Source organism: Crassostrea angulata, chromosome 5 (assembly GCF_025612915.1).
Source record: "Crassostrea angulata isolate pt1a10 chromosome 5, ASM2561291v2, whole genome shotgun sequence".
NCBI lineage: Eukaryota > Metazoa > Mollusca > Bivalvia > Ostreida > Ostreidae > Magallana > Magallana angulata.
The window spans coordinates 4,205,189-4,349,367 of record NC_069115.1 but is presented as its reverse complement, the minus strand read 5'-3'; the positions used below and the strand labels follow the sequence as shown (position 1 = coordinate 4,349,367).

At 33.1% G+C, this 144,179-nt stretch overlaps 9 protein-coding genes and 1 long non-coding RNA gene across 15 annotated transcripts in view; 4 read left to right on the top strand and 6 right to left on the bottom strand.

Annotated features, from left to right (window-relative positions):
- Positions 1 to 16,291: 16,291 nt before the first annotated feature.
- Positions 16,292 to 18,530, top strand: LOC128183090 (complement C1q-like protein 2). The gene is made up of 2 exons (XM_052851954.1): positions 16,292 to 16,673; positions 17,118 to 18,530. The coding sequence occupies exons 1-2, from the start codon at positions 16,406 to 16,408 to the stop codon at positions 17,516 to 17,518; spliced, it is 669 nt and encodes a 222-aa protein (XP_052707914.1). The 5' UTR covers positions 16,292 to 16,405; the 3' UTR covers positions 17,519 to 18,530.
- Positions 18,531 to 20,000: 1,470 nt separating this feature from the next.
- Positions 20,001 to 21,244, top strand: LOC128183088 (complement C1q-like protein 2). Its single transcript, XM_052851952.1, has 2 exons — positions 20,001 to 20,342; positions 20,739 to 21,244. Exons 1-2 carry the CDS (start codon positions 20,051 to 20,053, stop codon positions 21,143 to 21,145), a joined length of 699 nt encoding a protein of 232 aa, XP_052707912.1. The 5' UTR covers positions 20,001 to 20,050; the 3' UTR covers positions 21,146 to 21,244.
- Positions 21,245 to 37,245: 16,001 nt separating this feature from the next.
- LOC128183077 (glutamic acid-rich protein-like) lies at positions 37,246 to 46,735 on the bottom strand. Its single transcript, XM_052851933.1, has 4 exons — positions 46,344 to 46,735; positions 42,753 to 43,817; positions 39,396 to 40,646; positions 37,246 to 38,030 (listed from the first exon to the last, which is right to left on the bottom strand). Exons 1-4 carry the CDS (start codon positions 46,455 to 46,457, stop codon positions 37,854 to 37,856), a joined length of 2,607 nt encoding a protein of 868 aa, XP_052707893.1. The 5' UTR covers positions 46,458 to 46,735; the 3' UTR covers positions 37,246 to 37,853.
- Positions 46,736 to 56,894: 10,159 nt separating this feature from the next.
- Positions 56,895 to 70,232, bottom strand: LOC128183087 (uncharacterized). Of its 4 annotated transcripts, none has more exons than XM_052851951.1 (5): positions 68,297 to 68,433; positions 67,513 to 67,715; positions 59,913 to 59,990; positions 59,631 to 59,714; positions 56,895 to 58,035 (listed from the first exon to the last, which is right to left on the bottom strand). In XM_052851951.1, exons 2-5 carry the CDS (start codon positions 67,675 to 67,677, stop codon positions 57,652 to 57,654), a joined length of 711 nt encoding a protein of 236 aa, XP_052707911.1. In that variant the 5' UTR covers positions 67,678 to 67,715; positions 68,297 to 68,433; the 3' UTR covers positions 56,895 to 57,651. The 4 variants fall into 4 exon arrangements, with proteins under 4 accessions (XP_052707911.1, XP_052707908.1, XP_052707907.1 ...); XM_052851948.1 differs by lacking the exon at positions 68,297 to 68,433 and adding an exon at positions 70,159 to 70,232 and having other exon boundaries at positions 56,896 to 58,038; XM_052851947.1 differs by having other exon boundaries at positions 56,896 to 58,038.
- A 14,946-nt stretch (positions 70,233 to 85,178) lies between these two features.
- LOC128183085 (short-chain collagen C4-like) lies at positions 85,179 to 89,558 on the bottom strand. Of its 2 annotated transcripts, XM_052851943.1 has the most exons (3): positions 89,043 to 89,553; positions 88,897 to 88,959; positions 85,179 to 85,772 (listed from the first exon to the last, which is right to left on the bottom strand). In XM_052851943.1, exons 1-3 carry the CDS (start codon positions 89,347 to 89,349, stop codon positions 85,309 to 85,311), a joined length of 834 nt encoding a protein of 277 aa, XP_052707903.1. In that variant the 5' UTR covers positions 89,350 to 89,553; the 3' UTR covers positions 85,179 to 85,308. The 2 variants fall into 2 exon arrangements, with proteins under 2 accessions (XP_052707903.1, XP_052707904.1); XM_052851944.1 differs by lacking the exon at positions 88,897 to 88,959 and having other exon boundaries at positions 89,043 to 89,558.
- Positions 89,559 to 92,379: 2,821 nt separating this feature from the next.
- On the bottom strand, positions 92,380 to 102,144 carry LOC128183089 (short-chain collagen C4-like). Its single transcript, XM_052851953.1, has 3 exons — positions 101,873 to 102,144; positions 101,666 to 101,728; positions 92,380 to 93,022 (listed from the first exon to the last, which is right to left on the bottom strand). The coding sequence occupies exons 1-3, from the start codon at positions 102,036 to 102,038 to the stop codon at positions 92,556 to 92,558; spliced, it is 696 nt and encodes a 231-aa protein (XP_052707913.1). The 5' UTR covers positions 102,039 to 102,144; the 3' UTR covers positions 92,380 to 92,555.
- A 1,145-nt stretch (positions 102,145 to 103,289) lies between these two features.
- Positions 103,290 to 106,197, top strand: LOC128183094 (uncharacterized). The gene is made up of 2 exons (XM_052851958.1): positions 103,290 to 103,467; positions 105,903 to 106,197. Exons 1-2 carry the CDS (start codon positions 103,386 to 103,388, stop codon positions 106,121 to 106,123), a joined length of 303 nt encoding a protein of 100 aa, XP_052707918.1. The 5' UTR covers positions 103,290 to 103,385; the 3' UTR covers positions 106,124 to 106,197.
- A 764-nt stretch (positions 106,198 to 106,961) lies between these two features.
- LOC128183086 (uncharacterized) lies at positions 106,962 to 113,331 on the top strand. 2 transcript variants are annotated; one of them, XM_052851946.1, is made up of 8 exons: positions 106,962 to 107,333; positions 108,227 to 108,302; positions 108,776 to 108,808; positions 109,125 to 109,310; positions 111,022 to 111,186; positions 111,476 to 111,583; positions 111,886 to 111,982; positions 112,479 to 113,331. In XM_052851946.1, the coding sequence occupies exons 1-8, from the start codon at positions 107,328 to 107,330 to the stop codon at positions 112,588 to 112,590; spliced, it is 783 nt and encodes a 260-aa protein (XP_052707906.1). In that variant the 5' UTR covers positions 106,962 to 107,327; the 3' UTR covers positions 112,591 to 113,331. The 2 variants fall into 2 exon arrangements, with proteins under 2 accessions (XP_052707906.1, XP_052707905.1); XM_052851945.1 differs by having other exon boundaries at positions 106,971 to 107,333; positions 109,122 to 109,310.
- Positions 113,332 to 116,173: 2,842 nt separating this feature from the next.
- On the bottom strand, positions 116,174 to 128,879 carry LOC128183074 (von Willebrand factor D and EGF domain-containing protein-like). Its single transcript, XM_052851930.1, has 20 exons — positions 128,674 to 128,879; positions 128,486 to 128,546; positions 127,924 to 128,121; positions 127,141 to 127,302; positions 127,029 to 127,043; positions 126,598 to 126,878; positions 126,168 to 126,254; positions 125,128 to 125,535; positions 124,952 to 125,037; positions 124,103 to 124,181; positions 122,321 to 122,497; positions 121,943 to 122,178; positions 121,406 to 121,673; positions 121,142 to 121,288; positions 120,690 to 120,858; positions 118,676 to 118,866; positions 118,342 to 118,581; positions 118,061 to 118,169; positions 117,616 to 117,799; positions 116,174 to 117,463 (listed from the first exon to the last, which is right to left on the bottom strand). The coding sequence occupies exons 1-20, from the start codon at positions 128,674 to 128,676 to the stop codon at positions 117,211 to 117,213; spliced, it is 3,354 nt and encodes a 1,117-aa protein (XP_052707890.1). The 5' UTR covers positions 128,677 to 128,879; the 3' UTR covers positions 116,174 to 117,210.
- Positions 128,880 to 139,293: 10,414 nt separating this feature from the next.
- The window catches only part of LOC128183097 (uncharacterized), a 13,203-nt gene continuing 8,317 nt past the window's right edge, over positions 139,294 to 144,179 (bottom strand). Inside the window, exons 2-3 of the long non-coding RNA XR_008243538.1 lie at positions 141,337 to 141,508; positions 139,294 to 140,537 (exon numbers count right to left, since the gene is read on the bottom strand). This is a non-coding gene — a long non-coding RNA (uncharacterized LOC128183097). The remainder of the gene's footprint in view (positions 140,538 to 141,336; positions 141,509 to 144,179) is intronic.

Here is a 144,179-nt window from a genome sequence, read left to right as displayed (position 1 = left end):
CACTCGTAAACTATATTACAGATAACTTAAAAACAATCAAGATTTTGTTATGCATTATAGAAGCAAAATTGTTGACCGTAACAATATTTATCAGGTAAAATCATTTCTACACCTATTTATGAGGGAATTAGGGATTTTTAGGGGCCAGAGTACTTAAACTTTGACGCAATATATCTAAAGAAGGAGACATATTTTGTGAAGCATTGTAGAACAGCAAATGTCTGTATTGATAATTCTAATCGATTCCACTGATCAAAACACCAACGTCAGTCCCCATTAAGGAAGAGGGCTGGCCCCTAAGTTCTTCAATCACTTGTATCTAAAAAATGGACAACAATTTTAGATGGTTATAAGAACAAAAAATGTTTGTATTCGTGAGACCTTGTGAATGAACTCAAGAAAAGGGGGCTGGCCCCTTAAATTAGGGGCCAAGACACTCGTAAAGTCTTTAACACATACCTTAAAAACGATCAAAATTTTGTAATGTATTAAAGAAACAGAGTTATTGATGGTAACAATATCAGTTTGTAAAACTCATTGCCACACCGATTGATGACGTAATTAGGGATTCCAGGGGACTTAAATCTTAGATCTTTAATGTGCTGTGTGTGAAAATGCAAAACACTTTGTTCATCATTTTAAAGGATATTGACAATCGTATGCATTATCTGAAAGGGAGTGGTTGAGGGGAAATTCTGAAATTTCATTGATATTTTAATCGCATCGTTAAAAAATTGAACGGAAGACCTACTCGTTACTCGTAACGAGATCGTATCTAGTTATTATTATTATTTTTTTTTTCAAATTTTGTGCACGCGATTTCTCAAAAACTATTCAGCCGATTTCAGTCATTTTTTCGGAGATGATGAGTCAGGATCTGAATTTTATATGTTTTTGAAATTTTTGTTGTCGTCACTTCCGGTTCCGATTTATCGGCCATTTTGTAGTTTTTTACGACCTATTTTGTGCAGAGCTGATCTCAGAAACTATCAGAGATATGACTATGAAATTTTCAGGATAGGTAGTCTAAAGTCTGAAGTTGTGCACTATTATTTTGTTTTACGCCAGTGGCGCCATTTCTAGGAGCTCGCCTGGGCACGAAAATTGGGTACGAATTTTTATCCAAAATTTTTATACGTTTTGATCTGTATCTTTTTATCAGTTGGTATTTTGTTAAGACATATATAACAAAAGTGGTAGAAAATCAAAAGTTCTTTTCAACGAAATCAAGAAAAAGGGGCTGGCCCCTGAAATTAGGGGCCAAGACACTCGTAAACTCTATTAGAAATAACTTAAAAATGATAAAGATTTTGTAATGCATTATAGAAGCAAAGTTGTTGATCGTTACAATATCTATCAGAAAAAATCATTGCCACGCCCATTTATGACGTAGTTAGGGTTTTTTATGGGCCAGAGTACTTAAACTTTGTCACGATATATCTAGAGAAGGAGACATATTTTCTTAAGTATTGTAGAAGAGAAAATGTCTGTCTTAATAATAATAATCAATTCGACTAATCAAAACACCAATCTCTGTCCCCATTAAGGATCTATAGGGCTGGCCCCTAAAATATTCAGTCATTTGTATCTCAAAAATGAAAAACAATTTTAGATAGGTGTTAGAACAAAAAATTTTATTATTCGTGAGACCTTGCGATTGAACTCAAGAAAAAGGGGCTGGCCCCTTAAATTAGGGGCCAAGAAACTCGTAAACTCTATCACAGATAACGAAAAAACGATAAAGATTTTGTAATGCATTATAGAAGCAAAGTTGTTGATCGTTACAATAACTATCAGAAAAAAATCATTGCCACGTCCATTTATTACGTAATTAGGGATTTTTAGGGGCCAAAGTGCTAAAGCTTTGACGCAATATATCTAGAGAAGAAGACATATTTTGTTAAGCATTGTAGAAGAGAAAATATCTGTATTGATGATTCTAATCGATTCCATTAATCAAAACACCAATGTCTGTCCCCTTTAAGGATCTAGAGGGCTGGCCCCTAAAATATTCTATCATTTGTAATTATAAAATGAACAACAATTCTAGATAAGTGTAAGAACAAAAAATGTTATATTTCGTGAGACCTTTCGAATGAACTCAAGAAAAAGGGGCTGGCCCCTTTATTTAGGGGCCAAGATTATCGTAAACTCTATTACAGATAACTTAAAAACGATACAGATTTTGTAATGCATTGTAGGAACAAAGTTATTGATCGTAACAATATCAGTTTGTAGAACTCATTTCCAAACCCATTGATGACGTAATTAGGGATTTTAGGGGACAAAAATCTTACATCTTTAATGTTCTGTATGAGAGAAAGCAAAACTTTTTGTTAAGCATTTTAAAGGATAATGACAATCGTTTACATTTTCTGAAAGGGAGTGGTTGAGGGGAATTCTGAAATTTCATTGATATTTTAATGCTATCGTTTAAAAATTGAACGGAAGACCTACTCGTTACTCGTAACGAGATCGTATCTAGTTATTATTATTATTTTTTTCCACAAATTTTGTGCACGCAATATCTCAAAAACTATTCGGCCGATTTCGACCATTTTTTCACAGATGATTGCCAGTGGTCATAATTCTAGAAGTTTTTTGAAATTTTGAAATCGTCACTTCCGGTTCCGATTTACGGCCGATTTTGTAAGTTTTAACGATCTATTTTGTGCAGACATAAGCTCAGAGACTATAAGAAATATAAATATGAAATTTTCAGGATAGGTAGACCATAGTTTGAAGATGTGCAGAACGTAGTTTTTTTGCGCCAGTGGCGCCATTTCTTTGAGCTCGACTAGGCTCGAAAATTGGATACGAATTTTGCATCAAAAATTTCATACATTTTGATCTGTATCTTTTAATCAGTTAATATTTTGTTAAGACATGTATAACAAAAGTGGTAGATAATCAAAAGTTCTTTCCAATAAAATCAGGAAAAAGGGGCTGGCCCCTTTATTTAGGGGCCAAGAAACTTATAAACTCTAATACAAATAACTTAAAAACGATAAAGATTTTGTAATGCATTATAGAAGCAAAGTTGTTGACCGTAACAATATCTATCAGGAAAAATCATGACCACGCCCATTTATTACGTAACTAGGGATTTTTAGGGGCCAAAGTACTGAAACTTTGACGCAATATATCTAGAGAAGGAGACATATTTTGTAAAGCTTTGTAGAAGAGAAAATGCTTGCGTTGATGATTCTAATCGATTCCATCAATCAAAACACCAATGTATGTCCCCATTAAGGATCTAGAGGGCTGGCCCCTAAAATATTCAATAATATATATCTAAAAAATTATCAACAATTTTAGATAGACGTAAGAGCAAAAAGTGTTAGAATTTGTGAGACCTGTCGATTGAATTTAAGAAAAAGGGACTGGCCCCTTAAATTAGGAGCCAAGACACTCGTAAACTCTAATACAAATAACTTAAAAATGATAAAGATTTTTTAATGCGTTTTTGAAGCAAAGTTGTTGATCGTAACAATATCTATCAGAAAAAATCAATGCCACGCCCCTTTATTACGTAATTAGGGATTTTAAGGGGCCAAAGTACTTAAACTTTGACGCAATCTATCTAGAGAAGTAGAAATATTTTGTTAGACATCATAAAAGAGAAAATGTTTGCATTTACCATTTAAATCCATTCCATTAAACAAAATACTAATATCTGTCCCCATTAGGGATCTACAGGGCTGGCCCCTAAAATATTCAAACATTTGTATCTCAAAAATCAACAACAATTTAAGATAGGTGTAAGAACAAAAAATGTTTGTATTCTTAAGACCTTTTCAAAAAAATTAAGAAAAAGGGGCTGGCCCCTTTATTTAGGGGCCAAGTCACTCGTAAACTCTATTACAAATAACTTAAAACAATAAAGATTTTATAATGCATTATAGAAGCAAAGTTGTTGATCGTAACAATATCTATCAGAAAAAATTATGGCCAGGCCCATATTTTGTTAAGCATTGAAGAAGAGAAAATGTTTGCATTGATGATTCTAATCGATTCCATTAATCAAAGCACCAATGTCTGTCCCCATTAGGGATCTACAGGGCTGGCCCCTAAAATATTCAAACATTTGTGTCTCAAAAATGAACAACAATTTAAGATGGGTGTAATAACAAAAAATGTTAGTATTCTTAAGACCTTTTGAATGAACTCTTGGGAAAGGGGCTGGCCACTTAAATTAGGGGCCAAGAGACTAGTAAAGTCTCTTACAAATACCTTAAAAACGATTAAGATTCTGTAATGCATTATAGAAGCAAAGTTGTTGATCGTTACAATATTAGTTTGTAAAACTCATTGCCACACCCACTGATGACGTCATTAGGAATTTTAGGGGACTAAGATTTTAAATCTTTAATGTGCTGTATGTGAAAAAGCAAAACTCTTTGTCAAGCATTTTAAAGGATATTGACAATCGTAAACATTATCTGAAAGGGAGGGGTTGAGTGGAAATTCTGAAGTTTTATTGATATTTTAAAGGTATCGTTTAAAAAATTGAACGGAAGACCTCCTCGTTACTCGTAACGAGATCGTATCTAGTTGTATGTATATTTGCTCATGTTGTGCATAATGCCTTAAAATGTATATCTTGTGCAAATAAATAATAATTATAAAAAACTTAAAATCAAAAGGATTCGATAATTTACTCGTATTAGAATGTAAAAAAAAGATTGAAACACTAGCCAGGCTATTTACACAATTAAAATGCTTTTTTGGTGATTCTTTTTGGATATGAAGGTGGGGCCATTGCAGAAAAAATATATAACCCGCGTTAGCGGGTCATGTATTTTTTTCTGCAATGATCGCTACCTTCATAACCCACATGAATTATCAAAGAAAGCATTTTATTGTTTATAATTACATCTACATTTTCCTTTTAACAAATTGAGAAATTGATTGTAAAAAGTAAGTAAAATCCACTAGATTACTGTCAATGTACATCAGCAGGTTAGCTCCAAGAAACAGCCAAATCGTCTCCTTTGAGACTTTGAGTCTGATATCATCTTGATTATTTCGTGCATTTTGTTTAAGGTCACTGTAGGTTTCGACCAATCATGGCATGTAGATTTCAGTCTGGCTATTTCTATAGAGCTATGCATTAATTTTACGTTTCTGTAAGACATAGAGGGAATCATACTCGATAGATATGAATATATTGTAAAAAAACGATTTCAGATGGATTTTTCAGCAATGGAATGCAAAGTTAATGGTTAATTGAATTGAGATATATAAAACTTGAGACAGCTCATTTACGCCAATTAAGTTTTTGTTGATTGTTTTTTTTTTCGAACAGAACACCAGTTCTAGCAGACCCGTTTACTTCTAATAGCACTTAATCTGATTATTCACAAACGATAATTTTCACTTTAGGTGGAATACTACTGTTATTACATCAATATTGTATTTTATCGATCGTAAAAGTATCAATATGGAAATATGATATAGTTGTTTGAAAAAGATAACCTCAGTTAAAACTATCAGGATAATCAAAATACTGATGTGTGGTAATGCATATTGTGTAGTAAAGTCTCTCTCTCTCTATCTAATGCTTTAAATGTCAGCGAAGCGTCAGAGAACGACCTTTGCAAGCGGTCATTGAAATAAAATTTGTACATGTATGTCTAGTAGAAAAAAAATCAACAGTGCATTGCATTTTGAATCAAGCGTGATAATATCAACCCCACCTCTTTCTTCGATGTGCAGCCGAATACCAATGTTTTGTAAAATGGTTTGTAAAACTGTTCACGAAATACATGTGCACTGTACATGTGTCATTAATAAGAGAAAAAAAAAACACTATTTGCTATAAAAAATAATTTGCAAACCAAACAAAAAAAGTACTTGACAAAACATGGCTCTCTGTTTAACTATTCAGTATTGCGGAATCTTTTACTCAGACCCTGTTCGGTGTTCTGTCTGATTTTTAATTTTTTTTTTATTTGTCGTTATCTAAAGTAACAATTTGCCTGCATACAGTAAGGGCTCTGCTGAAAGCATTTCGTTGTTCGTCTTTAACTTTTGATTTGTTAAAGGTTTTCCTTACTTTGAATGCAGCTAGCTTTTTGTATTTGTATGAATACATGAACATATTTCATAATATGTTAAACTTTTCTATGTTCAAGCTTTTCCAGCAAGTCTTCAAAAATTATGCTTTTACACAAGTGCTTCAATATAGCTGTGAAAATAGAGTTGAGAATACACATTTGATCGCTACATGTGTATAATGATATGCCTAATGTTATGTTTGTATGTATATTTGAACAAGGTAACCAGGTGACTGGATCAATAGATTTAGGAAGTAATTTGAATGGAATGATGTTCTCCACACTAGACAGAAATAATGATATATGCAGTACTTATCACTGTGCCTCTCAGTACAAAGGGGGATGGTGGTTTAACTGCTGTGGTTATGCTTTCCTGAATGGGCTCTACAATATGTCTTCTTGGTGGAATCCTTGGTACCCTACAGTTACTACAGGAACAATGCTCCAGAAAACATCGATGATGATAAGGAGGAGATAGAAAGGAAACAGTTATCTTGGAAAGTGCAACAACAAAATTCCTCAAAACAACACAAATAGATTTGTCAGAATAGACTTATTTGGCCATAATCGGGAATGAAAGGAAAAAAGACATATTTATGAACTCATGTCAGCTATAACAAGCGCTGTACTCTTGAGGGAACTTTAAAGATCTATGTGAAAATTACATTTCGCATTGAAATATAAGCTCTTTTTGCAATAAGTTTCATTGTTTTGTAAATTGGGAATTTATTTTGCAACAGACATTACAAGTTTCTCCTTTTATGTAAAGAATGTGCTTATTTCTTTTTGTCGACAAGGAGGTTATAATCATTGAAAAGCATTATTTCAAAATTCTTTTTGAACCGGATCTTACACAAGAATGGTACCAAACTTTAATTGAATTAGGCAGAAAAAGTGTATATGTATAATTCTATCAACAATAAAAAACACCCTTTAACATCTATTTATGATACACAAAACATCAACACATTTGTATTATTGGAGAATTAGAACATCTGCTGATTAAGAACGTGTCCTATTATGATAGTTTTATTGTCATAGAACCTTTTTTTCATTTTAATTCTGCTTTTTTGCTATCCTTTCGCAGTGTTAATGCCCATATTCTTTTAATGTCGGAAGCTCCTTTAATATAGTTATTTATACCAAACAACTATTAAACGTAAATTTTTTATGAATTTTATTAATATGAATTTTGTAGTACCGTGTTTTCTTAACAAGAAATGTAGAAACATGTAATAAAGTGTATCTTATCATAAAACAACACAGTGTTTAGCTCATTTGGAGAGTCTGAGTCAATTAGACACCGTCTCCTGCTGCTTTTCCTTCAGGCGGCGCCACACAGAAATGCGGTCATTCTCGGAACTGGCTCGCGCATTACCGCTCGTACCGATTTTATCGTATCGAATATAATCAAACCGCTGTCAGTACACACGTGAAACATGCCGGAAACATTTGCCACGTTTTTCTTTCTGATCAACTGAGGAAACAAGAGGCCCATGGGCCACATCGCGTACCTGAGAAACAATAGGTATGATAAAATCAGCTTAATGGAGTCATAATACAAACAATCTGGACAATGTACAATAAAACATGAAGATCCTGTATAAATAAAATCCGTTTTGGATATTCTTATGTTTATAATCATTAGTCCCTTTTCTAACAGGATGATTTTATAGTCATATAACATGTTGAGTTTTGCAGTTCTCAAAAAGATCCTAAACAATTGTTTATATATGGGATATAAAGCTACATCAAACTCTGAACCTTCTTGTGAGGCCGAAGAATTGTCCTGGGGACAAAGTCTTAACAATGATAAAGAATCATCTGGCTGATTAGTTTCTGAGAAGATTTTTAAAGATTTACTCTATATATTCCTATGTAAACTTTAACATACCCCCAAATGTGGCCCCACCCTACCCCCAGGGATCATAATTTTCACAACGTTGAATCTACACTACATGGGGATGCTTCCACACAAGTTTCAGCTTTTCTGGCTGACAAGTTTCTGAAAAGAAGATTTTTAAAGATTTACTCTATATATTCATATGTAAAACTTCGAGCCCCCATTGTGGCCCCACCCTACCCTCGGGGTCATGATTTTCACAACTTGGAATCTACACTACCTGAGGATGCTTCCACACAAGTTTCAGCTTTCCTGGCTGATTAGTTTCTAAGAAAATTTTAAAATATTTACTCTATATATTCATATATAAAATTTTACACCCCCTATGGTGGCCCCACCCTACCCCCGAGGGTCATGATTTTCACAACTTGGAAAGGAATTTACACTACCTTAGGATGCTTCCACACAAGTTTCAGCTTTCCTGGCTGATTAGTTTCTGAGAAGAAGATTTTTAAAGATTTACTCTATATATTCATATGTAAAACTTCGAGCCCCCATTGTGGCCCCACCCTACCCTCGGGGTCATGATTTTCACAACTTGGAATCTACACTACCTGAGGATGCTTCCACACAAGTTTCAGCTTTCCTGGCTGATTAGTTTCTAAGAAAATTTTAAAATATTTACTCTATATATTCATATATAAAATTTTACACCCCCTATGGTGGCCCCACCCTACCCCCGAGGGTCATGATTTTCACAACTTGGAAAGGAATTTACACTACCTTAGGATGCTTCCACACAAGTTTCAGCTTTCCTGGCTGATTAGTTTCTGAGAAGAAGATTTTTAAAAATTTACTCTATATATTCCTATGTTAAACTTCGACCCCCCATTGTGGCTGCACCCTACCCTCGGGGTCATGATTTTCACAACTTGGAATCTATACTATCTGAGGATGCTTCCACACAAGTTTCAGCTTTTCTGGCTGATTATTTTCTGAGAAGATTTTAAAATATTTACTCTATATATTCATATGTAAAACTTTAACACCCCCTATGGTGGCCCCACCCTACCCCCGAGGGTCATGATTTTCACAACTTGATCAGTGTACATGATTGAGCTAGCTCCCCCCCCCATTACTACATACTGTTAACAGGTTAAATAATAGATGTCGGGATATAAATCATAAACTGTAAATATGAATCGTCTGTTTACAGTTACAATGTCGATGGCTTAGAGCTCTTAGTGTACATGTACTTCCTGTAAAGCGGCAAAATACAAACAATCCACTTTCAGCATGCTCAGTCATTTCACACACCGCTCCCAATATCCGAGTCGATCTCCGAACATGAACTTGACGCGTGCTCCATCAACGGCCCCAAGAGGCCTGTCCCGCTACCTCCGCACTTTCACACTTTATGTCTAATACAACTTTTAAGAATTGTACCTTTGACTTTGTAAGACAATTGTAATTATTACTCAATAATCACAAGAGTTATCAGCAGGTATAATTGAAGTTTATTACAAATACAAAGTAATAGAACAGATCGTATAGCTTTAACAAAAATGAAATGAAATAATCTCCGCGTTGTGTTTTAAGATTAACTCAATTAAATTACAATAATGATTTAATATTCTTTACAATTAAAAAAAATAAAAAAGAAAGAACAATAAAATAAAAATAAATAAACTAGAGCCAATCGAAGTCAGTTCGTCCACAGTCCTTCAATGTCCGAGCACAGCCTTAGGATGAATGTTTTACGCAAAGTTCTTAAATTGGAAGTGTCCCGCAAAGTTAGTAACAGTTCTTAACGCAAGTTGGTTTCCCTCAGTATCTTCACTGCAGACAGTTCTTCTTGAATGGAGAGCAACCGGGGAACGGTGGAAAATAGTTGGGCGCGTGGTTTTATCCGAGCCAAAGTTGTACTTGATGTAAAGTTAGTGTTGATTGGAGAATGCTAAGTCCCGCATTTTCTACCAAGGTTTCATTTCCCGGACGCTCCGCCCGTATGCGTAGGTTTGACCCCCTTGACCGCGGTTAAGACAACCCATTCGTAAAGGTCAGGCGATGTTCCGCTGGACATTACATCAGAGGCCGATGTCCTTGGGCTAATGCACTAATCATCGCATCAGAGGCCGAAGTTCTCAGGCTAATGCATAGGTCATCTCCTTTGAAGTCAATCACAGTAGAGACTGAAAGTCTAGATAAATCGACAATTTAGATCAAAAATAATTTAATGATAATTTAATGATGCATACTGTACATCCCACATTACTGTATGGAGGAATTTGGTTGGCGTTTTAATAAAATGCCTAGGGTAATAATTACAGAATAGGGTCATCTTGTACATATGTCCAAGGACACATTCAAGTTCTCGTGTCCTCGTTTCAAACCTGTATTTCAATACAAATAATCTATTGTAAATAGTATTAAACATCTTTTGATCATTAATTAATTTAAATTAATTATGTAACGGTATCGGCTATTGTGTTACAGCTGAGTATTGATTGATTGATTGATTCAATACAGTGAAGACTGCAAATGAAGAGTACAAAGTGTTCGAACAAAGCATTGGTCTATTATGTTCATCTAATTTCTGGTTGATGTTGTGTTTCTTTAACAGTATTAAAACTAATATATTGATGCTCTTTGCCATGATATAGCTAAACAAGTAACGCCAGTTTAAAGGAAGCCTCTGACCAAGTTAACGATATTGTAAACTTGGTCAGCTGCAACTATTTAGTCAATTCATTGATTGTGTCAATCATAAAAAACCTCGGACTGACTACGGTGACTCGCCGTAGCAGCCATCACCTACGTTACAACTTCCTTTTTGATACGGATAGATTTACCCGGTGTATTTCAGCTCCATTCTCGCAATGAGGTCCCATCACGGTGTCAGAAACCGTATATTCGATCCCTAAACAATTTTCACACGCACCCTTTCTTAAAATGCCTGTTTAAACTTGATCACGTGTTAATACCTATATAGTTATTGAAAGAGAAATGGAGGAACTGCAAACCAAGATATATACCAACAACATCAATTTATATAACTTGCTATGAACTTTAAAGTGTTCGTCAAATAATCTTTAGCCCACAAATACACAAGAAAATAACAAATAACTACTTCACACATACTTTATAATGTCTTTTATTTTGATAAGTGGAACTAAGATGAAACATGCTTTAGACAATAAAATTGAGCATGTATTTCTTTCGTGGCACATTGAAGTCTACAATACAAGTATAGGGATTTACTATTTTTATGAAGTGCCTGTACCCTATTAAGTGTACCATGATTCCAACCCTATCTAAAAGGCGTCCAATATCCATATGTAAGAGGAAACTCTGTTTTATATATGTAGGACTTATATATATTGATTTTCTTCTGACTAACTGATTACCGACGTGTAAACCGTTATCATTGTTTCGACTAAAATCCTGGGTTAAAGTCATATGGATTAACGGTCTTTTAAATATCAGGGAGTATGGAACGTCATCGCTGCCTTATAGCATAAAACTATAGGTACATTATGCCAAATTATCATTACATTATGTCAAAGTCCATTACGTGGTGTGAATCTATTTTTACATTTAGTCAAATCATAATTACGTTATGTCAAACGCACGTTAGGTGAAGTAAACATGTCTTTACATGATGTCAACTTTTTACGTTGTGATGTAAAATCACCCTTACGTTATGCCAACATTGTACAACCAAAGGTCAATACATCATGACATTAATTCGACACTGTATTGCATGGGGCGAATGTATCCTTACATTATGTCAACATTTTTTTTTACATGCTATCATTATATCCTTACATTACATCAACACTGCAGTACATGTACATATCGCGGGGGCTAATTTTCGTGGATTGCTGAAATTTTATAGGCTCGTGGGAATGTAATTTCGTGTATTTTCTCATACCTACAAAAGAAAATATGACTTTATAACCCTTTTTTATAATTCGTGGAGGATGTTAATTTGTGGTTGAGAGGTACCCACGAATTCCACGAAAATTGAGCCACCACGAAATCTAACGATTCCACAGTATTACTTACTACTCTAATTATCAACATATTACAGTATTTTCACGGCAGAATTTACTAACTAGTTTAAGCTAGCAAAAGAATATTCTATATCAGTTACAGCTTTAAAACAAACGAAACACATTCGAAAGCATAACATCTTTAAAATTACAATGTCAGCAGTACTTGACTTATTTTTAAGATTTAGGTTTCGTTCCGTTCCGCAAAATACCATTACCCGTGTGGATATTGGTATTCAACGGAACAGAACGGAACATATAGATTATTACATGGCAATTTTTATATCGCATCCTATATAAGCCCGAGGTAGCTGTATATCAGCCCGAGAGCCGTCAAATTTTCTCTATTTATTCCAATGTAAAAATTTGACCCCCCCCCCAATTGTGGCCCCATCCTACCCCCGGGGACCATGATTTGAAGGAACTTGAATCTTCACTACCCGAGGATGCCTCCACACAAGTTTTTGTGTCCAAATGACTTTTGAGAAGATTTTTAAAGATTTTCTCTTTACATTCTTTTGTAAAAATCCATCCCCAATTGTGGCCGCATCCTACCCCCGAGGACCATGATTTTAAGAAACATAAATCTACACTACCTGATGATGCTTCAGTGCAAGTTACAGCTTTTCTGGCCTTATAGTTTTTTAGGAGAAGATTTTTGAAAAATACCAACAAATTTTCAATTTATCTTAATTATCTCCCCTTTGAAGAGGGTATGGCCCTTCATTTGAACAAACTTGAATCCCCTTTACCTAGTGATGCATGTGTCAAGTTTGGTTGAAATCTGCTCAGTGGTTCTTGAGGAGAAAATGAAAATGTGAAAAGTTTACAACAACGCCAACACCAATGCCGATAGACAACATACAAAGAGGTATAGCGCCTTTTCCCATTATTGTGATCGGCTTCGGTCGATCACTGTTGTGTTCATATGAGGCATCCAGCAAATGCTTCCACGTGCGCACACATTCTGCTTGCATAAGTAGTTCTTATAAAAACTTGAAGTTTGGTTTAGTATTTATATTACATTTTACTCAGTTTTATTTCAATTCATTTACCTTAAGAGATGCAAACATACATAAAATACAGTTCGACCTGTTAATTCAAGAATGCACATTTTGTCTCATGCGTAAGAATTTCGATCGAAAGATTCATTCAGTAATGCAGTTGACCTCGATGAACTGACCTCAATCATTAGAAGATGCTCCATGAACTGACCTCGATCTATTGATGTTGCATAATAGTAGCTATGGAGATGGCTTGATACGTTATAATGCGACCACAATAGCAAGTTATGATGGCATTCAATGGCATTCAATGTTTTTTGTCGCATTAAATTATTTTAATACAACTCTTTCTTTGTATACGTGTTAATGCTCATTTAAGAGCCCTACTCACTATTCTGAAGAAGAAGAAGAAGAAGAAGATACATTAACATTTAATAATTACGTTAAAAATATAAAACTAGACAAGGAGTTTACGAACGGCTTTCCCCAAATTTATTTCAAAATCAAATTTGTTGACGGTTTATAATTATGAAATTATGTTGTACAGATTCAAAATATTCTATATTTTGTAAAAATACAGTACTTTTTAAATTATTTTACATCAAACTGATCATGTTGATTGCTTCTAGCTGTTAATATATTATTATTGCCAATCATTCCTTTAAAAGGAATACTTGTTTCCCGATTACGACAACTTGTTTCGCCTACACCGGTGTTTGGACGGAAAGTACCTATTACTAAAAATAGCTTCAGGTACTTAGCTGTCGCAAAATAATTTTCGAAACCTGGACACACTGTACTGATTTTATAATGGTGTCTGTAATAACTGATTTGTCATAAATTCGGGAAACCCTGTGTATAACAGTAGTTGATATTCTAAACCGTGATAATTGAAGCATATTGCAATGGATCTAAGTGTAAATAGAGTACATGTACAGTGTTAATGAAGAGATCTGTTTATATTGGGTATGCTCATACTCAGACTGAATTAAACAAGATAATTAAAAAAACAGAAGAATCTATACATGTAACTTAACCGCTCTATTCTGTTCATTTTTCAATTTAAGTGAAAAAAATATTTACTACTTAATGGATTAGATCCAGCGACCACAAAATCAAAATGACCTCCGCGTTACCACTAGGCCACGCATCTATCATTTTCAGCAGATGCATTTTCAATATATATGGTATATACATGATTGTATTAGAAAGGACACTAATTGAAATAGTTGTCCAATTTTCAGTACGAAGACCACGTTAAACCAAAACTAATTCAATGTAAACGTGCACTACAAAACCCGTAGAACATAATTTCAATTGGATGTCTTTGGTTTAGAGTGGTTCAAATAGTCAAATATCAAATTTTGTATATTATACTAACTACATTCCTATATATCCCTAACAAAACCTGAATATTTCAATGATGTCGTGTAATATAATTAAGGCTCTTAGAACATGGTGATTGTGTAATTTGCGTTTCTTTGTATATATTTTCAAACTAAATATTGTATAATATTGAAAATGTCTGATGTTTGCAAAAGGCTATATTTGAGGCCAAATCGTATATTAATTGCGCTATACCTCTTTTGATCAGAAAAGCTCACTTGAGCTTTCAGCTCAGGTGAGCTAAAAATTAGTTAGTTACATGCATATATATGAGGCAACCGCTGAAGACAGTGCCGATTTTACCAACAGTGTTTGCCTTTCTTGATAATAAAATGTAAAATCGGCGAATACAGTTCCCCTCTCTTATTTGTGTGCATTTTGTTATGACACACTTCTGATTAATACCCTCTGTCCGAAAAATTACATAAAACAATCATTTCATAATTACCAAAACCATCTTTTGTAATGTATTTGTAGATTTTATTTCATGTTAAGTTACCAACTGCCCTTTTGGATGGAAGGGAGAAAATTCATTCGTAGGGACGTAGCGTACCCCCCTCCACAAACACCATTCGCACCCCCCTCCGCAATAAGAAAAAAAATCATGTTCATAGCATAATAATTTTTTAGCAGAACGGCCATACCCAGTTAGGGTTAATGTCCTTAATCTAAGAGAGCAATAGCAACGTTTATTTTAACTACTTAACACCTTATTTTAACTACTAAATAGTTTGGGACTAAATTTTAGAAAATTAAATATGCACTGGATGTCTACAGGTATTGGAACGGTAAAGAACCCGTAGGCTAATTGCTAAATGACTGAGTGTGTAGTAACGAACGTATTAATTTGAATACTTTTGAAGTGAAAAAAGTATAAATCAAAAATAAAATTTTAAATTTAAAAAAAACAATAAAGGGGTTAATTTTAGATTTTACATCTATTTCATTTTAAGTATTAATGGGCCGATAAGCACGAAAAGACTTGCATTTTAAGTCTTGTTCTTATATCTTAGGTTTATCTAAACTATAAATTCAATATTTAAATACGTAGATGTTCATTCACTCTCGGGAAAATAAACTGCCAGCAACTAAGTCACTATAAGCTTTCAGGAGAGCATACGTAGGCCTATATATATTTTCATTCTACATTGTAGTATAATGATTAAATATATACTTCTTACTAGCATTTAATGTTGGGGGTTTTCTGGGTCCATTTGGGTAAATTGGCGTACCGTTTCTATGTATATGTTATGTTGTAAATGAATTGATATAAAAAGGCCAAGGATTTCGTGTTTGTATAAAGAAATGATGTTTCGACTGAAAGTAATGGAGCGTATACATCACGGAATAGAGAATTGGCCTAATATAAAGATTTATTCACATCACGTTATGAAGTTTAGACATAACGTCTTAAACTTATGACATCAAGTTATAAAGTACTGACATAGTAAATCGATATCTTTACACAATTTAATAAAGAGTTGATAAAATGTAAAAATACATTGATATCATGTAATAAAATGTTGACATAATGTAAGGATAGAATCGCGATCTGTACTGCAGTGTTGATGTAATGTAAGGATATATTGATAGCATGTAATAAAATATTGACATAATGTAAGGATACATTCGCCCCATGTAATACCGTGTCGAAATAACGTCATGATGTATTGACCTTTGATTGTACAATGTTGGCATAACGTAAGGGTGATTTTACATCACAACGTGATGTAAAGATATATTCAGACCACGTAATGGACTTTGACATAATGTAATGATAATTTGACATAATGTATCTATAGTTTAATGCTATAAGGCAGCGATGGCGTTCCATAGTGGAGATACATGAATCAGGCATAGTGGTCAACTTACAGCTTTACTGTTCCGTATTAATATCAATGTTAGTATCTCTGGATACTGATAAATACTGGCTATAAATATACTTAACCTCGATGTATTATAAAACAAACAGTCACCTAACTAATCAGCGAAATTACCCTTGGGTTATCTTCCTGCTTGTTATTTTTATTCAGTACAGGCTTTCATAAACGTTTCATAATGATAGTTGTGACGGAAGCTTGGATATTCAATGGACCGATTCAACACTTACTGGCGATGGTCTTTGTTGCCATGTTTATTGGAATTTCATACTTGTTCGTGAAAAAAGTACAAGATCTTGAAATACAGTTAGTAGTTTTAAAAGAAAAAAATAGTGTTCTTAAAACTGAAAGTGAAAATTTGAAAAGGAAAGTAGAGTTATTGGAAATATCTTACAAGCAGTTTGTTGACAGATCTGAAGAGAACAAAATTGAGGACGCTAAGCAAGGTACGATGAATAATCGACCAATTTAATTTGATAGAAATTGGCTAATATCTATAATATATTGATCTGTAATATGTTGAAAAGTATTTTCTAAATCTATACTTTGTTCACATTGTATCTTGAATAAATAACATGTTAAATCATAAATTTGGTCATAAATTAGTAAATTTTTGTCAAAACATGTTGGCTTCAGTAATTATATCCAAAATCTACATCAAGTATGGATTAATTGGAAGAAAAAACATGACATGTACAGAACAAAAGACGTGTCATAAATTTTTGATATCGGTTATTACAGTTGATAAGTGACAGAGTTTGATGTCTAAATATATACATGAAAAATAATATCATTGCCATGTGCACATTATCAATAATTTTACTATATTTCAATAGAATGATGATGATAAATAAATTTATTTCTTTGCGGTTTTTTCTGTATTTTTATAGACACTCCTATGGTAGCGTTTTATGCCAACACAGTGACAGATCACGTTAATCTTGGCGTCCATCGAACTTTGGTTTTTGGAAACGTCATAACTAACATAGGAAACTGTTATCACAACTCCACCGGAAGCTTCGTTCCGAAGGTCTCTGGAATTTACATAGTAAACGTGCAAATACTCTGTTCTCCTGGATATGAGTTACGCACGGAACTAGTTGTAGAGGGCGCTGTAAAGGGTACGCATTATATCGGTGATTCGACTCACTATTCTAATGGCGGAGGGATGGCGGTAGTACACGTGGACGCTGGAGACTGTGTCTGGGTAAGGGTGGCCACAACAGACGGTGAAAATGACATAGCATGGGAAAGCAGCTTCTCGGGATTTTTGTTATATTCAGATTCATAAAGTTAGTTTTTCTTGGAAATATGTCTTGGAAATGTAAAGGAGAATCCCTATGCCAATTCTATAAAATCCATAATTGTTTTTCCAGCAATGTATTTTATATGTACATACCTTTTATTTTTTTTGTGTGTTTCCGTTTTTATAACTTTTGAATTAAGTATCTGATTCTAAAATTATCATTTATTAACGTATGTGGTACTTGATTTAATACCAATTGTCTCAACACCATGAAATCCTTTTCAATGTTTCGATATGCACACATGTACCTCAAAAGCGGGACATATCAAATACACGTATTGCTTGTGGTAAAAATTAATCTAATTTGTTAATTATACCCCTGCAAACGAAGTTTAGGGGGGTATATTGGTTTCACCCTGTCCGTCTGTCTGTCCGTCCGTCTGTCCGTCTGTCTGTAGACGCAACTTTGTCCCCACTATAGAATTTTTTATTACTGCATGGAACAGTTTGAAAATTTGTACATATGTTGAACACCATCTGAAGATGTGCACCTGCAATTTTTTTTAAGATCAGACAAGATTTAATGATTTTATGACAGTTTTCATTTTCCCTATTCTATATATTGTACACTAATGTTGAAAAGTAAGGGAGGTAATCCTTACAGATTTTATTAATTAATTAATAGTATTAAAACACTCTAATGTATATTTATATAAATACACCCAGATGGAGGTTTTTTGTCTTTATGTCTTAATTAATAAAAAAAAATATTTTTTAATACTATTCTATCAACTAACAATGCAAAGTTTTTGTTTGTCAATGATAAATTCTTAGGAGCTAATTAGAACATCAAAGACAAGTGTGGCTGAATTCATTTGTCCCAAGGGAGCCATTATCTGAGCCATGGTTCAGATGGAGCATGTGTTTAGGGGAAATTGATAATCTGTAAAATGGGTGATAGTTTTTGGGCTATTCTAAAACTGTTTCATGTAAACCAAAAGTTTCTATCATTATAAGGAAATAATAATATCATTTTTAATAAAGAAGTTAAACTATTTTTAGAGGTTGTTTAAATTTATTTGTCAAGTAATTTGATGAAGTGGCCCTATTGTGCATTAATTTAAATGAAATTCAAAATTACTCATATGATTGTAGTGTTTTGGCAATTTTAAAATTGTTGGTAATGTTAAATTTTCTTTTTTACATGTTTTTACATAGTATGGTAATTATGGTAATGTTTTGGGAGTTTATTAAATTTAACAAGCTCATCAAAGAAAATCATAGTCCTATGGGATCAATTTTCTGATATAGAGTTCCATTGGGCCATAGATAAAAGTGAGGAAAATTTGAAACTTCTAATTGCATCTGTCAAGACTCCTATTAGAAAAAATTGAAAGTTTTATCAACAGAAGAGTATTGCTTGGCTACTGGTATTTCCATTTACTGCAAAAGGAGGGGTTATTGACATTTTGTTGGTTTTTCTTTAAATCAATTAAATTAAAAAAATATATATCATCAGATACATATATTTGTAAATGTATTACTGTTATAGATATGTATTTACAGTGAAAATCTGACAGTATTGATTTTAATTTTTCTTTGTTAACTATTTTTTTTTGTATGTGTTCCAAACCTTTATTATTCAATTCAATTATTTGTCCCATTTGAAATTAGCCTTGCGGGGGTATTAGTCCCATTAGGACAGTTCTAGTTCTTTCTGTTAATTCAGCATACTAACAGTGGGACCCTGTTCAGATGCCATCGGTATTGAGATACGACAAAAATATTACAAACTTTCAGATCGTTTATAACAAAATATATTGAAAGCTCTAGTCACATAGCACTTTGAGTTATGATAACCGAGAACATGGCGTTTAAACAGGTGAACATTTTTAAAACATTGTAAATGTGGACTACCAAGTACAAAAATAGCATGGCGGCATTATGATCAACACAGACTTGGAAGTGTCCATCTCAGATCTAAATTTCATGAACATTAGAAAAATATCGTATATCCACTGTTACGGAAAATGGAATAACATGATAAGTAGGATTTACTCTAATGAACTCAGTACTACTTTAATACTGATATCAGTTTTAGTTTTAAATTTGTTTCAGCTTCTATAAATCAATATTTAAAATGTTGATGCAGGAGAAATATTTATGATATTATTTCGTGGCTTAATATATGTTCTTTCTATCAATCGGGGAGGGGGATATTTTGACCCCCTTCTTGTTAGATAAAGATTTGATTAAAATATTTTTGAATACGATTTTGGTCAAATTTTATTCCCTTAACGAAAAAACTAAATCTTTAATGTAAAACGTTTTGGAATATTCAAAAGTATTAGTGTTGAGGGAAAAAAACCGATTAAAACTGGTGAATTCGAATTTTGTTTCGATGTTGAAATTTAGCGGTTAATTATTTACTACCACTACAAGGAATCATCTATAATGCTGTATGCATTCTAATAACAGAAAGGTTTGTATGACGCCTTCTCTTATCAAGTGTGACCCACATGAAAGAGGTGACATTGTTGTGTCTGGTGTAAGGAATTTTACAGACACTCGACAAGCATGACACCAATGAAATATGCGATACTTCTTTGTTGGTTGAGTTCAGTAGCGTTCGGAAATGAGGGGAACAATAGCGATGATGCTGATGATATCAAGACCCTTCGCCAAGAAATGAAAATTTTGAAACAAACTATGGAACAACAATTTTTATTCCAAGAAGAAGAGATCACACATCTGAAACAGAAATTGTACTTGTCGGAAACAAAGATAATTGATGAAAACAGTCCAGAACGGGAAAAGTCAAGACAGGGGCGTCTACTCCTTCATCCACCCGTCAATAGTTCTACAGCAGGTATCGACTATTCCTTTCATACTTTACTTTAATGAGAGCAAAATAAAATCAAGTTGTAATACACATGTATTTTTAGATTTAAAAACGAAGAATGATGGCTTGTGATATTTTGTTTTCTTGTATTACATGTTTGATTGTCAACTCATTTGAAAGTGGGTCTTAAAATTGATACGGACTATTTAAAATCAAGTCAATGAGCCAGGAAAATGTTCTAAACCTTTAAGGGTAATAACATCAAACAAGACAGGTCAATGTTTTGTTTTTTATGAAAATACAATCAAAATTAGGTTTACTTTTTAAAACTAATTATTGTTTGTAAGAAAAGGAAAGGAAGGGGGATCAGTTGCAGTTATCTTTTAAAATCTTATTCTACCCGTATAAATGTCTTCATTTCAGAAAACGTTCCAAAAATAGCATTTTCTGCCAACACAGTTACAGACCATGTTAACCTTGGCGTACATCATACCTTGGTTTTTGGAAAGGCCTTAAGTAACGTAGGCAACTGTTATCACCATTCTACCGGAAACTTCATTCCGAACGTCTCGGGAGTTTACGTCTTTGATGTTCAAATAGTTCTCTGCTCTCCTGGTCATGAGTTACGCACAGAACTTGTACTGGAAGGCAAGGTAATGGCGGCGCATTACACAGGCGACTCAACGCATTGCTCCAACGGTGGCGGAATGGCGATCTTCCACGTGAACGCTGGAGACAGTGTCTGGGTCAGAGTGAGGTCATCTGATGGCGGAAATGGCATAGCATGGGAAAGCAGCTTCTCGGGATTTCTCTTGTATCCTGATTCATAAACTGATGTTTTACCTGTTCCTATTTTTAATTTCAGTTTCTTTTACGTAAATAGTACTGCAAGATGAAAGAATTTTAAATTAGATGACGTTACGGTGTGTTTTGTCAGGGCTGGATAATTGTGGCTATTTTTAGACTTTATTTATCTCTAAAAAAGTAGAGCTTTTGATATAGATATAGCAACATATTCAAATACTGAATCTAAATTATTTGTATTTTGTCTTTACTAAATAATCATTTATAACTTAACATATACATGTATCTATTTGTCGACCTCCCAGCCGCCTCAATGCTTAACTAAACTTTGAATGTCAGTTGAATAGTAATAGTCTTTATATAGAGCTCAAACTTCTCAATAAAAACCTGGCGGGTACGTGCCATGAATTTGTTTCATTACTCAAATATACTGTCTTATGTTCAGCAAAATTAAGCTTTTTAGCTCACCTGAGCTGAAAGCTCAAGTGAGCTATTCTGATCACTTTTTGTCCGTCGTCCGTCCGTCCGTCCGTCCGTCCGTCTGTCCGTCCGTCTGTCTGTCCGTCTGTAAACTTTTTACATTTTGAACTTCTTCTCTAAAACCGCTTATCCAATTTCAACCAAATTTGGCACAAAGCATCCTTATGGGAGGGCGAATATAAATTGCAGAAATAAAAGTCCGATCTGTATTCAAAGCTGAGAAAACCTTGAAACTGTATAAAAAGGGGGGTGCATTTTAAAAAATCTTCTTCTCAAGAACTACTGATTCCAATTCAACGTAGTTTAGCATAAATTATCCTTATGGGAAGGAAAATATAAATTGCAAAAATTAAGGTCTAATTCTGTTTCAAATCTGAGTTATTACGAAAATAATAATAAAGGAAAGGCGTGTTTCAATCAGTTTAATAGCTTCGGATTCGGCATCCGGTAAAATGGGTAGACAAGACTTGGCCTGGGAAAAACAAAAGATTGGCAGTTATTAATCTGCCAATCTCATTAAAATTTCAGGATATATGATGGACCAGTATATTTGTATTTGCTGTAAATATTGCTGCAAAATAATGCGTATTTTGGAATTGACGATTGCCGATCTGCCCCGGCTTTTATTTTGCCACGGCCCGGGTTTGCGTACCCATTTTACCAAGTCTCGTATTCCATACATCTAAAACGAGGTTCTTTGTTTAAAGCAGCCATGACATTATACGAAAAAGGGTCGATCTGACTATGATGAATTTGCTTGTTGTGCAACAGTTCGCGAATGATGGGAAATTTTTGAAACATGCAAAATATATTGGTGCCGATTTTGTGTAGTAAATTGAGGCTAAATATTTCAACGCGTTGAAAGTTTTCACACATAACGTTGGTGTTAGCTTGTTCTGATTTTCGTTTCGTTTTCATTATTTATGCTTTGTAACCTGGGAACTATCGTCTGTATTTCGTGATTTTTACGTATCAAATCAAACAGAGACTTCGGTAAATCAAACAGTTAACTGTTTACCTGCGCAAATTAAGCAAAATCTGATGTATCAAAAAAGTACTGAAAAAACAATTCATTCTATCGGTAATTCGGCATTATATTTTGCGTAATGGTAGATTAATGCAATAGGTTTTGTTGAGATGCTCGGCTTTTTCTCGAGTTTATTCAGTTTAAATAGAGTTTGATATCGCTGTCGGAAATATGTAGGTATATACATGTACATGTATATATATGATTCATTTCGAAAAAATAAATTGTGTTCTTTATTTGTTATAGTGCATGTTTCTTGTGTTTTAATTGTGTACAATTTCTATTTACTAACCATATTTGAGTGTTAAGCTTCGAATTATAAGCAAGATACAGAGATTTGCTCACAATTCTATGTTTGTACACAGATCTTAAAAACTAAAGATTAAAAAAGTAAAAAAAAATTGTCAATATTTATTAAGAAAATTTTCAAAGTCTCTTCTTCCAGAAACTTATTGTATTGTAAACTTAACCTTTTTTAGCTCACCTGAGCCAGTCTTCTTCTCAAAAACTATTAGGCCAGGAAAGCTCAAATTTGAGTGGAAGCATCCTCAGAAAGTGTAGATTCAAGTTTGTTCAAATCATGGTCACCTGGGGTAGGGTGGGGCCACAAAAGGGGGATCATGTTTTACATAAGAATATATAGAGAAAATCTTTAAAAATCTTCTTCTCAAAAACTATTAGGCCAGGAAAGCTCAAATTAAAATGGAAGCATCCTCAGGTAGTGTAGATTCAAGTTTGTCAAATCATAGTTCCCATGGGTAGGGTGGGGCCACAATTGGGGGATCAAGTTTTACATAGGAATATATTGAGAAAATCTTTAAAAATCTTCTTCTCAAAAACTATTAGGCCAGAAAAGCTCAAATTTGAGTGGAAGCATCCTCAGATAGTATAGATTCAAGGTTGTTCAAATCATGGTCCCCGGGGATAGGGTGGGGCCACAATTGGGGGATCAAGTTTTATATAGGAATATATAGAGGAAATCTTTTAAAAATCTTCTTCTCAAAAATATTTGGCCAAGAAATCTCAAATTGGCATGTAACCATCCTTAGGAAGTGTAGATTCAAGTTTGTTCAAATCATGGTCCCTGGGGGTAGGGCGGGTCACAATGGGGGATGAATTTTTATAGATAGAGAAAATCTTTAAAAGTCTTCTCCTCAAAACTATTAGGCCTGGAAAGGCCATATTTGAGTGGAAGCATCCCCAGATCATATAGATTCAAGTTTGTTTAAATAATAGTCCAGGGGTAGGGTGAGGCCACAATGGGGGATGAATTTTTACTTAGGAATATATAGAGAAAATCTTTAAAATCTTCTTTTTAAAGAATTTTTGGCCAGAAAGGGTTTAAATATGTGTAGAGGCATCCTTGGGTAGTGTAAATTCAAGTTTGCAAAATCACAGTCATTAGTGGTAGGGCGGGACCGTGATGGCGGTTTGAATTTTTACATAGGAATATAAAGAGAAAATCTTTAAAACTATTCTGGGAAAGTGTTCAGTTCAAAACTCAGTACTTAGTGTGAAAGCAAAGGTTATGCAGATTTAAGTCTGATGAAACCGTGATTCCCTAGAGAAAAATGGGGCCATGAAATGGGGGGGGGGGGGGTATATAGGAATAGAGAAAAATCTTCTTACAGGTACAACAACAAAAGGGGCTTGGTATTTACCAAAAAATAAGAGGTTGATAAAAATTGGCAGATTTTCAATTTTTTTTAGCAAGATCTACTGTACTCAGTTGTCAATATATTTTGATACTGTAATGCTAATTTGATCAGAATTAAGGCAATTGTTGCTCAGGTGAGCGATGTGGCCCCTGGGCCTCTTGTTTTTTTTGAAATTGCTAGTTCAGTATGAAACAAGAAATAGTATCCAGTGTTTGTCACATTTAATTTTGTTTTGAACCGTGTCATTTCCATTTCTCATTCAACATGTCAAAAAAAAATGCAGCAGGCAAATTTCAAAACAACGAATAGAGATCTTTGTATTTTGCAAATAACTAGACGACTGACAATCGACTAATATATCGCTTTATTTGGAATCGGAGAAAAAAGAACAAACCCTTGGATTGAATGAAATTCGCCGAGAAATATATCTAATGTTTAAGAACAAACAAGGTGAAAGAACATTGGTGTTTAATGCATGAAATTGTCAGGACCGTATGTAGCCTCTAGATTCATGAAAAGTTGGTATCCATAAAGAATATCGCAGTTAAGATAATACTTCATTGGTTGGCCAAATATTAAAATGTTTACGGTTATTTATACTCTGTCCCAAGATATCCTCAATTTACATTTTACTTAATTACTTAATATTTATAAATACCCCAAGATTCAAATGATAGTCATTCAAAATATGAGAAATTTCCAAGATTCCTCAGTAAATCGCCCCCACCCCATTTAGCTTATCAGGTTTCAATACATGTGATGTCTACGGAGATTTTGTATTGCACCAGACCCGTATGATAACTTTGACAAATTGCAGTGGGTATTCTAATTGACTTCCGAATTAAGACAATATATATACATTTTTAAATATAAATCTCCTAGTAGAAAAATCTGTTTTCGTTCTCGTGAATTTTTTTGAGTGAAAAATGGTAATGTGTCAATGAAGGAATTTTTTTCCTTTCATCGATTTCAATTTCTTCTTTAAACTTTTTTCACAAATCGACCAAATGTGCTGCACGAATATCTTGGGACAGTCTATTATACAGGTTTGACAAAACTAGCATAGCTCGGTGTAGTTTCTTGATATGCCAAAATTATCATATTATAAAAAGCTAACCGATCAATCTATAGTAATATTTCCTGAGATAAAAATATAGCCAACTCAATGTAAATAATATCATTTGGTATAGATAATATAAGAATTACATATGTTGAAAAATTTACAAGTGTGATCAATATAAGAGTGAAATAAAAGTTCTGTTCTGAAAATTCATGGACCTTGGTCGAAGCGTAGACCGTCAAATTTTGTGCGCCGTAAATTACAATATTTAATCAATTAAGGAAGTAGCTCCCTGGTCGTCCATCCGAATTTTCTCAGACCTGAAGATAAAGATCTACAGGTAACAAATAGCAGACAGTACCTCTACAAAACAAAATAAAATGGCGTCTTCGCTGTCAGTCTGACACGTACATGTAATCACGTTCTGTGTAAATCGATTGTGTTGTTTCTGTTTATAACAAGGTTTATACCACGTTAAAACTTATTCAACTTTCGAATAAAAGGAATCAAATACAAAATAACGCACCTCTATAATTAAAATTATCAACCTTCACATATTAACTTAACCAGATACATGTATTTTAGGCTCATCTGTTTTGCAGCAGATCAAAATATCATCAGACAACTACAGTTATTACGTAAACATCTTTGAATTTTAACAGTCTTCAAACGTTTATATAAACACCCCTGCGAATGTTATTGTCATTTAAATTTTAGACCACGTGATTTTATTTGACCCTTTCAGTTTCGCAGTAAAAATCATGCCTCGTGTTTATAGTCTATTTTATAGAATCTAGGTACTTGTAGTCAAATATAAAATCTAGAGGTTTATTGATTTTCATTAATTGGTGGATAAAATATGTTCTAGAAATAAATGCGACAATACAAAAAATAGTTTTTGTCTGCTGTTGCAACAATTAACATGCTTGTAGAGATCCCCCCTGAGGATTAATTTTCGATCCGCGCCTGACCTAGTAATAACATCAATAGTAAAACAGACTATACTATTTTATGCAGAATGTTCCTTGAAAATGGCTCGATATACTAAGTTTTTATGCAAAACAGACACCCATTATTTTTCTCAAAACCTGGTATGGCACACCACAAGCATCAAACATGGCTATGATTTTATTAAGCAACCCAGTGTTTATATTTTCAACCACTCTACACGTGGTTGAACACGAACGATAACTCTGTTCTTCATATTATCGTGTAATGTAAATAACCGCTAGATAGTGAAATAAGAAATACATCTTAAAAGGTTTTCATGTTTTAACATAAATCCAAGTAGGATATGATATAAAAACGACCAGTACTTACGTATTTTGAGAATATTATCCGAACACTTATACTTCCGCTCGAAATTTCACAGGAACTGAACAAATCTCGGTGAAGTCTCCTGAACTTTCATTCGAGCACCTCTGGATTTATTACATACTTAGCAACAATAAAGAAAACATACCGAACACATTCGCAGGGGTGATAAATATTACCTTATTTACTTGTCATTATATGGCAGTATTTTTTCTTTTAACCAGTTCTGTATTATTTTCAAATATAATGAAAGTACTAGCTATAGTGTACTACATTTACTTATTAACCGAATTTACATGTATATGACCAGCCAGTTACAATACAATACAGCACTTGTCAACCATTGGGAAAACAGAATGATGACAATGGAATGATTTAATTCTAGATGTATATACGAATTGAACATAAAACTTCAATGAAAATTTCCAGTGCTTGTTTTAATATATCTTGCTGGTGGTGAACACCCATTGTTTGAGTAAGCCGTATATGACATTCCTTAGATCTATATGGTGTATGGTGAACTTGGAAGGTATCCACTTATTATTAATATTAAAGTTAGAATGATTTCATTTTGGGGTAAATTGATTAATTCCCAGAATTCTAAGTTATCTTCAAAACTTTTTCATGTACTTAAAAACTATAAAAATCCATGGTGTGAATTTGTAAAGAACATTTTAGATAATTGTGGATTGTCCTATTTATGGCAAGAAAATTCTATAAATATTCCTTGATTAAAAATGGAAGTTCGCAGCATACTATTAGATCAGTTCAAACAAACATGGTAGAGTGATGTTCAAAATTCACCAAAAAGTATAAATTACAGATTGCTTAAAAAATCACTGGCTTTTGAGGAATATTTTTTGAATTTGCCAACAAAACTATGGAAGAAATACTGTATTTTTAGAACTGGTAACTCAAAACTACCTATTGAGACAGGAAGATGGTTCAATATTTCATGAGAGAATAGAACTTGCAAATTATGTACTTGTAATGAAATTGGAGATGAATTCCACTAATTGTTTAATTGTTCTGATCTTTGTATAACTGATGCTAGAAACATGTATTTACCAAAATATTATATATCAAACCCAAATGTTTTGAAATTTGAAGCATTGTTTAATGTATCAAACAAAAAACAACTTATCAAGATTTGTAAATTTATGAATACAATTATTGAGAGAGTTAGCTCTCTTGGTTAATGTACATGTACTAATCCTTCTTCACAATGTAATTTTTGTATATATCTTCTCTACACTGTAAACACAGTTTATTGAGAATAAAGTTCATTGTCATTGTTGGGACACTTGTGGTCTTTATGTACACATCATAATCTTCTTAGTGAGGATCTAAAGAATATATCACCATGTAAAATTTATATTTTACATGTTGCGAACATTCTCTATAGTTTTAGCTTGTTGGTAAATTAACGTTATTTACTCTTCTTAATTATCGTGAAATTCCTCCTGATTGTGATATGATAGAATGTAAATTAATGTTTATTAAACGTCTTAGCTGTAACAAAGAAGTAGGACATCAAAGTAATCAAGGGTAGCTTTAGGAAATATACTTATTAGAAAGGCAGGATTGAAGGACAATGGTTTCAGCTAACAAATGTGTGTTTGACACTAATAGAGTTAATGCAATTACATAACAATTAGCGGATGCAGGTGAATAAATGGGCGTTTATCTGGGAGATGGTCAGTTTAGGGATAAAGAAGAATTCCCTAGCACCGTAAAATCTACGCGGTCACAATTGGTGGATGAATCCTAAGGGTAATTACAACGCCCGGGGCTGCTGCATATATTTTGCAGTAGTCAGATCCTGGACCTCTTCAGCCAGCGAGTTCCCCCATTGAACATCAACTCAGTCTCAACGTAACAACGATGGACAACAAAAGTTCCAGCCGCCATGAACTATGCAGACAGTTTTCTCTGTTCATAAGCAGGAAACAAAGGTCAACTGTAAAAACTTCAGCTGTCCTCAAACGTCCGTCACCGGTGTAAGAAAATCAAAGAACAGCATGCAGAGGAAGAAATGTTATATTCCATTCAAAACACGAGGACGCGTTTTCCCCGAAGCGGTGGGAAACTATCACCGTGCAAAATTCACTGTTTAATTATAACTTTATTTTGGACTTTACTTTTAGAATTCAACATCTGTTTCGTAATATTTTCTCACAGTTTGCTTCTTACAAAGTTACTTATTTATTTAGTGATTGACACTTTTCGGACTCTTAATGTGATTTCAAAAAGACAGAGTTTCATGTCTCAAGGACTGTTAATCTCTTAAAACAACATTGTACAATTATCAGTTTTTCATTTCTTGGACATCAAAGACTCATTGAGTTTATTTAATTATTATAGCCGCACTTTGTAAAGAAAGTTCGGGTAAATTGTTGTTACCCTGTTCCGTCCGTCCGTCCGTCTGTCACGTTTTACTTTCTCAAACTGCTTTTACATCTTATAAACCAGCAAACTGAACTCTTGGAGTTTGATTAGGGGTATCATGTTGTTTTGTAAAAAGGTTTCAACAATTCTCTGTTAGTCCTGGGGGTCAAATAATTGGTAAAAAATGACGTTTTTTTCACAAAAAACCTTCTTCCTCGAACTCCTCCTACATTTTCAACAGTAGACAAATCATCTCTTGGAATATGTTTTAGGGTACCCTATAGATGCGCAATAAGGTTTAGGAATTTCCAATTTTGTCCTGGGGGTCATTTAATGGCTGAAAAATGACGGGGTTTTTTTTACAAAAAAAAAACTGGTTTCAAAAACGTCATTTTTTTTGGCAGTAGCCAAATGATCTTGATTGGGGGTGTCATATTGAGGCGTGATCAGGTTCCAGAATTTTTTTTTTATTAAGGGGATCAGTGGGCAACAAAAAAAAAGCATGGTTTCCAGAACTCCTCTTACAACTTTTGGAGTAGCTACGTCATCTCTTGGGATATAATTTGGGCTGTCCTATAGATGTGCAATAAGGTTTTAAAAATTTATATTTCATCCAGGGAGAGATCCAAGAGCTCCTCTTATGATTTAATGGATAGACACATCCTATCTTGGGATATGATAGGGACTGTTCTATAGATGTGCAGTAAGGTTTTAGAAATTTAAATTTCATCCAGGGAGTCAAAAAGTAGCAGAAAATTGACGTTTATTACTTCAAAAAAACATAGATCCTAGAGCTCCTTTAATGATTTAATGGATAGAAACATCATATCTGGGGATATGATAGGAACTGTTCCATAGATGTGCATTACGGTTTTGAAAAATTGAATTTAACCCTGATGCCCATTACCTACATACCTGTTGATGCCCTTTAAGGATCAAGAATATATATGGTTAGGGGGTGGGGATCTCAACCATTTTCGAGATATTCGGGCACTTCCTGTTCGAGGGAGGTCACGCCCACCCCCAGGGCCCATGACCTACATACCGTTTGATGCCCCTTATCACAAGAAACAAGAATATATATGGTTTAAGGGTGGGGATCTCAACTGTTTTGAAGATATTTAATGTTTTGCTGTTTGAGGGGGTCAGGAACACCCACAGGGCCCATGACCTACATACTATTTGATGCCCCTTGACATCAGAAACATGAATATATATGTTTTAGGGGTCATGATTATAACAGTTTCTGAGATATATGGTAATTTCAAATTCCTGGGGGGTGGGGATGACCCCAGGGGTCAGATCTAATAAACCCTTTATATTGCCAGTAACAGTCAATATATGATTATGAAAACCCTATATTATTATCTTTGCCATTTACAATAGAGTCTACGATTCTTCCTACAAGGTTCAATGTTAGACCCCACACCCTTTTGACACCCCCCCCCCCTAAAAAAAAAGAGGTTGTCTAACCCAAAATGAGAAAAATCAAACCAGGGTGCACAACTAGATATGCAGGCCTATCATATCCTAGAGTTTTGTACAATTCTGTTCAGCCATCTCTGAGAAACAAGTTCAGAGCGGGAAAGAAGAAAAAGAAGAAGACGAAGAAGAATAATACATGTATTAAGAACCATACAAAAACAATAAGTCTGCAAATTTCATTCGGGAGACTTGATAATAAAGATTAAATAGAGATAGGATCATTAAACATCAATGATTTAAAGATAATTGACAATTTCTGATTCTAAAGAGGTCAGGATGACCCCTTAGGGTCATGACTTACATGCCATAATGATGCGCCATGACCTAAGGAGGAATAATACCTTTGGATTAAGATAGGGATCTCAATGATTTTTATGATATTTGATAATTTCAGGAAGAGCACTTGGGATCATGACCTACATACCATCTGAAATGCCTTGAACAAAGAAACAATAATATAATATGTACATGATATATGATTCAATTTAAGAACCCAGGTATAGATTAATCATCTATGTTTTGTAATACTTCCTATGTATATATACATGTATTAGTTTGTGTTTTGTTCTATAGTATTCATGTTCATGACTGTAGTATGGCTTAAATAGTCTTATTTTAAATTACATTAAAAAATTGTAAAATATATGATTTGGAACCCCCACCCCCAAACAAACTCAAATATAAACTGCCCCCCTTAATTGTTGAACGATCTATTAAAATCAAAATATAACTTGGGTGTCTAAAAACTTTTGTAAACTGGTAAAAAATGTTATTCTTAAAAAAAATTACATTACACCTTGCATAATTGACAATGATCTATTGAGATATGATCAGAGGTCATATTTCTACCTTGGGATTAATAACTAGTATTCATTGACAAGTTAAAAATAATAACAATAAATGATTCAAAATATAAATGTTTATACTCCACATTCACCCCCCCCCCCCCCACCCTGCAATCTAACCTGGTTCTAAAGATTCAGTCTTCTTAATACATTCTTACATGTGTGCATTAGCAAATTTTAAATCATTTCTTGATTGCTTTTTCTCTCCTGATGCACATTATAACTTTTGGAAATTGCTTAATTCAATTTTTAAGATTTATAAACAAAATGTTATATGCATGTGTATTCGCCTATTTGGGGCAATTGTAAAGTCTCCTAAACAAAGCAGTGATATCATTAGGCTAGGAATTACCCACATGGATCAAACAATACTGTAACATATGAATAAGATAAAATACTTCATTATTTCTAGTTCTAGAATGTCAGGGTGTCTCCAAGGGTGCAAACTCTATATACAATTTTTCGCGCAATGACACAAAGAGCAAGAATAAATTATACGGTTTAGGGATGAGGATCTCAGATCTCAGAAGTTAACATAATATACAGTGTATCATCATTTCCTATTTCATAAAGGGGGGAGGGGGGTTAAAGACAACACCTGGGGGTCATTAATGCACTTTACACCATTTGATGCATCATAATGACATTAGAAGATATTTTGTATTTTCCTGATCGCTTCATGACCAGAACAGTCCCATAAGATCCTGACCTACATTGTATTTGATGCGTTATAATACATTCAGAAAGAAATACTCCTTTCTTCCTATTATAACTCATATAAAAATGATAAGTGTCTAGTACACTTATTTACATGTAATACACAAATTTAATAAGAAATTGTTTATACAGGGTCAATATGGGGTCAACTCAATAGTGCATATCTGACTAATGAAAAAAATGAAAAAAATAACTTTTGCAACTAAAATGACAGAAACTTTACAAATGCGATAGGATAGGTAACGATGATAAGCTTATCTAAATTTTAAAAGATGATGATACAGTATGCTGTCAAAGGGAGATCACATTTAGAAAGTGAAAATAGAACTTATGTATGCTGGCATCTCATTATATTGTGCTACTGCTACTACATGTATTATGCTTACCTATATTGGTCAACATCATAATGATAATCCAATTAAAACACAATAATGAATTCCTTAAGCTGATCTTAACTAATCCTTTTCTGCATATGGAAAACACAGACATGTATGCATGTATACACGTGAACCCGTCTAATCGAAGAGCTGGGTAAAACCCGCTAATGAGACCTGCAGACCTGTGTTGTGTACGTAACTTCAGACAAAGTAAGTTATTTGTAACATGCATGTATTTTTATGACCTATTCTTCAAATCCACTTGCACTATTTTATTAAGTAAATACATTGTAACAGCTTTAAGGTGGTAAAGGACACCTGCATATTGTGAGGTATACTTCCCATTGAGATAAACAATAAAGTATATTAAATATTAATTAAATAGTTACCCCCCAAAAAATGTTACCTAACATTGAAGCGCCATGGGTGAGAGCGTTTACATGTCTGTAAGAGCATTGGGGTCCAAGGTGTATTTTGGGTAATTTTACAATTGATATACATGAATTTTCATTGGGGGGGGGGGGGGGCTGCACCCCTCACTCCCACCCCTTCTCTAAATCTGTGCACACGATGATGTATATGTAGGCACACAGAAGCAAATCTAAAACCGGCAGCCGCCACGGGGAGGGGGCATAATTTAATTTTTAATTTTGTTTGTAATAATTATATAGACCGTTATACTTTCTACGACATGAAATGTTAAGATCATTGATTAACTGAAAATTCACTGCAAACAGTTTAACCCCAAATTGGACATAAAGTGCTGCTCATGTGTATTATCATATGGGAAGGGATCTCATCTTTCAGTTATGAAAATTATAATTTTTAAATGTATTACCGAAGCTTTCATGTGGCCTTCATTTTTAATTAAACTGGTACAAAACAGTGTTATTTAGGGGCAAACACTTGGTGCGGGTATTACTGTCTAATGACAGCATCTAGTTTTATATCTGTAAACCTTTCACTCAACTTACTTATGTCATCACTTGTCAATTTATACTCATTGTTCAGATTCTTATAAATAGTTATGTACAATCTGGAATACGGTGGCCAGCCTCGGCCACGTCCCACTCACCCAGAGTCTTGAGTCCGGAGGCCACTACTGGCCATATCCGACTTGTTTGTAACATGCCTGTCTGTTAAATTGTTATAATGTTGCCATCGTTGAGTCTCTTCCAATAAATGTGGAATCCTGCATCAATTGCCTGTTTATTTTTCTGGAACTGTATACTTGTGGACCTTCGGGAATACGGCAAACCTACCCTTCGTTTTAGCTTACGGCCCACAGCGCGCCTCAACCTTCTACTGCTTATACCTTCGACGTCAACATTCCCTCACCCCGTCCGTACTGCACACGGCGGATACAGCTCCAGAAGAATTCCCTAGCACCGTAAAATCTACGCGGTCACACATGGATGAATGAATTTAACAAGATTCCAGTGTATCTCGGGACGAGTGTCGGCGTTTTTTTGTGTTCCAGATATAATAAAAAAAAATCGATTTGTCATGATGATATATGCCTGGCCGAATTGAAATAATCTCTTGAAATGAATTATAAATCTTTTGAATAATAAATCAAATTGTCTCATTTAGTATAGTTGATTTTTGGTGCAGGACTTACAATGTTCCAAATTAAGGTCAAGATCTAGTAAATGAAAGGTACCTACAGGTTTATGAAATTCAAGATATAAATTCCTTTGATGATGCATCATAACAATATCTTTGTTTTATATGGTGTACCGGTGCTTAAAGTTTTGGTAAACACAATGAGCAATCATGTTTTAAACAACCACTTTCTATGAAATATAAAGGATTAAAGTAACAAATCTGGGAGTTTTGTCAATTTTTAACTAACAAAATATAAATAGAATGCCTACAGTTTCTCCAAAAACGGCATTAAACAAGCTCTTGACCTCCTCTTTAAAGTGATGTTAAGAATACAAGTACCGGGATTACTTTTCTCGTGATTAAATATAAAATGTCAAAATATTATTTTATTTTCTACGAGGGTCAATCAAAAAATACGAAGACTTTTGTCATAGCTATGTTACTTAACGCCATATCATTACTAAATTTGGAAGACATAATTCAGCAATAGTTTCAAACAATTTGCAAGGAAAAAAGTTAATAAATGCCTTTATTTCTAAGAATTATTTATAATCTAATCCTGCAAAAATGAGGTCACGGCGCACGGTCAACATTTGTGTTATGTCAACAATAAACCATATAATGTCGAGAGTAATATCTCTATAAAGTGGGCTTAAAACCAAATAATATTGAAACCTCACATTAAGTATAGTCATGGAATTCCATGTTCCAAATAATGACGGGATATATTGTTTTGTCGAACAGATATTTGTAACTAAAGACAGATAGTCCTCTTTAGAATTGACTAAAAACATCGACGTCGCCGGACGTCACGGCGCAACGAGAAGTAAAAACAAAACGGATTTAACCCAGGAAAAAGACGATACAAGACAGGTAGTCCTCTTTAGAATTGACTGAAAACATCGACGTCGCCGGACGTCACGGCGCAACGAGAAGTAAAAACAAAATGGATTTAACCCAGGAAAAAGCCGAGACAAGTTGTGAAAATGCTCAATGGTGCAAAAAATAAGTCAATAATTATTTGCAAGTTTGTGTTTAACTGTAATAAATTTTTTGGGGGTGGTGGTAATTCTATTTTGAATATAAAACAGTCCGAGAGAGAGAGTAGAATATCTGTAAATATTTGGTCAAAAAAAAAATAACGTCAACCGACGTTCAGGGTTATCCTTGCTGTAAACTAAGAGATACACGGTTAGAAAATGAAAACTTCGAAGAACTAACTTATGATTCTCAAACAAACGTGTAAAAATAAGATGTTACTACATTTTGACCCGTGCGTGCACGGGTTAACATTGCATATGATATCTGACATTTACGATACATGGACACATCGTATAATGTTGACATTTGCATAACCAAGCTTTAAGTCTTCAATAATGCTAATTATTTTAATACACTCTTCTATGTTGCAATAATGTAACTATGTCTGGGGAAAGGCCTTCACCACAGTTAAAATGCCTCCCTATACCCGTAATGTAGCAGAAAATTTCAGAATCGCTCCAAAACGTTTTTGGAGAAATAATAAAGTTGCATTGAAAATAACAGTCAAATTGTTCATAAAAACTCATTTTAAAGAGTAAATACTTTTCTTCGAAAAGGTTAAATCTATAATTGCAGAATTCAACATTTCTTTGACAACGTTTTTTACACACCATGTTGACATTCCTCGGGATTTTATATAGTAAATGCACTGTGTTAGAGTTATCTCCCGTATTTTCTTTGTTTCTTTGATGAACAGAAAAAAATTCCAATGAAAATTTACACGCATTTGTTTTATCGTCTCTGAGTTTATTCATTCAAATGTAATATTGTGGAAACATTAAAAAAAAGAGCCTCCTGTGATTTAGCATGAATGTAATGCGCATGCGCAAGATTGTAAAATCCAAAAAATTCAGGTGATTTCCGGAATTTTTTGAGGAATTTTCGTTGATTATTAATTAGCGAAGCTTGATTGAAAAAAAAATAAAAACAAATTGGTGATCTTCAAGTACCAATGATGTTTAAAATATATAAAACAAAAGACAGCACTCCTCCGATTTATCGTAAAAAAGCTAAAAAATTCGAGTCTATTCTTTTAATATAGTAGTATAGAAGTGGTTCAGTGCCATTTTAAATTGTAAGGAAAAAGGCACAAGAGACAAAGCGTGATATAAAGATGGGGTATATCTATAAACTGTGCGTGTTTAATCTTGACGTCATGTTTTGAACGTTACCGTGCGCCGTGGTGACAAAACATGTTGTTTTTAAAAGGGGGTAACACAAATACCGTTTCATCAAATGGACTTAAAACTTCGCACATCAATGACATAAGTGTTGATGCACAGATTAATCTGTTAAGTATAACTTTCATGAAAAAATATGTTAGACAGCCACATTGTCTTCGTATTTTTTTTGATTGACCCTCGTACATAATTCCTTTAAAGCCGTAAAATACGGGAAAAAATCCATTAAGGTCAAGATCTAGTAAATGAAAGGTGCCTACAGGTTTATGAAATTCAAGATATAAATTCTTTTAATGATGCTTCATAACAATATCTTTTTTTAATGGTGTACCGGGGCTTAAATATTTGGTAAACATGATGAAAAATCATGTTTTTAACAACCATTCTCTATAAAATATGGATGATAAAAGTAACAAATCTCGGAGTTATGCCCTTTTTTGACTAATGAAATATATCTAGATTGCCTACAGTCTCTCCAAAACAGCATTAAACAAGCTCTTGATCTCCTCTTTAAAATGATCTCAAATTGAATATAGGTACCAGGACAACTTTTCCCGTGATAAAATATAGAATGTCCAAATATTGTTTTATTTTTTACATAATTCCTTTAAAGCCGTAAAATACGGGAAAAGATTCATCAAATCAATTATGACGTCATAATGGTTCTAGCACCAAAAAAGACAGTCTTGAAATCATTTACTAGATCTTGACCTGAAGTCAATTATGACGTCATAATTGTTCTAGAACCAAAAAGACAGTCTGGAATCATTTACTAGATCTTGAAATTAAGAAAGCTCTCTTTCTTGTGTTACAACGTCTCTATTGAGAATAAAGATACAAAATATAACTGATGATATGAAAGAAAATAGTAAGAGGGGAAAAAATTGAAAACAGAATTTATTTGGTTAACTTTGTTATAAATTAAGATTTCAAAATGGGTTGCTTTTATAATTTTCAAAAATAACTACCGTTTAAAATGACCGACTACTTTTCTTTCCTATCTCAGGTATATTGTATGATAAATCTAAGATTTTGCACGTACAAGATAGATAGATAGATAGATAGATAGATAGATAGATAGATAGATAGATAGATAGATAGATAGATAGATCCGAAGGGCTTCTCAGTAGATTTGAACACGTACCAACCAACTTCATATTCCGGTGAAATTTTTAACATTGCTGTTTATTACTTATATTTACGTTTGAAAATGACAAATCGTTCAGAAGTGTTAAAATAACCGAGATTTTATGTTTACAATAATCCAAGCGACAAGCGATAGACGCGTGTGGTTATTATTGTGACGTCACGAAAACGTTCATACAGAATTGAACGTTTTCGCTATTCTATAGGTTCATATAAGGAATCTTATTTGCAAATGTAAATATTTTCATTGCATTGCATACAAATAACATAATTTAGTTTACTATTAAATATATTGCATATGGTTTAATCAAATGATCACTGTCAATCACATTATCCATCAATATCAGCTAGTCTGTTTGCCGGTCCTCAACTCAAATCCTTAAAAGAAACAGTGCGTGAATTTGAAGTCAAAACTCCGAATTGAGGCTCAGTATTGACTTGAGGGAAGTGTGTGACGGTGGGGCCTGGTTGTGACGGTGGGGCCTGGTTGCCCTCTTCACTGGATCCACATGTTGAATATATCGGTACCGACCGGTCCTTAGTAAGCGTACCGTCTCCATAAAATCTGCGTCGAAGTTCTTTTTCTGTAATTAAACGAAAGACATCACAACGTGTTCAGCGTTTTGCTATGTACAGGATTGAATAACTTAAATTTAAAATCCAAACTTTCCTGCATTGCATCTTTTATAAGGAATTTTAAAAATAAACAAATAAACTTAAAAAGTACGTAACTGTAAGTTTGTTATTGACATTTAAATGAACTAGTGACAAAGAGTTAGCACTGGAAAGTAAAGGCTGTCATCGTGTTTGTGTATGCTGTGAAAACATGCTGTGTAGAGTCAAGATCGTCTATTATAATACTGCGTGCAATACACTTCTAAAACACACTACTATAATATTTCTAATTTACATTCACAGTAAAGAACATGTGTTTGTGCCATGCTTTGTAAAACAGTATATAGTTTATTGTTTGAGAAAAGTGTTCATGCTGATCATTTGTCTTCTGTAAAAGAATATCGGTCTGCGACATACTGTATAAAGAACATACGTCTGTACTATGCCGTGTAAAAACGATTTTCTATGTCATGCTTTATTTAGAACATAGGTCTTTTTCATGCTATGTGAGGATCATTTGTCAATGCTATTCTATGGACATTGATTAATATAACGTACTACATGTATACTTACTATTGATCCTTGAGTGTAAAAAATCAAACTCGATTTAAATAAAAGATGTCATATTCATTTCAAATTTTTTTCCACCGTTTTTTTTACCATTTGCAAGTATTTTGTATTGGAATATTAAACACACGCTTTTTCTTTAACTAGCTTGCGTGCAACAAATAATTCATAAAATCATAACTGAACTGAATAAATTTCCTTTATTTATCTTTGTGGATATCTTATACAGAAGAATATCCTTCATTGAGAGAGAGAGAGAGAGAGAGAGAGAGAGAGAGAGAGAGAGAATTTAATTTCACAAAAGTTTCTTTGTCTAGGTGTTATAAATACTATGTCATTGCTACAAACAATTTGCACTAGTAATAAAATGCCATTAACCAGGAGGCGGTTTAATATTGATAAATGAAAGAGCAATTTGTTAATTCGAGTTTTTAATATTTGTAAAAGCATTTAATAAAGCATATCCATTTGTCAATTCTCTGTTTTGCTTCGTTTCTATGACTAGGCTATGTTTTCATTAGGTACAGTATTGAATATTCACGGATCAAATATAAACCACCGTTGATTCTATTGATAACTACCTTTTGTTCCTTTTCAAATCAAAACTAGAGTACAAAGACAAAATCAAAACGCCTCCGTCGGGCAATTTCACACAGAATGAATTGATATATATTTGTCTTTTTTAATTTACCTCTGATTAACTCAGAATTCCTTTCAACTCTTTCAACATTTACCAATAGCAATATCTGCTTAATTTGTATAAATACCTGGAATCCTCTGCTTTCTGTTTTTCTTTCCTGTCGTAGTGACACGGTGCCATTTTTCTGACATCTGTCCTTCTCAAATATGGAGACTTTTATGTTTGACTTTATGACGTCACAATCATCGTCGTCACTGTTAAAACTCGGTTCGTTGATTGCACTATCTGTGCTCTGACTTTTGATTCTTCCTTCCGCCACATCTTGTTTCGAGTCCTTTGTTATCTTTGAAATTAACGTTTCTAACTCATTTTCACCCCCATATCCAAAGTCCAACTCTTGCTGGTTTTCCTTACTATGTGTCTGTACCAATGGTGTCTGTTTAATGCGCTTCTTATGTCTTGTTTTATTTTTCACTACATAAGGATTTTGAAGTTTACTATTGTTTTCCACGGTTATTTTTCGCTTGATTTGTCGCTGATCCTGTATAAGCTTTGAACTTTGACCTGTACGTTTAGTTTCCTTGGTACCTCGAATGGTCAACATGCTGTGCTGTTGAAATGTTATTTCGTGCCGATGATGTTTTGAGGCACTACTTGTTGATCTTGACGAGTTTCTATTCGTGCTTGAAACAGAGAAAGGGGGACTGGTTCTTGGTTCAATTCCAGGAAGAGGCATCGTAAAACTCATTAAGCTCATTTTCCGAAGATGACTAAACTCGTTTAAGTACGCAATTTCAAGTAGCTTTTCCCTCCATTGGAGATATTCTGTTATTTCTTTGGCCGTCCTTGGAAGAGCATGGATGTCGATCTTCGAAGTTTGAATCTTGCTGTGGATCGGTTTCAAGTAAATTGAAAGATACTTCTGCTCGGCCGGTTTTGTATAATACTTGTGACCAGCAGGCCAGCGGGAATCAACTCTGGAAATCAATCTTTTCTTACGGTTCTGCTCGTGAACCTCTTCTCTCTTCTCAACAACAACGACAGGTGGCTGCGGCTCTTCCTCTTCCTTTTCATTTTCCTCTTCTTCCTCAGGTAACGCTTCGTTATCACCGTCTTCATTGTGCACTGGGGACTGTAACTGAGAACTATGCGGAGATTCCATCTTCTTCGTAGTTTCTTCAGAGTCAGATTCGGAGTCGGAGCCCTCCATTGATAAGTCCTTGTAGAATTCATGTCTTGATATACCCCTAAGAATCCGAATGGTTTCCAAAAGGTCCAACTGTTTTTCGTTCTCCTCAGATATCCGTTCCCGTAGTTTTGAGCACATCTCACTGAGAGGTACCGCTTTCTTGGCTGTTTTCCTCCATCGAGCTTGTACCTAAAAGTCAAACAAAAATGTATTTTTTTACAAGAAAACTTCACAAATTATTTGATTGTCAGTCCTACTAGGTTGTTCACATGCAGTCGAGTTATTATGACTCACATACAAAAACCTTTAAATTTACTGTGCAAAAAATGTCCAAAAAGCACCCCCCCCCCTCCCAAAAAAAACAAATTAAAAAATTAAACAACCCCCCCCCCCCCCCAAAAAAAAAAAAAAACACTGGTCACCAGCAATACCAACAATAACAAAAAAAAAAACACACCAAAAGGTGCTAGTTTTGGAATGTTTTACATTTGCAGTTTTTGCTCTCTATCAAAGACAAACACATAAATAAATTGATATATTGCGAATATCAATTAAATAATTGGCATTATTGTCACACGTAGATATGACGTTTGTATGATATAATCTATGCACGTACGGTTTTCTGTTACTGACACGGTAATAAAAAGGATTATATTCCTATTAAACGTATGAAAACTGCCCCTATTTATCACATGTTTATCTCAATATGCGGTGGATATTTCTCATGTAATAAATATTTTATATTACACTGTGTATTCTTACTCAACATGATGTCATAATTAAATATTATGTAGTTTTAGGTGGTTGATTGGCGTAAATGAAAAAAAAAACCGAAAAATAATTCATTTGAAAAATGTCAAGCATTTTGTGTTGTTTTATTTTTTTTCAAGAATTGATAAGAAAACGTTTGAAAATGAAATGGTTATTTGTTAATATTCAAGGCTTTTTTTTCACGCGTTAAGTTGTTGACGTCTTGAATTTAATGTGTTGTGAGTTTCACAATTATAATTTTTACAGAAAAGACTGGGGTTTAAAAGCGTGATACACATGCAATTATATAATCTCTCATGATTTTAGATTTTACCCAACTCATTGTGTGTTTTCTATCCCCTCGCCAAGGCTCATGGATAGAAAACACACTATTCGTTGGATAAAATCATATGCCATTGCAAATCGATCAAGAGAGATCCTATATTCATACAATAAATAACAGAAAATCTACGTTTACCCCTTTGAATAGTTTTAGAATAAGAGGGAATAAATATGAAACATCCTGATTAGTGCTGATAGCTTGGACCAGAAATTAAATCCACAGGCAATCCAACTTACAAATAATGTATCCTCATTAATGAAGGTAAATGGCATATAAAGTCACGTCGAACACGCTTGCCGAAATTTATGTCACGTGACACACGAAGCATAGACAAGTAACAAAATGAAAGGGCCGAAGTGATATACAGGTGTATGAGTGGTGTGGGATACATTTTTTTCTTTCATAATTAGATATATAGATCTGAATATGGGACGGAGCTAAAAGCCTATTGAGATTTAATGTAAACAGGGTACCCCTACCACGAATAATGAATTATATCTCCAATATGTGATTGTTTTTTCTTGGGAAAGAAAGAGATTCTATAATGTACATATATCAACGATTTAGAACATTGAAAATAAAAAAGAGAAATTGTTTGGCCAAATGACTGGAGGCCGTACTTTACTTCATCCTTTATTTTCCAGTAAACTGTTAACTCATACAAGTATTCATTCGGTGACGTCAATGTATTGACTACCAATGAAGATCACCGGGTGCAATTAGTGAGACTTTTAGATCAAGGCATAAAAGGGCAACTTCAATGTTTAGATAATGCATTTACAGTAAAACAAATAATTTAGTAGTAATAAGCTAAAGGGTAAAAATTAACCAAATAACCCACGGCATTATCGGATCTAGTATTCGAGACCCCTCTCCGAAAGAATTCAAACCTTGAAATTGATTCTTATAAAAATGATGGTCAAAATTAGTGGTTTAATGTACAGAATTTAACAACTGTCTGAATAAATTTCAGCGAGTAGGTATAGAATATTTAGAAATTCATTGGTTTAAGGTTGTTTTTTTTTTATCAGAATCTGACTTTTTCACGATTTCTCAAATGTTCAATTATTCCTTGCTTTGCGCAGATTTACATTAAATAAATATTGATTTCCTCAACCATTATATTTTCTATACAAATAACACGATTATGATTTGAACACATAAGAGAATAAAAAAAATCTCAACTTTCAACGTTAATATACCTTGTTCGAGTGTTCGCTGTGTACTTTAGTCTTACTCTCTTCAGCGTTTTGTTCCTTGGTTTCCAACTTTTCCTCTTTTGTCTTTGATTTTTCTTTCGTTTTGGACTTCACCTTGGTTTTCCTTTTTTGTTTCACTCTCTTTTTCTCGACTTTCGGTGAGTCCTCGGCCTGGGAAATTTCATGAAGGTTTACACCTGAATCATTGATTTTCTCAATTTCTTCCACTCTGTCTTCATTTTCATTTTCTTCCCCCGAAAAGTTCTTCCCTTCGTCGTCTGTTTCGTTGTTTTCTACGTGTCCGTTTTCTTTTGGCTTCTTTATTTCGTTAATCTCGCCTTTATCTTCTCTCATTATTTCTTCTTTTCTCTCTTCATTCTCACCCGTTTCACTCTTTTTCATATTGTTATACTTTCCCTCTTCATCGTTGCTATTTTTCTCATCGATATCCTCAGTGTTTGCTATTTCGTTGCTATTCTCTTCGTGCGCTGATGTTTCCTCTCCCTGTTGTCTGCCTTTACTCCTATGACCCAGACTACCTTTATTTTCCTCTACCCTTGTCATCGGCGTTTCAATAACAGCGGAAATGAAGGTGGTGCCCGGTCTCGTATCACTCGTACTCGGACTTTCTTTTGCATATTTCTCATCAGTGTCTGTTCTAATTGTTTCACCGCTGTCAGAGTTTTCGTTTTGTATTTTCAACCTTGACTCCTTTTTCTCGCCCTCCGATATATCAGCAGTGACTGTTCCGCCGCTGTCAGAGTTTCGGTGTTGCGTTTCAAACTTTGATCCCTCTTCCTCGCCCTCTGATTTATCAGGGGACGGTTTCATGTTGATAGATTTCCCTTTCATCGCTCGGTATTCCTCCAAAAGTTCGGATTTGCTGGGCTTCCTTTTGACTGGTTCTGGTGATGATGAGGTTTCTCCGGAATGTGCTAGGCTGCTGGCGATCGTTTTCTCCATTTCTTTTATCTTCGACATCCGGCGAGTCTTGGCCAGTTGTAGGCGTTGTTTTATTCGGTGCCTGGCCATCAGTTCTTGCCATTCGTTATCCCTGGTATTTTCAGGCTAAAACAAATATATTATTGAAACTTTTAAAGAGAACAATAAACTTATTGAAATGATATAAGAGTCAAACTTACCGAAATGATAATTAAAATGCACCGTTAATTATTTTTTTTCATTTCAATCCTGCATTTCTTCACGAAATGCCGTTGAGTTGGAATGAATTATATGTTTACGGTTGTAAAATTGAAGAAAATAAATGTTTTCTTTATATGAACGTGAAGCCGGAGACTGATCATAAGATCGTGTGATAAGAACTTAATTTGCTTTTGGGTTTATCATAGCCAACATCTAATTGACTGACTTGGCAATTTGTTAGCTTTCGAAACCAATATGACCCCCTCTATTATATTTATTCTCAGGCGGGTTATTAAGATTTTTTATTTTATTCTTCAGCAATTTTATAGGGTTAAGTATTGCATTGTCACCGGAAACAAATGACAACTGTCCCACTTCCTGCGATAGCGCTGTAGTGTGATGTATAGAAACCGAGTCATTACAAATGATTCCAAATTGACACACAGAGGTAAAATCAGACAACCGGGTTTGTTGGAAGACAATTAGCTATTGATAGTTGTAGGCGTTCGTCCAAAAAGGGAAAATGTTAGAAAGAAGAGTGAATTAAAGGTTGTCAAATAAGACATTGATATCAAAATTATTTTACTTTAAGTATTTAATATCTATGTTTAATTTATTTTGATTTATGTGTCTGTCATAGAAGTATCTGTGCACACAAGTAAGCAAACTTTATTATACTGGTACTGTGACAAAAAATTCAACCGTGTCTGTTTTATGACGTGTTATAATGAAAAGATCCGCGCTTAGTTAGTTCAGCGACATACTGTTTAATTAATGCACCATATTATTTACGCGTGTCATCAATCGAATAGGGAAAAAATTATATTGTAAAATATAATGTGGTAAGCTTGGATATCCCAATCGGATACACTTCACAGTCTGGTAACACCACAAAAATGGATTTTTATTGTGAAGGCCCCTTCAGAGAGAAATAAAAGGATAAGCTGGGGCCAGAATTCATCTATATTGATATCCCTGTTTCGATACCATGGTATTTGCCGATTACACATGCTGGTAATCCGACCAGGGTTTTGTTGACAGTTGATGGTGGATGACATGGTGTAACGGGAGAGGTTATATTTCCTGTATTCACGGACACACGATCCCACCAGGAAAAACTATTGATTCACAATAAAGAACAACGAAGTATCTGAATTTTATTACTTATAACCTCGTGTGTTTATTTAAGTATCAATTAAAAAAAAATGAATAAGGGGGGGGGGGGGGGACTTATGCAATATATTTCTTTTAAAACATTAAGACAATAAAAATTTAGTCTGAGTGGTACGTGTCCAACAGATGCTAAGCCTAAACAAATTACCAAACGACAACGCTACATTTATAAGGTACTTTATAGATATAGTATTAATAGAATCAATCGGCATATGCTGAACTAAACTCTTGATATCTCCATTTTTAAAAACGGTCTCTCTTGTGTTGTTTCATAATTCTTAAAATGCATGGATTATATATATATAAAGGCACAGTGATAACAAACAGTTCTTAAACCTATTCAGCGTGTGCGGTTTAATAAAGATAAACCAATCCTTGCAAACAAATTTAATTTCCACGTCAAACTTGTTTCAATTCCATTTTTTTAATTTCATTTGCTGAGGTTCAAAGTACTTATAACTAAAAAAAACATTAATCTCTGCGTTTAAAATGCAAAATATCTTAACCGACAACCACAAAAGCTAAGACTTAGCTAGGCCTAAAAAAAATGTGTGTTTAGGGTAACCCGACCTAACCTCCAAAAATGCCCCGATCCTACCATTTTTAGATGTATGTTTCTATCCGATTTTGAATTTTATATTATTTCTATTAAAAAATCCGTTTTTAAATATGACACAAACAAACATTCTTAGGATTCATGCAGAAAAAAAAAATGATAAAATAAAAAAAAAATCCCTACCTAATTTTTTCATCAGTGTTACCCTAAACACACAATTTTTTTTTATAGGCCCTATTATGTTTTTCTAGTAACATTAGTAACTTCTGAATCTGTTTAAATATTTCCCCCCAAAAAGATGTTTACACATACTTCTACGCAATCATTATATTACATGTTTTGTTGTTAACATAATGAAAATCAAATAAAGCTTTAATTTACATGCTTTAATTCTGCATCAATTATTCATCATAAAAATCAAAGTGAAGTATAGAATCTCTACAATCAATATTGAAAAAGGGTATATAGATTCCATTTGTAATTGAATTTTATAGAAATACGAAATTTAAAAAAGAGATTGTTGTGTATTCAGTGTGTTTATATCCTTCATCAATCTGGATTCTTTTGTCAAACGCTCACTTTTGACAAGTAATATCAATACTTAAAAAGTATTTTTTTTAAAAATCAGTTGGTTTTTTTACTGAGGTATTTAGTCAACCAATGTAAAAAGTATGAGAGAGAGAGAGAGAGAGAGAAAGAGAGAGAGAGAGAGAGATTCTTACATCAATGTCCGTCCCATATATTCGCTTGAACCTCGGTCTATCATCCATGGCTGCTATTGAGTCTTTGACACGAATGGCACCGAGGACATCAGATATTGGTTCTGACCCCTCCATTAACTATCGAACCCCGCCGGCCACGCGACCTAAAAACAAAAATATTATCCTAGGCTATTAACACTGGTCACACGGAATGTTCGATTGGCTGTTCCAGGTATTGTTATCAATTGAGCCAACAAGAGCATTTATGTCGTTCGCCGAGGTTGTTTACTGGCAATTAAATTATTTTATATCAAGTTTTATTTCCAGTCCTTCGGCCAGACAATAGATTAACAGTCAGTGATACTGAACACAGAACTGTGTAATACACGTTGATGCCTCCCTCGGTATGCCTCGCTCAGTTGGCTTTCGCTGTCTGTTCGTAAATACATGTGTTGCTAACTCATTAGATCGGCACGAAAATCGATGAATTATTTTCTACGGAAAAAAAAGAACATTAAAAAAATATACTATTCCCTCAGCATCCCATGTCATCTTGTCGGCAAAGGAATCTGTAATTATATTTTTTGCGAAGTAATTGTTAAAATGATAATTTTTATGTCCTTTAAACTTTCATCGTTTGTTTCAAAAATGCATAAATCTTAGTTCCTTTTTGTATTTTGTTGTTTTTTTGTTGTTGTTTTTTTTTGTTTTTTTTTTTTTTTGTTGGTTGTCTCCAAGGTGATGTAGAAGCTAGTTATAATCGCTTAATTGTTATAAAGAATTCCGAATTTAATGTCGCCAATAAAACAACCGAACATATAGACGAATAAAGGATATGAACATATATTGAATAAATAAATAAAAATAACTACATGTACGTATCAGTCGATGAAAGAATTCTTTACTTACATGTATATAGAATTTATGTTTGTCAACTTAATGAAAAAGCTTAAAGCTTCACATTTTAATTTTAAGTTCAATTAAAACTAATTAGAACACATTTTTTCTGAGATTTTTTTTTTGAAAATTTACCTCTGATTGTTAAAAAATCATATGTTAGATTAAAAGTTTAAAATCAAAGAGCTTTACGCTTATCTAATCTAATTAAAATTCGTTTATTTTCTTTAACCCTAACCCTAAACTATACAAACTTTAAATGCAATGGTTTAATATTCCGAAGTGTTTTGACCTCCTCAGCTGTATACGTGCTAGTGTTATGACGGATGAATGGTCAGCAAATTACCTACCATACCTACTAGTATTACCTGCCTTAACATTTTGGATATTTGGCCTTTTTAGCCATAAAAGAAAAATTCTATATATTTAAGCTCTGAAACAATTTTTTTTTTCTCAAAACATAGCTTTTCTGCTTGAAAAGATTTATATAGTTTATATATGGTATCGACCGTCCAGTCATTCCAAATAAGCCCAGTTCTTTAATTATATACAGTTTTTCGAAATGACTATCTACGCGGAAAATCAATTGAGTGTGGTAAATAAGATAATTCTGTTTGTAATTACTTTTAAACATAAGCCCTATTGTTCCGAATTGACGACTCCATTAATATTTAGCAGCCAGAGATGACACTACAATGGCGACACAATCAAACCAAACAATGGACGGGTGTACCAATACCTGTCATCCAGCCGATAGCTACTACCAGCAGTTGTTCTGCCCAAGACAATACAACTATTCGTATGTGACACCATTGTGAATTATTTAGAACTTTGGGCAAAAACAAAGAAAAGAATGTTGAACTAATATATTAATCAGAGATATATTTGTTTGAAATGGGATCCTACAACAATGAGCTCTTATCCAATTCAGTGGACTATAACCAATTTCCTTTCCTTTTCATTTTTTTCATGTTTTTTTTTTTTGGGGGGGGGGATTGTAAAACAAAATGTTTATTTTAACCCCTCTCTTTCCCTATGTTAGAACAATACAGCAACTATATTTGGCGCCAAAAAAGTGCAAACCCTCTTAGACAAATGATCACAATGGCAGCGATGACGTACGTGAAGGAACCAGTCTCTTAAAACTTTCTATTGTTTCACATTACACATACATCACGTGCTTTCGTACGTACATTAACTTTTTAATATTCAGTTGAGTTAGTAAGAACATAAAGAACATATTTTCTCTGTTATTAAGTTGCTTTTTGCCCACCCACCCCCACTCCCCGATCCTACGAAAGCCGAGAAGGATCATTCGAGATTCGAGATTCAAAATACGAGATTCGAAATACGAGATTCGAAATTCGAGATTCAATATCTGAATTAACCAATCAAATCATGGATCTGAAACCTGTATCCTAGCAACATCAAACTGTTCTAAATAAAGATCATTCGTACATGCTCTTTCCTACAAATAAATGTCTTAATAGCTCTTAATAAATGCTATGTTCACTTCTCCCTACCTAACTAAATAATTATGTGTATTTACTTTTACACAGAATATCTAAGTAGACTAGTAATAATGCAATGTGCTTCGCGGATCTAAGTGATTTTGTTTGCCCTGGTGCATTTCAACCTGATGCGTTTTAACCCTGGGGGTATTTCACCACCAGTAATAGTTTAAAACCCGGATTTATTCACCCCTTTTGTGTAAAAATGCGGTTATGGTAGAGAACTTCATAAGCGTAGCTAATTTTTTCTGTAGGGGGTCCTAGGCCAATTTTAAATAATTTTACTATGTAAATGTAATAAGCTCTAATCTCTCTCTCTCTCTCTCTCTCTCTCTCTCTCTCTCTCTCTCTCTCTCTCTCTCTCTCTCTCTCTCTCTCTCATATCGACAATGGCATTGCCATACCCTACAATACACTTTTCAAATCTGGATTTTTGTCTTTGAGGTTGTAAATCATTATATCTTCTATGGTTTAAAACTCTATCATAACCTATATTTTGACATGTCGATTATTTCATTGAGTTTCGTTTCATAGCTAAAACATTTAGATTAAACAGATCTTTCTTCGCGAGCCGATTTTTACACAGTTGGGGCGAATACACTTCGGGTTAAAATTGTTCGGGGGGAAATACATACATGGCAAACAAAACCACTTAGATTCGCAAAGCCAACAGTGTTTTTTCTAATTTAATTGTTTATATTGTGTGGGGTTAATTCATCAATGTTAATTTAACCATTTTATATCCACTATATAAGAGCTATTGAGACATTTATTTGTAGGAAAGAGCATGTACGAATGATCTTTATTTAGAACAGTTTGATGTTGCTAGGATACAGGTTTCAGATCCATGATTTGATTGGTCAATTTAGATATTGAATCTCGAATTTCGAATCTCGAATTTCGAATTTCGAATCTCGTATTTCGATTCTCGAATGATCCTTCTCGGCTTTCGTACGATCCCCCCAAATGAAAAATATAAAATCTTTAAAAATTACTAAATGACAATAAAGTAAACTGTGCACGTATGATGTCCATCTTGATGTAGCACTTGTAAGATAAACTTATGCTTTAATTGATTGACCTTTTTTTTTTTATCTTAACTGTATAATGTACCATACAAATATTCTCAAAGTGACGCCTTTATTGACCAAAATTTGTAATGAACATATTGATAATAACCAAAAGGACTCGGGCGATTGTTCCTTTCTTTTTGTAACAATGATAGTCATGCAAAGAAAATGTAGATTTAACTAAATAAATACATGAAGCTGAAGAATATAATTAACTCTACATAACACATATTGGGGTACAAGTAATTGTTACTATTAAAGGGGCATGGCCACGATTTTGGTCAAATTCTATTATTCTGTTTTCGTTATTAACGATGCTTTAAAAAAGCATTTCTAATGATCAAATGCAATTTGAGAGTCAGTCGTAGAGTTATAAGCAAGATGCAGGGCTCACAATTCTCCGTCATGTAAACAAGGTGCGTGCCCTGTTTCTGTTTACATAGGTTCAATATACCAGAAAAAAATCGTTTTCAAGCTGATTTGTAAATTTTCTTATTCATTTAATGCATAAATAAACAGTTTTTAATATTTAACACATTTATTTTAGGCCTAAAATTGGAATTTTCACTTCAACATTCAAAATGTAAACAAAATGTAAACAAAAGTTTTGTTTACATAGCAAAGAATTGCAAGCTCTGTAACTCGCTTATAACTCAACGAATGACACTCAAATTGCATGTGCTTGACTGTTAAAAAAGAAGCATTTTAAACATTAAATTCCGATAAATAGTTTTTGACTAAAATCGTGACCATGCCTTTTTAAATGCAGTGGTACGAATGAATGTGACATTTTTTGAACCCGCAGCTTTCATCTATGAATTTGTGAACGTTATCAAAATTTAACAGTGAGGGCAGTAGACATAACTAGGTACATCTAAATCCAGTACCTACGCAGATCCACAATTTTTGCCGGGTTGGGGTCTGGTTGATATTAAAGTTTGACACTTTGGAGGGGGGGGGGGGTGTTCCGAAGCATTTTAATGGTATTTTTACTATGTACATTTAAGAAATATTTTTTTATTCAAAAAGAGGGGGGCTAGTTCAGACTCCACAACCCCGCCACCATCCTCTCTAGATCCACGCATGCAGTGGAAAAGATTGTCTACGGAATGGACATAATCCGTATACCTTTAACGGCAGCAAATTTTTTTTTAAATATCATAAAAAAGAATTAATCTGAGTTTTCCACCCTCCAATAAAATAGTTAATTGATGTTGGCGCACCCGGGTAACTAGAATTTCAAGATTCTCGCCATTGACACCTCACTGATAGTTTTGAACGCGGTCAACTTCATCCAAATTTACTTGTCTAACCAGCACGCGACTGAAAATTGTACAATATATCGATTTTTGAAATGTAAAATTGGCGCTTTTTTAAGTTAACAAAAACAAACGTTTGCTGTCACTAGCAATTAATTAATCACGTGTCATTAATTGATAGACTTACTCAATTCATTTATGTGCTGTAGATACCTCCGGGTATCTACCAGTGCAAACCCAGCGGTGTCAGAGCACGGCCTTTTGTAGCTGTCTCTACATCGTTAATTATTCCATGTGTATTTATTTATCGATATTTTGAGTGATACAGTCGTGGATCACGTGACTAGATCATTACTGTCGATGTATTGTGATGTATGGGGAAGACTGGGGGATGTTGTATGGACAGAACCAACCTACGTACACTTCTTGATGGATTTGCATAGATTACCAAGCTACTGTATCAATACTGCATGTACTTTAGAACTGTGGAAAGAATTGCAATAATATTTACAAGTTTGGATCACTTAATTACTATTTAAAAGTTTAATAGTTCAGAACTTTCAATGCTTTATAATTCATAAATTACCAGGACTGTCCCTTTGCGTAAAAGGTAGCTTAAACTTAGCAAAATACAATGAATGAAAGACAACATCGCGGGAAACCCACGGCCATTGTAGCATAAGCTCATTTGACAGTTGACGGAATTTGGTTTTTTTTTCCGTGCTCATGAATAAATCATTTATCATTTCATTTGATTCCGCAAAGGGAATCTCACATATCAAGTTATTCGACAGTGTCTACAAACAATTGTTTAAATTGTTTTCATACCGGTACATTGTATCTTTTACCAAATACTTACAAAGACTTAAGTTTCGCTTTGTTGATTAAAAATCCTTGATATTACTTAACTTAAAGTTAACTTAAGTTAAATGAGTCGGCCCACGAGTTTTTCTACTCAAAGTGGATGATGAGATTATAAAATATAACATAAAAGAAACCCAGACTATTAAAATTAAAAAGGGTAAGCAAGAGGATATATAGAGTAACTGATTTTCTATTATTGGGCTGTACATAAACTATGAAACGTTGCGTAATTACCTAATGGTTCCAGATAGAATATACTTGCTGCAATTTATTCTGTACATTGTTTATTTCAGAATTCTTGTTCTTGTTTTTCACCAGTTTGTGTATCATGTATATTTTCATTCGCAACCCCCACCCCCACTCCACCCAACCAACACCCCCACCCCCACTCCACCCAACCAACACCCCCCTCCCAAAAAAAAAAAATAATTAATAAAAAATGATAAAATAATAATTGCTTAACCACGAACAAAACAAGATATAAACTCTCCAACAACTGACCATAAAGTCTGAGGGTGCTTTTGAAGTTTAATTTTTTTTTCTTTTCATTTTTCAAGTTGAAGACAATGAATCAAAGCAGTATTTGAAAAATTCAGGATTTTTTATTTTGGAAACATACCACATAAAAGGAGAACTTGGAGGTGTGTTCTTTCATCTCTGAAGTCTTGTCGCCAATCTGTTGTTTATCTAATTAGTTATGGTTACGCTTTTCTGAGTTTTATATTTCTACTATTAAACCAACGCCCTAGAATTCGGATAACTTTCATCCTCTTTTTGGATTTAAGTTTTTATATTTTCAGTTTACATTTCTTTAATGTTGATTTTTCAAACACAATCAAAGTACATGTGATAAAATATTTGCCTCAAATTTTCTATTATTTGTTTGACCTTGTTCAGTAAGGAAAAAGCAAGAACATGTAAATTACTTTAATTGAAACACTAAAAATATATAAGCATTTGCTATAACGTCGATCAACTTCTAAATTGCCTTTCAAAACACACAGCTACTGTATCTTATAAGTGTATAAGGGTAAGTGCAGGGAACTGGATGAATCTCTCTCTCTCTCTCTCTCTCTCTCTCTCTCTCTCTCTCTCTCTCTCTCTCTCTCTCCAACATTCAAATTCGATATACATGCCTAATTAATGAATCTATTTATAAAATCTATATCATTTTTTTTATTCGTATTAGCTCCGAATCAATAAGCAATTTTTGTTCTGTTTAAAACAAGCCTTACAGACAAAAAATCAAAAGGATCAATTCAATCCTTTCCTTAAATATAACACATCGACTAGTGTTAATAAAAACACTAATCAATAATTAGAATCGGTATTCACAGTTCTAAAAAATGAAGATTAAATCATCCTAATTTGCAAACCGACCTCTGATTATGGTATTTTAGTCCAGGGATATTTGAACGGCCTTTAAATTCAAATTTACATCAATTATTTATTTGAAACCAATATTGGCGTAAAAATGTTTTATGTACTCGATGAACTTCTTAAATTTGACTAAATTTGAAATAGATGAGAGAGAGAGAGAGAGAGAGAGAGAGAGAGAGAGAGAGAGAGCTACCTTTCAAGCATGAATTTCCAGAATTTTACACCTCAGTCTCACAAAACTCAAGTTGCAGTATCTAGCATAATTTATCATTCAGATTACGTACAGAATTAGAGTGAATATGACAGAAAATCCAATGGCATTCAATCAACTGTTTTCTAACAAAAGAAATTGTTAAAAACTCTAAAAATGGGCCCCATGGGGATTACACCAATCAATCGTTTTGCAATTAGATGTCGGTTGAATGATGCGGACTATAGAACGATATGCTTTTGATGCCTTAGTTTTACTTTTGGGGATTCATTTAAAAACATATTTTATTTAGTTATAAGGTGCTGTTTACTATAGTCTGTCCCAAGTTATTGCTTCCGTCACTTTTTGATGATTTTTAATAAAAATACACCTACCTGTGAAAGAAATAGAGTTGAAATCGATGAAAGGGAATATATCCAAGATATCTTCATTGAGCAATTTTCATTTTTCACTCATAAAAGTTAACAGGAACGAAAACAAAATTTCTTTCGGAGAGTTATAATGGGAAATGTTTACATCGTTTCTCCATTCGGAAGTACTCGGGATACCTCGCGCAATTTTTCAACGTTATCATCCGGGCTTATTAATGGCTGATGCAATGCAAAATCCCCGTAGACTTTCTATTTTTGGATGTGTATTGAAACCAGAATCGGTAGAGGGGGCGTTTCACAACAGATAATCTGGACATTTTTCATATTAGTGGATGAACGTAGTTTGAGAACAAAGGTATTTATGATTATTGAAATATCAAGCAAAAAGTAGTGGAAGCAAAAACTCAGGACAGAGTTTACAAGGACTACATGTGTATTGTGACGATTGTACCTCATTATTGATTGTACAGAACTTTTATTCTTACAAAATTATACCGTTAAGCAACGCTGACATTGCCGTGAGAAAAAGTTTATAAATGCAAGATTTAAGTTTATTTTTAATCATTTTAGCTGTTTACGCGTGTGCAAAGTATTAAATATTTTGCCCAAAACTATGATCTAGCTAACGTTACATGTAATAATATGAATGTTACATAAACTCATTTAAGTCTATTTCTTTAAAATAAAAACCTAGTGAACACCTTTAATACTAAATAATGCAGGTAGGACAGTAAAGTGGTACATAATCGATATCGATATATCTGCCAATCAATCAATCAACAATCAGATTATCGACTGTTTTCATATTTGATTTCAAACTGCTTTAATACACCATGGTCTTAGGCTGTGTTCAGTGTTTCTAGACATTCTAAAACAATCAAAAAGTATATAATGATTTTTTGATCTCCCTGTATTGTCTCTTAGTTCAAACGATGCATAATTTCCAACGGCATAAGGGGAGATATCAATCGAGAGTTTGATAAAACGCAGTGATATCTGATGCTAAAACAATGAATAAATTATGACTCCGAGTTGATGAAACGATTGAAAGCACACATGAACAGAAATCCGCTGACAATCTATAATTGGTCTTGATTCCTTTTAAAAGCACGCGTTTCTGTTGATGTGAAAAGGACGTTGCGAATTACGACTTCTTCTCCTGTCATCGTCTAATTTTGTTTTTGCTAAATAAAGGGTAATCGGAAAACAGGACAGTAATCTAAACTGGCCGGTTTTAACCAAATATACCTAGTAACTTTAATATGTAATCAATTCTCGGACTTTATACATGGGTTGTTTATATTCAGCAATTATTTAAGCTGCACTTAAGAGCAGAAAAAAAAATGAATGGAATTTAACCGAAAGATATGATATACAATTTCCATGAAAAAAAGTAGAAGAACTTTTGAAAGAACAATTTCCTCAATATGAAAGTACCATTGTCTCGATAACATTTTTCATAAACTTATAGCAAATATAGATATATAAACAGTCAGAGCCATTGGTTTGCGCAAATCGCAAGTTTGTGAAACAATACAAGGCGGTTGGGTTGATGATAAAAAGAATCAAATCGATCTTGAATATCAGCTATGCATTTGACTAGTTATAAACTGTTCAAGCAAAGGAAAATCTAAAAGGGTTTAAGAGTTAACGTTAATCCTTTAATGCTTTTATGCAAAGCTCTTCTTCCAGAGGATCAGAAATCCCCAAATATATTTGTTATACTTTCATGTTAAATACTAAAATCTGATTGGTTAAGACGCAGTTAATAATATTTACTATTACCCTCAGCGTTAGCAACGCACTTGGCAACGGGTAACATTAAAAAATGTTACATGCGCGAAAATTATGCGCGTACGGTTCGCTGTAGAATTCACGTTATTCCTTTATAAAAGCAGTAAAATTTTCTTAAAAATTTTAAAAAAAGACATTCAGTATAACAAAATAAATAATGCCTGTTTGGGAGGATAACAGTTGAAATTGACACCCCTCGAAGACCATTGTCAACCTCCGCTTCGCGTCGGTTGACAATGGTTTTCTCGGGGTGTCAATTTCAACTGTTACCCTCCCAAACAGGCACTATTTATATAATGCGACCGTTACTCATTTTCTTTTAGCATCTTTATGTTTGAACTAAGAATCAGTATGATACATGTAGAACTATCACATCTTGATAATATTTTTGAAGCAATGGAAATAACGGTCATTTGACGAGAATATGATAAACGGCTTTGATCAGCTACGTTTAAAAAACTTGACTAATCGAGAAACAGGGCGAACAGGATGTTACTATAGTACTATTCTTTACATAATTTACATTCAAGAGAGAGAGAGAGAGAGAGAGAGAGAGAGAGAGAGAGAGAGAGAGAGAGAGAGAGATGATAAGGTAATGCATTCTCATATGGTTGGCCTACTCCATAGTTACATGTTTGCTCCTTGCCCTAAAGATTAACCCGTTTGACACCTGATATAATAATATTGTTTTACAGTCTTGCATGTAGCTTACTATATATCATTTTAATAAAAAAATAATCTTCTTTACCTGTTCATCCCTTTCTTCATTTTTAAAGTACAACTTTATTTATCTGAAAAAAGCTTTACCTTTCCGGTTTATATTATTCAGAGAAGTTCATATAATTATATTTACATCTACCAAGTATTATTCCTTCGATTTCTTACGAAAACTTATAGTTAATTCATACCTCTATAGAAACAGACTGAAATCTACACGCCCCGTTTATCGATTGGTCGAAATCTACAGCAGCTGATACTGAGAAGAAATTGATAGTTCTGAAATTTACACGCCTTGTTTATTGATTGGTCTTAACCTACAGCGACCTACGAAATACCACGGACTGCACGAAGTAATCATGATGATGTCAGACTCAAGATCTCGCAGGAGACAATTTGGCTGTTTCTTTTTGCTAACGTACTTATGTTCATAAACAGTAATTTAGTGCATTTGATTACTTTTCATAATCAATTTATTTATTAGCTAAAAGAAAGATGTTAAAACAAATAATAAAATGCTTTTTCTGATGATTCATGCGTGTTATGAAGGTATCGAACATTGCAGAAAAAAATTACATAACCCGCGTTATAAATAACATTAACAATGTTATTATTAAAGCAATATTTAAAAAAAAAACAATAAAAAAAATAAAAGAGCTGTGGAAACGATGGGTAAAACATCGCATTAATGTTGCCATAAATATTTAACCTTATTTAAAAATCAGAAGTTCAATATATAATTCTATATAATTCTACTTTTTATATACCACATTGGGTTTATAAAATTTAAATCATCTAAAAAAAATAAATTGCATGACGTAGCAAAACATTTTTTTTTTAAACTATAACTTAGTCCGAAGAATGATATGTGAAACGGGCGTTCTAGTTTAAATTTATTTTAGATAAAGATGAAAAAAAAACCATTAATGCAAATGGTTTGAGAAACTTTTAATTTCTCTAAATATTTCTTTAATATCATCAAAAAGATGTGGTTGGCAATACGTCGGTCGAAGAGGAAAAGAGTATTTTCTTAAGATAAGTCATCCAGGTTAAAAAAATCCTTTGTTTGTTAACATACAGGATTATTTTGGTGATTAAAATGCCAATGTTGGTTCTTTTAAAGGCAAAAATGCCAGACAATCAAGTTTTAAAGTTTGATAAGTTAAACAAAGAATTCAACTATCTTAAAAATATTTTTTTAGTTAAGGCACAAAGACCATGTACAAAGTATGTATTACATAAACTATGAAAAAATTCAAACATCTTTTGCACGTATTTTTTTATCGAAGCAAAATTTCAGGTGCAGCTTGTGACCCTTGGGCCACCTGTGGTCTATCTTAGATTGCACCGCTCGACGAGGCAACGGGAAATCAATTGTTTCTTGAAAAATCTTTTTGTTAGAAAGATAATCCGTTTGTGTACAAGTATTCCGGAAAATAGCAGAATCCAACTCCTGCAATAAGTCATCAGCAATTTTGATATCCGGGTCTTGATTGACATGCGACATTGACTTCCGGTATGAATGTCGGTCTCCCGAGACAATGGCCGATAGCTTATCCAGCTCCTCAAGTTCCTTGATGACTTCCTCGATTTCCATGTCTGTTTGTGTTTCAGAATCTTTATGTCTTTGTTCGGCGTCCTTCTAAATATATGATATAAGAATAAAGAATAGCCAAGCTTTTATATGTTTAAAGGAAATCTTAATATCAATTGTGTAATGATGTATTAAAACGTTAAAAGTATACGTATTCTTGAATATATATATATATATATTTATATTTACATTATCCAGTGTCTTTGCCTGTGATAACACTACGTATCGATTTTGTACTACATAACCCATAATACAAATGACGCCAAATTGAGGCGCCAGCTGGGTTTGCTTATTTATATTTAATATTAAATCGTACGATGGCCTAAAATTATATAAATATAAGTAATAAGGAATCATTCTTTGAATATTATGAGGTGATAATTTTGGTCGGGGCGTGATCAAATCTATCATAAAGCCCTTCGGGCTTTATTGGATTTGATCACGCCCCGACCAAAATTATCACCTCATAATACTCGAAGAATGATTCCTTATTCCTTATATATATATATATATATATATATATATATATATATATATATATATATATATATATATCTGGGATTTTATAAAAGTTAAATGCTATTTTTCTTTGAATTTGAAAAACTGCACATTTTCATGTTGGTTACCAAATGAGCAATTTAATCGTTGTCATTCATGGCGGAACAATGGTATAAAAATGCCAGAGATCATTATAAACTAAAACAACAAAAAACCCTGCAATAATCTTATTAAAATAGTTTGAACTTTAAGGCCAATAGAACTTTTGTCTGTCGATTTTGGTTTTTTTTTCAAAGCGTAAATGAATTTTTTTTTTACAATTTACAGTTCCCATTATATACTTTATGCAATTCTTAAAAGTAAAGATGAAAATATACAGTGTGTAATCTGTAAACTTATACATGCATATTTATAAAACTGTTACATTAAAAGTTTAGATTTTATCAATTTAAACTTAACCATAACAGTTTTAAAACTGTTATAGTTAAGTTTAAATTGATAAATTTTAAACTTTTATGTAACAATACTTCCACAATCATCTTTAAAATGCACATTTCATTTGTATTACGTGATTATGATAACCAACACAATGAAATGGCAGAATGGCAGTTCAATACCAGTTAGCCACATCTGAACACATTTCCGTTAATTGAAAGGCTTGAACGACCCCCAAAAATTATATCAATTTTATCTTCTTTTCTATTTTATTTTTTTATATATATCTTATAAACATTAACACATTTCATATGTTCGACGACATTCGGTCAACCGAGGGATGAACGATAGTGGAAAAAAATTCTGGATAAGACATATATTATGGGACATTACATGTTGTATGCAAATATGGTCACTCACCTGCGCAACCCCTCTTTATTATTGTAGCTTTATCTTACCTGTCCAATCTCTTTATTCCGGGGTGTTCTGTGGTGTCATTTCACCTATGCTTCCCCCCCCCCCCCACTTGATTTAATTTTCTGAGACTTACACGTACATGTGCTAGGCTAGCTCTTTATTCCTTAATTTCCTTTTGGAATCCCCTTACCTTTGCTAACTCTCTATTTCTGGGCTTTGTGTGGTTTAAATGCTAATATGTTAGCTCGCGTGTGCTTGCTGTTAATTTCCGTGATATCTGCATCTCTCACCTGTGCTTGTTCCTTATTCCTTGGTTTTTTCCGGCCTTTCTTTCTGACCAGCTTAAGAACTTCGTCTGCCGAATCACATTCATTCTGAGGTTAAAATGAATAACACTTACAAGATTTGAATTTTTTAAAAGTATGAGCAAAAACAGACATTCATTGAAAGCAAAAAAAAATTCTATAAAAAACTACAAATGCTCTTTGACACACTTGATATTGTACCATAAACATGGTTGATAAACGTTGAGTATTTCTGCAATACTTTGCCGTACCATATACCTAACATACCTGCGGGTCATCAGTTTGTTCCTTTGACTTTTTTAGGCGAATTGTATGAAGAAGTTTTTTGGCGTCTTTGAAAGGATCCTGAGAGAAAGAAATGTACATTTATATATGTGTATCAATTTTCATTTCAGTACCACTTACTAGGCATTATTTTTAGCATTTGGGGTATTTGTATATGTTGTGGTACTTGTATTATGTATGGTACTTATTATTTGCGGAACTTGTATAAGTTCTGGTACTTGTATGTTTCGTGTATCTGTATTATTCATTGTGCTTGTATTATTATATGTGGTATCTATACTACATTGTACTATATATTAAAATAATAGACTCGATTTTTTTTACCTTTAATACCGATAAATCGGAAGAGTCTTTTGTTTTATATATTTTTAACATCATTGGTAGTTGAAGATTATCAAATGAATTTGTTTTTATTTTTTCTCAATCAAGCTTCGCTAATTAATAATCAATGAAAATATCGCAAAAAAAAATCAGGGAATCATCTGGATTTTTTGGAATTTACAATCATGCGCATTAAATTCACGCTTAATCACAAGAGGCTCTTTAGTTTATATTTCCAAAATATCACATTTGCATGGATAAACTCAGAAACAATAATACAAATACGTGTAAATTTAGATTAGAAATTTCCTATAAATTCTGTTCATCAAAAAAAATATTGGAGATAACTCTAACACAGTGCATTTACTATGACAAATCCCGAGAGTAATTATGAAATGTCAACTCGTGCACGCACAGGTGAAAGTCTAGTTTGTGTTATATTTGTGGTACCTGTATTATTTGTGGTATTTGTATTATTTGTGGTAGTTCTATTATTTGTGGTACTTGTATTATTTGTGGTACCAGAATTATTTGTGGTATTTGTATTATTTGTGGTATTTATATTATTTGTGGTAGTTCTATTATTTGTGGTACTTGTATTATTTGTGGTACCAGTATTATTTGTGGCATTTTTATTATTTGTGGTACTTGTATTATTTGTGGTACTTGTATTATTTGTGGTACTTGAATTATTTGTGGTACTTGTATTATTTGTGGTACTTGTGTTATTTGTATTATTCGTGGTACTTGTATTATTTGTGGCAACTGTATTATTTGTGGTACTTGTATTATTTGTGGTATTTGTATTATTTGTGGTACTTGTATTATTTGTGGTATTTGTATTATTTGTGGTACGTGTATTATTTGTGGTACCTGTATTATTTGTGGTATTTGTATTATTGTGGTATTTATATTATTTGTGGTATTTGTATTATTTGTGGTACTTGTATTATTTGTGGTACCAGTATTATTTGTGGCATTTTTATTATTTGTGGTACTTATATTATTTGTGGTACTTGAATTATTTGTGGTACTTGAATTATTTGTGGTACTTGTATTTTTGTGGTATATTCATTATTCGTGGTCTTGAATTATTTGTGGTATTTGTATTATTTGTGGTACTTGTATTATTTGTGGTACTTGTATTATTTGTGGTACTTGTATTATTTGTGGTATTTGCATTATTCGTGGTACTTGTATTATTTGTGGTATTTGTATTATTTGTGGTACGTGTATTATTTGTGGTACCTGTATAATTTGTGGTAGTTGTATTATTTGTGGTACTTGTATTATTTGTGGTAGTTCTATTACATGTTGTACTTGTATTATTTGTGGTATTTGCATTATTCGTGGTACTTGAATTATTTGTGGTACTTGTATTTTTGTGGTATTTTCATTATTCGTGGTACTTGAATTATTTGTGGTATTTGTATTATTTGTGGTACTTGTATTATTTGTGGTAGTTGTATTACATGTTGTACTTGTATTATTTGTGGTATTTGCATTATTCGTGGTACTTGTATTAATTGTGGTACTTGTATTATTTGTGGTATTTGTATTATTGACGGTACCTGTATTATTTGTGGTAGTTGTATTATTTGTGGTATTTGTATTATTTGTGGTACTTGTATTATTTGTGGTAGTTCTATTATTTGTGGTACTTGTATTATTTGTGGTAGTTCTATTATTTGTGGTACTTGTATTATTTGTGGTACCTGTATTATTTGTTGTATTTGCATTATTCGTGGTACTTGTATTATTTGTGGTACCTGTATCATTTGTGGTATTTGTATTATTCGTGGTACTTGTATTATTTGTGGTACTAGTATTATTTGTGGTACTTGTATTTTTGTGGTATTTTCATTATTCGTGGTACCTGAATTATTTGTGGTATTTGTATTATTTGTGGTACTTGTATTATTTGTGGTAGTTGTATAACATGTTGTACTTGTATTATTTGTGGTATTTGCATTATTCGTGGTACTTGTATTATCTGTGGTACTTGTTTTATTTGTGGTATTTGCATTTTTTGTGGTACTTGTATTATTTGTGGTTCTTTATTATTTGTGGTAGTTGTATTATTTGTGGTACTTGTGTTATTTGTGGTAATTGTATTATTTGTAGTTCTTTATTATTTGTGGTACTTGTATTATTTGCATTATTCGTGGTACTTGTATTATTTGTGGTATTTGTATTATTTATGGTACTTGTATTATTCGTGGTACTTGTATTATTTGTGGTAGTTCTATTATTTGTGGTACTTGTATTATTTGTGGTACCTGTATTATTTGTGGTATTTGCATTGTTCGTAGTACTTGTATTATTTGTGGTAGTTGTATTATTTGTGGTATTTGTATTATTTGTGGTACTTGTATTATTTGTGGTATTTGTATTATTTGTTGTACGTGTATTATTTGTGGTACCTGTATTATTTGTGGTAGTTGTTTTATTTGTGGTACTTTATTATTTGTGGTACTTGTATTATTTGTGGTACGTGTATTATTTGTGGTGCCTGTATTTTTTGTGGTAGTTGTATTATTTGTGGTACTTTATTATTTGTGGTACTTGTATTATTTGTGGTAGTTCTATTATTTGTGGTACTTGTATTATTTGTGGTACCTGTATTATTTGTGGTATTTGCATTATTCGTGGTAATTGTATTATTTGTGGTACCTGTATCATTTGTGGTATTTGCATTATTCGTGGTACTTGTATTATTCGTGGTACTTGTATTATTTGTGGTACTTGTATTTTTGTGGTATTTTCATTATTCGTGGTACTTGAATTATTTGTGGTATTTGTATTATTTGTGGTACTTGTATTATTTGTGGTAGTTGTATTACATGTTGTACTTGTATTATTTGTGGTTCTTTATAATTTGTGGTACTTGTATTATTTGGTGTACTTGTATTATTCGTGGAACTTGTATTATTTGTGGTATTTGTATTATTTGTGGTAGTTGTATTATTTATGGTACTTGTATTATTTGTGGTACTTGTATTATTTGTGGTAGTTGTATTATTTGTGGTACTTGTGTTATTTGTGGTAATTGTATTATTTGTGGTTCTTTATTATTTGTGGTACTTGTATTATTTGCATTATTCGTGGTACTTGTATTATTTGTGGTACTTTAATATATGTGGTACTTGTATTATTTGCATTATCCGTGGTACTTGTATTATTTGTGGTACTTGTATTATTTGTGGTACTTGTATTATTTGTGGTAGTTGTATTATTTGTGGTACTTTATTATTTGTGGTACTTGTATTATTTGTGGTAGTTCTATTATTTGTAGTACTTGTATTATTTGTGGTACCTGTATTATTTGTGGTATTTGCATTATTCGTGGTACTTGTATTATTTGTGGTACCTGTATCATTTGTGGTATTTGCATTATTCGTGGTATTGTATTATTTGTGGTACTTGTATTATTTGTGGTACTTGTATTTTTGTGGTATTTTCATTATTCGTGGTACTTGAATTATTTGTGGTATTTGTATTATTTGTGGTACTTGTATTATTTGTAGTAGTTGTATTACATGTTGTACTTGTATTTTTTGTGGTTCTTTATAATTTGTGGAACTTGTATTATTTGGTGTACTTGTATTATTCGTGGTACTTGTATTATTTGTGGTATTTGTATTATTTGTGGTAGTTGTATTATTTATGGTACTTGTATTATTTGTGGTACTTGTATTATTTGTGGTAGTTGTATTATTTGTGGTACTTGTGTTATTTCTGGTAATTGTATTATTTGTGGTTCTTTATTATTTGTGGTACTTGTATTATTTGCATTATTCGTGGTACTTGTATTATTTGGTGTACTTTAATATATGTGGTACTTGTATTATTTGCATTATCCGTGGTACTTGTATTATTTGTGGTACTTGTATTATTTGTGGTACTTGTATTATTTGTGGTATTTGTATTATTTGAGGTAGTTGTATTATTTTTGGTACTTGTATTATTTGTGGTACTTGTATTATTTGTGGTATTTGTATTATTTGTGGTATTTTTATTATTTATGGTACTTGTATTATTTGTGGTGTTTTTATTATTTGTGGTAGTTGTATCATTTGTGGTACTTGTGTTATTTGTGGTACTTGATTTATTTGTGGTTCTTTATTATTTGTGGTACTTGTATTATTTGCATTATTCGTGGTACTTGTATTATATGTGGTTCTTTAATATATGTGGTGCTTGCATTATTTGCATTATCCGTGGTACTTGTATTATTTGTGGTACTTGCATTATTTGTGGTACTTGTATTATTTGTGGTAGTTGTATTATTTTTGGTATTTGTATTATTTGTGGTATTTGTATTATTTGTGGTACTTGTATTATATGTGTTACTTGTATTATTCGTGGTACTTGTATTATTTGTGGTACTTGTATTATCTGTGGGATCTGTATAATTTGTGGTATTTATATTATTCGTGGTACTTGTATTATGTGTAGTATTTATATTATTTTTGGTATTTATTTGTAGCACTTTTATTATTTTTGGCATTTATATGAAGTGTGGTACTTGTATTATTTGTGGTATTTGTATTATTTGTGGTACTTGAATTATTTGTATAATTTACATAATGTGTGGCATTTACATAATTTGTGGTATTTGTATTAGTTGTGATATTATCAAAACCGATTTGGTTGGATTTTTCCTATAGCGTCACGATCATGTCTGTCAGCTACGTCATGCATAAATTATACACTCCGCCGTTGTGAAAACTTTATGATTGGCTAACTCCTTTTCTTAGGCGGAGTTATCAGTACACGCTTATGCAATACCAGAATGAAGGATTTCTCAGAACAGTTCATTTCTCCCCAATATGGAGTCATTATCGACTATCCCCTATATTTAAATTCTATGCAAAACTCTCTCTCTCTCTCTCTCCCTCTCTCTCTCTCTCTTTCTCTCTCTCTCTCTCTCTCTCTTTCTCTCTCTCCTCTGTAAACGGGCGTTAAACCGTAGCCTCAAGCTACGGTCCAGAGTACGGCGTTATTAAAAATATAATATTTTAAAGTTGCATGTGCTAAGCGTTCATTTCATGTAAATACCGTAAATGTATAATGCACAGTCATGTATTACCTACTAACTTGCCAGTCGAAGTGATAGATATGAATTCCTCGATTTCTACACCTTTCGATCGGCAATCGACAGTCAATAAAAGAACTGAACGATGGTGTGAAAGAATGAGACGGAAGTGGAGAGTGCAAGGGGGTTTGTACAGGTGCGTCTTCATTAGGCAAGTGACGGAATCTTTTCTTTTCTGTTCCCCTATCACTTTCGGTGTAAATATATATACTAAAATATCACCAAACCATTTACTGTAGATTTCTTTATTTTACCTGTCTCTGAACCACCGATCATGGACCATAAATCTTTTTCGAAAGCGTTATTTTTATGCGTGGTAAATTGTCGTTAAGTTTTTTTGTACATGTAAGTATTGTATGCACTGAAGCTTTATATTTACTAACCCAAAATTTCTACATAGAGCTACAGCTATGTATGTTATGTACCGTATGTATGTTTTATCATAAGTGTACACTTTCGAAAAATAGCCCAATTTCGACAATCACGAGTACCCATGTGAAGTTTTCATTCTCTGATATGTTGTTGTTCTGTCCGTGCATAATTTAGTCTTAGTTAACCAGCAGCCAATCAGCGGTAAGCTGAATCCACCAATAAAAAAAATTGTGGTTATGGTGCGGATATTGTTTATGTATGACGTAGCTGAAAGAGTTGAACGCGACGCGATCGGAAAAGTCAAACAAAATCGGTTTTAGTAATATTCTTGTTTTGGCGGTGCTTTTATTATTTGTTTTTAATGTGGTATTAATATTATTTGTGCTACTTGTATAGTTTGGATTTTTTTTTGTATTACTTGTAGTATTGATTACTCGTTCAATGACCTATTTGAACATGATCATCCTAGTAATAAAATACATATAATCTATGAAACTAACGCCAAGTCTACTGATGTCACTGTGATACCAGCCAAGCACATATCGATCGCTATCACCTTCATTTGCGGTCTTACACTTATCAAACTTATTTTCGAAAATCAATCGAGATTAACGTTGCCTGTTCAAAGTCAGAAACCCGATAAACATGTAAACGTTTAATAACGAGAAAGAAGTGAATTATGTGATGAAAGCGGGTAACCAACGACATTTAGAGACAGCTGTTCCGGAACTCATTGGTAGTCTGAGATATAGTAAGGTTTACGGTACTTCATACTAACCATACTCCTATCCCCAATAGAAATATCTGTTTCATACTAACCTTACTCCTATCCCCAATAGAAATCTCTGTTTCATATTAACCTTACTCCTATCCCCAATAGAAATCTCTGTTTCATACTAACCTTACTCCTATCCCCAATAGAAATATCTGTTTCATACTAACCTTACTCCTATCCCCAATAGAAATCTCTGTTTCATATTAACCTTACTCCTATCCCCAATAGAAATCTCTGTTTCATACTAACCTTACTCCTATACCCAATAGAAATATCTGTTTCATATACTAACCTAACTCCTATCCCCAATAGAAATATCTGTTTCATACTAACCTTACTCCTATCCCCAATAGAAATCTCTGTTTCATATTAACCTTACTCCTATCCCCAATAGAAATCTCTGTTTCATACTAACCTTACTCCTATCCCCAATAGAAATATCTGTTTCATACTAACCTTACTCCTATCCCCAATAGAAATCTCTGTTTCATATTAACCTTACTCCTATCCCCAATAGAAATATCTGTTTCATACTAACCTTACTCCTATCCCCAATAGAAATCTCTGTTTCATATTAACCTTACTCCTATCCCCAATAGAAATCTCTGTTTCATACTAACCTTACTCCTATACCCAATAGAAATATCTGTTTCATATACTAACCTAACTCCTATCCCCAATAGAAATATCTGTTTCATTCTAACATATTTCTTTTTCATACTAACCTTACTCCTATCCCCAATAGAAATATCTGTTTCATACTAACCTAACTCCTATCCCCTATATATATAAAGGCTGTTATACAAATTACATACATACATGTACATGTATATGAGCAATTTTACAATAAATTAAGAACGACTTTGATTGATGATGTTTTCAGACAATACAACTTCTGATTTTGTATGGAATAAAGATTAAAGAAGTATCAGCGATATAAACATTTATATCTTTAAATAAGATGAAATTAAATCAATCAATCTGTACAGCGAAGAACTGTTACATTAAGTACTCACCAACAAATGCGGTTCTGGGTAGTTTTGTGAGGAAGATGGAAACGTGGACCCAGAGAGAACAGCAAGTTCACCTAACGTAAATCTAGACGGCTGCTTTCTTGTTGATTCATTACGTAACAATGACGACGTAATTGAAACATCAGGTGTACTTCCGATGAAACTCATGTCAATTACTTGGTCACATTGTCACAATTCTCTCGTATCTGGAGACGAAAGCCAAAGAAAGCTCAAAAATCGATGAAGAAGCAATATTAACATAAAAACACCTGTCAATTATTAGAGAAAGGTATTACAGAATGATATGGCAGAAATGAGGAACCTATTCAAAAAAGAGTTTACATCAATTAAAAATTCACAGGCATTGTATTGTATACAAGCATATAAGCTATAATGTGAGGGATTGATGCTTTAAGATTTTATTGATTTCGTATCGTTGTTTCCGAAGACAATTGCTCTTTGTTTGCATAGGTATTACTACCTCGCAACTTGTTCATGAGCCCATGACCACAAAAAGCTACGCTCCAAATAATACAGATGGATATACAATGTACCTAATTACCAAGAGTTGATGGCCGCTCTTTTTTTCCAATTAGGGCGAAATGTGTGTTACTTCTAGCTATGAAAATGACATTTAAGCTAAAAGACTGACACAATTCTGATCCACAGAATTGTCTTACATTTAAAATTTCACCATGATGTTTCTTCGTCAAATTTTAAACAAAAAACATCCTTAGACAACATTGCTTACCTGAATAATAATGTCCAAAATTAAACTAATATTTACCTTAGTACTCACCAGCTGGCATTATGTTATTTTACCAACTGATAGTCGGAATATAGAGTAAATATTTTCTTAACCACTTCATAATTGATGAATTTCTCATTCACGTTGAAACAACATACATAAAACTTTGCAGTAGAACAATCAATGAACAATCAATGAATTTAAAATTTAAATTCTGACACCATTGCGTCGCATTTTTATGCATCCGTGGATCTCTATTATCACGGTGGTGGTTACCCACAGGAAGTCCTGGTGAAACAAGTCCTCTCTGACACTAAAATAATCTTGCATTATTTATATCCATATCAAATATCATTAGAGAATGAGGATTTTGGAGATTGTTACAGCTATTATATCTTTAATGGAGGTTATTTTACACCCTGTTTCCTCAAAAACGTATTTTACACTAAATACTTGGTTCAAGAAATCATGACATCGGAAATATTTTCGATGTTTTTTTCCTCCTACATCTGAAGCTTTAAAAGTTGACTCCCATTATGGCCCCTTTTCACTAAATGGATCATGGTAGAAATAAATGCAAAATTATGTTTAAAAATCCTTAAATGCATTTAACTTTCACAATTATTACACTCAAATTGTTGGAATGTTTATTTTCTAGAGATATTATTATTCATAGTTTGAACTATCATTTAGCTATGATTTCAATACAGTATGAAGTTGAACACGTGTAGTGGCTATAAAAATAAAATATAAGTCAAAGTTAAAAAATTCTTTCTTTACTGTTGCCTTCAAAGGCCTATTGAACTCAACAGTTGTTACAAAATTTTGGAGTAATCAAATTGTAACGCAAAGAGAAAAAATTATAGCAATGTCATCTTTCCAAAACTTGGCATACAAATAGAATACACTTAATGTCTCAAATAAAAGTAAAACACATAGCGGTCACATCTTTAAAATTTGAAATATAGCATGAAATAAGCTAATTTTGGGCCAAGACTGAATTTATTTTTTCTTAACTTCTATGAAATATTAGCTAGATATGCCAAAATATATCGATAAACATATCAAAATATTGTTTGAATATGTTTTTAGAACCTCATTGATATGTAGTAATACACAAATTATCTAGAAGTTTGGTCAGCGTTGAAAAATAGGAAGCTAAAGTAACAGTGATTTATGAATATTGTTCATTTCATTCTTGAAAACCTTCCGCCACGAAATATAATCCCTCACTAAACTATGAAGAGATGTAATTTTTTTAAACAATTTTTTACAGTAAAGTTTAATGGACATTGAAAAATATGAATATACTACTAAAATTAATATGTGATGCAGAATGTTTAGACCAGAGGTGACCAAAAATGGCTACCAAACCTAAGGAGCCAACCTCTTTGAATGTGGTTATGTTATGTACACTGGAAGCCAAACATACCAACACTAGTGCGCTTTCCGATTACTTCAATGTTTATGGTGAGGTTTAGTACCTGACATATAGTGACCATAATCATGAAAGACACTGTGACGACATTGACCTTTTTTCAATTCTAATATACTTTTAACTTAGATGAGCTAAAAATAATTGAAATCCAACCGATACGTCCAAAAATAAATAACAAAGCACTGAGTTGAGTTCAACATGCCACACTAATATACATTCATCTTTTAAACCATTGATTATAAGATGAGCAAATATATCAGTTTCGCCGCTTAATTTGAACATAAATACTGCCCGACCTACATTTAATACGAAATTATAGAATTAAAATCAAAGGAATTGGAATATGTGAATGCATAAGAAACGCATACTTCTACTCTTAAAACATTTTGATATTTTCATCGGGAATTCATGATATATTATAAGGCAATGTACAGATAAGGTACAAATATAAGTGAGTGATTACCTTATATTGAAATCTGCCTGAAAACGTGTCGACAATTGTTTCCTCCCAGTGAATTGGAAACGACACACTGTGCTATGCGCAAAGATCAAAAATTAATCGAAACAATCTTATCTGCAAATTGTTGTAAAGTGAGATAAATTGCTGTCACTGATTAATTATTCATTTGAGCAAGACAAGTCTAGCAAAGAGTCAATAATGTTTTACGACTACTGAAAATGTATAGTCTGAATACTTAATTAGAAAGATGGAAATTATGCTTGTTAATGCAATTAAATATCTTTTATATTTTTGAAAGGAAGATATTTTTTACATTTAAAAAAATATTTTATTTTTACTCTTTCATCACTATCAGCTCCATTAACTCATTATAAAAATGTTACAATTCTTAAAGATGTGTACATCGTTTTTAACATTATATTTGCGATCGACATAACATATTTTCATTTATCCATTTTATTTAACCATATGATTCTTATGTTTGTTTTAATATCGTCGATCCTTTCATACTTATATTAAATACAGCGCAGCTCATGTTACATCTAGCAATAATACAGCTATTGTCATGAACATCTTTACATCTTTCTGCTGACCTTTGCCATGTCTTTTCTGGTCTCTCTCGAGTTATTTTTCCCATCTTAGGACTATGTTAGACGTGTTTGCTCTTTTCTTCCTAGACATTGTCCATTGAATAAAGTCAATGTTTTATTATATTATGATCTATCATCACTTCCGAGAAATATACTTGTGTAGAGATTCGTATAATGATATTAATAACATTACTTTCCAACATGTTTACACATCAAAACTGTTAATAATCTTAAACGAATTAAATGAATTATATATTCTTCCAGGACTTGATCTTTTATTAAAACAAATTGGCAATACCTTTACGCAATTTAATGTTTTGCTTTTTTTAGTTGAAAGTCCAGTAGCTTAACCAGGAGGTGATGATACAGTGGAAGTGCTGTGGAATGTTCGACAACATCACTCGTTAAGAGGAGTGGATCCGGCGAAAAAAACCTTAAAGTTGTATCATAAAGTATTTTGTGAAACTCTGCACTTACAGCTTAACCAACATTCAACACAAAACTAGGGGTCCATATGCTTTTTTCAGCGCTATGGTGGATTTTAAAAGACCTTTCTTCATTAAAGTTCAAAGCTATAAAGCATAGCTACGTAGAAAAGACAGACCCTTTCATCGATTGGTCAAAGCCTTCATCGACCGAAGAAATATAACGGACAGCTCGAAATTATAATGATAAAGTCAGACTAAAATCAAAGTATTGAAGAATTGATGGGAGTTGATTTTGTCGATGTTTATTTATTTTAAAATCAATGATATGTTTTTTTTGCATGACAAGTTCACGTATACGTAATTTCTAATTTGAATTACGCATATTTTTATAATATGAATTTTTGAACTTTTTCGACTAGAATGTCGAGAAACCTCCATATGAATCATGTTAAATAATATTTAAAGATAAAATTAATTCAATCAAAGTATGTATCAGTGGAAGAAATATTTTTCGAAAATTGTATGGATCCAAGCAATATTGAACTATAGTCTGGTTCAACCAAACGCTCGGCTGACACCGTAAATCTCCGACAAGGGTTTACGGAGACAGCCGAGCGTCAAGTTGAACGAGACTATATTGAACTCTGGCGTAGGAATACATACGACTACAAAAAATATTTAAATTGTTCGTATCATTTAAAATCTGACTATTTTTAAGGTATTTGTAATAAGTTTCCTTGAAAAACAATGCTTTAGCATACATTACATCGAATTCATCAATTAGTTTCAAGAACTAAGTCTTGTCAGGAGCAATAATTTAATTGTGCTGAGGTCCAAACACTGTTTCACTTTCGGTTTGTCCGAGTGACTGCATAGGAGAGTTGATTAAAAATCAACTCCCAAAAACTCTTTTAAGCACATATTGGCCGCTAAATGCATGTAATATTTTCCTCATACATACCGGGGTAGAGACATATTTCAATGAAGAAAATTTTAGACCCCCCGTAAGCAAAAAACTTTCGATAAAAAAATAGATATTTGACTACAAATGTTTTTTTTAATATAAATCAATTTGAAATCGATTATCTTTTTAATAGATAACTTTTTAAAAAAATATCTGACAGAAAATCAAAATATTTGGATGAAAACTGTAGGTGGGAAACGGGCGTAAGCGTTCGCAGTTCTTACAGATATATCACTTTTCACTCTCTTATTTTTATAGAAATGAACCGTAGCATCAAATATATATATATTTTTTTAATTAATGAAATCTAAACTAATAAAAAGAAATTAACTATTTCATCACGTAACTAATATTTTGACTTTTTTGCACTAATAAAACGCTGTTTTCAGTTATTAACAAAAGAACACACAATAAAATTAATTAAAGGTCTCAAAGTGTTACTCATAATATAACAGACTTGTAAGAAAATGCTTATTAATTAAGAAAACAAAACCATAAGCATGGGAAGCTAAAGTTACAGTGCTTCAAAACTTTTGAGTTATAAAAATTGTTCATTTTCTCCTCGAAAACCTTCCGCCTCCAAATTAAATATATTTTTTAACTAAATTCATTAAGTTAGTAAATTCCCCTTAACTATGTCATTCAATATAGTTTTTGGCATTGTAAAATATAGATATAAGAGTAGAACAAGAGGCCCAGGGGCCACAACTGAGTACAGTGAATCTTGCTAAAAAAAATTGAAAATCTGCCAATTTTTATCCACCTCTTATTTTTTGGTAAATACCAAGCCCCATTTTTCTCTATTCCTATATACCCCCCCCCCCCTCCCCCATTTCATGGCCCCACTTTTCTCTAGGGAATCATGGTTTCATCAAATTTAAATCTGCATAACCTGTGCTTTCACACTAAGTACTGAGTTTTGAACCGAAAACTTTCCCAGAATACTTTTAAAGATTTTCTCTTTATATTCCTATGTAAAAATTCAAACCGCCATCACGGTCCCGCCCTACCACTAGGGACTGTGATTCTGCAAACTTGAATTTACACACTGGATGAAATATCTGGTTTCAGCGCTGCGGAAACCCTTTGGAAACTCTGCGGAAACTTAAGGTTACTTTAAGTTTCCGACAGGTTTCAGCACGGAAACTTCAAGTTTCATTAAGTTTCCGCAGTGCTGAAACTTAGGCTGTCCATGAATCCAAATGGTTTCCGCAACGGAAACTTACTGAAACTTGAAGTTTCTGCATGGTTTCAATCTCCATATACGTTTGGGATACATATTGTTTACAAATGGTTTCCGCGATGGAAACTTACTGAAACTTGAAGTTTCTGCATAGTTTCAACCTCCATATACAATTGGAAACATATTGTTTACAAAGGGTTTCCGCAACTGAAACTTACTGAAACTATTTATATTTTTGCTTTCACAAAAGCTGAGCAAGGTTTCTTCTTTATGTAAAAACAAAACAATTTCAAACAGTTCCAAATTTATTTTGTTCAAAAATCTGAAATTGTTTTCAATAATAAATAAAATACAGCCAAGATACAATAATGGAGAAACATCCATATGGCAATTCCCTTATAAAGGGACTTTTATTTAAAAAATGATAAAATTGCACAAGAAAAAAAACTCCCATAGAAATCTTTACATTTGTATTTTTTTTCATCTCGATTAAATGCCTATCAAATCTCCCTTTAAAATGCAACAAAGATCTTACTTTTTTAAAAATATGAATGCAATTTACAAAATAACTGCACGTACATGAATAAACAAAGAAAACTTCACTGTTACATGAACATGATACACTTGTCTCAATTTGTTTTGAACTACAATGAATATGTACACCATAAAATATTTTCGAAAAGTCTAAAGTATCCATCTTTAAAAAAAAAAATACACTACAAGATAGTAGTTGACTATAGAGGTATGACCCAGATTTGATTTGAATATATTAATAAATTCCAAAATGAGGTCAAAGTGACCCACTTATAAGTCGGGATAAACCTTTTCTTTAGTAATATAATCTAATGTTTTACAATAGAACAGGATTTGATATCATTTTTTTGATAATCCATTAAGTCCAAAGTGAACTTTTCATTTCCACCCATGATGTACCAACTGATCAGATTTTAATATCATAAGCCTGTCAGTATTTAATAGATGACCCAGAGGGAGATATGAAAAGCTTGTTGGCCAATAACAAGTTAACAATGGAGCAGTCTGTCAAATCATGTGCAAAAATATGATGTACACATTTAATTAATTATGCTGATTGCAACACACTTCATTCCTGATGAATATTCTTCTTTTCACACGGTTTAACTTCCTACATTTCACTACTTTACCTACATTAATTTTTTTAAATCCAAGACATGAAGTAAAATATACATTGTTTATATATGACAAGTATTACTACATGAACATGTACTTGCTTTTTGTAGCATGAATGTATAAAATACAAAGTATCACACAGATCATTCACCTTACAATTCTCATCAATACCAGCATTTTACTTATGATATAAAAGCTAATTCCAATTATATATTAGTTACATAACACAGATTAAAATAAAACCCACATGGAAACAACTTTCCATCCAAGTAATTTTGTTATATAAAAATTGTAATACATGGGGTATATGTTGTCTTTATATATTTTAAATATATAGATTAGAAAAAGTTCAATTAAGTGCTGCAAGGATTGTTACTGGTTTACCAATTTTAGCATCTACAGATTCTCTCTACACAGAAACTGGCTGGGAATCTCTGGTCAGTCGACGAAATAATGCTAAATTAATAACCATGTTTAAAATTCATACAAATCAAGTACCTGAGTACTTGAGCAATAGTATTCCTCCCGTAACAAAAAATGTCTCAATATATCACACAAGAAATAGCGAAAATTATAGTGTTCCAATCAGCAGATTAGAACTTTACAAAAAATCTTTTGTACCTGACACCATTCGGAAATGGAATTCTCTCAAATTAGAAGTTAGGGAAGCAACGTCTCTCAACATATTCAAGAAAAACATTACTGAAAGTATTCCTCAACCTCCAAAATATTTTTCATTTGGTAAACGCACTATTAATATTTTACATACCAAGTTGAGACACAACTGTATTTTGAATTATGATCTGTATAGAAGAAACATTATTGAATCACCCAATTGTATTTCTGGTCAAAAGGAGGATGTTTATCACTTTTTCTTTGTATGCAAGAATTATGTAAATGCAAGAAACAATCTTTTTGAATTACTTTTTAATAGGCTTGATGAAACAATTTTAATTAACTCACATTTGCTTCTTTGGGGTAGTGACAATTTGTCTTACAATACAAACTGCTTTATTTTTTCAACAGTTCAAAAGTTCATTAATGAGTCTGGAAGATTTAATAATTAAATTCCTTTTTGCTTTTGCTTTCTATACTGTACATTAACGTTATCTACTATATATTTGCAATTACATTGTATTTTGTAAATGTATGTCCATGAATTTAATTATTATAAAGTCAATAACTATAAGTAACATGTAAAATTACATGTACTATGACAATTGTATATATTGTATGTAATATCATTAGGAGAGGAACTTGTAAGTTGCAAGAACTTGTTTCCGATCCTTTTGTGTTACTTACACAATAAAATATGTTCAAATCATATATTTTCATATACGACATAATTGAATATTGTTTGGTGTATTTTATCATTTCTATGACCCATGCATTCATCTCCTAATGCAGTGTTTTTACATTTAAGATTGGTTTCTTAATTTTTCATATATTGCTGCAAAGTTATCAATAAATGTTTAAACAAAGAAAATGGAAAAAAAAGTAGTTAACACTTATCAACTTGGAGGTGTGAGGATATAAGTTACATGGAGTCTAATATTTTATGCAATATTTGCAAATATAACAAATTATTTAAGAAAATAAAAGTTAATATCTGCAAGGTCTAATTAATCATTTAATAAGTCAAAACCAGGGTTGGCCAGGAAATACCACTCAAAACCATGTGATTTTCTAAGATTCTAGCTTACAGACAGACATTGTAATATACTGGTATTTGATCATATAAAAAAAGTACTTTTATAGTTTATAGTTTTTTTTGAAATGAGAATACTTTACAATTAAAAAGTCTTGTTCTGCAGAGGTTTAGTCGGGTCGTAGAGATGTGTCCATTCGAATCAATAAGGAGTGTCCTTGGCTGTTGTTGATGTAACCCGAGTCGTAGTTTATGGAAATAGGCCTTTTTGGGGGACTTTCGAGCATTGTCCAGACCGGTGAAGCACTCATATGATCACATCATGGCTACAGTAGACTTAGTAGTTCTGGAGAGTGGTAGCATTAACATTCTTCTTCTTGCGATGAACTTGTTCCTTTCACTGGGCTGTACTTTATGTCTGTTCTATTTATCTTAAAAATGAATAATAAAGTTTCATTTAGATTTTTAAACAATAAACATAAGTCATTCAGCCTAACATGTAATAAAAGCATTCTGAATAAAATTCTGAATACAGAAGCTACTATGCAGTTGCCAGTTGCTGTTTAAACTATGTCATATAATGACTACAGTAGTATCTGGTCTAAAATGTTTCATTTTATGTTTGAAGCTATGTTATTTTCATTTTGATTCAATTATTGTTTGTTGAACAATGGAAAAACTTATCAACAATAAGTGTGTTTCACGTCCAGCTGGTCAAAACATTCACCCGAATCACCGAACAGAGGATGCAACTAATCACCGGATACATTGACTTTGTATGCTGTCAATGCTGAAGAAGAAAAACGTGAAAGATTTCATTTTCCGGATTTAATTAATGAAAAAATTTCGTTACATTTAGAGTTTGTAAATTGTATAATGTGCGAAAGATTCATTGTTCGTCTTGTTTACCAACCAAGCATTCTTATATTAGGGACGTTTATATAATTATATATGTGTATACCCTGGATAATCTTGATTATCATGCATATAAAGTTGGTTAATGGTTAACTTGGTCAAAACGTATATTTAAAAGAGATACGGTAATAAAAATTAAAACGCCGAACCAAGTTTGAAAAAATGACGCCATCTTGTTTTGATGACGCGAGATCTCGTTTACAATTGAGAGATAAATTAGAGCCTTGAAAATGTTATTGGGGGTATCTATATTGTGAATTAAGTTACCTTGACATGAGTTCTTCGTTCCTGCATTATCTCCTTGTTGTAGAGGCTATTAATGCTTCTCAATTCTCCATTTTACAACAGCACCTTCTTGTCCATTTTAACCTTCGCTCGGAATCATATAGTGCGCCAATACTGACCAACCAGAACCCGCTAAATCTTGGAAAAGTGCATCTTGGGATAGTTTAAAATGAATAATGTTTAATCAAAATTATCATTTTTTACCGAATAGTATACTTTTTACATGTATATTTATTTTAAATAAGAACTGTCGGAGTCAGTATTTCCTGGTTAAATACGACAAAGTATTGGCGTGTGTTTGTTACAATTGTATTTGTAACACGTGATTAACCAAAAAAAAATGGCCGACCTTTTGTTTACAAATGTCTAATGAAATTGAACAAGTTTTAATGGGACATATGTATCAGATTTTCTCTTTAACTATATTTTATTTACATGTACTGATGATTTTGCCAAACTAAATATTATAGAGCCATATATAGTTTACTGACAAGTTAGTCTTGACTTGTCCAATTTTCACCGCGATTCTAAGCACGGTCATATTCTTATTCAAAATATAGAGGTGTGAAAATATTATGTTCATCGCAGAGCAGGTTCTGCATGAACACACAGAAATCACAAATATAATTAGATGCCGATCAATTAACGGGGTCCGGTTAACAGCGTTCACCCGTACGGTGAATTTACAACTACGATGAATCGATGGCAATTATTTTACAGTTACACATGTGCACTGATTGGTCATGCGATGAACAATACGTTAAGAATACATATGAAATTAAAATACAAACGCGTTAAACAAGCCGGGAATTAAGACGTAAACGTCGGACTGATATATAAACAAAATATAATTTTAATTATTTGGTATACTTTCTACATCAAATGTATACGAATGTATAATCAAATTTTAAAAATGGGATTAAAATCACGTGCACCACATGGCTAGTGCTGGATTTTAAACTGATTTTGTAATATACGTTATAACTTCAATAAATTATAAATAATGCTTATTATATCTTATAACAGAAACATGTGCATGTTTCATAAACATGTATCAATATCTGTGTTTACAATACAGAAAGTAAATACAAAGTATAGAAATGCGTGAATCACAAAGGCGTCGAACCGGGGGGGGGGGGGGGGGGGGGGGGGGGGGGGGCTTAGTGCAAAGTTAGACTTAACCAATAGGCATATAGCCCCCCCCCCCCACACTTTTTCTTGCCGGAAATGTAATTGTTCCTAAATTTACCATGAAAGATTGAGAAGTTGGAGTAATAGGTATACTAGCCCCCCCCCCCCCCCCCCCCGACACTGATTTGGAATTTCATGATTTTGGGAAAAAAAATTTGGGTAGGCAAATTTATATTCGGAAGTATAAAGTATAGGTAATCCCCCCCCCCCCCCCCCCCCCCCCCCCCACCACGGATTAGGATTTTCATGATTTTGGGAATTAGGGTTTTTTAGGGTTTTTTCTCAATATTTCTGAGGATTAGTCTACCCCCCCCCCCCCCACTTTCAATTTGCTTCCGACGCCAGTGAATCATGATACAGTCATACATGTAGTAAAGTCTGAAATGCATGTAAATAATTAAACAATTATTATATTAGACTCAAACTCCAAGTGGGTTTTACTTGTTATTATCAACTGTAGAATTTTTTTAAAAAAATTCCTGTGTACATGTGTTGGCGTGGTATTAAAAAAGAAATGAATTAGCTCTAAACTTCAGGTTGTACGAATATTTGGTACGATTTGTAAAAATTTACAATGACTTTACCTTAATTTGTTTGCTTAATTAGTTACTGTACCTCAAGGTTCATTCAAATGATAACTAAATGATTTAAGAAGGAGTCTTACAAAATAGGTATAATAATCTATTTTACTAAATAATTATGATTTACTTATCAGTTTTACTAACTCAGGTACACACAAATTGAAAAAAAATTCCCGCCGGGCTCCAGTTATAAACCCACGCTTCGTACTGTGTATGTGTTATGTAACAGTCTTTTGTTCACTCCTGACAGACAAAACCCTGCAATCCACACAGAATATACAGGAAAATCACAGAGGAGGTCACATGGACAAAGAATGTAATTACACATGTATACACGTGCCCGAGTACCTAAGATTAATGATTTCATCATATGCATTAAACAGGATCAGACATCAGTTTTTCTTTTCAAATTCAATTAATTACTTAGTATAAATGTTCTTAATCGCCTTATTGGCCACATTTGAAGATAGTTACATGTATACATATAGTTTCAGTCACGCTGAAACCTTACTTTACATTTTAGTATATACGGATTCATTATCATTAGGCTAGAATTAAACTTAAACCTGTTGAAAATAAATGATATCACTATTAAACTCAAATCAATTTTAGTAATAGTTTCAGCAATGCGTAAACCATTTGGAATCTTAACTTAAAGTTTCAGCATACTGAAACCTAGCGGAAATGTTCTGAAACTGATTGATATTTCCATAATAATTTAAACAACTTTTCACATTATTCAAATTTAGTTTCCGCATTGCGGAAACCATCAGGAATCTTAACTTAGAGTTTCAGCATACTGAAACCTAGCGGAAATGTTCTGAAACTGATTGATATTTCCATAATAATTTACACAACTATTCACACGATTCAAATTTAGTTTCCGCATTGCGGAAACCATCAGGAATCTTAGACTAAAGTTTCTGCTGACTGAAACCTAACGGATACTCGCTGAATCGATATAATGGTTTCCGCATTGCGGAAACTATACATGAAACTTCAACTTCAAGTTTCAGCAAGGTTTCCATATAGTTTCAGTTTTGCTGAAACTTGATTTTTCATCCAGTGGTACACTACTCGAGGATGCCTCTACACAAGTTTAAACCTTTTCTGGCCAAATAGTCTTTAAAAAGAAGATTTTTTAAAGATTTTCTCTATATATTCCTTAGTAAAAATTCATCCCCCATTGTGGCCTCACCATAATACTGGACTATTATTTAAACATGATACGGGGATGCTTCCACTCAAATTTGGGCTTTCCTGGTCTAATAGTTTTGAGAAGAAGACTTTTAAAGATTTTCTCTACAATTCCTATATAAAAATCTATAAAAATTCATCCCCCATTGTGACCCCGCCCTACCCCCAGGGACCATGATTTGAACAAGCTTGAATCTACGCTTCCTTAGGATGGTTACATGCCAATTTGAGCTTTCTTGGCCAAATAGTTTTGAGAAGAAGATTTTTAAAGATGTCCTCTACAATTCCTACATAAAACTTGATCCCCCAATTGTGGCCCCACCCTACCCCCGGGGACCATGATTTGAACAAACTTGAATCTACACTATCTGAGGATGCTTCCACTCAAATTTGAGCTTTCCTGGCCTAATAGTTTTTGAGAAGAATATTTTTAAAGATTTTCTCTATATATTCCTATGTAAAACTTGATCCCCCAATTGTGGCCCCACCCTACCCCCGGGGACCATGATTTGAACAAACTTGAATCTAAACTTCCTGAGGATGCTTCCATTTTAATTTGAGCTTTCCTGGCCTAATAGTTTTTGAGAAGAATATTTTTAAAGATTTTCTCTATATATTCCTATGTAAAACTTGATCCCCCAATTGTGGCCCCACCCTACCCCCGGGGATCATGATTTGAACAAACTTGAATCTACACTACCTGAGGATGCTTCCATTTCAATTTGAGCTTTTCTGGCCTAATAGTTTTTGAGAAGATTTTTAAAGATTTTCTCTATATATTCTTATGTAAAACATGATCCCCCTATTGTGGCCCCACCCTACTTCCAGGGACCATGATTTGAACAAACTTGAATCTACACTATCTGAGGATGCTTCCACTCAAATTTGAGCTTTCCTGGCCTAATGGTTTTAGAAGACTTTTAAAGATTTTCTCTATATATTCCTATGTTAAACTTGATCCCCCTATTGTGGCCCCACCCTACCCTTAGGGACAATGATTTGAACAAACTTGAATCTAAACTTCCTGAGGATGCTTCCATTTTAATTTGAGCTTTTCTGGTCTAATAGTTTTTGAGAAGATTTTTAAACATTTTCTCTATATATTCCTATGTTAAACTTGATCCCCCAATTGTGGCCCCACCCTACCCCCGGGGACCATGATTTGAACAAACTTGAATCTACACTACCTGAGGATGCTTCCACTCAGAGGTAAGCTTTCCTAGCCTAATAGTTTTTGAGAAGAAGATTTTTAAAGATTTTCTTTATATATTCCTATGTAACACTTGATCCCCCAATTGTGGCCCCACCCTGCCCCCGGGAACTATGATTTGAACAAACTTGAATCTACACTACCTAATGATGCCTCCACACAAGTTTAAGCTTTTCAGGCCGAATAGGTTTTGAGAAGAAGATTTTTGAAAAATACCAACAAATTTTCAATAATTCTCAATTATCTCCCCTTTAAAGAGGGCGTGGCACTTCATTTGACCAAACTTGAATCCTCTTCACCTAGTGGTGCTTTGTGCCAAATTTGGTTGAAATCTGCTCAGTGGTTCTTGAGAAGAAGATGAAAATGTGAAACGTTTACAACAACAACGACGACGACAGACAACGGACAAATTGTGATCAGAAAAGCTCACTTGAGCCTTTGGCTCAGGTGAGCTAAAAAAAGGTTAAGTTTACAATACAATAAGTTGTTAAAGTTGGTTTCTGGAAGAAAAGACTTTGAAAATTTTCTTAATAAATAATTATTGACAATTTTTTTACTTTTTTAATCTTTAGTTTTTAAGATCTGTGTACAAACATAGAATTGTGAGCAAATCTCTGTATCTTGCTTATAATTCGAAGCTTAACACTCAAATATGGTTAGTAAATAGAAAATGTAAACAATTAAACACAAGAAACATGCACTATAACAATTTAAGAACACAATTTATTTTTTCGAAATGAATCATATATATCCATGTACATGCATATACCTACATATTTCCGACAGCAATATCAAACTCTATTTAAACTGAATAAACTCGAGAAAATGCCGAGCATCTCAACAAAACCTATTGCATTAATCTACCATTATGCAAAAGATAATGCCGAATTACCGATAGAATGAATTGTATTTCAGTACTTGTTTGATACATCAGATTTTGCTTAATTTGCGCAGGTAAACAGTTAACTGTTTGATTTACCGAAGTCTCTGTTTGATTTGATACGTAAAAATCACGAAATACAGACGATAGTTCCCAGGTTACAAAGCATAAATAATGAAAACGAAACGAAAATCAGAACAAGCTAACACCAACGTCATGTGTGAAAACTGTCAACGCATTGAAATATTTAGCCTCAATTTACTTCACAAAATCGGCACCAATATATTTTGCATGGTTCAAACATTTCCCTTCATTCGCGAACTGTTGCACAACAAGCAATTTCATCATAGTCAGATCGACCCTTTTTCGTATAATGTCATGGCTGCTTTAAACAAAGAACCTCGTTTTAGAAGTATGGAATACGAGTCTTGGTAAAATGGGTACGCAAATTCGGGCCGTGGCAAAATAAAAGCCGGGGCAGATCGGCAATCGTCAATTCCAAATACGCATTATTTTGCAGCAATATTTACAGCAAATACAAATATACTGGTCCATCAAATATCCTGAAATTTTAATGAGATTGGCAGATTAATAACTGCCAATCTTTTGTTTTGCCCAGGCCAAGTCTTGTCTACACATTTTACTGGATGCCGAATCCGAAGCTATTAAACTGATTGAAACACGCCTTTCCTTTATTATTATTTTCGTAATAACTCAAGATTTGAAACAGAATTAGACCTTAATTTTTGCAATTTATATTTCCCTTCCCATAAGGATAATTTATGCTAAACTACGTTGAATTGGACTAAGTAGTTCTTGAGAAGAAGATTTTTAAAAATGCACCCCCTTTTTCTACAGTTTCAAGGTTTTCTCCGCTTTGAATACAGATCGGACTTTTATTTCTGCAATTTATATTCGCCCTCCCATAAGGATGTTTTGTGCCAAATTTGGTTGAAATTTGATAAGCGGTTTTAGAGAAGAAGTTCAAAATGTAAAAAGTTTACAGACGGACAGACAGACGGACGGACGGACGGACGGACGGACGACGGACAAAAAGTGATCAGAATAGCTCACTTGAGCTTTCAGCTCAGGTGAGCTAAAAAGTATATATATCTATATACTATTTCATACAATTTTTTTTAAACTAGAGGTGATCCAAAATGGCCGCTCCAAAACAGAGGAACGAACCTCTTTAATCAGAAAATCTCACAACAATTACTTTTTTAAGTTGTGCTTTCAATAGTGCTTCTTTACTTCCAGTATCCGACTGTTTTTATTTAAACTCTAGAATAAAAATTAAACAAATGAAGAGCGTAAAAACAATGTTTAAAAAATACATATCTTGCCTTTGAAATATGCATTCGTATATATCGTAAAATTTAAAATACAAAGTTCAGTATAAATGCATATTTTTTAATCGTGTTTTTATTTTTGATCTATGGCAGGCATGCTTTACCGTCATAGCACACCGTTCTGGCCGGAATCATTACGGAATTGGTTCCGGTTTTTGATTCACATACACTGCATGGATCATCCTGATGATCAGCATTCCCTTCATTCCGTAAAAGATCTTTTCGCATTAAGCCCCATACACGAACGCTTGAAAGTTATTAGGAGAACGGATTCCCCATTGAGGAGTCTCAGGAAGCCAGAGATAATTTGAAGCAGCACCTTTGTGACAGTACCATGAGCCACAAGTGTAAACTGTAAACGTTTTATAGTTTATAACAGTTAACTCGAAATAGAAAGATTTCTTCTTTTTTCTTTTTGAGCCACCAGAAAATCACCTTTAATAATAGAAAATTCGAATTATTACTCCATTGGACGCACTAAATTTTGATCTTTAGAATCGTATCTGCAATTTCTTGTGAGTTTCATTTGGCTACCAATGTCATGTTCTCGCTAGGAAAGGTAAAATTGTATTATAAGAATGTTGGAAAGATAAGTAAAACATAATGTTGATACTTACATGTTACAGTGGTTTGCAACTCATTGTTTTAATTCTTTTTTGGGGGAAAATTGCTTGGAAAATTGTGACTCTTACAGAAATTATCGTGTGATATCTGCTTAACTAACATGATGCCACAATGTCTAGAATGAGCATGCAGCCCTTGTAATTAAAATACTATAGGCGGACCGAATATGCACCTTACTAATTACTGGATTTTTTCCTTCCTTCGCTCTCTAAACGACCACGCAGAAACACATTATAGTGTACACATAAATACTGGAAAGTCATATATTTTATTCTATTCATTTTTCATTGTGTAGATGCATCTATTTGGTAGACCATTGTATACTAGTAATCCATCATTATAAAATATATATGCCTGTGTGAATTAAATTCAAACTTGTGCTGCGCTCCCCCAAACAATAACGTTTAACTGTGTGGTCTTCTGGACAGCGAGGCATCACAAGTTCACTGTCAGATGCATTAGAAACGTCGTGTGTTTAGTAAAGCTGGCAGCGCTCGACAATTATACGCTACCTTAATCGATCTCGTACTATGCACTTTCATTCGTTACTGTAGAATTTCTGTTATGATATGTTGTATATGCTAGTATTAAAGAAAAATACAATTAAAGAGAAATTGATTTCGAAATGTTATAGTTCTACAATAGCTAAACGTACTTTATTCAGCAATAAAGATCTTAGAATCCGCCGTAAACCATGTTTAGTTATTTAAAATTAGGCCCAAAATCATATATCACGTCACACAGTCTGAGTTGCATATGTCGCCTTTTTGAAAATATGAAAACTTAACGAGGAAAGAAAGCTATACAAAATACATGTACATGTATATAGAATCTTCATTCGTTTATTTGAATTTATTTACTCTTGTTACATTTACTTTTTACATTATTTGAAGAATAATTTAAAAATAATTTTGAAACCATGTTTAGAAAGCAAATTGAATATATTAATCCTTTTTTTAATAAGAACACACGACACAAGCTATAGGTTTGTTTTCTATGTATGGGTGACATCTTAACGATCCGCATTTGGCAACCACGGGATATATTAGTTTACCATCCTTATTTTCGTATCCTCCGGGAATAAATTGAATATTTTCATCAACACAGACGTACTCCGTACTTGCAAGATGGTTATGGAAGCCTGCTCCTAGATATCCTTTGTACTGAATTGTCCAACCGTCATAGCACGAAATTCTGGCCGGGATCATTACGGAATTAGTTCCTGTTTTTGTTTTACACACACTGCATGGAACATCCTGTTGATGGGCATTCCCACCGAAAAAGTTGTTTTCGTATTCAGCTCCATACACAAATGCTTGGAAGTTATTGAGGGATCGTGTTCCCCATTGAGGGTTCTCAGGTAGGCAGAGGAAATTCGAGGCAGCACCTTTGTGGTTGTACCATGAGCCACCAGTGTAACCTGTAAAAGTTCTATAGTTTTTAATGATTCAATTGAAAAAGGAAGATTCCTTTTTAATAGCCACCAGAAAACGATCGGCTATAGTGTACGCTGCGCGCTAGAAGCAAGCACTGCGAGTCCTTACGACAACGCATTGGTTAAGAAAAAAGGCGCTCTATTGCTCCCTTTGACGTACTGATTTTTTGTGTCGTCAGGATCATACCCACCATTCCCTTTGAATTTCATATGGCTACCAATGCTATGTTTTTGCGACAATAGGTAAAAATATATAATAAGTATGTTAGAAAGACAAATAAAACATCATGCTTGCAATTCGTTGTTTTAATATTTTTTTCTTGGCAAATATTTTTGGAACATTGTTACTTCGACGGAAAGTATTAAGTTAATTGATATTTCTACTAACATGATGTCACAATGTTTAGACTGAGCACGCGACCCTAGAGTAATAAATACATATATAGGTCGTTCGAACAGCAAGTGTACAAGTATACTGGAGCATAAACTATTTTATTTCTATTTATTTCATTTTTTATAATTTTAATTATCATTATGTTTATTTTTTTAATACATTTAAAATACATATAATATTTGTACTAGGCATTGCATAGATAATGCAAAGAAATATATTTCGACTTAGTTCATCGATAAAGTTCTTGTAGAAGTATGTTGGAGAAATCGGGGAAGGAACAACGATCAAAATCTTAAAAACACCACAGTAAGCAATAAATAAGCTTACGTAAAAAAGTACTTAGATATGTATCTGAACTTTGAAACATGTGACGTAAATTCCTCCTGGAATTAGTCCGACAAACATCTACGAGAGCAATCGATGATTTAAAGTATACAATGTATAATGAAGAGATATTGAACAATTTCTAATAATTTACATTTAGTTAAATAATTATGTATTGCTACATAATAATGAAAGTGAAAAGAACCTTACACTTTTTAAAGACATTTTCCTTCATAAAAAGAAGAACAATTAAATTTTTGTCAAAATATCTGCGATAAATGATTTTACTTCATATCTTAATATAGAGAAAGTTTATAAATATATTCATCAAGAGAGAGATGTGTTTGAATTCATACTTACTTTTCACTATATCTTAAACACTTCGGATAATTATGCACCTGCTTAAGATGTTTTTTTTTTATATAAAATCTATATATACTAAATGATAAGCTATGGTCCAGAAAGTATATAACCAGTTTTTAGTGTGTTTTACCTGACAGGTGAGTTATTATCCCACAGAAAAAAAGTAATTCTCATATATAGAAGAAATAATATTCCTTTGGGAAATATTGAAAATCCTATTGGTTTTTTCAAAAAATCTTACAGGAATATAGGAGAAACGAAGGGTATTTCCGGTAGGAGTTTTATCCAGATAAGTAGTTTTTTTATATATAGGACAAAAAGATCTTCTATCGGATTCCAAAATTCTATGAGATTTGTTTTCAAATACTATCGGAATTTAAATTCCTATGTGAAGTTCTTTTATTCCAGTGGGAAATTCCAAATATCCTAGGGAAAAATTGTTTATCCTATGGGAAAAATATTTTTCTGTAGGACTATATTCTTTAAGGTAAATATCTTGCATTACAGATGAAACACATTAATAACAAAGGTGGTTATAAACTCTTTAAGCAATGGTCTATCATATGGTATATTTGATTCTATCATATGGTATATTTGAATCTCTCAATACATACAACTTCGAGTCTTTGACGGATGCAAAAAATGCACCATGGCACTGGCATAATTTCCCGGCACAGAGTTCTTAATAAAACTTGCATTGCCCATAAACTTCACTGTTAAAATAAAAGTGCAATTAATTGGACAATCATAACTATTTTGATATTTACTTTGGTTGAGTTATTTTTATTTAGCAACAACTTCATAACGGTATCATGGTTAAAAATATCGGACCATTTATCTATTAGGTACAAAATGTGGCCGTTTTTATTATAACATTGAATCATGATTTGTTGAAAGAAACAGTATCACAACTGCAGCAGTGTACATACAAATTGAGTAACGTGCTTGAGGGCGGGGGGGGGGGGGGGGGGGGGGTTAGTTAAGGAAATAATACCATGCAAGTTCCATGCTTAATTTACTGTAATATTAATCGAAGCATAAATTACAATTATATGTTAGGTAACTTTGGGTGGTGACAAATCAAAAAGACTAATTTCTATTAGAAATACACGCAGTCACGTAATTTTGTTATAAACAACGAACAAATTAAACCGTCAGTTTAAATATCTACATGTATTTTGAAGTTGCATATGGTCAAGCCTTATGATAATAAAATTGGGATATCACACACATAAAAGAGGAGGAGTCATGTTTACAATTTATATGCCTTTAATAAGCGCAAACTGTTTTATATATATACACCTTAGGGCGGGACAATTTGGAATTAATATTTTAAAACTTCGGGTTCTTGGGGGAAAAAAGCTATGTTTAAAATTGAGGCAAGTCCACGGGATGTACCGGTAGTTAACTATGATGAGATACATGTGTAGTTTCTTCTGCGTTCGCCTCAACATAAAAAATATTACGTAATAGTTGTTTTCAAAAATATCCAAGTTGAAAGAGAGTGATTCTGAAAAATTTTCATTTCAATACTTATCAGTTTTAAATGTTTTTAACTGGGTATTTACAGTTTCCTACCGGAATAAAAGAACATCTTATAGGAATTTAAATTCCCTTAGGATCTGAACAAAACTCAATATTCATTTCCCATCGCAAAACTACCTGTCTGAATCAAATTCTTGCAGGAAATCATTTTCTCTTATAGGAAATATAACTCCTATAGGATTATTTGAAAATCCTATAGAATTGTCAATATTTTCTATCGGAAATTATTTCTCTTATGGTAAATATTATTTCCCGATGGGATATTGATTTTCAAAGGTAAATATCTTACCTATCAGGTGAAAAACATTAAAAACTAACAAGGTAATATACTCTCTAGACAATGATATAAAAAAACTGCATCCTAAGCGGGTGAAAAAATGCCAACTTAGGGCTGACATAATTATCCGGCACAGTGTTTATTTTTTTTTTTATTCATATTACATGAATGGACCCCTGTAAAAGTTGTTATGATAAAAAGCAAACCTTTGTAGATTAACGTTGACGTTGCTGGACAATCTGATCTTCCCCATCTCGTGAACCACGAACCTAGAGATTAAATAACAGCCCGGATTTAGTGACTTAGATTTGTTATCTGATTTGTTATTAATTTCAACTAACTTCATTTTTACCCGTGTTCAATGCTGCTTGTTTCAAGTTTTCCATCTGTATTTTCAAAGAGCCCACATCTGTTTGAATAACTCGCACCTGTTCTTTCAAACTTCCGTTCTCTTTGCTGAATACATGTTCGTATGATTCAACTTTCGATTTTAACATATCACATTCCGTTTCGAGAGTTTTGTAATTTCTTTTTAAATACACCAGCTCTTCTTCAAGCTCTTGGAATTTGTGCTCCAGCATAAAAGCTAATCCTAAGGCAAGAGCAAGAATAACAGTTGCCATCAAGTGCTGCATTGGAAGGGCACACATTCTTTCCATCACAAGATGTCAGTTGTTAAAAGCCATTATGTGAGATGAAATGTAATAGGACCTGACTAGAAATTCAACTTGCATTCAGCCATGACCACTGCGTTTAAAAAAAAATGCACCCATGACAACACATACTACATTTATGTAAGGATTCTTGATGGGGTGGATCCATGTTTTTAAAAGGGTGCGAATGTATTTTAAAAGACGAAAATATTTTACTGTCTAAAGGCATGGGTCAAAGACATGGCATAACTTGGGTGGAATAACTTAGTTAATGCTTCAGATGCATATCAAGATATTTTAAGGGGTCGTCTCTTAATGAAAAAATGAAAATAACAAACTGTATACCATTTTAAAAATCCATTTAAACGAAATACAAATTCAAAGCAGAGCAACACGAACCTCCAGATAGATAGAGGTAGGATCAAGTGCCTAGGAGGAGTAAGCATCCTCTGCTGACCAGTCACACCCACCGTGCGCTTAATGTCATATCGGTAAAAATGTAATTATCCCTTGAAAAAAAAATTGGTAGATTTTTAGGTTAAATCTTTTTTTATTAAAACTCTCTCTAGTATCTCGGTAGAAAAACGATTAGTTCAACCTGTATTATGTGCAATTTCTGATGTTGTTGTTTTGTTGACGTCATGTGAGTTGTTATTTGTGGCGTTGTTAACATTTGCATACAGGGCATTCTTTCAATCCCGGGTATTTATTGAATCCCGGAAGTTGTATAAGTCCAGAGTGTTATTTTAATCCCGGTCATGTTGATATTCAGAACGTCGTTCGAGTCAATCGCAACTTCTCGGGCCTTTCCGGCAAGCTCGGAAAAACACCTCGAATGTATTAACTAGGCGTCCATGACAACCCCCCTTTTTGTAAAACTTGAAATAAATAGAACACATTTTACGATCTGTTGAGATGTGAGCTATACTTCATTAAAGTAAACGATATACACTAAAATATAACACAGAAGCGACATACAAGACTGACTAGCCGATACTTATTTTAATGGGAAGCGACTCCATTTTGTATAAAATTCTAACATCCGGTGATGTTAATACATTCGAGGTGTTTTTCCGAGCTTGCCGGAAAGGCCCGAGAAGTTGCGACTGCGTTCGAGTTTGTTAGAGTGCCGGTTCCGGTGTTATTCTAGCTAATCCTTGGCGTTGTTGCTAGCGCTCTCGAGCGCTAGCAACTACGCTAGTCCTTTTCACTTGAATACGCATGCTTGACTCCATAGTAGGAGATTCTTGGAATACTGTACTACTGTAGATAAACTATACCATTTGAATTTCGTTATCATCTTCACGTGAAGTTTTGTATTTTTTTTGTTAATGTCAAAAAGTTACAGTAGCTTCGGTCTTATAATGTAAAGTCATTTTCTGCTATAGCTTAATCTTTAATTCCTTCAAGCTCGGAAGACAACTTCAGATATGTTTTCCGAGCTTGCCGGAAAGGCCCGAGAAGATACGATTGCTACAAAACAGTACCAATGGTTCCTGAAAAATTTCACCTCGAAAGTGATATTACAGTAGATACATAATGATTAAGGCACAATCAATGAGCTATGCTATTGCCAATGTGTAGCCCACTCTAGATTCACAATTTTAAATTGAGACCCTACTCCAGCACAATTCCAGTACACCACTGCCTTCCTATTGTTAATTAATCGATTCAGAAATTTAAACCAATGTTTAAGAAATCTGCTTCTGTGTTTTATGATTGCTACAGCGCTAGCTCACCAATCTTTTTAAAAGATAAGCTTGTACGTATACCTTTAACCTCGGAAAGTGTCACTCGGATGACGCGAGGCACTGAAGTTATGTGTTAATGACAGAAATGGCCCAGTGATGTCGCTGTATTATTGTGATTGGCTTTGGCCGACCACAGTTGTGTCCATATGAGGCATTTGGCAAATTTTACTATTTGCGCACGCATTGCGCCTTGCACTACTTTATGTACCATGTACTGATAACCTCCCAATTTACAACTCTATATTCATTTTATTACATTTATTGTACATTTTAACAATAAATATCAGGATCAGTTACTTTCAAATTTAACAAACATGATGACTATTATATTAAAAAAAATCGCTAAGAATAGAATAGCAGTTTGAACTGCCTGAATATGTAGAATTTCACTATAAGAATACGCGCATGTGTATATTTTATACCTGTTTAAAAGATAGCTTTCAGTGGTACAGGAAAGCTGGTTTCCCGCGCCCCAATTTTTAGATATACACATTTACATTGCGCTTCTATATTTCCAACTTAATTAGTAAATTCTATCAAGTACCATTTCATAATCTGTTGCACCATATTAGGTGGTAAAATATTGTTTTATATTTCCGACCCGGAGAAGACATACTCATCTCTGGCCTTGTTTACACATTTGTCTTTATAAATGCACATGTACAACACGCTATCTAAATCAATCTCGTACTATGCAATTTCATTCAAGTCTGTAGAATTTATACTATGATATGATAAATATATACTCGTAAAAGAGAGAAATACAGAAAAAGAGAAACTGATTTTCAAATGTTTTCATTCTATGTCTGCAATAGCTGACCGTGTTTTATTCAGTTAAAAAGCTCTTCTTATCCGCTGTAAACCATTTTTATTTTACAAATGAGGTACAAAATTAAACATCACGTCGCACAGTCCGAATCGCAGACACACTACTGGCTCTAAAAACCCCTGCCCTTATTAAAGTCCCCTGTCATCCCCTGTGTTTTCACTGTGACCCCCTGTCAGCCCCTGTACACATCCCGTGTGTGCCACTGTGAGCTCCTGTCGCCCCCTGTCACGACCCTATTATCCCCTGTAGGTCTCTGCGTTTCCCTGTAAATGCCCCTGACATCCCCTATAAGGTTTTTGTCTGTTCATAACAACTGATTTTGTTGTTTAATTTCAATGTTATATTATTAATCCATTTAAAATTCATGTGTTATAGTTTGTGCTTTAAATCAATTTTTGCACAAAACAGCGCCAACTTTCAAGACACACTGTTACACAGATCAAACCATTTAAATATATTAAACACTTAACGAAGAATCAAAACTATAATGATTATACATGAAGTTTCTTCATTCGTTATTAAATTCTTTTCTCTTGTTAAGTTTAATTTTAATATTTTTTAAAGAATAATTTGAAAATAATTTTTAAACCATATTTTAGAAAACAAATTGAAAATGTTAATCATAATTGTTTTTAATTAGAACACAAAACACATGCTATAGGTTTGTTTTCTATGTATGGGTGACATCTTAATGATCCACATTTGGCAACCACTGAGTATATAAGTACACCATTCTTATTTTCATATCCTCCAGGAACAAATTGAACATTTTCATCAACACAGATGTACTCCGTACTTGCAGGATGGTCATGGTAGCCTGCTCCTAGATATCCTTTGTACTGAATTGTCCAGCCGTCATAGCACGAAGTTCTGGCCGGAATCATTACGGAATTGGTTCCCGTTTTTGTTTTACACACACTGCATGGAACATCCTGTTGAAGAGCATTTTCTCCGAAAAAAATATTTTCGTATTCAGCCCCATACACAAATGCTTTAAAGTTATTATTGAGAGATCGTGTTCCCCATTGAGGGTTCTCTGGAAGGCAGAGATAATTCGAGGCAGCGCCTTTGTGGGTGTACAATGATCCACCAGTGTAACCTGCAAAAAAAAATACTTATGATTGTGTATTGTTTTTAAAGGGATTTATTTAAAAAGCTTTTTATCCTGATTTTAAAAAAATTCTTATATTAATAAAATATTCCTAATTTAAAACTACTCAATCCCAACTAAAAAAACTATAAATCAAGTTAAATTTGAAATCTTGGACGATTTTTACGAAGCATGAATGTTGCGTGGTCTCGTATCGTCAAAGATAACATTACATTGATATGATTGTTTTTCAACGATGATAGTCTAGGTTTCATGTTCTGTTTTATTTGACAACAATTTTTGCAGTACCGATACATATGTTCAAAGATGAAAAAAGAGTAAAATATGAGAGAAATCTATTAACGGGTTTAAAGTGTTATAGTGGTAACTTAGGCTTTTTAAATTAGATTGTACATGTGTAATTGGTAGATTTACCCATTGATGTCGTCATAAGTGAAAGTGGATTGTATATTTAGTCAGAAGCATTGTTAACAGATTCACAATATAAAAAGAAATGGTGACAATATTCTGTATATATACATTGCATTATATAATTACGAACTTCTCCGCATCATTAATATATATGTAACAATGACTGCTCCCTTTGTCACGTGTTCAATAAGGTTGGAAAATTTGCTTTAGCCATGCTTGATCTTGCACATCTTAGAACTTTTATTCATCACATACATCGTGAAACATTGTGTACGAAGTACTTAGTGAATGCATTTGGTAAGTCAAACGTCATGATCGCCCGTAATTTGTTGGCATTGCTTCAATAATTAAAAATTTACCTGATTTATCTTTGGACCGAATTTTTTCTGCCAATAAACAATGCCTATACAGAACGAGCAAGACGAAGTAGAAGCAGTCCCTGTAGCGGTACAGAATATGCATGTTTTTCTATTGATATACAGTGACCTCGCTACGAATTGGAAACATTTCAAAAGAGTGGGAGAACCATGAAATAGCTACAGGATAAAAGCAGAGAAATACACAACTCAGATGTGCTACATTCCTCATCATTTGTGTAGGATCTAACGGTCTAGATGTTTAGGATGGTCTCAAATCTGATGCAAAAAAAGAGAGACATAGATAAGGTAATAACAACACTTACTGTATTGACAAACGTCATTTATAGGCGATACACGCTCAACAGTTGAGACCAAAGACAGGGAATTATAGATGCATATGTTGCAGAATCGAGAACTTAAGTAAAACATGTAAGCTCGGTGATATGGAGGACGAGATGATAAGAAATTGCATTGTCCTAGGAGTTAAATACAACCATACCCGTAAACAAGTTGCTGCAGAAAACGAAACTGGACCTTCTACGTTGCATAGATATATGCAAATCAACCTAGAAAGCTCTTAATCTTAACTGAAATCTACAGCAGACATTCACCATGTCAAGGTCAAACAAAACAGCCGTGGTAAAAAAAACACCATGAAAAAAAGACAACCACACACAATCAATACCTAGTATTGTTTAGTCTTGTCGTTACGGTGGAGGTACACCGTAGAGAGAAATGATCAGCCTTTGGACAGACTTGAAACTTGTATGGTGTGCAGAACCATTTTGAAAGAAAATGTCCCAACAAGGAGCCGCCTACGCCAAAGCATCATGAAAAGCGTCGTGGCGCATGGAACCACAGAGAGGTTCAAGTTATTTAATTTAAACTCATGAAAGCGACTCAGCAGATGAATTTGTTCTTGTTATTGAAGTGCATTCGTTACATCATCAAAACGCCATTCAGCTCTTTGAATATCCTGGTTCAATATGAGGAAATCCAGTTTGACAATGGCTTTACCAGTAATATTTTATCCACACCACCACATGTGTTAGTCTCACTGGTAACAAGAAATTCCAGAATCTTAATAAAACCTATGTTGCTCTACAGATTTTCAAAAAATCTGAAACCAAAGATGTGGGCACCATTAGAGAGTCTGTACAAAATCCGTGCAACCGAAAGAAGTACAATTAAGTGTTAGTTATTGTGCCTGGCAAAGAGCTACGATGCATTCTGGGAAAGCGAGCTTTTGAGGGAATGACACTTATTACTGTGCAACCTTACAAGTTTCATACAAGTTCAAAATGACGTCATTTCACAGATTGATATAAAATAAGAAATCAATGAGAAGTATGCGAATGTGCTCAATGATGAAGGTAAACTGGAAGGCAAGCTTCACTTGGAGGTCAAGGACAGTGTTCGACCTGTACAGTTGCCACCAAGGTTAGCCTTGAAACCAAAGGTAAAAGACGAACGTTGTCGATTGGAGAAGTTGTCAATAAGTCGGTCATCATACTATAACCGATTGAGTATCCGCGTCAGTGATGGATTCTAAATGCAACAATAACATTCGCGTGTGTATTGACTCAAAACAACTCAATGAGTCATTAATACAGAACCATTACCAACCACCTACTTTAGAAGATAGTCTACCCGAATTGCACTAAGCTCGTATATTCTCCATTGTTAATGCCATGGATGGTATTGACATGTTGAACTTGACAGTGATAGCAGCTACCTTACTACATTTTCTACACCATTGGGCAAGTATCGTTGGTTACGGATGACGTATGGTATCTCAATCGCACCTAAGGGTTTCAAAGGAGAATGGACGACACTTAAATGGTCCTCCAGGTATCCGACTTATAAATGATGATATACTTATTTAGAGATGTGATGAGACAGATGGAAAGAATGAACGGGCCATGCTGTGAAGTTTCGAGCCCTTATGTCGAGAGGTATGGAGAGAAGCATAAAGTTAAACAGGGTAGGATGAAACTTAAGTTTATATCTGTTACTTACTGGTTAATCAGCAATTCTGAATCGCCATATTGACCTTAAACTAGCTATAGTAAATGCCATTTTTTTAAGGCCGGTGTAATGAAGAATAATGACACCCGTAGAATAATGACCGGGGGTCATTTTTCTACGTAGAAAAATGACCCCCGGTCGTTATTCTACGCAGAAAAATGACCCCCCGGTCATTATTCTACGTAGAAAAATGACCCCTTTGCCTGAAGAATAAGTGTCACTTTCATAAAAATGAGCACATTCCACATGAAGAAAAGTGACCCCTGTAGAATAATAACCCCCTTCCGTTATAACAAGATATTGACGTATTGCATCGGGGTATGGTTGTCATCTTAACAATTACATTTACATATATCTATGGTGTTCCGATAGGGCCACTTCGACCTTAGGGCGAAGATGCGAAGTTGCAAAAGCGATAGTGCGAAGGCGAAAGAGCAAAAGTGCGTAGATGCGACGACGAAGCGCGAAGATGTGATACCTAAAGTGCGAAGGTTCGAAGGCGAAGGAGCGATACTTCTATCACCCCTTCCCAACTTTGCACTCTGGCCTTCGCATCTTCGCACTTTCGCCTTCGCCTTTTTAGATTGCATTCAGCAAGTCTCGGTCGATTACATAGAATTTAATACAGGCACCGTACTCGCTAAGGTTTTCCGATTAATCCATGCTATTATTGGTACGCATGCGCTAGGCCATCGCGCTTACTATGAATGTTTATAAATATTTTAATATGTACATGTAACATATATGTTTACCAGTGCTGGCTATGCCTAATCAGTATCTACTCCACACAAAATTTAATGTCCGCCACAATGTGTACATATGCACTTCCAGACTCCTGTCACTTACCAGCCGTCTCTTTACCGTGGACCAAACACAGTAACAATGTAATTTCTTTATGCGACACTCCTTGCTCATGCATGGATCTAGAGGGGGATAAGGGCCCCCCCCCCTGAAAAATTCAATATTAATAATTTCACGCAGTAAAAAGGGGAGAGGGAGTCCGGACCCCATCCCCCTGGATAATTTTATTTTATTAATTTTATAAAAATAAAATTTCCAAAATATGCCTCGGAACCCTTTAAACGATAGAGAGCTCCGCAATTATAAAACATAGGTAATCACATATTACTAAGCTCACCGAGACGAGGCATCACCTTTATGAGGCATCGCCTTTATGAGACCACCTTTATTATATTATATGAAAACCATCCTTTATGATCTTGGATATTCATGGATTCTGTTTTGAAACAATATCGTATATCATGATCATCTGTTAAAAATTGTATGTTAATCATACCGGTATGCTCATATGTTAATCAATACAATAATATAAAATTAAAATTGCATCCTATCATAATTACAATATATATCATATAATACCATAAAATACCGTAAAATATTGTGAGATATGATATTGTAACATATGATATGACATTGTATTGTGTTATACATTATTGTATTTGATCAAACAATACAATATCATAAAACATAATACAATATAGTATTATATGAAACAATATCAAACTGCAATAATACATCATAACATTGAAACATATGGTATTATATTGTATAATTAAACATTGAATCATTATTGTTTGAAAGATGTGGTCTCATAACTGCAACGGTGTGTGCATACAAATTGTATAACGCGCGCTAGCGCCTTATTAAAATTTGTTTGTACTCATTGTTGCAGTTATGAGACCACATCTTTCAATAATTAATGATTCAATGCTTATATTTACGTTTTTTAAACATGTATTTCTTTTCCCGCAATTATGATTTTTTTTAAAGGCTCTGTCTTATTCAACAAGTAATGCGAAATTAACAGAATGGCCACTGGAACAGCCACAATATGCTGACAAAAATAGTACGCAGCGTTTTAAATTCTAATAACACACTTTTATTTTTCTTTCTGTAATTTAATGAATTTACTCTTGGTATACTAAGAAATAAATCAATTGAATTCATTTAACTGTCAAAATATATTTACATCAATGAGATATTTATCAGCGTAAGTATAATATCAGGTCGTTATCCGGTTTCAAGTCACGAGAACAGTCAGTTCTTGTTCTTCGAGAAATACTGAAGAAATACTGAATGTATTCATACGAACCAGATTTGGTAATTAAGTCTTCTGTGTTGTGTGTAAATATCACTAAAATTAACCAATGCAATTTAATAGAGGGAAAGAAAGTGAATGTAAACATTATAGTTTGATATTGTATTGTATGATACTGTATCATATTTGATACATAATATGATATTGTATTGTATGATACAATATAATTTGATAAACATTGTATCATATCAAATAAAACAATATCATGGGATAAAGTAAAATATTATATAATACAATCATACTATACACATTGTATCATATGATACAATAATATATATTAAAATCTTATAAAATAAAATTTCATGTGATATGATGATAAATCATATAAACCAATATCATATTAAACAATATCGTATGATACGATGTTTTATAATATTACAATATCATAGGGATCATTTTACATCATTTAACAACAACTGCATCTACCTATCAAGCAGGTTTGAGTGAGGTAGATTTCTTTAGCATCCTTGATAATGGAGATCAGGCTCTGCATCTGAAGCAACCTCTGCGTTTCATTTATAATATAGTTAAATCAACTATGCAAGCTATCTATCTAGCTATAAAACATGTGACCTGTTCCAAATCAAAGTACTGAAGTACTGAAAGCCGGGCTCTTTTGGTGTCATTATGCATATTGTGTAGTAAAGACTGAAAATCTCTCTCTCTCTCTCTCTCTCTCTCTCTCTCTCTCTCATGCTTTTAATGTCGGCAAAGCGTCAAAGAGCGACGAAATGTTGTAAGCGGCTATAAACAAAAAAATGTCTCTCTAGTAGAAGAAAAATAACAGTTGCTGCTTTGAATTTTGCAAGAAGCGTTATATTTTCAATCCCCACTTCTTCAACGCAAAGTAGTTCTTGGAAATTCATGCGCATTGTATGTCTTTATAATGCATAGTCTTGTTTTTAAAACACCTTATTGATAAGAAAACTAAAAAAGATAGACAATTCTCTCGAAAATAAAAAAATTAATAAAACAAAATGCCAACACTTTTGACAAAACTTGGCTCTCCGTGTTACTATTTAGTATAGCGGAAGCTTTTACTTTGACGCTGTTTGGTTTTTTATTTACTTTGCTATTTATAGTAACATTGGCGATTTGCCTGCCTAGAGCCAGGACTCTGCTTTCAGCAGAGCCCGGCTAAAAACTAAACTTCATCAAGAATCATAAACCTATGGCTCTGATTCAGCATTCAAGCCTGTCAGGTGCATCAGTATCATAAGACTATATCAATGCAAGATTGGTGAAGTTAGGACCAGTAATAACTAAGATATCGTCATCAGAGGGCACCTGTGTCAAAAACTTTAACCAACTCTTAAAATCTTAACCTCCTCCAGCATCCGAAACCTGTGGCTCAGATTCAGCATTTGAGCCTGTCAGGTGCATCACTATAATAAGACGCACCAAGATATTATCATTAGAGGGCACCTGCAACAAAAACCTTTACCTCCTCCTGCATCCGAAACCTATAGCTCAGATTCAGCACTCCAGCCTGTCAGGTGTATCATTATCATAAGACACATCATCCATGCAAGTTTGGTGAAGTACGGACCAGCAGTAACTTAGATATTGCTATTTAAGGCACCTGCAATAAAAACTTTAACCTGCTCCAAAAACCTTAACCTCCTCCAGCATCTGAAAGTTAGGAACCAGATTCAGTAGGTCCAGATGCATCCTGCATGTAACTTTGGTGAAGAGAGGACAAGTAATAGCTTAGATACAGGAGCTGCAACTAAAACTTTAACCAGCTCCGGACGCCGACGCCCGGGGTATAGCATATGCTCCCATTGACTTCGTCTCGGTGAGCTAAAAGGCGAAAGCGCGAAGATTCGAAGGCGATAGTGCGAAGTTGCAAAGGCGAAGAAGCGGTACCGTAGTAGTATCACTTCTTCGCCTTCGCAACTTAGCACTTTCGTCTTCGCCGTAGCATCTTCTATATTCTTCATATTGTTCATGAATATTATACTTGCATTGATGATTTCCGCAATACAAACTGCTGGGTATACAAGTGCATCACTCAGAATTAATGATGAAACCAAAATTATGAAAAGTTTACTCCACTGTTAGGCATTATAACCAAGCTGAAGTTAGAGCCATTACGCCAGTAGAGGTTAACGGCTAATAAGGAAAATCGTCAAAGTACTGAGAGTACTCGTACAGAAAATATATTTTACTTTATCATCGGCATACTTTAGTAAGTTTAGTTAATACCACGATGATTAATGCATCAATAGTTTGTATGAGCATTGGTAACGTTGGATACAATAAAGATCGTGATCAAAATCAAGCGGGATATAAACCCCTAACATGGGTCCTAACCTCTTATCAACGCTTTTAGAAACAATCTTTTCTTATTTTAATCGATCAGTGTTTATTATCTATTAAGATTTACTATAGTCAGGTACTCTTCACAAATTTGCTCTAAAAGAATAAAGTCTATCCATGATCACAAATACAACATTACAACAAATGATGTTCATGTATTACGTAGAAGAAAACAAAACTATCGCAGAATGCCTTTTTTTTTAAATTAACTTTCCCCAAGAAATGTAAATAAGAAGTATTCATATTTCTACGTTACCTGCCCCCTTAGTCTTTTTCCATAAAGATATATACATGTATCATTCTTCGATTGACAATTCATTCACCAATGAATATTGCTTATATAATTACAACAATTATTCTTTTATGATTATTGTTTGTTAATTATCACACAATATCCTCATTGTGTATGAATTTTTCTTTATATGCGTCATTTCCCGCCGTTTGTCGACAAGAGAAGTAACGTAACTGTTAACAATCAATCTGTGGCATGTAAGAGTGTTTTGCGTGTGCTTGCTACAGATAGGAAAAACTAAATACAGCGATTTATTTACAAGATCGGTGTTTATAACTTCAAAATCAGTTGAACAGAGTGAAAAATAAAGTAACTTCAAAGTCATATCTTGGATACGGGGTAACCAATTTCTATTCATGTTTACGGGGGGGGGGGGGGGGGGGGGTCATTTTTTTATGGGGGTCATTTTTCTTTATGTTTAACATGAAGAAAAATAACCCCTGGGTCTTTTTTCTTCAGAAAAATCCAATTATTCTTCAGCTAGGGGGGTCATTATTCTACGTAGAAAAATGACCCCCGGTCATTATTCTACGGGGGTCATTATACTTCATTACACCGGCATATTTCTTAAGACTCGGCGCACTTTGTATTTGTTGAATACTATGCTGGACCAATTCGTTAGTGTCTGTGTCGTTATAATTTTCCCATCGAAGAGACTTCAGAAGAAAATTGAAGTATGGCTGTTTACCATTATAACTTTCTTAGAGCCACTTTCATGAAGGCCGGCATATTTTTTTCTGACTCATCACACCTTAATTATGATACAAAACCATACTGGACTTAATAATAATTATGTCCATTAAAACGTAATTCTAGGGTCAGTTAGCGGATTATAAATATTTTTCTTTCAATGCTCGCTACCTTCATATCCTGCATGAATCATTAAAGAGAGCATTTTATATTCTTTATATTACGTCTTTCCTTAAACATCTTATAGAATTATGTGTAAAATCAACTAAATTAAACTGGTTAGGGATGGATCTTGTAGATTCCAGCTCTGTCTGTATTAACTACGCTGAGAATTATAGTCAGTTATCTAAAGAATAGGAAAATATCATACTCGATAGATTTAAATATAGTTTTAGCAAATACTACAATACCTTTGTAAATCAATGTAGCTGTGGTCGGGCAATCGGATCTTCCCCATCTCGTGAACAAAGAACCTAAAAAGATTATGACATGAGAGAGAAAAAAAGACAAACAGACAGACAGAGACGTTCTCGGAGAGAGAGAGAGAGAGAGAGAGAGAGAGAGAGAGAGAGAGAGAGAGAGAATTGCCATTGACATACATTAACATTTACACTCACCTGTATTGTCAAGTAACTCTACTTTCGTTTCACTTCTCTTTCGTTTCAAGGAAGCTAGCTCATTTTGGAGGTCTTGTATTTTTTGCTCAAAAATGAACGCTACTCCTAATACAAATGCTAGCAGAAGTACAACCACCGCAATACATGTATGTAGAATCCCTCCCATTGCTACTATCGATAATCCTAAAGAGTATAACACACAATACAGGTATTTTATGAATCAACGTGCCTCAACAATGGAAGTGCAATCAGTTATGGCCACCGCATAATAATTTAAATCTAGTGCATCCAACCGTAAACATGTTTTAAAAGGGTGGATCAAAATGCTGACGGTGTTGAAAACCCAAATTGATTTAAATTAATTAAAGACATACGGTATGAAAATAATGACAGAATATATTTTAAGTTTATTTCAAAAAGCCCATAACAGTGCGCAATTTTTGCGCATTTTTTTTTTTTGGCACAAATAGACCTGTAGTGCCACTGTCCGTCAACCCGAATTTCCCGTAAAGCTTAAGTTCTGCGGCTAATGCACACTTAAATTACGGGTGGAATATTTGTACATGGACTTTGAAAATGGTTTTAAATGACAATGCAATTCATTTCAATTTAATCATTACTTGGACATCTAGATAGCATAGGCGTCGGAACCGGGGGGGCTAGGGGGGGCTTAGCCCCCCCACTTTTTTTGCAAAGTTATACCTAACCATTACAAACAAATACATGATAGAGGGTTCAGCCCCCCCACTGTTTGTCGTAGGAAAGATTATTGTTCCTAAAGTTACCTTGAAAGATTGAGAAGTTAGATTCAGAAGTATACTTGCCCCCCCCCCCCCCCCCCCCCCGGATTAGGAATTTCATGATTTTAGGAAAAAAATTTGAGTAAGTAATTTTTTTTGGGGAAGTATAGGTATCCTCCCCCCCCCCCCCCCCCCCCCACGGATTAGGATTTCCATGATTTTTGGAATTACTTTTTTCTCAATATTTCTGAGGATTAGTCTAGCCCCCCCACTTTGAATTTGCTTCCGACGCCTATGGATAGTATTTGAGGTACAAAACAAATTTACGTACAATGTAAACAATAACGTTACCAACACTCTTTTTTTGTTGTTGTTGATTTTGTTTTGTTTTGTTTCTGTTTTTGTTTTTTGTTTGGTTTGTTTTTTTAAGGGGGGGGGGGGTTGAGTGTTTACTATTTTGCATATGCTAAATATCATGACTGTATAAATAACTTGTTTTCAAATGAGCTAATTTCTGCTCGTTTAACTTTAACACCCACATATACAGTGCATGTTACAGATAATCAGATACTAAATCTACGCTTGTTTTCTCATCATTAACAGCTGTTCCCTGCTCCGGGTCATTAAACATTTAAACATGGCTGCAAGGCTGCTCAGGACTGGCCATTGGCCCTGTGATCATCTAAATTAATAACAATGGCGGTAATAAAACTCTGCGATGTGAGATTTGTCTGAGTACATATGGTCTGTGTGTAAACGTTGACGGAGAGACAATGGCGGGACTACTAATCTGTATAATGGCGATCTGTCCGTCTTTGATATACGGGTACCTGGGAATTACTTATAACTTGAAAGGTTGGTGATTAAGTTTATAGTTTTACTTTAAAAAAAACTGTCCATTAATTAAATTCGTCCTCCGAGTCGTAGCTCTTCGCAAAAATAGCCCAGATGATTTACTTTTTTACAGTTATCTAAAACATTAGTTTTTTTTTTTTAATGAGGTTACCTTCTAAAAGGCTTGGTGTTATTTTTTTTTGTCTTCTTTTATTGATTAACATTCAACTATCGCAATGATCACATGGAATATCAAAACCACACTCTTCATGTCAACACTTTATAATAAAATCTTTAAAAAATGAACAATAGAAAACCTTATGTCTCGTTTAAAAGTGCATTAATATCTAAAAAAAAAACAACACAACCGTTGTCGTTTGATATGTGATTACAGTTGTAATAAATATAATGTCTTTATAAATATTCACAAAACCTTTTTAAATCTACTTTGGTGCTCTAACTACTGAGTCATTTCAGTCACACCAAATTTCATCATAAACTTTTGTTTAAGATTTGGTCGAAACTTTTTGGACATGTTTTATTTTTCTAAAATGTTCATTTATTGGAAAACCAAATTATATTTCTAATGCACAGAGGGCTATCATTCAGAAAATTTGTTGATTGACAACGATTCGTTTACGACTTTGATAAGACGATGACAAAAATATGGAGCACAGACTAATTCTATATATTAAAAGGCATTGGAACTATTTAAAAATAGTTGTAGGCATACACCAAATCAAATCAATATATTTCAAGTATTAAATCCATTCAAGGGTTACAAATCCATGTTACATATGATACATATCTATACTACTATATTAAAATAATAGACTCGAATTTTTAGGCTTTAATACCGAGAAATCGGAAGAGAACTGTCTTTTGTTTTCTATATTTTAAACATCATTGGTACTTGAAGGTTACCAATTTGTTTTTATTTTTTCTCAATCAAGCTTCGCTAATTAGCAATCAACGAAAATTCCTTTTAAAAATCCAATTTTTGGATGTCATAATCTTGCGCATGCGCAGTACATTCACGCTAAATCACGGGAGGCTCTTTAGTTTATGTTTCCACAAAATCCAATTTGCATGGATATACTCAGGAACGATAATACAAATACGTGTATAAAATTTTCATTGAAAATTCGTTATTCATTCTGTTAATCAAAGAAAATACGAGAGATAACTCTAACTCAGTGCATTTAATATGAAAAATCCCGAGAGCTCTGAATGCGAACATGGTGTGTTAATTTGAAGCGAGTAAAAACATTGGTGAAAAAGTGTTGAATTCTTCATTTACATGTTTTAAATTTTTAGAAGAAAGGAATTACAGCCTAAAAATTGTGTGTTATGAATAATTTGACTCATTTTCAATGCAGCTTCATTAATTTTCTCCAAAATCATTTCGGAGCGATTCTGCAATTTTTTGCTACATTACGGGCATATGAGAGGCATTTTAACTGTTGTGAAGGCCTGTCCCAAGACACAGTTACATGTAGATTATTCTAAAAGGGCATGGTCACGATTTTGGTCGAATATTATTTTTCTGGTTTTAATATTTAGAATGCTTTAGTAAGGTATTTTTAATAGGGAACCGAAATTTGAGTCTCATTTGTTGAGTTATAAGCGAGTTACAAAGCTTGAAATTCTTTGCTATTTAAACAAAGCGCGTTTGTTTACATTTTGAACGATGTTGTGAAAATTCCAGGTTTAGTCCTAAAATGAATCGATTAAACGTTAGGAACTGTTTATCTGTGCTTAAAATGCATAAAAGATAGACAACTAAGCTGGAAAAAGATTTTTGCACTGTATTTTGAACATTTGTAAACAAAAACAGGACACGGGCCTTTTTTACATGACATCGTGAACCGTGAGCCCTATATCTTGCTTATAACTCTACGGATGACTATTTTATTTGACTAATAGAAATGCAATGCGAAACCATTGTAAATAATTAAAACAGAAAAATAGAACTTGACCAAAATCATGACCATGCCCCTTTCAAGCTTGGTTATGTAAATGTCAACATTACGGCCGGGTGTGTCGATGTATCTATTTCGTGAATGTCCGATATCATATGCAATATGTCAACCCGTGAATTTGATGATTCTTGTGGATTTTTACTTTCAGTATCTTATTCGTCCTAGTGTTGACATCTTACCTGCCTTGTTTCCCTATCTGCTTCTGTTTTAAATCTTGACTTGTCGTGTTCTTATATGATGGGAGAATCCTATATCACATTTACCGGGTCTCAAAAACTCCAGTCCATCCAATTGTTATCGTAGCACATTGTCATTAAATTATTAATTGATCAATCCCAGTTAATGAACCTCAGTATAATATACATGTGTGTTCATATATGTAGTGAACTTAATTTTAATTTGTTTAGTAGCAATCACGACTATTACCTGAATACATATGTCCCATTTTGTGACATTGATATTTTTTAAATACAGACTGCAATGAAGTTCCCCCGGTCCAGTTCTGCGGTCGAGCCGCCCGGCAAATCCCACCGATTGTGCTCTACTTTTACCATGCTACTTCCGGGAAATGTGAACCGTTCTTGTGGTCGGACTGTCCCGATTCCCACTCCAACAATGTGTTCCCGACAAAGGAGCAGTGTCAGGACATCTGTAAGGACCCCCTCACAGTGATGAACCCCGGGGACGAGGACTAACGCGGGGTAGAGGCACCGCCCAGCACTACCTGGCCATGTACACCATAAAGCAATAAATTCATACATTTTTGTCATGCCATGTTATGTTATTCTGTTGATATATAGAGAGTCGTTACAGTGTATATGTAATATCTTCTAAATTCTATATATTATATACGTTATATGTTCTTGAACCCACTACAAAAGTATACAAGTCTATTATTTACATGTTGACATCAACAACGTGGGGGATCAATTAATGCGAGGGGAGTTATTTAATCTACATGTGCACTTCATGGAATGGTTGTGTTTAATAGCGAATGGCAATTTATACTAATCTAATGTTTTCGTATCTTAAGATAATAACTATTATGTTTTAAACGCCAATTAACATATAAAAACAACTATATATCAAAACGTATTATATTTTGCATTTTCAATTTCGTATTAAAATATGGTACTGTTTAATCAATTTTAATTATTTTTTTTATCATCATAAAACTACCGTATGCTATTATGATTACTAAAGATAAGAATGTTAGCCAAGCGTGATCAATCGATTATGAAAAATTCGCAGACAAACTTAAAAAATCAAATCTCCCCGACCACCAATTTTTATTAACGTTTACATTTCATAAACATTAAAAACACAACACAATTACAAATGTAGTTAACTGTCCGAGCACCTCATTGGAAGACACCTATTTACTTAATCTGTAACTGTTTGGTTTGATCATTCATCGATTGATATCCAATTCTTACTCACTGTAGTTTGAAATTAGAGAGGCATTTAATTGCCAGCTGTCTGAAGGACGTCTTTATCCTGATATTTCTCATTTACTCGTTTTAAGTGGTTTAAATGATAATGTATGTACATGTAACTATGTAATGTAATTCAGTGAAAAATATTCATTTCAAAGCTAGGTATCTTGATTTTCCCTCTTTTTAGAAAAAAAGAAAATCTATGTTTGCCACCATAATCAATAGAGAGGGATTTAAATTATTTGTGGGTTTTTTTTCAATGATGCCATAGATCCAATACTTCCTAGTTAGTCAGAACCCGTGTCCCGTTATGCACATGAAACACAATATGCTTGTATTGATTTAAATCCACAAAGAACTGCGTTTCGTTGAACCAAGCACATTAAACAGAGCTGGGAATTTCCAGCGACCGTAAAATGGAAGTTGGAGTACTAGTGTGTTTGATGTGGAATAAACATACAATATGAAGGTATTATCATTATAATTTTCATTAATTAATTCTTATATCTGGCATTTTGAAAGACTATAGTTAGCTGCTTTATATTTTCTATTTATTATGTAACTGGGATGAATAAAAAATTACTTCCTCTTTCTTATTAATACCTTTATTTAAAAAAAAAACAACAACAACAACAGACCACACATACAGGTATTTTCTTAAAATGTTATAGATACTTATACGTAACCACGACTTCCAGGATAACTGTGGCCGTACAGTTAATCGCTATAAGTCGTACATGATAATATATACCTGTACTCGGTGAACATTACACAGTTCTACAGGTTTACGTGGTGTATACTATTGTTGTGTTTTTTTTTTAAATATACCCGATACTACACGCAGGACTTTAACTAGACCTGTATACAGTATATACTGAATATCCTATAAACGCCGTTTCTCTGATATACATAGACACACATATAACAGCGTTTGATTGTACCGTTTTATCTGTATACCTTATTTAATGGGTTTCAAATTTGATAATTTCTTAAGAGGTCTTCAAGATCATGGCCATTTTCAGACTAAATAAATCTGATTTTTTTTTTAAAAAAAGCGATCTGTGTGAATATAAATATATGTGTGAATATGAATAAATAAATATAATTAAAAGTATATATTGAGTTTCTCAGATCTGAAAACCTTTATATCAAAATAATTTATTAAAACACTTTAACCAATCTCAGAAATACAATGTCAGTTCACAATTGTTTATTTTCTAATATACTACATGTACATGCACTTTAAAGTAATCATTGCACTAAATTTTATATTTCGATAAACAGTTATGGGTAGACAATACGTTTTTGACGATATTCATGTAGGACTATATGTATAGACACTGTTTACACTGATACTTCCAGATCTCCTCGCACCTGTTGACCTCACTCACCCTCACACAACTTTTCATCACCTTGATTGTTTTTGTTTACTCTGTTGGTAAGTGATCGCATTTATAACATTACATTGTATCACTGTCAAGAAATTTTCCTTTGTTTATTATGAGTTCAAATTTTTAATTCTGGTATTCAGAAAAAGTGTGATAATTAATAAATCACAACGACAAGAGAGAGAGAGAGAGAGAGAGAGAGAGAGAGAGAGAGAGAGAGAGAGAGAGAGAGAGATTTATTTATTTTACCTCTAAATGGTATATATATATTTTCAGTTGCTTTAAAATAAATTGCACCGAATATAAACGTGTATGCTCAAAACCAAACCGTCGCTGAATACCAGTTTCCATGGATTTTGTAGATATGTTAAATAAAAAAAAGAAATAAAATGTTTGTTAATGCAGTGTGTAATATAGCCTACCTTGTTGATTGGGTGATTGGCCTACGTATAATACGTATGATACACAGCATACACTACAGTATGTATTAAACTGACATAAGCTGTCTTTTTGTCCTTGTCAGAATCGACCTACTACTGCAGCACAGCGGGTGGGGGTAAGTACTCTCCACGAACGGTGTTATGACTTTTAAACGTTTTCTTGCAATAGAATGTATCAATGGAATATTGAGAAAAATATAGAGAATAACAGTAGGAAGGAATAAAGAATCATTGCCGTAATGAAATAAAAAAATAGCCTGAATGCATTGGACCAATACCAGTCAATATTTATAACTACAAGCTTTAAAGATTTTCAATTCAAACGAACAAACAATTCTATATACCTTAATACACCATTTTCAATTCTTATTTCTGTGAAAGATAAAGAGATTTCTTACAATGCTTAATTTGTGACGTCACTTCCGTTAGTAGATCCATGTACTCTGGCGGGGACCCTGTATGAGCCGTACGCCCGGACAGGTAACTGTGAGTACAACGGTGTGTACGCCCCCTGTGACCGCTACATCGTACCAGGCTGGTACAAGAGCGATGACCTCGTCCTGGATCAGTGTCCATCCCTCAACAGCTGTGGGGCAGTGTATCCGATCTGGATGAACGGTCAGTCAAATGACGTCATACTGGCAATTTATACTGATAAGTCATTCAACCAATATCTTCTCTATCATATTTTAACAACTTAGTTACACATAATAATATGAATACGTTTTTAAAAATCCCAACAAATTAGCATTTGAGTTTGAGCATTGTTTCGAAAGACTTCTTTAGAATTTCATAATAGGTCGTGCATTTTTAGGACTCTTATTAACATTTGTAAACGTTAAACAGCATTTAAAGAAATTTTGACAAAGCAATTCAGTTTACTAAACAATATTACCGGATACCAAATTAAGTCACTGAAATCGTAGAATACTCTGTTCAAAACATAAAACATTGTTTAAAAAGAAAAAACAACTTTACAGCTAAGCTCCAGAATCAAACGTGTCGTGTCTTCGTGATTTCCGTGTTAGTGGTTTTTGATTTTGAAATGTCTTTAAATCTAGCCATGGGATTTTGAGCTGCTTCATAAGGGGGCATATTTTTATTTTATTTCAAACATGTAGTTTTAAAAAAGGGACATTGTTGCAATAAATTCAATGTAGGATGGCGGATTTCTACATTAAAGAATGTGGGCGCTTAAGATGTAGATTCGGCAGGAATCTGGGCGCACAAGGAGAGTGAAAATTTTATCAATTAATTTTGAATATTTTTCGAATTATAACCGTTATTTGGTTTCTGTTGGATGTGGAATGAGTGGAAAAATATTTGAAATGCAAAAGGTTTCATTATAATATGGGTCTAAATATAGCAACACGATGCAATTCATGCAAAATCCTACTTATTTACAACTGTTTTTAAATGATTTTGTTGTCTCTGGGTCTTCTCTCCACAAATTTGAAACGTGTAAAGATAACATATTTCAACATTAAAAATGTCGCTTTTTAAAAAAAGATGGAGAGATGACCCAGAGATGACTAATTATGTACTTTTTCAAATTATTTTTTGAAGGATAAAAAACTAAGTTCACTGATATGACAGTGTTGTTTCAAACAGTACTTTATAGAGCATATATCATGTATATTGACAAGTCTCGCATGGCTTAGTGGTTTCGTCCTGGATTAGTGAATACAGACATTCAGTGTTCTGGGTTCAAATCCACCTGGTGGTCTTTTTAAAAAAAAAAATAAACTTTTTTGTTTTAAATGTTTGTTTTTATAACATGATGTTGAATTATAATATACATGTATATTTTAATTTGTTGTTATTGATTTCTAGATCTGCTGTATGAACACTATAAAAACATTATTTTCTTATTACTAGTTTTTTAGGATATACACAATATAACTTCATTAAAATATGTTTGCATTAACATTTCCAACTAGTTATCGGTTTACCTCTCAATGCCATTTTTTGAAAGCTTTGTGAGTTTTTTAATAACCGGAATAGCCATGTACTTCGACTCTCAACATAATATATTTTTGTTGAAACTTGTACATAGCCTTTCGAGGTTATAGACATTTAAGTCCCAATTGATTCGTGTCGAGGATTCCTGCAAACTTACAATCTTGTGCGCTCACTTTCTTTCTATTCCGTTTGATCGTTAAAGGATCATTATATCTGAAACATGATTTCGTTGTAAATATTTAAGATTTGCTGCAAAACAAACGACTGAACCAACAATTACGTATCAATAAATTATATTATCTATTCAATTTCTTTATAAAAACTGTTTTTCTGTTGAACTTAATTTAAATTGATAACACTATTTCAGGAACCTTTCCACAAGTCGCCGATGGAGTTGTCTCTAGAACCCTCTGTAAGACTGGGTTTGGGGGCTGCTGTGTGAGACAGTACGACCTACAGATCAAGAACTGTGGGACGTCCTACGTGTACTGTCTACCAGCCTTAGATTCATGTCCAGAACGACTCTGTTTCGGTACGTTCGATTCTTAACAAGGAATTTCGATCCCGATTAAAAAAAAACACGTTGGTACTTCTCCCTATGTGCGGCTGCAGGTTTTTAGCAAATAAATGAAAAATATATATAATAAAATGAATATTAAATAAAAATTGGAAAAATGATGCAAAAAATAATAAACACCACCCGAGTCCCCGGGGGAAAAATTACAAGATTCGGTGCAACTTGCTACTATTAAGATAAGACTATCGAATTTTCGTTTGGAATTTGTTTTCGCTATTTTGATTTCCATTTGTCCATGTTTCAGGGACTAACGGAACCTGTGAATATCCGACTACGGTCGCCATAACGACTACGGTCGCCATTACGACCACCGCTGTTGTAGACTCCACGGTGTCATTAAGGGAGTATAAAAGTAAAAAATTGTTTTCAAATTTGAAATGCATTGTCTGTACTTGTTCTGATCTAAACAGAAAAAAATATTGAAAATTTACTCAAAGTTTGGACAATTATTAACATATATATTTTTATAGTATGATAAATAAAAAATTAAAATCCATCAGTTCAAAAAAAACAAATATTTATTTTGTTAAGTATTATTCATAAACAATGTAAATTTTTTATGGTAACTTTACAGATCAGTATACTATTAATTAAACCTATAAAAATTGGAAAGGAAATTTAATGAATTGTTCAGTGATGTATTTAATGTTGTAGATCTAAAGACGCGATATGTAGTTGCCATTGTGGCGGTGATTCTACTGGTGATCAGTCTGTCTGGATTCGCCACTTTAATGTCCTTTTGCTACATAAAGTATGTTGACTTAATATATCATAATGACCATTTTGATTATTTAAACTAGTTGGATTAATTATTTGAATTAGTCGATGTTTTTATCATAGAAATACTTAGTTTATAAATGTCTGTTAACATTTAATATATGTTTCATTCACAGAAATCATAATGGCTTAATTGCCATCGAATTATCTTACCATTTCAATTAATGCCATGAATATATGGAATAAATTCCATATTTGTCAATCAAAATCACTTAAATAATGTTTCTGCTCGCAAAGTTATGATTCATCTCTTATATGTTTTTTTGTTTGTATTTTACAACTCCTTATTATCATTTGATAATCTATATTATTTCAAATCATTCTTATATCATGCCAAAAAGGGCATCCTTCTAAAAATCTTGATATAATCCTACAGCCTTTTGTTAATGTTAAATATAATACATGGTTTGGAGATACATGTAAGGCTGTATTATGTATGGGTAGTACTGAATTGCATTCTATATCTTTAGAAAAAGAAGAAAAAATAGAGAGATCAGCCAGAGCCGCGTGGAACTGGCCACAGATGAGACGGGGGTGGAAAGCAACGGATCCCCTCCCCATCTTCATTTTCAACCTAAATGAGATCCGCTGACTGTATTTTTACTAGTTTTAACTTATTGACAGTTATATATTATATTATTGATACTGAAGTTGTGCAGACTATTGTGATTTTTTTCAGCTGATATCCGTTAGTTATTATTTTGTTTTTTTTCCGTTTGCAAGAAATTTTTTTGTTATTTCATCTAGTATGTGTAACATTTAAGTTTTATAATTTATGTGAAACAAAAAAAATAACTGGATGTGTTTTTTTATTGCTAAATGATAGTTTATGGAGAATTATATATCTGTTTAAAGGTTTAAGGAAGACACGACAGTTAATTAAACCAAAGTAAGATATGATATCGTATTTGAAAATATTACGTCTTTTGAAAATATTATCCGAACACTTATACTTCCGCTCGAAATTTCACAGGATTTGAGCAAATATCGGGAAAGTCTCGTGAACTTTCATTCGAGCATCTCTGGATTTATTGTATACTTGGCAACGATAAAGAAAACATTCAGAACACATTCGCAGGGGTGTTTTTAACCTGGTCAATGAAAATTGTCATTGAAAACTATCGTATTGTTTATAGACTTTGTTTTTTATCAACTTTGTATTGTTTTGAGTTATACTTGTGTACTGTCATGAAATTTCTATAAATGTTTATCAGAAAAAAATGTCATCATTAACACATCTTTATTGTATATTACATTAATTTTCTTTGTAATTTCTTGACCAAAGAAATTATTGCAAATAACAACGAATTGATCTAAATGGGAGATGGATTTCCGGGAAAAATCACTTTTGAAAATCTCTTCTTTTTTTACATTTTTTTTTCTGTTATTTCCTATCGTAATTATTTCTAAAATTTTTGAATTTGCAATTTAAATCTATCTTATTGCTTTGGCAATTTTATTATCAATCTTTAAAGTTGGCAAATACGGTATTTTTCAGTTAAATTGTTAATTTCTGAATGGTTTTTGGCCTAGATATCCTCCAGGACCGGCCTGACCCTAAACAAATCTTAGATATTTGTATATTAATATATTATATTAATCTTAGGCATATTTTTACTTTTAAAAAATTAACGGCGTGTATAAACACCGTTTATTTTTTTAATGAAAAATTAGGCATTTTGTATATTCAACTTCGATCTTCTTCCTCAAATACACATTGCTCTTTTAATTGAAGATATTGATGGTAAAAAGAATATACCTAATTACATGTAAATGCAATCAACAGAAATTATACCTTAATTAGTGTGAGCACGCTTTGTTTAATGTCAAGAAACATATATACTCTGTGTTACTCGAGACATTTATATACGAATTAGTTTTTCAATCGTTGTGAAATAAATACAGTAAGTTCAAATGCAAAAAAAAATCTTGTAAAAACATTGCCTCTGGTTATTGTTGTTGATACGGATTTGTTTCACAAATTTTGAATTATCATGTTCAAGACTGAATGAGATAATACAAAAATAAATACCCGATTATAATGTCATTGTGAACACGACATATGTGAGAACCTAATCATCGTAATAATGATCATGTACGGGAATAAAGTAAAATAGCACATTCCTTTTTTTTTTTTTAAAGAACATTGTGTCAATGTGCTCATTATTGATGCATTAATTAAATGACCTTTGAAATTGCGTCACGCGAGACTTTCGATAGTAACTAATTGGCCAAAATCAATTGAGAGAGAGAGAGAGAGAGAGAGAGAGAGAGAGAGAGAGAGAGACCGGCTACTTTGAACACCATTTGACCTAAATGACCCGCGTTAGAATCTGAAACTCTGACTCCGAGGCCATATATATTATAATTCCATGAATCCCTCCAGAGGAATTCATAGATTTATAATCTTACATTTAGTTTATCTCAAATAGACAAGTATTTTCTAAGATTTCAGACATTTTCACTAGAAGGCAACATTAATATTTGTCCCACACGTGGTTATTAACCTCAGGGCAAAAGTCGATAGAGCTCACACCTTTAAATCAAACTACTGAGAGTACTGAAAGACGGGGTCTTGAAAGTTTGAATTTGTTATTATTGTATTTGATTTCCTCGAATCAATCGCAACTTCTCGGGCCTTTCCGGCAAGCTCGGAAAAACACCTCGAATGTATTAACATCACCGGATGTTAGAATTTTATACAAAATAAAGGCGCTTCCCATTAAAATAACTATCGGCTAGACAGCCTTATAAGTCGCTTCTGTGTTATATTTTAGGGTATATCATTTACTTTAATAAAGTCTAGCTTACATCTCAACAGATCGTAAAATGTGTTGTATTTACATCAAGTTTTATAAAAAGGTGGGTTGTCATAGACGCCTAGGTAATTACATTCGATGTGTTTTTCCGAGCTTGCAGGAAAGGCCCAAGAAGTTGCGATTGTTCCTTGCTTCCAAAAATTATGAGTTTGAATTAGTTACTTCTATCTATGTTAATTCGGCTATTTTGCAATTGTCTGATACTTTGTACTTTGCCTAATTTTTACTCAATCCCGGCCTTTATAATTGTAGAAAATTGACAACGGTATTTTATGTAAAATAGGACCCCAAGGAAAATTTTTGAAAATTACTACTAACCGGGAAAATCAAAACAACTTTATCAAGGAAGATAAATTATTAATCTAAATCATTAGATTTATTCAATTTTGTGATCCAAGAGAATATCCACAAGTCGGACGGTATCCGTTATACAAGGTTTATGAAAGCCTAAAAAACTCTCAAACTGCTGAATTAACAAACAAAGTTAATATTTGTATACCGATAACAAACACAGGCACCTAACGTTAGAAATATTTCTTTTTACAATAAGAATCCAAGTACTCTTACTATAAAAGGTTTGTCACGGTCGCCATTTTGGTTTTTAGACCGATTTATCTAGCACGATTTTCTTTCAGCGATTCATGCAAAATTAAGAGGTAAAAATAAATCCGTTCGCCACTTACTACTTTTTTGTGTAAACTCGAACATCACCTACACGAATTACGATACAACCGCTCCGTTCATTAAAAATCATTCTCCGAAAATCAGAGACATAAATAAAAGAGATTGGCCACTCCGCAATTAGCGTGTAAATGTTCGGGACCAACCTGACTTTGAACACTACAAGTGCAACAGGAATCTTGTATAAGTCATTAAATTTGAACCTGATATTGAACATAAACCTGTCAATATGTTTAAGCATGTTTTATATATGAAACATCTATAAAAACTCTTTATTTAGCTTTTAAATAACTTTATAAAAACTTATTGACTTTTCACAAAGTAATGGTAATTGTATTGCATTACTTTAATCATGTAATGGTAATGTAATGCATTACATCAAGAAAATGAAGTAATGGTAATGGTAATGTAATGCTCTAATTCATGAAAAATGGTAATGTAATGCATTACTTTACAATGTAATTCACCCCAAGCCTGATTCCAACTAAACCGGACAACATGAATATTAACATTTAACTTGGTTCTTCAATCGATAAGATTGTATATATTATTTGATGTATTGGTCACCCAAAATGTATAATCACATGTATATAGATTCTGCTTACAGTCCATTGTTCAAAATTTAAATCCAGTTTAATTAATTAAAGAGCCAACGAACGAGAAGGGAAATTCAGACTTGTTTTTATTTTCTATGTACAAAATTCCTCCAGAAACGAACAGCAGTCATACCGCAAGTAGACTGGAAGCCAATGAAACACTTATTTAATATGTAAGACATTTTTTAATATGTAAGCCATCTTTGTATAATCCGTCCTGATTTTAACTTTGGCTTGCGCATGAAGTTCGGTAGTATTCAGGTGAAAGATTGTCAAAATAAAATTCACGACTTTTCAAAAATGGCACATTGCGTTTGGGAACTTTACTTTCGATTCAACCTTCAACTTCTTTTACTGATTAATTAGCTTGTACACCAACTGAATCGTCAACGGCGTTGTGCATTCAGTTACGTAACTCATTCCACATTTGAACCCGAGCAAGAATATTATGATCAATAAAACTATTTGTTTATTTTCTAAATAAAATTTGGTTTATACACAGAGGACTTAAACAGATTTAATGCGTGTTTTTATAATACTTTTTTACTGAAATGCATGAAAACTTTTTGCACTATTTTCTTACGCGCAGACTCAATTCATGTTTTCTACGCGTGCCTTCCGGTTTGAGACTTCGGCTGACAGTAAACTAATAGACGGGGTCACGTAAAAATGGCTTCATGTATATTGAACCATGCTTTTGTTTATATTAATATGTGTTGGAGTATAGACAAATTATAATTATATCTCTATTTAGAACAGCAGTTTATTGGTTAAAATTGAAAAATAAACTGTAATCTCTATCTAAATTTGCTCTTAGAGCAACTGAACAAAATTCTTAATTTTCTCGACCTTTTTGTGAAAAGATAAATTATCCGAGATTAATTTTTTCCGTCCACTAAAAACACGTTGTATTACAGTGATAAACATCTGGTAAATCTCCTATCCGTCAGACACATCAAACAAATAGCTTGTTGATGTTTTTTCCATATATTTTTAACAACTTGAATGATAATGTGAAAAATGACGTATATTCAATGTTTAACACACAATTTTATAACTCGGGATAGTTTCATATTAGAAACGCATTTTCATGCATCCAAAAATTATCAATGTCCATTCACACCAAAAAGTTTGTCGAGGTGTTTCTTGTCATATAATGTCATGAAATCATTCGTAGATGGCAGTTGTCTCGTTGAGGTTGCTGACGGTGGTCTTGAAAACTTTTCGGCTGGTGAATCAAATTGGAATAAGTCTGCGGGGTGAAAGTTGCCTCTGGTAGCCATAAGTCTGTCACTGTCTGGGTAAATGTTCACTTCATCCTTGTTGGGAGCGACAAGAACTGAATGATCATCACTTTTTCTACAAGCAAAATGATCATAATTCATCTGCGTCTGAGAAAAGCATAACTTATGCAATTTTCATAACACTTCAATAATTAAACTTGAAAATTATTGCTGTTAAAAGGACGTATTAACTTTATGGTGGCATTGAACACAACAAAAATCGCTTACTTATTGTAATATTTCTGTTTGATCATGCATCCAATTACCACCCAAATCGCAAAAACGACGATGACAATTGCAGCGATTAGAATTTTGCCGGTAAGTGAGACATCTTCCTCCTTCGTGTTTTGTTTGTTTGTTTTTTCCTCATTAGATCTACTCCTAGTTGTAGTTGTTTCTGCTTCTTTACAGTCTGGAGAAAATAATTGAAAGGAGTAATTAAAACTTTATCTCTTCTCAATACATGTACATGTATATGGCGAAAAACTATTACATACTATTATTGTTCAAACAAAACTTACAAAGAAATAAGATCAAATTGACATATTCATTGGTAACATGAAAAATGATACAAGTATAATATTTAATCGTGTAATGAATTTCAATTTATAATAATTGTACATACTAATGTAATACATGTAAAATAAGCAACACAAATTAAGCATATCGATACCCCATGTCCAATCATAGACATTTGACGCGGACAAACATCGCCAACAGCTTTCTTTCTTTTTGAACGTTCCACTTCGTACGCAGGTTCCATTTATGTAACAGTAACCGTTCTTTAATGCAAAAACATATACTAATATAGCAATTTTACAACATACACATACTTTTAAGCTCACTCAGAAAAAATCCATAAACAACCCTATAATATATATATATATATATATATATATATATATATATATATATATATATATATATATATATAATTCAACCTTTAATACTAACCTGAAGGGTAACTCTGATGCTTCCAGAAATGTTTTGAAACGTCTGACATGCAGATTGGTATACGTAAACAGTATACAGAGGCGAGAATTGAGTTCCATCATTAGACAGATTGAAATGGAAAGTAGTGTAAAACGAAGATTCTGGACCGTATTCAAGACTACAGAATCCTTCATAAAGGGTCCTCTCCTGTAATTCTACTGTGTACGAGGTCTGTGATGTTACAGTATTGTTTTCATCTATCTGTCGAACGTGAATAATAATACTTTATACAATCAAATTGATTGTTCTTATTACTGAACTATTGAAGTAATGCATACATCTTTACAACTATTACCTCTTCCCTGGTCACATGGCAAGTTGTTCCCATATTCTCCAAGAAGTAGTACCCGTAACCAGTGCTGTCCTCACAAGGTTCCGACGATTTGTCACAAACACCATCACCGGATAATTTGTTTATTGTCGGAGGAGATAACACGTCAAAGGAACAGTCGCTTCCTCCGAACCCATAATCACAGGTACAGTTCCCTTAAACATCGATAAAGAAACATGAACTTCAATGACAATACAAACAAGAGGCACACGGACCACATTGCTCCTCAAAAGTAACCAACTAAGATACCGATTTTGTTCTGGTTGTGAAGCCATTTCATTTAAAAAATGATTACATCATTAAACGTCGCGTTTCGTAACAAGAGGCCCATGGGCCACATCGCTCACCTGAGCAACAATATGATAAAATCAGCTTAACAGAGTCATAATACAAAATATCTGGACAATGTGGTATAATACATGTAGATCCCATGTAGATCCCATACAAATTAAACAAAATCTGTTTCCCCTGGATATTCTTATATTTATAATCAAGTTCTTTTGGTAACAGGATGATTTTATAGTCACATCACATTCAGCATTGCAGTTCTCAAACAGACCCTTAACAATTGTTTATGTACAGGATATAAACCTACATCAAAATCTGAACCCCTTTGAGGCCCAATAATCGTCCAGGGGCCAAAGTATAAGCAATTTTAAAGAATCAGCAATATATAAAAATGCTTGCATAAAAGTAAAAGCATATATAATTTTAGTTTTTGTGAATAATTAAAATGTTTTCTTTTGTACAACTGAATCCCTAATGTGGCCCCACAGTATTCCTAAAGATTGTGATTTGAACAAATTTGAATCTACACTATCTGAAGTTGCTTTCACTAAAGTAACATCTTTTCTAGGCAACTGTTTTTTAGAAGAAGATTTAAAGATTTACTCTATATAATCCTATGTAAAAATTCGTCCCCCCCCCATTGTGGGCCCATCCTACCATCAAGGGTCATAATTTTCACAACTTGAAATCAACACTACCTGAGGATGCTTCAACACAAGTTTCAGCTTTTCTGGCCTAATGGTTTTGAGAAGAAGAATTTTAAAGATTTATTCTATATTTTCACATGTAAAAATGCAATCCCCCATTGTGGCCTCACCCTACCCCCGGGCTTCATGATCTTAAAAACTTTGAATCTAAACTACCTGAGAATGCTTTCACACAACTTTTAGCTTTCTTGGCCTCATGGTTTCTGAGATGAAAACTCCCCATTGTGGCTCCACCATACCCTCGGTAGTCATGATTTTCACAACCCTAAACCAACACTATGAGGATGCTTCCATATAAGTTTCAGCTTTCCTGGCCAAATGGTTCTTCAGAAGTAGATTTTATAGATTTTACTGTATATATTCTTATGCAAAAATTTGTGGCCCCACCCTGCCCTTGAGCGTTATGATTTTCACAACCTTAAATCTACAATACTCGAGGATTCTTCCACACAAGTTTTAGCTTCTCTGGCTGGTTGCTTTCAAAGAAGAAGATTTTAAAGATTTACTCTGTATATTACGATGTAAAAAGTCGATCTCCCAATGTGACCCCACCCTACCCCCGAGGGTCATGATTTTTACAACTTTGAATTTACACTACCTGCTTCCTGCTAGGATGCTTCCACAAATGTTTCAGCTTTCCTGGCCTAATGGTTCGTGAGAAGATGATTTATGAAAATTTTCAGTAATTTCTAATTATCACCCTTTGCAAAAGGGTGGGATACTTAATTTTCACAACTTTAAATCCCATTAGCCTAAGGATGCTTTGTGCCAAGTTTGGTTGAAAGTTGCCCAGTCGTTCTTGAGAAGATTTTGAAAATGTGAAAAGTTTACAGACAGACAGATATACGGGCAGACAGACAGATGGACGACAGACAAAATGTGTTCAGAATAGCTTTCAGCTCAAGTGAGCTAAAATCAAAAGACTCGATTTAAATATTGTTCATTCAAAAACACGCGTCAGTTTGTCTTTCTGATTTGCTTACCTGATGAACATACACCTTTGTTGCTACAGTTGTTAGGACATAAATTCACGATCACCTTAGTGACATCGGGTTGTTCTCTTTCTAGTGTCGAATTCAGCAGGATATAGGTCTGGCATTGTCCAAGGGCAGTATCCAGGTGTAACTGTGTCAGATTAGGGTTTCTAGTCATCTGTTAAAACGGTTCAAACAGGGAAAGATATTAAACGTATTAATGTAAATTTATGCGTTTTATCTGTTGCCTGCATTACTGACGAGCATGGTATTTTCATTGCTGGATAAGGTATAATAAAAGATAATCCCTTATTCTTAAAGGCAACAAAATGAACCGTATTACGCATTAAACAATACTCATTAATTAACAAAAGTCCAATTAGCTTGATTTAATTTGATATATTTGACTATTAGAGTATTTATAACAATGATGAGCCATGCTTTATTGCCACTGAACTTACAACAAGATCATTCATGCAGTTGACTAAGGTTTCATTGTTGAAGTTGGGAACGACATTTAGGCACGTGCCGTAGTATGTTGACATTTCAAATGCGCTTTTACAAATCCTATATGCATCCACTTCGCTATATGCCGCTCTTTTGACTCGCTGGAATTATAACATATCTTAAAAATCATTTTATCATTTAGGTTTTAAAGGAAAAATAACACATTTAGTGCTAATTAATCTGTAATGAAATGTTTAACTTAAGTTATAAAAACTCACTGGTTCTTCTTCCATATTCTTATTAATGTTCCCGGGAATTTGGGTGAGAAACTTCAAGTCTCTTTTCCTCCTTGAGCTGCTATGCAATACACAGTGAAACTCTTTACCTTTAATTCCTGTTTTGCATTCTGTGTATTGCTTGTAGCTACAGTATGTCCTCTCTTCATCGCAGGTGCAAAGTTTGTAAAAATATGAGGAAAGTGGTGTCAACTGATCAAACACAGTCTGTGACATGGATAGAAGATCTTCATTACTACCTTCAGGAAGTCTTTGGATAAAACAAAGCGATTTGTAGCTTTTATTGATATTGACGTAAAATTAAAAAAAAAATGAAAATGTTCTTATTCTAAATTACTGTTCTATTGATATTTTTTAATCAAAGAAGGTTCTTTAAATACATGTAAATATGAACCTTAATCATCATTCTCATAGTAGGATATCTTTAGTGGTGTTATAACAATATATATGATACAAATAAAAGAGAATCATATCTAGGTTTTGTAATTGATATCAATTAAGTGTTATAAGTCGACTTACTGCCATGACAAGGAGAAATCATCCGGTGGGTAACTGTAGCTGTAGGACTGTATATTGTCCTGGGTACCGTCCCTACGGCGGAGGTCATTAGTCCTATCATTGTCCAGTACTCCACACAGTCCAGACGTTCTATCAACATCAGAAACCGTGGGGTAAACTTCTACGTTTAGATACCAACTAGAGCTTCCATAATTAAAGATGAAAACCTTAACATACGTTCCTGTTGGGAATATTATCTGTAAACAAAATATGTAAAAAAAAAAAAAATGACGTGTAGTTACTTTTATGTGTAATACCAATAACAGGGTAATAATATCCTTCTGAATTTTTGCACATTTTTTTAAAAGAAAAAGAAGAGATTGAAATGAGTAAGCAAACCTTATACACTTTGTCAGTTTCTTTGATAACTTTCAGTGAATTTTCGTTGCAAATTGGAAAGTTGATAAACTGTCTTTGATTACAAACATCAATTGTGAACACATCCTGTCCCGATCTAGCCGCCACTGCGCAGACGCAGCGAGCTGTACTCCAGCATATGCTATGCCGGACTTGTACCTGTGAAATAAAATGTTTCAAATACTGTTTACAAATGTCTTATTTCTATCAACCGTCGTAATGACACACCAATGCTCTGCAGACAAATTCAATACCGCGCGTCAGAGCAGTATGATAATTTGTCTGCACCGCTTGGTGTGTCATAGGACCAGAGAGCATTCAATGCTTTTATTTATATTCATACTGATTTTTTTGTATGAAGTATAAATGTATCGTCGCTGTAAAGCCATTATATACGCTCTTAGTCAGGGATATGAAACATACATGAAACAGCTATATTAACATTTATTACATACTTAGTAATAAATACAGGTTTTTTGCATATGTGATACAGATGACATCACAAAATCCGTATCGGCCTCCGGGGCTGATACAGGTTATCAGCCCTCCAGGGCTGATACGGATCCGTATCACACCCCTTGCGGAACTCCTCTACCTTTTTTGGCTACGGCATTTGTGCATGTTTACAGACGAAAAATAAAACATTTTCAGTTACAATCGACATTTTTAAGTGCAGTTGAAAACTTCAAATGCTAGCAAATGTTTTAAAGCAGTCAACGTTTAAACCTGATGAAATTCCGTTCTGTAGCTTCATGTTTGTTAAAACAAGAAGAACTCATATTTTTTATTAAATACATGTACATGTCCAGACTTTTTTCAAATGATATGAATAATCAATTTGTTCAAGTTGATGGGTTTTCTTTTTAAATTTATTACTAAGTATGTAATAAATATAATAATAGATACCCTTTTCCATATCACAGCTTGTATCAGCCCTCGACCAATATCATCCCTCGGGCCTTCGGCCCTCGGGCTGATATTGGAGTCTCGGGCTGATACAAGCTGTGATATGGAAAAGGGTATGTATTATTCTCTATGTTTTTTAGTACGCTTCCGCAGCTTATATATAGAGCTAGAAACTTTGTAGAGAAAAATCTTTTTAATTAAGGAGTAAATATAATTTGATGATTGTTTTTCAAAAGTACATATTAAATTAGTTATGTAAGGTTGAATGTTTCATATAATCTTACAAAAATGAATATACTCAAGACACTCAAGACACGTGGTGACGTTGACATTTGTGCTCATGGGGCATGCATTAGCAAAGTGTAGTCATAGGAAATTGAACGTTCCAGATTACCAATACAAACATAAGGGGAAATACACACTGAATGTAAATATCTAAGCATGGAATCATTATTTTTTTTAAAGATTTAGTCTCATAACTGCAGCGATGTGTGCTTATATCTCCATTTTGTAAACTTCTTTCCTTGTCTGGAAATATGATTTTTGCCTTACAAATCATATTTTATCCTAAGGGTAAGTTAATATAAATGGAAGGCCACTGTAACAGCCACAAGCGTGAACTTTGATTTTCTCGCTTGTGACATTGCATTTTGCAGCGTTTAACGTTTTTGACGTCATAATAAAACTCGTAGGTTTAACCTTTCAGTACCCTGTGTGTGTTACAGTGTTAAAACTACAGTAGCTTTTGACACACTTTACATGCAAAAAAAATGTGGAATATAATTATTTTGTTTTAAACGACATAACAATCCAGTTTTAAATTTAAATTTAAATTCAAATGTGTCACTAATATTTTACCTCTTGTAAATGGAAATCGTTGCTATAAAATATATATGTCTTCTTAGTTTCGCATCCTGTTGCTTGGCATTCATAATTGCTAAAATTATATTCAATATGAGTTTATAACCCAGTTTTGCATAAGTATAGTTCTAAGATACATAATTCTGTTTTATTGATAAAGAATTAAAAAAAAAGCTTATCTTATCATTTTTACGCCTTTACTCTCTCCAAAAATATCCTCACTTCATATTTTGCTTATTACTTGATATTCATAAAAACATTAGGACTCAAACGATGTTCTTTAAAGAGTATGACAGCTTTCTAAGATTTCTAATACGACCGATTCCCTAAGCTTATCAGGTTACCCCGCTAAAATACAGTAAACACGGCTATAATGAACACGCTTATAATGAATTGACGCTTACAGCGAATATTCCCCGTGATTTTATTACATGTTGTACCCTTGATGGATATAACAAATTATGCTTATTACGAAGTAAAATCGCCCTTTCCTGGAACTTCTTTATAAGCATGTTTTACTAGACTTAAAGTAACCGGGATTATTTCAAATGCATGACTTTCCAATGGACACAAAATGTCAATATTTACCATTATAAATCTCTGTAAAAACGTGTTTCCGAATTTATGATTTTCTCCCAGTGCAAAATAATATGTTTCAATGAGGATATACATGTATAAAAATTTTGTAATTTCCTTTCCATCAATTTCAATTGAAAATCGTCCAAATGTGACAGTACAATAACTTAGAACGGACTTTAGTTTGTAGAAATAGAAAGAACATAGAGTTCATGTTTATAATAAACAAAGAAGCAGACAATTTGCTTTTGTCTCACAACAATTGCTTACTATCCGTCGAATGTTGTTTGATGTGGGTCCGCATATGAACTACAGCGTTTCCCCTTCCAGGCCTCCTCTTTGTCTACAACATTTATCTAAACCAAAAGACACAGATTTATAAACAAATGACTAAAATAACAATTGACTCTTAAATATATTTAAGCAGTATTCACAAATCTACATACGTGCACGTCACGGAACACAGCATCTGAAAATATCTGGGCACCATCGCCGTTTGGGCTGTTTGTTTCTAGCCGCAACACGAGCTTATGATCCTGCATGTAATAACCATCGTTATCTGAATTAGATATTTCCATGGTATAGATCTTGTTCCAATTGGTCTTATCTTTATACCGCTGACGCTCACCGTATTTAAAACTTTCTATAGGCACAGAACATTTTCTTAAACTACCACTAGTGCTTTGTTGGCATTTCGCTTCAGTGTTCCCGGGAAATGACAGCTGAATGTTTAACGGTGATGTAGATTGCATGCCGTCTTGTCGCTGGATAGTTTCTGATGCAAATGGAATAGTAGGGCGAAGCATTAAGGTCACTGTTCCTTTCCTCTCAATAGTGACAGTGCGATTTAAAAGCTGTGTATTGTATAAAAATAAGTTTATAACAACCAATATGCTTAAGTGTTATTACATTTATATTTCATTCCTCGTTGACTGTATCAAAAGTACATCTTTCAGAATATTTCAGCATCAATATGTAGCTCTACGGCATGTGAGCTTAAACTGTAGAACTACACCCCTGTAACTAAGCATAGTAAAATTGTTTATAAAAGTTGTAGCGTTTACTTAAATGGGCTGGATCGTATAGACCATTTTTAGGCTATATGTACCTCCTTTAGACGAATAGCTTTAAATAAAAGTGTAGGAATATGTTATGATTTTACAGCTTAATTGTTTGCATTTTGTTCTTTATTTAATTATTTAATAAAAGATCATGGCAAAACAAATCATATTTCATAGTTTCAAACAAACTGGATGGTTCATTTATAGAAAACCAGGACACCTTAAAGAAAAAAAGAATTAAAGTCAGTGTTCGCTCTGCTCCTGTTTTGTAATTTCCGTTCGGACTTTTGATTTTGAACACTGTTCATTATCACCACGTGTCATTTTTTCTCTAAAAATATCTCCTTTTGATGTTAATTGTTTACTATGTCTCATATTTTTTAGTGAGTAAAGAAAGCCAAAGCTTGAGCTAAAATATAAGTTACCTCTATTCCTGCAAAAAATAGTTCACTAGATTTTGTTACACACGGAAACTTGTTTTTGGACGCTTTTATTCCAACCATGCAGTGAATCTGGAAGAAAGAAAAAATGAATGTTTAAACGATGGTGATGCGTTAATGTAGCAGGTTAGTTTTAACATACTTATTGCTTTTGGCGTGTATGTATAAATCAATTGTGTTAGGATGCATTTTTTGAAACCAACTTTCGTTAGATCGACTACATGCATTTTTGCTTTCCTATTACAATTCAACTTTAGTAACAAAATGTAGAAAAGGGGAAACATATCAATATTTCACCGTTACTTGAAATAATCCAGTCTTGTCGCCGTTAGTGTATTCAGTTTTTGTCATTTGTATTCATAATTTGAGAAATTAAGGCGCGTGTATGTGAAACGTTTAAGAAAAGATAACTTACCCAAGAATTGATCTTTTTTCCCGCCTTGTTTAGATCTGCTGCGGAGAGAATGGCGTCATTTAATGACGACTTGTCGACGGTCTGTCCTTGGATCACAGTCTCGTTATCGACGTACCAGTCAATGTGGTAGAGCAGGGTGTCATCATCAGAAGGGGTAAAGGAACAAATCAGGTTTACAGAGGGGTCGTATTGAAAAACACCCGGACTATTTTCTTTCTCTTTTTCCGTCCACGTTAAATTATGGAAAGAAACGCGAATGTTGTTAACCGTCTTATTAACACCTGTTTAAATTTATTAATAAAGAGTTAACATTTCTTGCGGAAAAAACATTAAAGCTAAAAAGAATAATTGTTTTCTTGAGTGCACATATCACAGAAACAAATGGTTTTGTATAATTTTCCATTTATGTATCATCTTCAAAAACTACTTACAACTGTCGTCAAGCTCTACAACAAATACAACAAGGACATATATTTCACTGAATATTAAATGTAATAAAGTATTGAATTTGAACAATGATTGGGCATAAAACAAATACTTTACCAAAGCAGTATGCAGAAGTGCAACTACTAAGCGGTTTTAGCTTGTACACTAGAAAACCAGTGCAGTTTTTCACTTCTATTTTAAAAGCGTTGGAACATTCATCCGAAAACCCCACTTGACATGCGGTTAAATTCTGTATGATTCCATCAGGGGATGTAGGGTCTAAACAATGAAATAAGTATTAAAGAGTTACAGAAACACTATAAAGCTAATGTTATAGTAAGTATCCATTTTCATGCTTTATATAAGCACTTTTAGTTTTATAATCATGACGAAAAGGGCACTAGATTTTAACTATGTAACAAAAATAAAAAATAAATGAAAATGCTGCTTTGTTAAATGAAGCTTGACATATTTTTTTCACTATTATAATACTCTTAAATAAGAAAATAGCACTTTTTTCCACAGTTTGTATAAACATATTTCGTCTCTAATATATTCTTTTTATTTGTTTAGTCTTTAAGGTAAATGAGCATGATTCACTTGTTATCATATTGTTATGTTTGCCCAAATATTGAACCAGGTACACATGCTTGTATATACGCATTATAAAAGATTTAACCTTACCATTTTAAAATGACAACACTTTATAATTATAAGATTTTTTCAAACAAAGTGTAAACACTGATTGAACAAATATTCATAGAAGATATAAAATAATCGATGAAATATAAAAAAAATATAGTTGTTCTTTTTTTCCATTTTTAACAAAAGCGATAATAGGGACGCAAAAACGTTTAATATAATTTTGATGTTCATAATTAAACTTCAATGTCAATCTACCTTTCAGCCAAACTGGATATAATGTGCCACATTTTTGAAGCAATGGTGGTGACGTAGACATTACGTGAGATTTGGATCCGTACCAACCCTCAATCAAGTACATATCACAAGGCAATGTGTAGTCCTCATCATAGGATGGTGATCGTTTAGCCACGTTATCAATCTCACGGAAGTTCCCATCAAGACACGGATCTTGCGCTATAACAATTTGGTAAATAATAAAGTGTATATTAAATAATACTGTAACGTATATTATTTTTTAAATTGTTTATTATCCATTAGTATTCAATTGTTCGTTGTTTGTGTTTTAAATAGAACCAAAAACTGTGTATCTCTAATCATATTAATCATGATTATCTAAATCTTGCTTTAACTATTAATTGTTTTTGGCATTCGCATAGGATGAAACTAATATGCCATTCAGTCAACTGAAGTATGCATGAAAGGTAACTAAAAGTCTCCCTTTTCAGACCTTTAAGTTGACAGAATAGCATATATTTATCCTGTGTAGGTTAGGTTTGCTGAATAAGAAAAGTTTTTGGAAAACAGAAAAAAAGATTACCTAATGTGACTTCACTCAGTAAAAAGATCACCAACGACAGAACTTGTCGACGTGAATAAATCTGAAACCATAAATGAAATAAACTTTAAATTTAACATTCATCGACTGCATGGTCACTGTCTAGTCTAGAACCTTTTTTCTTTCAATGAGCAAATAAAAATTAAAGATATTTATAAGGTTTAATTTACCATTTTAGGTTTTCGCCAATCATGAATTCATTCACTCCATTCGTCTTTCATCGGTTGAATCCCATAATGAAATTTAGCAATACATTCTTTGCATCAAAGAACCATAGATGCATACCTGTTCTCTGAAAAAACAATTTCAGTAAAGTAAAATGGAAATGACATCATTAACATTTGTTGATATATCATACTCTTTAGTACATCTCGAAATTTACATACCTACATATATGTAGATATCCTGTCTAATGTAGCAACGAAACAATCATCAATTTATATATAACATCGCCCTTGATTGCTGACACGGTCAACCAATCAAATGATTGTAAAGTGCGCGGGTTAATGGCATTTCCATAACGTGGTTTATTGTCCTAAAAATAAACAGGTTTCTTTAAATGAGAACACCTAATATAAAACCCAAGACTCACTTGATAGGTGATCCTTTATGAGTTTGACTTTTTTAAAAGTTACGACTTACATTTACAACAATAACTGCATTGATGATAGAAAAGATGCACGCTTATTTTATTTGACTTTGATATTATTTTGATGTATGCTGACTTTCATTTATTTATCTAACCCTAATATGTGTTTAATTCTAATTTGGTTTGAACGTTATATCAGAATTAATTTACATTTGACACAATTAAACTTCTTATTTAGGCTGGTTTTTGGCGCATTCCCTTATTTTTTTCGTTAAGACAATCTTAATTTAACAGTATGTATTGTCGCTTATAAAGATATTTAAAGGCTTTAAAAAAAAGACAAACTTTCATCGGAATGCCCACTTATTGTTTTTGTAAATACTTTTTTTCTTTTATTAAAAAACAGTTTTCATTTGTGTATATAGAGATATAAAAAAGGAAATATTGATATAACGGTCCTTTTTTATCAACAATAAATTGCTATGGCAATTTTTAATTTGAGGGTAATTTTTTTTTCTGGTAATACATGTACCGCTTTTGAAGTTATATTATGGAATTTGTCTATTACGCATTCGAATAAACGTTTTTCAGACCTCGACAAATTAGACTTCAACGAAAGACTTAATCTTTCAAACTGTCAAAACACAGCCTCGTACTTCCTAATTCAAAGGTGTTAAGTATGTGCGATGAAGACACTAGATTAAAGCTTTTTTGATATAAATGCTGACAAGCCATAAAGAGTTTTGGCTTAAAACAACAGCTCTTTCTGCGAATTTTTACAGCGTGTTCAGTAATCAAAACTCTAATCAAGTTCTGAATTCCGAACCTCCGCATGAATTAGTTTGTACTTGCTGAATAAATCATTTTGTCGAGGAAGTTTTAAAGACGACGAAAGCACTATATCAGTTGGAGTCATTAAATGTCATTGATGGACATGGGTATATGTACACTTGAAATTATGCCAAATCGTCATTACCTATTACCTTGCTTCAAGTGACACATATATGGATTTTTTTATCCATAAATTCTTGATTCAGAAAATCTATTTCACGACAAATGAATTATATAATAATCAAAATATATAATAAAAGTTTTACACAGTTTTTGTGTTTGTCCCGTTAATTTATAATTGAAATCTGGAGACAACTTATCCCAATTTTGTTTGACGAGACCAACTCCAAATAATAATGACAATTTTCAATTCTGAATGAAGATAAAAAAAAAATCATCTAAACATTTGCATTAATTATATTACATGCATTATGAAGACTCTGTTTAGAAACAATGGCCAAAAAACCCCAATAAAGATGTTGCTTTTTGTATACATAAACTAAGTATTATTTGAATGAGAAAAACATTGTAAGTTAATCAACTTGGTTTCTTAACCTTTTGTAATTCTCTTCAATAAAATACATTTAAACCAGACCCAATTAAAACAGGGCATGCTTTTGATTGTACTATGCAGTTTCAGTTTTATTTTTATCATTGCATGCCCATCCACAGCAAATGATTACATTAAAAAGTTTATTAAAACAACTTACATCAAAATTAAGTAATGGTATTCATCAAAAAAACAAATTCTGTCGAATGAAATGATTAAATTAATGTATTTTGGAATTTTTGCCCAAAGTGCATCATTGAGTTCTGACTTAAATTCACATTCCACTTGTCTTGCACACTTATTTTGATTAAAAACAAATTGTAAATGCACAAACATATTTGAACAAAAAAAAACCCACATAAACAAAGCACAAAAAAACAAGAAAATTAAGCAAATAAATGCAGAAAATCATCTCTGTAAAATTAGGATGTAAGTTGAATTGCTATATTAAAATATTATAAATAAATGCTAATTTGGTGGAAAAAATAAAGATCCAACCCTATAAAACATTAACGTACTTTTTTGACCGCTTGCAAATAGTCAATTTAAATCTTTTTGGGATGTTTAATATTTAATTTTTGTGAAACCAGTTATCATTTAGTGAGCTAAAATCATCATATGACAGTTTTAATGACTAAATAGAGAAAATATATATGTACCACTCTAATCTAGTTACGACACCGAAATTTAACAGCTGCCTTAAATTTTGCGTATTAAATCACATTAAAGAATGTATGTTTCCTCGAAATTCATAGACATTTACAAATCATGAACACTCTTTTCATAATAGAAAAAAATTATCTGGCAAAATATTAGGAAATGGAATAGCATTCCATTTGGTCTATTAGTACATGCATCTATTTAACTATTCAGATACTTCTTTGTATGGTCACTTGATCATTAAAATCAGTATTAATTTGTCAAAAGAATTCAAAATTAGACAGTTTTCTGTTCATCAAATTTGATACACGAAACTATTACACAATTTCGCTCAATGTAGTACACATTACGTGAAAATGTTTTTGTCAACCCACCTCTCCGCACCACTCATTTTTTTGTTTAGGGGGTGTAGTATGTGACTTATCTAAAAGCGATATGGCAATGTACCCTAGTGTTGGTAATTTAATGCCCTTGTCTGTTTAAGCCAACCAGAATAATTGTTTGAAACGGTAAAGAACCAGGAAGTCTAACATTTTTATAAGATAACATTTAAATATCTATCTCAAAAACCTTTTTGTGTTAATAGACAACTGATCAAAATATGTTTCACGCCTTATTTAAAGACCAAATACTGACGGTATCTTAATGTATTTAGAACAATACCACATGACACAGAAAAATAAGGTGAAATCAGTTTGATCTAATTCTTAGGCATTTTTTGCTCTTAGGGTAAACCCCTCTGTATATCGAGAACGGCAATCATTGTTTTAATCAATCCGGGTTTTTCCATATCTGGAAATGGGTTGCAAAATGTATTCTATCAAAGTCATCTTGCTAAGATCGGAAACCAGCAATACATAGATGACACATATACATCATGAAAAAGAATAGGGTGTTGGCGAATTTACAAAATGAATATATTATTAATAAGGAATAAGACTTCTTTTTAAAAATCATTGTTAAGCACTTCTACAAATGTTTTCAAAAAACTTTTCAAAAGTTATATTATAAACTAATCATATGCGAACAAATCATTTCAAAATGCAAGAAAAAAAGATTAATTCAGGTAGTCTACATTTGATTTATTAGACCAGAAAAAAATATTTAAATATCAAAATGTAAAAAAAAGTGTTCTTATTAATAAGGTAATAAATTGATTGCCTGTGTGTACAAGAAGCGGAACGTTTTTGAGGAGACATCATTGCAATGACAAATTTAATTCTTGATTTCATAAAAAAAGTTTTTCGATTTTTATTTAAACGCTCTTGGGATGCAGACTTGCTATTCAGTCTGATGTGTAAATGGGTTTGTTTTGTTGTCAAAGGAATGACCATATGCGCATTTTATTTATAAAGTCTAGAGCCGTAAAGAGGAATGACATACGCCATTGTCTAAAACAACCTGTCGAAGATCTTTTTTGTAACGCAAACAACTAGTTAGCGTGTTTAAACTTAAAAACCAGCTTTTATTTAGAATTGTTAATGGTCTTAAAAACCGAACATAAGTCATTTGATTAAAGTGTAATCTATCCCATGAGATAAGTTAAAATTGAGGGGAAGGGGATCCCTAGATATCAACCGAAAGGATCGACACAAAAAATGTATTACAAAAATCGTGTGTTAAAAGAAATATTGAAATTGAAATCCAATTTGACACATTAAAATGTTTATTTTTTCCAATTTTTTTTATTTGGAGACTTGCATTGTATTTGCAGTAAAATTTTCAGTTGGTTGTAGTAGATAGATTCCTGTGGTGTTTTTTTACCTTCATTTTATCTATATTTTTTCAATTTAAAATGTTCTTGTCGTTATAAATTGATTAAGTTTCTTTATTGGTTTAATATTTATGTCGCGCAATTTATTTTAAATCTTTAAATCTCGAAGTTTTTAAGGATTGCGTGTATGATTAGGTATTCAACAACTGTGAAGTGGTTCCATAAAGTCTTTTAAAGACATTTAATGTATCAATTTTCACTCTTTATTTTGCATATTATCAAATCGATCAAAAGGTTTTCGATATACTGAACTACTGAATGACTTATATGATACCACTTGGTCTCTAGCATAATTTTTTTTAACATGAGAGCAGGAAGAATTGGTACTCTTAGAAAATAAAAGAGAGGGAGAATTTTCCCAATCATTGATAACCAAGTAAAAAAAGATATAAACTTTTTAACTTTGTCGAGCTTCAACATAATATTAGAATAAATAGTATATGTAAGATGTGAACTGTTAGGATATGGTTAATATTTACAGTAGCGGACTGGACAGTTTGCCAGTTGTCTGAGGCAGTAGGCAGTGAATGAACCAAACCTTGACGTCGTATGGCGTAGAACAACATCCGTTGAATCCCCTCGCTGGTATGACCCCGTCACTCTGACTCCGATTCGTCCCTGGTATGATAGTTGTTTTATTTATCGCTTTGTTAACTTATTCTTAACTTAAAAATAGAATAAAGTTTAATCATCATAAACGCATTTAGATATGTACTTGTCCAAGTTTTTTTTTTTTAAATAACTAGACTTTAACCCGTGCGTGCACGGGTTGTCATTGCATATTATGTCGGGCATTTACAAAATAGATAAGAAATCAAATTTGCAAACTATGAACATTAACATTCAGAACTCTCGGAATTTTTCATATTTAACGCACTCAGAGTTACCTCCCGTATTTTCTCTTCTGAACAGAATATACAGGCCTCTTGCAAATTTTTAATGAAAATGTACACGTATCTGTATCATCGTTTTTGAGTTTGTCCATGCAAATGTGATATTGTGGAAACATCAAAAGAGCATCCCGTTAGCGTGATAGTAATGCGCATGCGCAAGATTGTAAAATCCGAAAAATTCAGACGATTTCCGGTTTTTTAAAGAAGTTTTCGTTGATTATTAATTAGCGAAGCCTGATCGAGAAAAAATAAAAACAAATTGGTAATCTCCAAATACCAATGATGTTAATAATATATAAAACAAAAGACATTACTCTTCCCATTTCTTGGTATTAAAGCCCAACAATTCGAGTCTTTTATTTTAATATAGTAGTATAGATGCAAAACACTTTAGTATTATGTTTTATGCATGGATACAGATTATATTCTGGATAACCGTTCATCCAGACTGCATATATGGCCCCACAACTCAAGAGTCCCGGACACTGGGTCAACATGAGGGAGTCTGCCTTGTACCAGCCCGGGTCAGACTGCTGTCACAATGGCCGTCTCCTTGCTTGTACTCACAGTGCATGGAGCGGGTGCCCGGGCCACTTAGTGCAAGCAGGTTGCTTTCAATGCAGGGATCAACAATCATTATGTAATTATCGGATTGTCTGCCTTTTAATAAGATATTTTCCAAATAACTTATCATAAAAATGTTGCCAGTTTACAATATGTTGGTTTTCTTGAAACATTTACTCACACACCTAATGAGAATCATATCCTATTAAAACCGGAATAGACTCAACGATTTGTAACATCTTCCATCTTAATTTGTAGCAATTGTTTCATTCAAAATATCATATTTAAAGATGTGTAGCATACATATACATTCCCAAAATACCTTTCGAACATGATTCGGACAAAGAAAGTGATGTCTGATCTTAAGTTGTTATCGTAGTAACAACTACTGATGGCATTAGGGTTTCGCACTCATCAGTGCTTATTAATAGAAACACGTATTTTTATGAGAACACATTATGTTATTACTTTGTTGGTATCTCAACTCTAACCAATTACCTAATTTAAACTAGTCTATCGTTATCAATATGTTCACAAATTATAGTTCATATGCTTTGTGCTGTGTGGAAATATGCCTGGGTAATTCAATCAAAAAGGCATTTTTGCTTAGTATTGTTATTTCATACTGGCCAAAACAATATATTCCTGGACACACGTCTATTGTGGCCAAACAATAGGCGTAGAACTATATCCACAGTGCTTGATCAGGCTGATATATCAACGATTTCATAGTCTGTGCTCGGCAAAGTCAAAATGAACGAGGAGAAAATGCAATATCTGCCGAAAATTGCATCATCCAATACACATTTTCTAAGCTATTTAAGTTCAAGTGAACTTAAATAGCTGATATCAATAAAAGTTTCAATATGTAGGTAGGTATACTCATTTTATCATCTTAAGAATGATATTGAATAAATAAACTCTTTAAGATGAATTAGAGAATGTGTATTGGATGATGCAATTTTCGGCAGATATTGCATTTTCTCCTCGTTCATTTTGACTATTATTGGATTTATCGTTTAAGCTACTTACTAAAGTATTTTTGGTATTTTTATTATATTTAAAAACGTACAAAACACTCTTCTTTCATATTTAAGGAGTTGTATACTATTGCGATGTTGCGGATAAGGTTTAATTTAAAGCATGTGTCGGGGTGTATTTTTAAGTTTTCCTTCGCTCTCATTACTCTTTCAGTTTCTGCCACCGAAATATTTTACGAAGTTTTCGACATATAATTTTCTATTGATGTAATGTGTAGAGAAAACTATTAAATAATGCGTTTTAGGTTCTAAACTCGACAATGTATGCAAGAATACATCAAAGTACTGAAGTACTGACGGGAGTTGATTTTATCGATTATCATTTATTCAAAATCAACGATATGTGATTTTGCATGGCAAACAGTATCAGTAATCGAAATATTTCTGAGAAATTGTATGGATCCAGGCAAGATTGAACACTTGTCTTGTTCAACCAAACGCTCGGCTGACTCCGTTTATCTCCGACAAGCAAGAGATACTCTTTTTTGTCGGATATTAATGGAGACAGCCAAGCGTCTGGTTGAACGAGACTACATTGAACTCTAGCGTAGGAATACATACGACTTTGAAAAATATCTAAACTGTTTGTACAATTTAAAATCTTATTATTTTCATGGTATTAATAAATAAGTTTTCTTGAAAAACAATGCTTCAGAATACATAGAATCGAATTTATCGATTATTTTCAAGCACTAAGTGTTATCAGCGGTATTGATTTGTGCTTAGGTCCAAACACTGTTTCACTTTCGCTTTGCCCGAGTAAGTGCATAGGAGAGTTGATTAAAATCAACTCCCAAAAATCAATTTATATAAAAAAAAACCATGGCTTTGTTGAACTGCAGATTATATAACAAAGGATGTCTGCACTTAATGACATCTGCAAAAAATGAACTTTTTAAAGAAGAAGTTTTTTCATTCAATTGCAGAAATGTCAACATCCAAACTTCAACTTTAACAGTGTTAAATAAAAGTATGTTGTTACCATTGGCTAGTACAAATTCGTTTTCATAGACTGGGGTCATCACAATTTCTTGAATCTCCATACGATAACGAGGAGGCCCACTTTTTATACCGACTTTTTACATACAGTGCATGTTTGTCTATTGTTTTCCATTTAACAGTAGTTGTAGTTATGCATTATCTAGGTTATGTCAATGGGAGATTATTAGACAAACATGTGCTTATGGTTTAAATGAGAGAAAAAACTGCTTCTTCTTACTTTCACTTTCACTGTTGAAACCAGTTGTTGATACATGTTGAATATTATATATCACCACTTGATTTTTCACCTGAGCTAACTTTGTGAATGCAAAATTCTATCGCTTGACTTGTGAGGTAGCGTGTTATGTGATAATAGGACAATGTTTTAAAACACGTTAAGTTGTCAAGCATTGAATTGACTTCTTCTGTATTTACATGGGCGTGGTCTTATTGTTGAAACCATAGTAAATAGTACACTTGAATCAAATAGAATAGAAAGAGCGTAAAAGTGATCACATATTTTTTTTATGTATGGCATTGTTATTCGCGCCAGTCTAATACTGAATTCAATTTCTGAGATTGAAAAGTCATGGCAAATACAATTTTATTTTTTTGATTCAATTCACCTTTAAGTCTTTGTTTCACAACTCAGAGAGAAGATAAATTTCATTTATAAGCAATACACAAATACTGAGGGATAGGATGAATGTTTTGTCCTATATTTAGATAGACAACCCACGTATTCTGTATTAACTGGCATGATCTGAAAAAAAGAATAACGTGTTTGACCACCTTACCATTTGTTTCCATTTAACATTGATTTTGTGTGTGGTACTTATTCTAAATGAACGTAATATGTACTATCATCATTTATGATCATTCGTGCAAACGTAACGCTCATTTGCATCTGTTTGATAGAAGTTGAAATGAAGATTATATCCCTTGTTAAAGCCATCCGTAATTATTGTTTGAAATACGCACATAACAAGAAGGACAACATAAGGACATCTGTTTTAAATTTTTGAAAACCCAAAAACATTAAAAATTATTTAATGTATTGTTATTTAAATTCTAAAAAAAAATTTTGTTTCAAATATACGAATTTCTCATACAAGAGACAATCGTATTTTCATCAGATTGAAAATTGATCAGATTATTTTGTATTGAAAACACCGGGCCAAGTTGTAAAGATGTTTGTTATAAACGCTCATAACCGGTATGTTGGCTTTTAATTTAAAGGAAAATGATAAGAATGCTAATTTGCTGACAATATTTCTTACGAGTTATCTTTCTTTAGTCTATCTTTACATGACAGTCATCCAAGTGATCAATTCAGAGGTTATTCCCATATATGTACTTCTGGGGTTATTGCATGTTTAATATGTAAAAGGTGTTATTTTTCTCTCATTATTTTTATCATTATTTACTTGCAATCTATTAGTAAACATATAGTATATGACAATCATAAAACATCAAAAATTTCCTTTAAATCAATCATCAGTCATAGGATATTTCGCAGTTTTTATGATTATTATATATATATATATATATATATATATATATATATATATATATATATATATATATATATATATATATATATATATATATATATATACATAGTGTTACCTATTTCTATCTGCACTGTTAATATTTAATTTTTTTAAATTAATTTATTAGTCCCCTACCGGTTTCACCGGAGGGGACTAAAGCTTTCCTCTGCGTCCGTCAGTCCGTCTGTCTTTCTGTATGTCCGTCTGTCCGTCCGTCCGTCCGTCTGTCTGTCTGTCCGTCTGTCTGTCTGTCCCACTTCAGTTTTCCGTGTTTTTTTTTTGCATGCGTTTGACGAATGATGTGAAACTTGCTGAGCAGCTTCAAAATATCAAACAGCGGACCAAGTTTATACTTTTGTAGCGTCTGGTCAACACAATTTCCAGAAATTTAATTTTTTTTACTCCAAATTTTTTAAATGTTCGGGTTCGTTATCGGGCGCGGAGTGTACTAAATGAACGAGGACATTATCTGGTCAGTAAAATAATAAATAATATCGTGCATTTCTTGTATCATTACATTTATCATTTCTAATAACAAACAAATAAGTTCTGTTAAATGGTGTCAAGTATTGTGTAAATTTTAACGGCAGGGTTTTATCATTATTATTATTACAATCGGGTTCGTTATCGGGTTTGGGCTGTTGAATAGTAGACTAGACTTCTGTGTTTGCTTTGCTTCAAATATGTATTTTTTTAATGGATTTCTGAGATTGTTTGCTGTTTATTATAATAATTTTTCATAATTTCATACTATACAATTACTACATTTATGATAGGGAATATTTAATATACAGGGTCTCAAACTTTTGCCATTCTAAATCAAAGGGGTTACCGGTAGGGGACGTGTATTGCTTATGCAATACTCTCAGAATGCTTGTTTAACAAGACTTCGTGCTATTCTGAACAAAAAAGAATCGCTTTTCTATGTTTTATAACATGATTTGACATTGTTTATAACTATATATTATTTCCATATACATTTGATATTTTTAATTTTATGCTACAGTGGTAAAAGTTTGGGTTTTGTAATCACTAAGTCTATTTTTCTTCATATCATGATTACACACGTTATCAATTTTTGAAAAATCTAGCAGCGCCTTATCACTTTGTTCCATTTGACTTTGAAGAAAATCAAAACAATTTTTTTTTAAATGTATGAAAAAAAATGATAGCAGAGGGATATTACACCTTAAATCACCATTAATACGACGATAGAATAAAACCAAATTGAATTTTATCCTCAATACAGAAAACATAAAGTCTTTTGTTGATTTCATGATCTCATTTATTTCTTATTTTGATTACTATAAATATATATCATATGTATACATGCATCATATGTAACACATGCCAATTTATGAATATCTAATGTCAATAACAAGTTAATGATAATTCAGCCTTACGTCCGTTATCTACTTTGAAGTGGAAAACAAAATCATGTATACAATAGATACATACCAAACGTCCAGTCAAAATGATTTGCCGAAGCATTGCAAACAAGTTTCGGTGTTTCTGAATGCTCTAGCTTGAACGCAGTGTTCTTCTATGTAACAATACACAATACCTGAGATAACTGAGATATCTCACCGGAAGTAGAATTTTTTTGTTGATTTGACATTGCATAGTTAACCTATGTATAGATTTATACTTATATATTTCTTTTATGGAAAAGGAATTTAATGCGTAACAATAATTATTTCTGAAGTACTTCCGGTGACAACCGGAAGTTACGACGAACAAAACAAAATAGTTTAAACACATCTTCATGCACAGGTCTATCATCCCCCAAAGTTTCGATGTTCAAGTATTTGCCGATTCTGAGATCTCGAGGAATAAAGGTTTTTTTGACGCGGCACAGGAAATGGACGATCGGAAATAATTTTTTAAAAATAAAAAAAAAAAACACTTCGAGATTTTATCATTCTCTATCAGTCCTGAAAATTTCAGGAAAATCTATCAAACCACATTTGAGAAATTCTGCCGACAAAAAAAGGGGAAAAAAGAAAGAAACAAAGAAAGAAAAAACACTACAATCACTATAAGATCTTCCGTACTAAACAATTCCAAAGTTTCTATTCACTAGCGCTTTCTGGATTTTCACATCCTTCTTCAGGTGAACGTACATAAGTTATGATAACTTATGTATTACAAATGACAAAGGCATCAATTTCATTAAGTGCCCCTTTTTAATGACTGAAATAGTTATGAAAACCAGTTTCTAAAATTGTTTTTATTGCAACAAAATATACGCAAAATATTTGAAACATCAGATAAGATGATAATATTCTGCTAAAACAGAAATGCACTCTTAACAAATTTAATTACTTTGCATTTCTAAAAAGAATGTTCCATCTAACAGAACAAGATTTGATTTCAATTCACAATTTTTATATAAGATAAAACAAAACAAATATACACAATATAAACACATCATGAACAATATAATATGAAGCTCTTTGTTGTCCCAAGTTTCTAGCACGGGCTCCTAGAATGGGCCATCCTGAAGAAACGGATCGAAGATGAGTAGGACCGGTATGGCTTGAGACAGTGGCGGACAGATATTACAAAGGCGATGGACTGTCGGAGACTGGATAAGAACCTTATTAAACAATAAACATATTTTGAGGTACATGATTAATATACCTTACATAAACATAGGCTAAGTCACACTGACTTAAATTTAAAATAATGGTAACAACAGCACGACATACAATAGCACGAAACCCAACAAATACGAACACGGCATAACGGTAAGAGTATCACATAACTTAACAAAGAAAAACACGTCTTAACGACATAGACAAATTACACGAAACTACACGGTAAAAATAAGAGTATATTTTGCACTTATATCCTAGCATAAATCACACACCCGACACGTGACCACACAGGAACACGCGCAAACAAACACCTATGTTTAACAGTTCTACCTCCTAAAACCGGTATGTCAATCAACGTATTGAAGAACTGACGAGAGTTGAGTAAATCGATTATAATTTATTCTAAAATCAGCGATATCTTATTTTGCATGGCAATCCTATATGTACATGTAACTTACACACATTTTTATATTACGAATTCTCCGACCACAATTTCGTGAAAACCCCAAATGAATCATGCTGTGTATTATTCAAAGAATTAATTTCATCAAACTACACGTATCAATAATCGAAATATTTCTGAGAAATTGCATGAATTCAAGCAATATTGAACTCTAGTCTCGTTCAACAAGACGCTCAGCTGTCTCCGTTAATCTTCGACAAGCAAGAATGTCAGACCCCCTCCTTGTCGGAGATTTAAGGAGACAGTCGAGCGTCTGTCTGAACGAGACTATATTGAACTTTGGCGTAGGAATGCATACAATGAACGAGTACAAAAAATATCTAAATTGTTCGTACCATTTAAAATCTGACGTTTTATAATGCATTAATGAATAGGTTTCCTTGAAAAACAATGCGTTTGAAAATATAACATCGAATTTATTGTTTATTTTCAAGAACTAAATGTTGTCAGCAGTGTTGATTTATACTTCGGTCTAATCATTGTTTCCCTTCCGGCTTGCCCTAGTAACTGCAAAGGAAAGTTGAGTTAAAGTAACAAAAAATACTTAATATACTTAATGTACAAAGTATCTCTTTTTTGCTGTCTGTCTGTTGTTCCGTTTGTCTTTATGTCTGTACATTTCTCTCTAAAGACATGCATACTTTTTTATATGATAAGAGACTGTGCAGCAGGTTATACTATTTTAAATCATTATTTTCATATAATCAAATTTAAATTTTACAAGCAATGGCTATAATCTTTCAACACAATTATTGCAAGGAAAGCTAACAACTTCATTTATATATGAATCAGAAATTATGTCAGTGCCAATTGGGCATTATTGCAACGTCAAAGGTCAAAAAATTAAATATGTCATAAGATGGATCATTGTTTAATTAATAGTGTTTAACAAGAAATATAATTTCTGTAGGATTTATAGAAAATTCTTTACGATTTTCAATGTTTCCTGCTCGAAAAATTTTTCTCCTAGAAATTACTTTTTTCCTATGGGATATTAATTTTTAGTGTAAATATCTCACCTGTCAGGTGAGACACACTAAAAACAAATTTAAAGTGGTTATAATATCTTCAGGTAATGGTCTAAATAGTATATATGGAAACGAAACTCCATTTTAAGCAGGTGCACAAATATCACCTTGGCATTGGCATAATTATCCAGCATAGTGTTACATTTTTATATTTTCTAATTTTCCATCATTCGAGTCAGGATATGTCTAATTTCGATAAGTTTTTTTAATTTTCGACATTTCCAATATTTCTAAAATTTTGTTCACTTGATTGAATTTTTTTTTATTGATTGCCTTATATTTTGTTTCTATAAGACATGTCTCTTTTAAAAAAAAATAGAATATAATAAATAGATTTTTTTTTTATCAATTTTTTTTTAAAACTTTTTTTTATTTAAAAAGTAAATCGTTTTATTGACAGTGCTGGTCCCGCCGTGGCCAACTTCCCTCAAGTCAATACTTTGCCTCAAGTCTGACTTTTTACCTCTAATCCATGCACTTTTATATGAATTTAAGTTGAGGACTAAAGATTTAAAAATGTTGGTGACGGCGAGGCCTGGATACGACTTATATCACGTACTTTTTCACATCAAAAGTTAAACTCAACAATGCCTACTTGTCATAAAAAAATACAAACAAATTCGTATATGATAATAACGACACACATCTTTTAATGAAGAACGAAAATAATCAGAAATGTACGAAAGCCGAGAAGGATCATTCGAGATTCGAGATTCAAAATACGAGATTCGATATACGAGATTCAAGATTCGAAATTCGAGATTCAATATCTAAATTAACCAATCAAATCATGGATCTGAAACCTGTATCCTAGCAACATCAAACTGTTCTAAATAAAGATCATTCGTACATGCTCTTTCCTACAAATTAATGTCTTAATAGCTCTTATATAGTGGCTATAAAATGGTTAAATTAACATTGATGAATTAACCCCACACAGTATAAACAATTAAATTAGTGATAACACTGTTGGCTTTGCGAATCTAAGAGGCTTTGTTTGCCCTGTATGTATTTTCCCCCGAACAATTTTAACCCGAAGTGTATTCGCCTCAACTGTGTAAAAATCGGCTCGGGAAGAAAGATCTGTTTAATTTAAATAATTAAAACTGAGTGTGGTTTTAGCTATGAAACGAAATTCAATGAAGAATCGACATGTCAAAATATAGGTTATGATAAAGTTTTAAACCATAGAAGATATAATGATTTACAACCTTAACGACAACAATCCAGATAGGAATAGTGTATTGTAGGGTATGGCAATGCCATTGTCGATATGAGAGAGAGAGAGAGAGAGAGAGAGAGAGAGAGAGAGAGAAAGAGTTTTGTAGTGTCAAATTCAATTTTGATTTAGAATTTGAAATTGATTTGATTTGATACAAGCATAATATAGACAATAATTAAGCCTCTAAAAGGAGAAAAGAGAGGAGGTAGCTAGGGTAGGGCAGACCAACTAGCAAGCTTTAATTTTAACAGTGTTAGCGCACCTGTGATTTACATTCTCTCTCACTCTCTCTCTCTCTCTCTCTCTCTCTCTCTCTCCACCTAGCATTTTCTTTTCCGTGAAGGGGTTTGGCTATTTGTGATGTCTTACATTAGCTAGCGAAAATGAAAAAAAAACCATGAAATTTTCTTAAAATTGTTTTTGGATGTTGTACTTAATAATCTGTTTTCAGTATATACATTTCAAAAAAAGGGGGGGGGGGGCTATAAAGTCCAAATTAATTTGTCAGTTATTCTGTCCCCACTTTGTTTTCTCTTCGTTTTCCAGGCTTTTTAAAACAAATTTAATTGGCTCGGCAAATTATTTTAAAACTTTCTGTGTAGCTCCATAACGATGCACTGTAAATACTGTAGATTCCTTATTTTACGCGAGTACTTAATTCCAACGGTTTTCCGTCAAAATGCGAGAACATAAAATCGCGAATGCCGAAATTTTATCATAGTTTCATGTAGTTTACATATACGTCTGAAAATTAAAAGCGAGATTTTAAAATTCGCGAGTATGAGTAGAATTACTTTTGATAAACAGGTACATATCCGTGCTTGATTTTTGATTTGACTCTTATGATCGGATTTAATATGCAAATAAATATAGGGTAGGAAAGAGTATATCCTACTGTACCATTCATTCAACACAGGTATTAGCACTC

What these genes read in the sequence shown, in the direction of transcription:
- LOC128183088 (XM_052851952.1), top strand. Translation starts at nt 20,051, where the DNA reads ATGACACCAATGAAATATGCGATACTTCTTTGTTGGTTGAGTTCAGTA. An exon ending in CGTCAATAGTTCTACAGCAG is followed by an intron (nt 20,343 to 20,738) that starts GTATCGACTATT and finishes TCTTCATTTCAG; the next exon opens with AAAACGTTCCAAAAATAGCA.
- LOC128183094 (XM_052851958.1), top strand. Translation starts at nt 103,386, where the DNA reads ATGGCGGGACTACTAATCTGTATAATGGCGATCTGTCCGTCTTTGATA. An exon ending in AATTACTTATAACTTGAAAG is followed by an intron (nt 103,468 to 105,902) that starts GTTGGTGATTAA and finishes TTTTAAATACAG; the next exon opens with ACTGCAATGAAGTTCCCCCG.
- LOC128183085 (XM_052851943.1), bottom strand. Translation starts at nt 89,349, where the DNA reads ATGGAAAGAATGTGTGCCCTTCCAATGCAGCACTTGATGGCAACTGTT. An exon ending in ACAAGCAGCATTGAACACGG is followed by an intron (nt 88,960 to 89,042) that starts GTAAAAATGAAG and finishes TTTAATCTCTAG; the next exon opens with GTTCGTGGTTCACGAGATGG. An exon ending in GTCAACGTTAATCTACAAAG is followed by an intron (nt 85,773 to 88,896) that starts GTTTGCTTTTTA and finishes GAACTTTTACAG; the next exon opens with GTTACACTGGTGGCTCATGG.
- LOC128183089 (XM_052851953.1), bottom strand. Translation starts at nt 102,038, where the DNA reads ATGGGAGGGATTCTACATACATGTATTGCGGTGGTTGTACTTCTGCTA. An exon ending in AGAGTTACTTGACAATACAG is followed by an intron (nt 101,729 to 101,872) that starts GTGAGTGTAAAT and finishes TAATCTTTTTAG; the next exon opens with GTTCTTTGTTCACGAGATGG. An exon ending in AGCTACATTGATTTACAAAG is followed by an intron (nt 93,023 to 101,665) that starts GTATTGTAGTAT and finishes TTTTTTTTGCAG; the next exon opens with GTTACACTGGTGGATCATTG.
- LOC128183077 (XM_052851933.1), bottom strand. Translation starts at nt 46,457, where the DNA reads ATGGAGGGGTCAGAACCAATATCTGATGTCCTCGGTGCCATTCGTGTC. An exon ending in ACAGCGAACACTCGAACAAG is followed by an intron (nt 40,647 to 42,752) that starts GTATATTAACGT and finishes TTTGACTTTTAG; the next exon opens with GTACAAGCTCGATGGAGGAA. An exon ending in CAGAAAGCAGAGGATTCCAG is followed by an intron (nt 38,031 to 39,395) that starts GTATTTATACAA and finishes GTTTAATTACAG; the next exon opens with AAAAAGAACTTCGACGCAGA.
- LOC128183074 (XM_052851930.1), bottom strand. An exon ending in AAACTGACAAAGTGTATAAG is followed by an intron (nt 122,179 to 122,320) that starts GTTTGCTTACTC and finishes TTTTGTTTACAG; the next exon opens with ATAATATTCCCAACAGGAAC. An exon ending in AGAATATGGAAGAAGAACCA is followed by an intron (nt 121,289 to 121,405) that starts GTGAGTTTTTAT and finishes TTATAATTCCAG; the next exon opens with CGAGTCAAAAGAGCGGCATA.
- LOC128183087 (XM_052851948.1), bottom strand. Translation starts at nt 67,677, where the DNA reads ATGAGTTTCATCGGAAGTACACCTGATGTTTCAATTACGTCGTCATTG. An exon ending in ACCCAGAACCGCATTTGTTG is followed by an intron (nt 59,991 to 67,512) that starts GTGAGTACTTAA and finishes TCTTTCTCTCAG; the next exon opens with GATCCTTTCAAAGACGCCAA. An exon ending in AACAAACTGATGACCCGCAG is followed by an intron (nt 59,715 to 59,912) that starts GTATGTTAGGTA and finishes TTTTAACCTCAG; the next exon opens with AATGAATGTGATTCGGCAGA.
- LOC128183086 (XM_052851945.1), top strand. An exon ending in GTCATTAAGGGAGTATAAAA is followed by an intron (nt 111,584 to 111,885) that starts GTAAAAAATTGT and finishes TTAATGTTGTAG; the next exon opens with ATCTAAAGACGCGATATGTA. An exon ending in ATGTCCTTTTGCTACATAAA is followed by an intron (nt 111,983 to 112,478) that starts GTATGTTGACTT and finishes CTATATCTTTAG; the next exon opens with AAAAAGAAGAAAAAATAGAG.
- LOC128183090 (XM_052851954.1), top strand. Translation starts at nt 16,406, where the DNA reads ATGATAGTTGTGACGGAAGCTTGGATATTCAATGGACCGATTCAACAC. An exon ending in AATTGAGGACGCTAAGCAAG is followed by an intron (nt 16,674 to 17,117) that starts GTACGATGAATA and finishes GTATTTTTATAG; the next exon opens with ACACTCCTATGGTAGCGTTT.